The sequence below is a fragment of the Symsagittifera roscoffensis genome, chromosome 3 (genome assembly GCF_963678635.1).
Source record: "Symsagittifera roscoffensis chromosome 3, txSymRosc1.1, whole genome shotgun sequence".
NCBI classification, from domain to species: domain Eukaryota; kingdom Metazoa; phylum Xenacoelomorpha; order Acoela; family Convolutidae; genus Symsagittifera; species Symsagittifera roscoffensis.
This window is the reverse complement of record NC_087064.1, coordinates 70384413-70528591: the sequence shown is the minus strand read 5'-3', so window position 1 is coordinate 70528591 and position 144179 is coordinate 70384413. Positions and strand designations below refer to the sequence as shown.

Sequence of the window (144179 nt, the reverse complement as noted above, 5' to 3'; positions counted from 1 at the left end):
TCTTTAATTTACGTTTCTCAAAATTCCTTTCGTCGAGTATAAGGAGTCATGTTTTGACTTCAGAGATTGGCGCAGATAAGGCAATATTGTGGGACCGAAAGAACGCAAAAGAGTTGAGCCGTTGAAAAGGACCAAATTTCCTTTTAAATTTTAGCAATTCCTCATTATTCAAGAATCTGAAAAACGGGTCACAATTTCCTGTTTTTGACCAAATAATGGATTTTGTTTAGTTTAATGTCTTTTTTTTTGCTTTTTGGAATCTGTCGGCTATCATGTAGATGAGAGCAGCCCAAGAAATAGGAGATTTTGAAAAGATTGCATTTTTAAACGGTGGCTTCACTATTGGCTGTTGCAAATTATGACCAAGATTGAAAGCCATAGTATTACATTGACAAATAATTGGTGGAAGGACCTCTGATCTAAAGCTCCGCAGAATTCGCCCGGTACGATTTTTAAGTCTCAAAGAACGACGCTTTTAAACTGTTAAATCAAACCATTCTATAAAAGGAACAAGAAAAGCTAAAAAAAAATCTCGAACTTAAATTTTCAGAACTTGAATAAAAGTTTTACGGCTTCACTTTAATATTAACCCTGCTCGCTCGATTTACTTGTCGAAAATGAGCTAAAACCAGTTTTTCTCGACATTGGGGCAACTAACTGAAAAAGGCTTTATTATGATCTGTCACTCGACCCATTCCGACAACTTTTGGTTCCTGATTTTGCGCTTGAGACAAGTACATAAAATAAAGAAACCAAGGATAGCCGGCTGCTGTGCAAGTAGCACAGAATGTTCCGACCACTTTCATTAAAAAAACAACAAAAATTTTTTCAACTTTATGTGGTTTTTTGTGCGCGGTGATGACGGAGCTATACGCACACGTAGAAAGTTAGAAAATTAGGCAAATAAGTATTCTACTTTTTTGCTCTTTTTATTGCAAAAAATTTTTATTGCCAAGGAAGGGCTAAATGAAGATTCCAAAACTAGTTTACGCTTATGCAACATCAAGTTTTTTTTAGCCTAACTAACCATTTTTCATATAACGAAGGTTTTTCAATCGTTCGATATTACTTTAAACTCACACCGGGTTTTCTCGACACAGGGACAGTTTTTTGAAAATTTTTGATTTCCTTCGAGTCACTACTGAAAAGGCATTAATTTTATATGTCAACAGACCTATTCCGATGATTATTTGTGGTTTCTGATTTTGCCCTCTATATAAAAAACGACCCATATATTTCAATGGTCGAAACAAAAAAGCCCTTTTTTGAAGAAATACATTTGGAGAATGGTGTTCTAGTTCTACTGGAAGATCTCGGAGCTGCCATGCAACAGGGAAGCACGGTTAGATTAGATCCGATATGTGTTGCTGTTTTAAGTTTCATTTGAAACAATGATGTCAACGGTAAGTAAACTAGGTTATTTAAAGTAAGTTACATAACTGCACCTTTTTTCTTAGTTATTGGCATTTTTGTTTAAAGAGAAGTTTTTTTAAATTGGTTGCAAAATTAGAGAGTTTTAGTTGTGCAAATTTGAACTAAAAATAAGCAGAAATTAACGAGTGTCTAGAGCTACTGATTAAGAAGTCGGACAATCATTTTGGCCCGTTAATGAAGGAGGGAATAATTCTGTGTAAGACTGTTCGAAAGATGGTTTTAAACAATCTGAACAAGATTTTTGGTGAGTATTGGGCTATTTATTCCCAGTTTCAAGAATTTTTGAAAGAAAAATGATGGTAAGTGTTTATAAATTACAGATACTTCTGTAAGCTGCCATCTGCTTCTTTAGTAAAGTATTTATTAATAAATATGATGTTTATTACCCGAAAAAGTAATTCATACGACATTTGTTTTGAGGTTTTTGTTCCGACTTTCGATACGAAAGTGACGGAATAATTTGTGCTCGGGGTGGGTTTTTTTTTCAGACAAATTTCGACTTTTTAACTAGCCATTTTTGATGGAACTTTTTTATATCATTCGAAAGGTATTGTTGTCCTGAGCTTAAATTTGAAAAGATATTTTACCTGTGATCATTTTTCGTTAAGTTATGGGGGTTTAAAGATTGCCATTTTGGCCAATTTGGGATAATTGACGCGCGATATATTTCGCGCTATTAACGCGTAAGCGCAGAGTTAATCCGTCTTAAAATCGTTCCAAATTGGTTGAAAGAAGCTTATTTACGATAATTGATTTGTTCCAGGAGCGAAATCTATCCTTTTGTACTTTATATGGCGTGTGGGGGGATGATTTTCATAAAAATTTAAATTTCAGAAAGAAAAAAATGTCATTTTATTTTATTACATTAAATTTTTTAATGTTATTACTGCTCCATAAAACCTTAAAAGGCAGTCGGAACATTCAGGGCTTCGCCCTGATACGAACAGTCTTGTTACTTTTTAGGACCAAGTTAACATCTTTTTCCATCCTAAAGTTTAAGGGGAAAGCTATTTAGTTGGTTCAATATTTGAAATTTTAGGTAAACAAAATTGCGTAATTTCTACGCAAGCAGTTTCAATTCAAATCAGATACTGGTGCGAGGATCATAACTTGTTTTAAAGGGGAGGAAGTTAATTTGGCCAGTTATTTAACTTGAAAAGCAAAAGTTTTTTTTCCAAAACATTTTGTCGAATTAAGGCAAAGCGAAAAATGCAGTTGGGATAATGTATTCTGAACTGCAGCTGGTGGCTATTTTCTTTGTGTTTACACAAGCAAAGCTTGTGTTATAGTATGAACTCTCTTTTTTTCCAACCTAAGTCGCAAACATTTTTGCGACAAAATGTGTTCATTTGGATCAATAACTAGCTATTAAGTACAGCCAATGCTAAGGAACTCAGACAATTATATTACAAATAGCGTTTTAGCGTCAAGGTATCATGGATCTGTAGCGTAGAGGTAGGGAAGGAGACCCGCAACTTAATAAGAAGAGGGTTCGGTAGGATGTTTTTTTAATTAAATTTTTTGTATACCAATCAAAATGCGTCCGCTCTATAACTTGCGGCGTGTTAGTTGGTAAATTTCTTTTTTTTTTCAAATTGACTGGTACTGCTAATGCGTCAAAATTGGCTTCTGTCACTTAGCAATTTTGTAAACCCATAATTGGCGTGCGTCACTTAAGAAATGTTGTAGACTCAAAGTTTTACTCATTCAGTTTTTACCAGTAGCGTTTTTGGTCATATTTTTGCTTGTATATGCGAAGTGCAACTTCGCCTCTATGTTAGTGATCACTTACATTTTGTCACACTCAGAAGCAAAAAATTTGCTAAGCGAACTCGCTTTTAGAATAAATAAGACTCAGCTAAGAGACTTATTTTCGATCAAAAAAAGCGTTTTGAGTATGTTAAGCGACTGGTATGCTGTTTGGTCCCACTCTGAAACTGTGCTAGAAGCCGAGTTTTTAGCTGTCGAGTTTTTGGCTGATTGAGCTTCGATATTAGTTTCGCCAATTTTTTAAATTACTTTTGCCCGACCATCAATTTTAATGGGATAAAGCTGTCTTTTTCTCTTTGATTGAAAAAACTGTTTCTCAAATAGGCTTTAAGTAAAATTGGTATCAAAGTACTTGTTTTTCAATTGCGATTCGATGAATTGTGTAAGAATTTTTTTTTTCATACTTCCAGGGAAAACATTTATGCTTTATCAGTTTGTTGACTAGAAAAAAATACGAAGGACTAGGTTGCTCTTGTTATACTTTTTGAAGCTCCGCATTATGAAAAGTTTTGGAAGCTCCAATTATTCAAATGGGTTTAATGTTTCACAATAAGAAATGAATGAAATTCATTGGCTTGAAAAATTTGTTACAAGTTATGTAGGCTAAAATTTGCAGTTCATTTTTAAACTTTCGTATTCTGCATTGCCGAAAGCAATTTCAGCAATAAGCACATCTTTTTCTTACGACCATTGAAAATGGGAGGGAACATTGTATTCGATTGTGTTGAAGTTTTTTTCTTACAAAATCAGGCAACCCAAATAATCATCTGACAGGGTGGATTGATATATCATATTTAAACTATTTTAGTTGCGATTCGAACGACAATAAAAAATCCCAAAGTTTTTTTCAGTGTTTTGAAATTAACCAATTTTTCAGTGTTTTGAAATTAACCGATTTTGAAATTCATGATTAATTTTTAGTCTAATTTTGAGCGAATAAAGCCAGCGAGCAGGTTTATAATTGGCTTTTTAAGAAAAATCATGAGCCTATTCAAGCCCTGAAAATTTAAATTTAATTAGTTAAAGTAGTGCATGAAGTTTTTCAGTGCCATTTTGGAATTCAAAAAAAAATCAAACAAATCTGCCAAAAAAAATTTAAAATTTTTTTAATTTCTTTGAACCAATTTTTTTTCTTAGTCATTTTTGACTAAAACTTTTGTACATCTTGCCAAATTTACAAAGAGTGCCGAATACGCTTAAACTTAAGGCTTTTGTCAAATCTTTTTTTATCAAACCACGCTCTTTGTCTAGCTGTTTGTCTCAATGGATGTCTACTTCAATTCTTGCTAAAAATTTTTTTAACACGTAAATGTGAGCAAACTCTGAAATCAGTTATATTTTCATAGATTCTATCATCCATGCGTATTCTTTGCTAAGCGAGTAAAAGAAAAATAACAGGCACAAATACATTGGACAGCTTCTTTGAAAATAACAGGTTTTTGAACGTGCTTTTTTACGGTTAGTTGTTTTTATCGCAAGTCATGTGTATGTGACCATAAAATTCTTCTGTAGTAAAACATGCATTCTTCATTTTCAGCTTAGTTTGTGATTTGATTGTTTCTTGATGATGCATTCCGAAGGTCTTAACCTTCTGATTTGAGGAAATTTGTTCTTCAACAAAGCTTCAAACATATTCTCGGAAAGGAAATTTGACTCTGAAGATAAACGATAACCTGATAGAAAAAGAAAACGATTTGAAAACGATTGTTTACAAAATGACTACTAGATGTCAACTTCTGCTATTTGCGGTATTGTTTCTGGCCCTGGTCCCAAAATTGTTCGCTGGAACGTTACCCATACTCTATGCCAGAACTATATGTGCCGGGACTGGCGGTTCCACTTCTTTGGAGTGTGACGTCAGACGCGATTACGCAATCTATGACGTCACAATAGGAAGAAGCTTTGTAGGGGCGTGTGATTGGGACGACACTACTCTTCTAGACTGTACTGTGCCGAGGAGTCAGAGTACGGAGTTGATGATGCAGGTGAACAAAGTGTACCAAAGAGCGCGTGACTGTTCGCTCGATGGATCAAGTAAGCACACTTTCTTCTGAAAGAGTTTTCACCAATAAACATTTTTGCTTGGTTTTAAAACTTCCTTATTTTTTATTTATTAATCTTACGTTAAGCAACTTTATTGCAATCGGGAACTAGACTTTTTTCCCATAAATAACACGACATGCATGCAGTATGCGCGTATATTTACGCTCATTGGTCTATTACTCTTACTGTACAGCCTTATTAGTGTTTTTCCAGTAAATTAGCAGTTCGAATTTTTTTAAATGATATTTCTTTGGTCTTTTTTTTTCAAATTTTTCATGACAACAATTTTGTATCGCTTTTTTTCCCTTTTTTTCGGCTTGATAGGTTTCGGCCTATATAATATCGGCTTATCGGCCTGGTATTGCGTCCTTCGACGAGAGAAAAAGTGTGTGAGCGCGTGGCGTTATTTGAGGCCGAGGGGCGCTTAATAACTTCTTAATAGTCTTAACTTTTTTTTCTTTTTTTTTTCATTTTTCTTTTTTTGGGCTTTATAGGTTTCTAGCTATATTATATCGGCTTAGTTGTCTCATATTGTTTACTTTGACGAGCAAATATTGTTTTTGAGGGGGCGAGCGACACTTTTCATAAGTCTTAAATCTTGTTGATTTTTTTTCGGCTCAAAAGGTTTCTGCCAAGGTATTTGTTACCGCTTGGTAAATTATGTTCCCGATGCTAGTTTCACATTCTATTGTCTTGGGATGTTTTTGTTTCGAAACTAGACGTATTCACTATGATAGATCTAGTTTTTTCAACATTTCTGTTTTTTCGGTTTTCTTGTGGTGTATCGCACGTGGTGCGAAGCTCAGCTTTGCTTGTAATAAAATTTTATTTTATGTTTTGTGGTTTAATGTTTATTTTTGTGTCCTTTTTTTGGCTTATTAGGTTTCGGCATTTTCTTATATCGACTTAGTGGCTTAATTTTGAGTAGTCTCAAGGGAAAATACTTTCTATGCTCACATCTGGATCGCACAAAATGCTTGAACTTTTCATAGAAATTATACGTCAAGTTTTTCATGACAACAATTTTGTTCGTTTTTTTTTCTGTTTTTGTTTCGGCTTGATAAGTTTCGGCCTGTTTTATATAGGTTTAGTTGTTACATAGGTTTATTGTGCTTTTTGATGGGCCAAAAAAGTTGGTGTGTGCGTGTCTGTGTTTTGAGGGGTAAGGGGACTTAATAACTTCGTATTACTCAATAAAAAATTTTTGATTTTTTGTGTATTTTAATTTTTCCTTTTTTTCGGCTTGATAGGTTTCGGCATATATTACATCGGATCAGTCGCCTCATATTGCGTCGTTTCACGAGCTGTGTATGTGTTAAGAGGGTGAGGGGAATAATTAACTTTTTTTAGTCTTCTTTTTTCGCTTTGTTTTTATTTTTACTATTTTCATTTTTTTTTTGGCTTTGTAGTTTTTGATCAATTTCATATCGACATAGTGGCCACATATTGTTCATTTGACGCGTGAATAAAGTTTGTGTTTGTTTGAGGGTGTGGGGAACTTGATAATTTAGAAAAAAAGTTAGGCCTAAATGGTTTCTGCTAAGGTATTTTCGGCTTTGTTACCGCTTGATAACTTTTCTTTCGATGCTAGTTTCACATTATTTTGTCCTGGCTCGTTTTTGTTTCAAAATTAACCTTGTCGCGTGGTAAATGTTTTTCCGAATTGAACATTATATTGTCTTGGCCTGGTTTTGTTTCAAAACTACCACTATTGTATTTGATAGATCTAGTTTTTTCGGTTCTTGGATTTTTTTCCTGACTTAGCGGCATTCTTGTTTTGTTGTATCGCAAGTGATGCAAAGCTCAGCTTCGCCTTGGTGTTGAATGTTACTACTTATAGAAAACTAATCAGAACATACTGTAAGTCAGTGGGAAATTCGGGATTTGCCCCTTGAGCGCATTCGAGGGGTCCCTCTTTTCGTACTGTTTTACGACATCTGTTTTTGGTCGACCAACCCCAAAAAAATGCCTTAAGCGAGAGCGGAGTTAGTTTTTTGGTCAATAACTTTTAGATGGTGAGAAAAAACTCTGTCTTTTTTCAAATTAATTATTGTGGCTCAGAAAATGATGGCAAATATGGTTCTTCTTTTGAAGCTTTGAGATAGCTCGGAAAACCATTTCGGTCAGCCTCAGTTCTTTTTTGAAATTCCTTCACTCGAGAAATTCCTGTTTTCCAAGCTAAGTGACAAATAAAAGTGATTTTTTGCTGGTACTTTCCAAATCGTACTTTTCGTGGCACTTTTGAATCAGGAAGCTGCAATAGCACTAAAATAGCATGTGCTTTCACGTTTGATTTGTAATAATGTAACACAGTTGATAATTTTTTAATTTTTCGGTTGAATTGAAAAAGCGACTTTTTTTCGGGAAATTTTCGAAATGCATAATGTTCAGCGATTTTTTGAAATGCATAATTTTGCGAAACTTCTTAATATGCGAAATTTTTGCGCAATTGTTGAAAGGCATAATTTCTAAGAAGTTTGCCTTACTCTTTCCAATTTTTTAAGCGCAAATTTAGTGTTGTGGCCTCTAGTTTTTACATGTTAAATTTGCCGGAATGGTTTTCCCGTATCTACTTCCTGTATTTGCCCGAATCTACTTCTACATCTCGCTTGTGTTTGCGATGCTTCAGCTTCGACTGTCATGAATTATGAAACGAAAATTAGATCAGTTATCCAATATAGTATTTTTTTTGGATGTACGAGTGTCAATGCATTGCAGCCAATCTTACTATTGCAGAAAAAATTGTTAGCCTAATTTGTATCCACGGCAGTGTTTTAGATGTCTTCGTTTCAGCTGTCTTCGTTTTTTGACTGTGCGTAAATTGTTTTTGTTTGAGTTATTATATTTGCGAGAGCAAAAACCTTGTTATCGGTAACAAGACTTTTTCCCCGTAAACAACTTTTCTTCCAATAAATTGACCTTTCTTTATTATTAAACATTAACAACTCAAACGTTTCTTCCCATTTGGCTCGGATTCGGAGGTAACGTTCTCATTTTTGCAGCCTAAAGTCAGGGGTTCGAGTCCCTGCAGGACCTTGTTTTTTTTCTGTATGTGTAAAATTGAAACAAAAATCAGGCAAAAGTTGAATTGACAGAATTTTGTTCGTCTGCTCAAATTTTGACGGATTAGGTGCCAAATCAAGCGTTTTTGTGTTGTAAGCAAGTATCATGGTAGTTTCATGTGCTGTTCAGTGCATTTGTGGGGTAAACGTAATTTAAGAAGTTTTTTTATGCTCATCTGGACTCTGCTCAAAGATTGTCGGCTGTTTTTCCGCTTCCTTATTCTTGTTCCGTTGCTATTTTTTAAAAAATTTTCAAAGTTTTTTCAAAAACTATCCTACTGATTTTCAATAAAATACCAATGAAAAAATTGCTTACTTCCCTGTGCCCGAATAATCACCTAGTCTCTTTTTACTTCAGCCCCGCTGTCTACAATCTTCGCAAATGTTTTGGGGGAATATTTGACCCATATTTGAAGTTTTTTTTCGTTTTCTTAAAAATTGCTCCCCAAATCTAAATTTTTCAAATCCATGGGTAGAACGGGTTGTGGGAAGCTTCCCTGCCTAAACGGCTTCTTGACTTTTCTCGAAAACTACTCCCAAATCTGGGGAGCGCAGATTGCTTGCAAAGCCTGGGTTTTTATGTTCGGAGCGTCTGAAGCCGGTCAGGCTGCTTCGTCTTTTAATCCTACTATTGCTACTCTGTTCCGGCATTCAAGCCAATCCTGGCTCATTTTACTGGTCCCCATGTAACCAAGTCATCAAACAAAACTAAGCAAGTGTGTGGTAACGTCCCACTTTCACATCGCGTCTCAAGCACCCCACAGGTAAATTCTAGTTCCAATTCCAACCCACCTCCGCGCTGCAAAAATTCTTTTGACTCGAACCTCTTAAAATCTTTAAATATACTACAATTAAATTGCAATGGTATTTCTTTAAATATACTACAATTAAATTGCAATGGTATTTCCGGCAAAGCCCCTGAAATTGCAGCCCTACTATGTGATAACCAAATCCACCTTGCAGTCTTCCAAGAAAACAAGTATACGAAATCCCTCCATTGGCCCGGATTACACATTACTTAGAAAAGACCGTATACAAGAAGGTGGAGGTGTGCTAATAGCAGTACATATTTATCTGTACGAAGAAATAGACTGCAACTAAGACGGAACTCTGGAGGCTCAGAGCATTAAAGAAAAGGCCAATAACCAAAGTCTCCGAATCTCAAATGTCTACTTCGATTGACTATGAACCGTTCGTCACACAGTTCCTAACGGAAGACAATAGCTTGCTACTAAGAGACGTAAATGCTCATTCCCCTCTGTGGAATTTCAACATTCCTGAGGGCAACAGAGGTGGAATTTTTACTGAGGAAATTATCAATCAAGTTTTACCCCATTGAACGATTTTACGCAAACCATTCCTTACGACAATACAACTTCATTGTAGACGCCGGGCTATCTTTAGCATCCCCTTTGCTTTTACTGTCTTCGAGTTAGCAAACTCTTTTAAACTCTATCGGATGGTGTTAACCAAAAGAGACCCCAAAACGAACAGTACTAGCCACTCTTGGCTTGTCGAAAGCCTTCGATTGGTACGCCACCGAAGTTTAGTCAAACTACTGCACATCTCTTGCTTACCTGAATGCATGTAGTTCTTAAGCAGGGGCACAACAGCGGTTCGCCGTGATGAGCTGTACAGCTCGTATGTTGGTCCTAACCCTCGTGGATAAATGATCTTAAAGGATAGTCAGATTGCCTCAGTAGGATAGTCAGATGGTCTCAATTTACCTTAACGGGCGCCAAAAGCCAGGACCCTATTCAGAAAATAACTATCGACAGCCAGGATTGTCCGTACATGGGTTCCTCAAGGTTCAGTACTTTCCCCCACTCTTTTAAAGTTTTACGTATATGATGCGCCACCAAGGCCACTCGAAGTGTTAATGTGTGATAACCCTACTATGTGATAACCAAATCCACCTTGCAGTCTTCCAAGAAAACAAGTATACGAAATCCCTCCATTGGCCCGGATTACACATTACTTAGAAAAGACCGTATACAAGAAGGTGGAGGTGTGCTAATAGCAGTACATATTTATCTGTACGAAGAAATAGACTGCAACTAAGACGGAACTCTGGAGGCTCAGAGCATTAAAGAAAAGGCCAATAACCAAAGTCTCCGAATCTCAAATGTCTACTTCGATTGACTATGAACCGTTCGTCACACAGTTCCTAACGGAAGACAATAGCTTGCTACTAAGAGACGTAAATGCTCATTCCCCTCTGTGGAATTTCAACATTCCTGAGGGCAACAGAGGTGGAATTTTTACTGAGGAAATTATCAATCAAGTTTTACCCCATTGAACGATTTTACGCAAACCATTCCTTACGACAATACAACTTCATTGTAGACGCCGGGCTATCTTTAGCATCCCCTTTGCTTTTACTGTCTTCGAGTTAGCAAACTCTTTTAAACTCTATCGGATGGTGTTAACCAAAAGAGACCCCAAAACGAACAGTACTAGCCACTCTTGGCTTGTCGAAAGCCTTCGATTGGTACGCCACCGAAGTTTAGTCAAACTACTGCACATCTCTTGCTTACCTGAATGCATGTAGTTCTTAAGCAGGGGCACAACAGCGGTTCGCCGTGATGAGCTGTACAGCTCGTATGTTGGTCCTAACCCTCGTGGATAAATGATCTTAAAGGATAGTCAGATTGCCTCAGTAGGATAGTCAGATGGTCTCAATTTACCTTAACGGGCGCCAAAAGCCAGGACCCTATTCAGAAAATAACTATCGACAGCCAGGATTGTCCGTACATGGGTTCCTCAAGGTTCAGTACTTTCCCCCACTCTTTTAAAGTTTTACGTATATGATGCGCCACCAAGGCCACTCGAAGTGTTAATGTGTGATAACCCTACTATGTGATAACCAAATCCACCTTGCAGTCTTCCAAGAAAACAAGTATACGAAATCCCTCCATTGGCCCGGATTACACATTACTTAGAAAAGACCGTATACAAGAAGGTGGAGGTGTGCTAATAGCAGTACATATTTATCTGTACGAAGAAATAGACTGCAACTAAGACGGAACTCTGGAGGCTCAGAGCATTAAAGAAAAGGCCAATAACCAAAGTCTCCGAATCTCAAATGTCTACTTCGATTGACTATGAACCGTTCGTCACACAGTTCCTAACGGAAGACAATAGCTTGCTACTAAGAGACGTAAATGCTCATTCCCCTCTGTGGAATTTCAACATTCCTGAGGGCAACAGAGGTGGAATTTTTACTGAGGAAATTATCAATCAAGTTTTACCCCATTGAACGATTTTACGCAAACCATTCCTTACGACAATACAACTTCATTGTAGACGCCGGGCTATCTTTAGCATCCCCTTTGCTTTTACTGTCTTCGAGTTAGCAAACTCTTTTAACTTTAGAATCCGATCATCTTCCTATGTTAGTCCAATTTCCTTTGAACGATCAAATCTCTTTCTCTCTTTGAAAGACCTGCATTAATTTTGAATAAGCCGACTGTCCAAATTTTAGCAAAGAAATTGAACAAGTGCTAGAATCACTGCCCCTGTCGACCCATGTAGTCACCGCGGAGAAACAAAATTACGTGACAAGATTTTAGTGGCTGCTCGTCACCACATTACCGCCGGACGTCGTCGTTTCTATCTACCTGCTCTCCCTCCAGAAGCTAAATTACTGGCAGCGGAGAGAGACTAAATTCGATTAAAGGATCGTTTTAACCCAAAACTAAGTTGTTTTGACGCCGAAATACAAAAATTAACTGCTAAGAGCAAAGAAAAACTTTGGTGAGACTTCCTCACCGTACGGTGTCAAGCAAATTCTGGAAAGTGGTCCGCTTCTTAAGCGGAGCGAAGTCTGTGGCAGGAAACCATCCTATCGATTGGAATGGCGAAAAAATGCTTACAGCAAAAGACATTTTGAATACTTTTAACATTCAATATACGCAACTAAAAAATCATCGATCAAACAAGGAGAAAACCAAGCAAAAAATCTATAAATTTAGCCTAGAAAATCAAGTTAAACCAGGTTTTTCAGTCATACTTTGAATCTCTCCCTCGCTTAAAGTGTAATTCCAAATGTCTGGAAAAAGTCTTAAGTTGTTCCTCTGCCCAAACCCCACAAGGATATCTACAATAGAATTATTTCTATCGGATGGTGTTAACCAAAAGAGACCCCAAAACGAACAGTACTAGCCACTCTTGGCTTGTCGAAAGCCTTCGATTGGTACGCCACCGAAGTTTAGTCAAACTACTGCACATCTCTTGCTTACCTGAATGCATGTAGTTCTTAAGCAGGGGCACAACAGCGGTTCGCCGTGATGAGCTGTACAGCTCGTATGTTGGTCCTAACCCTCGTGGATAAATTATCTTAAAGGATAGTCAGATTGCCTCAGTAGGATAGTCAGATGGTCTCAATTTACCTTAACGGGCGCCAAAAGCCAGGACCCTATTCAGAAAATAACTATCGACAGCCAGGATTGTCCGTACATGGGTTCCTCAAGGTTCAGTACTTTCCCCCACTCTTTTAAAGTTTTACGTATATGATGCGCCACCAAGGCCACTCGAAGTAAAACTTCAATCTTACTCAGACAATTTTCACGCTTTTGTTCAATTGAGTAATATCGTGGAGGCGTCTGGCATTTTAATAAATTACTTAAACGAGCTCCATGAGTTTTTTTTACTAACAGACACCAAATTTTCTCCTCCTCGAACGGATCAGTGAGCCCGTTCAGCTCCCACAACAAAGAATTCAACTCCAAACCAACTGGTTTAATGGATTCTTTGGTTCTCCCAGTCGAAAAATCCCAGAATACTTGGAGTGTTTTTTGGCCCGTCCCTCAACATTGCGGGGCAATGTTAGCAAACTGCCATGAAAGCCGCGCGCAGGATATCGATCCTGAAGGCTCTCTCCAGAAAAAACTGTGGACCATCAGAAGAAATATTGTTTGTAATCTTCGAATCTCTGGTCAGACCAATGCTCGACTCTCCCTGCCCAGTTTGGTCCCACGCTGCAAGCAATTCCTCCCTGAACAAATTAAAAGTCGTTCAAAACGCAGCTCTCCATGTGTGACAGGGTGCACCACGAAGATGAGCCCCTTAGACCACCTTCACACTGAATGCAAAGTTTTGTCTGTGCAACAGTACCATAAACTTCTATCCACCCAGTTTTTTTTCTGAAATCATACCTTCACTTCCATCCCCTTCATTTCTATCATAGGTTCCCCTCCCCTCCCAGACAAATCAAACCTAACTTTAAATCAATTTTTAAAGAAGAAGTTGACAAAGTAATCTCTGAAACAAGCAATTTTACCCCATTTAACGACAACATGGACCGTAGCAACTTCGTTTTAAATAATTTTAAAACTTTTAAAAAGAATCCACAGAAAACACGTAACAAATGCAATCAATGACGCGCCGACTCCCAAAGTTCTCCCGCTGCGCCCACTCGATATCTCCACGACCGAGGAACTGATTCCCCAGTTCTAGAAGGAGCACGTTAGCATAGCTCAGATCCGGCTACACCCCCTTTTTAAATACATATCTTAATAGAATAGACCCCAATGTCCCCCCGAACTGTCCACAATGTCCGTCTCCCCATACTAATCTCCACCTTTTTTTTGTCCCACAAACCCAACTGAATTGATTCCAAAAGACCTGTGGCTACCTCCGGTCGAAGTAGCAATGTTTCTTAAACTCGGGCCAAGCTCGCATGACGCGCCCTCTATGGGCAACTAACAACAACAACAATGGGTGGTGGGAAGGTTCTCTGCTTTAGCAGCTACGCCTAAGTTTTTCGAATCTTTTGTTTTTTTTTCTCGAAGACTACCCTCTCGTAATTGTAATATTGGGTTAAATCGAAAGAAGGGGACTGAGAAAGCTTTTCTGTGCAAGCAATTATGTCCAAATTTTTCACATTAAAAGTTATCGCCATCGAAAAGTCAAATTGTTAATTTTTTGACCGTTTTTTTTTAATTTTGAAATTTCTCGAAAACTACCTTCCTAAATCATAAATTTTGAGTTCAGTCGAAATAACAGGTTGCGTGATTTTTTTCCTGCATAAGTCGCTACTTCCAAGTTTTTTACGGAAAAAGCTTCGATTCTCGGAAAATTCAAACTTCTGATATGTTGACCGTTTTTTGGAGTTTTCTGCCTTTTCTCTATTACTAACCGGCAAAATCTGGTAGCAAGCGTTTAATCGAAACAGCAGGTTGTTGAAAGCCTACTTTTAAAATTGGCTACGTCCAATTTTTTTTAGAAAAATATTATTGTTCTCAAAAAGTGTTGAACTTGACCGTTTTTTCGAAACTTTGTTTTTTCTCGAAAACTAATCTATCAAAACTGAGATGAAAGCTTCAGTCGAAAGAACCGTTTGCGAGATTTTTTTCCTGAAAAATGTTGAGTCCTCGTAAAAATTCCGTTGTCTCGCAGAAATTTTCACAGAAATGTTCAGAGTCTTTTGGACACATACCGGTGACCGAATAGCCCTTTTACTTTCCCCTCTGATTCAATGCTGACTTACAAATGTGTAAAGTGTGTTTTGATCGGATCAGAGAAATAAATTCTTCTTTTCTTTCTTTTTTTCCTATAGCATCAATACTTACTTGAAAACAATTGGTAGGTAAGCTATAAACAATTAATTTGTATTATAGCTAGCTGTGACATCACACTCGAAGCAGTGACTACTGAATGTGGCAATGATGCCGCACCCCTCATCCGCATACGCTACTTCTGCTTCGACGCAAGCCTCATTTCCGACAATGGAGGTTGACTCTTTTAAACCTATTTTAGGGTAACTCTGACCCATTGCAAGTGATTAACAGTTTTTGTGAGCTAACTGATTTCAAACTAATGGAGGAAACTTAAAGGGGAGTGGAAACGAACTGGCTAGAAAGATACTAATCTTAAGAGGCTTGCCATGATCCTAGATCTGCTTACGTTATTCGTTGCTCGACTGAAGGACTAGGAAAATTTTGTGAGGCCAGCCGGCAATTTAAAAAAAAAAAGGATACAATGTGGTTCAGAAAGCTTCACCTAGAATCTAAACTAATTTAATTAAGTCGTTGCCTCGTTAAAGCAGATGTCGTTTGTAAGTTTTATTCCTCATCAATGACTTCATTTACCATTTTAAGGTGAAATAAAGAGAATCGCTGGATGTGGAGACATCACACAAGATGACCTATTCGGTTGCCAGGAGAGTTTCAATAATCTCAACATCCTCTTCGCCGAGTTCAACTACCTTGCAATCAACTGCAGCGATCGAAGCTCAGTTAGATGTAATCTGGACGCCAACAGCGGTATGTTTATTCCCGGTGAAGCTTTTAAAATCGTTTTATTTCACCGAAGCTACTACGAAGAGTTTTATTATGCGTTTAACTTGTACGTTATATTTGGGCGAATTTAAGTGCAGATACCTTTAGTATTTCTGCCTCGTCACGGTCTTGACGTAGATCGGTTGCGGGTAGCTTGCTGTTTTCGGTTTATACACTAGGGGACACAATTAAGCGCAAATTCAAAATTTTACTCTTTTAAATACCGCTATTCGATGTCCCTTTTAAACAGCCTTTTCTTCGAAATTCAGTAAAATTTTTGCATTGACCGAGAGCAAATGATCAGGGCTACCCTCTATGAAATTTTCAAGAGTATTCAATAACTAACCAATGTAATCGGGTCTCAAAAAGCCAGTTTTCTTCTTCTACGCTAAGTTTTGCATCGTATTGAATTCTTTATTGAATTAGCGGAATAAATCAGTTGTTCATGCGACGTGAAACATTCTTAGCGAGAAAATTGAAATAATCAGTGTAAAAAACTTAACCAAACTCGGTGGTTTCTTACTTTTCCACGCGAAGTGAAAAACTTAGCGCAGATGAAGAAAACTCGCATTTTCAGACCCGGATTACATTTGTAAGTTATTGAAACTAAATATTGCTAGTTTCAAAGAGGGAAGCACTGATCATTTGCTCTCGGTCAATGTAGAGTTTTAACTGAGTTTTGAAGTAAATTTTGTCCAAAGTGGACATCGAAAACAGGCATTTTAGAGAGAAAGTCTTGAATTTGCGCGTAACTTTGTCCACTAGTGTACGCAAGTAAACCCTAACTATCGGAAAGCAACAAAACATACCGAACTACCATAAATTTCAGCATTTAGCAGTAGAATTCAATTTCATACACTAGTGGACAAAATTGACAGCAAATTTACCATTTAACAGTGTTTTAAAATGTAACTTCAAAGACCATTTTCGACAAACTTACCGAAACTTTTACATCGACCGGCTGCAAATGATCTAAACTATCATCTCTGAATTTCTCAATTTTTGATTTGAATCACTTAACAGTCTTTTCCGGGTCTGAAAGTACCAGTTGCCACCACTTGTAATAAGTTTTTTTTGAAGGTGTGACTTTATAGAAAACAACAGAGTTGAGGAAAGTTATCACACTGAACAACGCAGGTTTCTCGTTCAAAATGTTTGAAATCGCATGATCAAATTTGTCTCTACCGCTTATTCGAATAAAAGTTCACGCCCATAGAGAAGCTTTTACAAATGATGAAAGCGGGCATTTTCAGACCCGGCGAAACTGGCAAGTTCTTCAAATTAAAAATTGAGACTTCCAGAGAGGGTAGTTCAGATCATTTGCAATCGGTCGATGTAAAAAAAACTTGGTACTTTTTTCTAAATGGCGTCTAAAATAGTCCTGAAAATTAGGCGCTTTAGAGAGGAAAAACCTGAATTTGCGTTTTATTGTGGTCACTGAGGTTAAATACACTAAATGAAAATTAGAATGTATCAATTTTAAATCAGCACTGTTAACTTGGTCCCTTAACTTTAACGCGTTTTTAAAGCAAGTTAACAATGCCCTTAACTTTAAGGCATAGTTAACTTGGTCCCTTATCTGGCTTGTTTTTCTCAAAATGAACGTTATTCAAGACAAGTTGAGGTAAACATACGAACATTTTGATGGAATTTTTTTAATTTTTTTTTCTTAGAACTTGTGGCTTCTATCTCAATTTCTGTCGAGTAATTCGCCATGCTATTTTGTATTCTTTTGCATGCGTCTTTATATATCAATTTGAGTATTAAACAAAAAAATTCTGGTAGCTAAGTATCTCAACCTCCTAAAATATTTAACTAAATAATCAAATAGCCAGTTGTTGTGCAAGTAGCACAGAATGATGCGACCCTAGTAATCTAAGCAAACAATTTCAAAAATCTAATTTTTTTTCAAGATTTTTCAAAAATTCTAGTAATTAGTTTGTGGGAGGGGTTTGAATTAGTGAATAAGCTGCAAAAATGAGGTTGCAGCAAAAAATCTTTAAACTACAGTTAGATTTAGATTGGGGGTTCAGTCTCTTTTCTTTTCCTCTGCGTAGATAAGTCTGAAAAGCTGAAAAATTTGGAAAGTTTGTCTCGACATTGAGAGAAGTTTTTCGAAATATACTTTTGCAAGCCGACTCAGACCTAAAGGACATCATAGTGACATCAATCTGTTACGGGCAAATTTTCCTTGATTACTTGATTTTTCAACTTCAAAGAAGACATCATTTTAGGCCATAGTTCTAACTATTCGAGAATGGGCGGAATATTAACGCATAACCCATTTTTCGACGAATTTAATAGTCTCAGACAGAGAAAATTTCAGCGTAACGCCGCAACCATATGACATATTTGGTCATCGAGTTTTCAAGTTAAGATTTATATGCTTGTTCCAGACTAGGAAAACAGCTCTTCGTTTGTTGAATAACTTAGCTTGCTTAACAGGCGTGGACTGGCTTTATTTACAAGAAGATTGCTCTGACCAGCAGTCATGTGACTTCAACTCACTTGCCCCCAGTAGCAATGCTGACCTCTACGGATGCACTGGCTTCCGACTGCGAGACGTCACAGACACCTCGTACGCTTACGATTATATATGTCAGCACCCGGGCATGTTCGCGTTTCCAGATGACTCGCGGCTACCAGTGGTTGATACGTGTGTGGGGATGTCGGATGGACTCCATGCTGTTGTGTTCTACGGGACGTTCGAAGAGAACGTTTGTTGGCAGAGGTACACAGACTGTTTGAATGAGAATATTCAGGTTAGATCTCTTGAACATTAGCTCGTTGAGCGGAAATCGATGTTGCATGTCCCCCCTACTAAATTTAGTGGCAATTTTTGTCCTCATAAATTTCGCTTCACATTTATTAAGTGTAGAACACGGAAGTCACGTTTCAACACCTGGTGTATTAGCCAGTTTTCTTCTACGACAGGCCTAGATCAAGGATGAAAACCAGCAATAGGCTTAGTTCAAGGCTAGTCGTATCATCTTAGATTCTAAAGGAGTTGAAAATAAACTCAATGATGATGATGATGGTTTCTAGACCAAAATTCCGATGTTAATGCTTTGTGTATAATTTCCAGAATACGAAAATTCGTACTGAAGACCATTCTTTCGAAATATTATCAATCAAATTTTAAACAAGTAATCCAACATGATTTTTTATTTTATGGTTAATCAAGTTTCTAGATGCTAGCACCAATTCTGATGCTGCATAAAAAATTCTATGTATGATATTTTCCAAGACAAAATTCGAAAGTATCACTCCATTATTCTTTGATAATAAAATTTTAACCGTACATTAGCTTTATGTCAATGATTTGCTCAAATTTTGCTTGCGTTCAGTTAATCAAAGGCAACCTAATAATCCCCCAAAATTTTCTATACGGAGAAGACATTTTCCTATACTACAAGACAATCATAAATGCTTCAATAGACGTGTAAATAATGTTAGTCATACTTGTTTCAATAATAGAACGTTTTGTGTTTCGGGTTGATCCCTAATATGCTTACAAAATGCCTTTCTTCTATCCCGTCCGTATCATAACATGTGATTCGTTTTATCTATGATTTTTGTTTGATATTGGACAAATGAACTGTATTTCTTGACTTCCGTGTAAGCCTTTCCGTGTAACAGAAAGAATAGTCAAACCAGTTGAGCTAACTATCTTTGTGATATCTTTTCACTATTGGAACTGGTACTGCAATTGAATTGCTGGTGTATTTTAAATAATTTGTTAATTGTTTTTTTACTTGCTATATGGCAAAGTTTTTTCCGACAATTTTTATTGGATTTGCCTTTTGCTGGACATTTTCACCGACGGAAGCTTAGACTTTTTTAGATGCGATTTCTATCTGTTGTAGCCCTCATTCTGCTAATATTTAACCAGGTCAAGCGTCTCCTGTTCAGTTGGCTGTTTTTTTTTTCATTTTAAGCAATGTTAAGTTTTATATGTCAAATGAAAGTCTGATTGCGCTATGAACGCAATGTTTCAACTTTCTATCGAGCACAACGTTTAAAAAGGCTTGGATCGGAATGTTTAAGAAATATTCGGGCAAATGTTCAAGAGGTATTAAGGCAGAAATTGTCTACAATTTTCAAACATCATAGTCTTGGAGTGTTCTCGAACTCTTTTTAAAAAAATCAACTCTTTAGACCAGATGAACTGGATTCATATTCAAGACTAGAAAGTACCTGTCCACTTTTTTTTCAATATTTTACCTTTGGAGATTCATCCTAAAACGTACTAACTAAAAACAACGACCTCCTTGGTTAGAAAACTTAGCTTTTTGCGACCCGATTTGCTCCATGAAAAAAGTTCAGAAGTTTCATCGATGCAAAAGTTTGCTTAAAAGAACTTAAATTTTTTGCGAACTGATTCACTCTATGAAATCACTTGAAATATTGCAATGTGCAATTGAGTGAATAGCTTGCTTAAAATAACAGATTCGCTCCAGAAATAACTTGAAGTATTTCGAAATGCCATCGGTTGAATAGCTAGTTTAATTAATCTTGATTTTTTTTGCGAGCCCATTCGCTCTGAAACAATTTGAAATTTTTCAAACCTCATCGCTAGAACAGCTGGTTCACATAAACTTAAATTTTAGCGAGCCGATTCGCTCTTTGAAATAACTTGAAGTTATCAAAGTTCCATGGACTGAATAGTTGGCATGAAATAATATTAACATTTTGTGATTCGCTCCAGAATTAAATTGAAATATCAAAAGTTGCCTCGCTTGAATAACTTAATCAAAATAAACCAGTTTTTTTGCGGACGTTTCTGTCTACGAAAAAAGTCGGGAAATGACTTGGTTTAACTTGGATAAACGAATTAACTTAGAAATATTTCAAAAACTCACCATGGCTTGCTTTCAATAATTTAAGTTTTCTGAAAACTGATTTGCTTCGAAATAAATTGAATTATTTCGAAGTTGCATCGCTTCAATAGCCTGCCTAAATCAAGTTTACTTTATCGCGAACCCTTCCGCTCAATGATATTACATGAATCATTTTAAATTTTCATCAGCTTGATCAAAATAAACCATAATTTTTGCGAACCGATGCGATCTAGGAAATATTTCGAAGTTTCAGCTCTCGAATGGCTTTTTTTTTGAAAATTTAGAGCTTTCCTAAAGCCGATTTGCTCTGGAATCTTTTGAAAATTTCGACTTTTCATCTCTTGAATTGCTTGCTCAAAACGGGTTAAATTTTTCGCGATTCGGTTCGCTCATGAAATATCTTGAAATATTTCAAAATGCCATCGGTTGTTTAGTTTGCTCAAATAAAATTTAATTTTTTAAGAACTGTTATGCTCTGCAAAACAACTTGACTTGTTTCACAGTGCAATCGTTTAAATATATTGCTCAAAACATCGTAAGCTTCTCTCGAACCGATTGAACATCTCGCTCAGACAATCGTCAGTGTTTGCGAATCGATTCGTGCCATAACATAACTTGAAATATTTCAAAAGATTCAAGTTTTGAAAAACTGTTCCAAGTTTTGCCAATTGAATTGCGATCTATTAACTCCCAATTTTCATGGCTTGCTGATAAACGCTTCATTGGCTTGCTCAAAACAAGTTAGATTTTTCGCGAATCAGTTCGCTTTATGAATTAACTTGAATTATTTCAAAATACCCTCAGTTGAATAGTTTGCTTTTTCTGAACCGATTTGCTCTGCGTATTAACTTCCTATATCTTAAAGAGCAATCGATGAATAGCTTGCTTAAAATTAAGTTAGCTTTTGGCGATCTGATTGGCTCCAGAAACAACTTGAAAATTTTCAAAATGCCACTGATTGAAAGCTTGCTTAAATATATTGAACATTGTGCAAACTGATTTGCTCTATAAATTAACATAAACAATTTAATTTGTTTGCAATAGATTGATTAGCTTGCGCAAAATAGTTTGAACGTATCGCGAACCGATTCACTCGATGAGTTAACTTGAAAAAATTTCGAAAATTCACCATGGCTTGCTTTGAGCTTTCTCAAAGCCAGGGTGACCACTTGGTCACTATTTTAGTGACCAGTCACTATTGGTCACTATTTTTTCAATGGCCACTAAAAGTCACTATTTACAACGGTTTTTGGTGACGGACCCTAAAGTTTTTCTAAAAGCGCCTTGGGCGCCAATATATACCTTGGGCGCCAATATGTACTAATATTGAGGGGGAGCGCGCGCCGAAAAAACGCAATTTTTTTTCAAAATTTTTCATAAAAGGCCTAAAACGACTTTTTCAGCCTGTTTATTCAAAATTATGCCTACGGCGCAGAAATTATGGCCAAAACAGGGAATTGAAAAATTAATTTGGTCGACCTAAAAAAAAAGATCGACAAAAAATTCCAAAAATTGTCATAGTCACTATTTTTCTTTCAAAAAAGTGGTCACCCTGCTTAAAACCGATTTACCCTGGAATCAATTGAGATTATTTGATTGTTCTTTCATCGCTTTATTAGCTTGCTCAAAACAGGTTAATTCTTTCGCAAATTAGTTCGCTTTATGAATTAACTTGAATTATTTTAAAGTGTCATCGGTTGAATAACTTGCTTTAAGTTAAACAATTTGCTCTGCGCATTAATTTCACTTATTTCAAAGTGCAAACGGTTCAATAGCTTGGTTAACATAACGTAAGCTTTTGGCGAACCGATTCGCTCCAGAATTAACTTGAAATTGTTCAGCTTGCTTAAATACACCTTAACTTTATGTCAGCAGATGTGCTTTGCGAAATAACTTGTGAAACGATTTGCTCTGCGAGATTACATGACATATTTCAAAGTGCTGTCGTTTGATTTTATTAGTTTCATCGCTTTTTGAATAGCGGGCTTAGGAAAATTTTTGTTTTGCTTAGTAGTTCACGCTATGAACTAACTTGAAATATATGTAGTCGCATTGCTCGAATAGCTTGCCGAGAAAAATTTAATTTAGAGCAAATCGATTTGCGGTATTGATTTTTTAAAAAACAATTGACTTTTTTCTCTAAAATCCCTCGATAAAAAATTTTCAAGTAAATAAACTATCTTTTGAACAATATTTGTTGAACATTCTTATCGCTTAGAGAAACTTCATCTTTTTGCGACCCAATTCATATAATGAAGTATCTTTAAAAATTTGATTTTCAGTACTCAAATAACCTACTAAGAAAAACTTTTATGAACCGCTTCACGCCTTCAATTAATTTCAAAAAGTTCAAGGATTTTCTCTTTAATACCTCGCTCAGACAATTGTCAGTTTTTGATAATCGATTTACGGCATAATATACTGCAAATTTTTTTGAAAGTTTCAAATTTAGAAAAGCTATCTAACGTTTTGCCTATTGATTTACAATATGTATTAATTTCAAAACATTCCAATTTCCATGGGTAGCTGATAAATCCTTCAATTTTATGCATATAGATTGACTGTGAAGTAAATTTAATAAACTAAAAATTATCAATGCTTGATTGACTTCCTCAACAAAACAGTTTTTCGGCCAAACGATTGACGATAAAATAACTTGATTTATTTTTCCAAACAATTCCTAAAATTTTTCCAAACAATTCAAGATTGCTTGAATTGAATCGCTTGCTCAGACCTATTGTTTTCGCGAGCCGCTTTCAATAGCATCTGTAGCTGCTTTATTGGTAGCTAGTACCTTTAATTCATTTATTTCAATGTTTTCAGACCGGAAAATACCTTATAAATCAACTAATTTTATGATTTCAGACTATGGAAGCGTGTCCAATGGGCGAGGGTTTTGACGAGAGGACCAGGCAGTGCCATAGTCTAGCCAGTAGAGAATGTTCAGTTGCAGTTCCAGAAATATCTGCTGAGTCTCTTTCCGCGACTGAGATTAACGTATCTTGGACTGTAGACGATGACCCAACTCGCTTCATACTGACCATCGATGACCCTGAATATTCTACCTCGACCGACCTTTCAAACATAGCACCGGACGTTTTCAGTTTCGTTTTTAGTTCTCTGGTTCCTAATACAGAGTACACCTTTTCAGTTACCGCGGAAAAAGGTACGTTTAGAAGCTCGCCAGATAATGTGACACAAGTGACGTATCCAGAAAATCCGACTGGTTCTGCGAGTGACGTCATGATGACGTCAGCGGTTATCAACTATGATTTCGAGGAGACTGCGTCGTTCGTCATAATTGAAGTCGGCGGTCAGAAATATACCATAGCGCCAGAAGCCAATGGTAATCTGAGGTTCATAAATGTCACTAATCTATCAGGAGGTGTGAGATATAGCGCAAGTATCTACCTTGAAGGAATGACCGGGCTTCTGAGCCAGGAGCCGTTCAATTTCACATTTCTAACTGTGCCGAACCCACCGGAAAACTTGGCAGCCAATCAGTTCACTGAAACTTCAATCGAATTCACTTGGGATCAACCTGGAGCTTCTGATAACTGGATGGTGTATAGAGACAACCAAGTAGATGAAGCTGCTTCAACAACAGACCAAGAGTACAATCTACAAAATTTAGAGCCCGGGTTCCGGTACGAGTTCTTTGTGTACAACATGGTCGAAGACGAGAGAAGTACTGAGATCAGTTTAACGGAGTCCACAATTCCTCATCCTGTCGATTTCACTTCTGTTTCAGCGGACCATGAGTCTGTTGATTTCTCATGGCAACACAACGTCGGAAGATCCGATTCCTTCTTAGTCACGTGCTTCGACAGTGCCGGAGCAGTGGTTCAAGATTTCCCTACTGATCAACTAGATGCTTCCATATCTGATCTGAATTGCGGATCTAACTATAGCTTGCAAATAATTGTGCAATCATACGACAAAACCAGCTCAGCGACAAACATAACTTTCACAACTCGACCAGTTGCACCTGCAGACTTGCAAGTTGCTGATTTTACAACTAGCACTATTGACTTGAGTTGGAGTTTATCAGAATGTGCTGATGAATATTATGTCTACCAAACATCGGATAAGAGAAACGATAATCGAGACTACACTGTAAATGGTACTAATCAGGAAGTTAAGTATGAGAATCTAATTCCAGGAGATACTTATAACTACTTAGTTAGATCAGCAGTGACTGATCACGACGGTAATATTTTGCTTAGTTTGGATACCCCTATCGCAGCGAATGTCACCCAAACTCTGATTCCTTTACCTCCTTCGGATGTTTTGATTGAGAGCTACACTTCGAATTCTCTGGTCGCTACCTGGAATCAACCAACAGGTGGAATTTATACCGGTTTCTATGTTTCAACCAACGATGCTTCCAGGCAAGAAGTAGATGAGTTTGAGCTAGAGGAAACGGGTTTGGTGCCTGGAGCTATGCAAGTTCTCGAAATAATGAGCTTCTCCGAAGGTTCGGACTCTTCTCAGAACTCGTCAGTGGTTACTGTATCCCAGCGTCTGAAACCAAATCCACCGAGGAATTTTATTGTGGAGAATCGAGGAAACAATAATACCGAGGTTTCGTTTCTTCCTCCGAGTGAAGGCCAGTACACTAGTTTCAGCTTCGAAGCTGTAAGCTCGGACGGAACAGTTCTCGTCAACAAAACAATTCTCGCATCCGATGAAACTAAGTTCATCAAAACTCTTTCAACGTCAATTTTTGGAGACCAAATCAATGTTAAGATATACACGTTTTCTGTCGATGAAAGAAGTGAAACAGCCTTAGAAAGCGTGGTTAATCTGCACCCGGCGGATCCAGTAGGATTTACTGTCACTGGATTCTCTGAAACCGACTTGAGCGTATCTTGGGAGCTGCCTCAAGGCCTCGTAGGCGGTTATAATCTGATCTTGACTAAGCTCGATGGTAGTTCGCCAGAATTGACCCAGAGGATCGAAGACGAAAATACGCTTGAGTCCAGCTTTGCAGACCTAGTTCCGGGAAGTCAATACCAACTAGAGCTTTGTGTTTACAGTCTTTTCGATGAGTCTTTGAGCTCTTTGCAATGCGACGTAATTCAGCAGCTTCTGATGCCCGTGCCGCCAAACAGTCTTGTAGTGATACCATTGGATAAAAATTCAGTGAATTTCACGTGGAGCATGGCGATAGATGAAGGAAGTTTCGACGGGTTTGATGTTTTCAGCAGCAGCGGGTTTGTAAGTCCCACACAAACAACTTTTACTCAAATTGGAGGCCTAATTCCTGGAACGGACTACACCTTTTCAGTTCTAACTTATGTTGCAAATGCCACGAATGTTATCCGAAGTGAAAACCAGTCTGAGATCGGTTGGCCGTACCCCGATGACATCGTCTTTGAGACATTCAAACCAGTGTCTTCCCAAGATGGCTCGGTCGAGGTCAATCTGGACTGGACCTTGCCGGAAGGAGGCCATTCTTCGTTTGTGTTCAATTTAACAAGTATTCCATACGCAGATGGAGTTGAACCTGCGACTGAATCACTTCAATTTACTACTCAGTCTCTAACTAGACGGTTTTCGGAGACTATTTCTCAGAATAACGTGGCATGGTTCGTCCCTGGAATGCACGTTTCGTACAGCGCAGTTGCTGTCTATCGAGATCTGCAAAGTCAGCAAATTGCGACTGGCGATTTTTACATTCCGCCTTTAACACCAACACTTCGTTACGTCGATGGATCCCGCACGACGAACTCGGTCAATCTAACCTGGAGCTTCGTCGAATTCGAAAACGCTTTGAGTGAGCTTTTTATATTGCAGTTAGCTCATTTCAGCGAGACAGATCAGTTTCAAAACAATTTACGGGAAGTTTCTACCGTCAAGTTTGCAGAATTAGTCAATAGCTTGATGCCAGGCCAAAAGTACGATTTCCGAATTAGAAGTTCAGTCAATGAAAGTCTAGTTGTAAGCGACTGGAGTAATATTGTGACCGAAGCAACGTTTCCTCTGCCTCCCATAAATTTACAAATCGAGGACCTGGTTGTCACGTGGTCGCCGCCTGAGGGGATTGTGGAGTCGTATACCGTGAAAATTTCGGACTCGGAAGGAAGCGAACTACCGGAACAGACAATTGTTTCTTCTGAAAATCTAGAGCTGGATATAAACAACTCTAATGTATACACTCCAGGACGAGCTTACACTTTCGAAATATATTCGGTAAGCAACGATTTGGCAAGTTCGAATTCGTCTACAATCGAGTATACATTCGTTCCTAGTAATGTTGACTTCACTTCTGTAAGTGTTCTCTCCACAACGTCCTGTGAATTAATATGGGGTGTACCAACAGGAGACGTTGACGGATATGTCCTAACGGTAACTCCATTGACCAGCTCGGATACATACACTGAGAAAACTTTCAACATAACTCGCTTGACGACACACGTGGTTAATAATTTAACTCAAGGAGCAGAATACAGATTCGAAATTGTAGCCCGATCGGGTGGAAAATTGAGTGTAGTTCCTGGAGTCCTAACTGCTCAGAAGTCTCCTGAACTGGAATCGATCGCGATACCCGACAAAGATACCCAAAGTGTAGTATGTTCCTGGACTCCAACTGGAGTAGTCACTTCCTACAAGGTCTCCATTCTGGACATAAATGGCAATGTTATTGAGGAAAGGCAAGTTGATCTACCAGTTGATGAGCAACAGTTTACAGGACTAGAAGCGGGGCAGTTTTATTCATGTAGAGTAATAGCTATTTCGGGTACTCTCGAGAGCGCTCCTTTGACGGCTGATTTTACATTGTACCCTGTGGTACCGCAAGTGTCTATCGCTTACTTCGGCACAACGGACCTTACGGCTAATTGGTCTATGCAGTCTGGCCTGTATGATGGATTTGTTGTGGCATTGGACGGGTGCAGGGATTCTTTATTGATGGCGCCGGCGAGTATGATAACACTGGAAAGAACCTGGGACGGATTGACCCCTGGATCAGTGTGCAGAGTGAGAGTGTGGTCCCTCAGCAACGAGGTCAGTTCATACTGCGGGTCATTTCTGTTATACGTTCAAGATTGTGGATTTCTTTCATCTTTAACGCATCTTTGAGTAACAATTCCACATTTTTGGGAGTATCAACGATAAGACCACATAGTGCCTCTACTACCTAATGATAGTCATCATAGTTTTGTTGCTCTGCAGAAGTTTTGAAATCTTGTGGCAAGCATTGCCGTATATATTTCGATGATATGGTGATAGCATAAATCTGTATATATTTCGACTGATTGAACTAAGACGGAAATCTAGCATATAATATGCCTGTTCCTTCTTCCTAATGTCGGTCTAAGAATTTAAAAACAGATCTACTAGTTTTGAGTATAATGTAATTTAGGTGCAAAGTGAGTCATTCGGAGTGGCTTCTCACAGACTGTACCCTGCCACTCCTCTCTTCGGACAGTTCTCTGCCACCGAGACTACAGTGGTTCTCGTGTGGACACAGCAGGGCACTGCTTCCAGCTACTCACTCCGGGTAACTTGCAAAATGATCCTCTTTTACTCGCATACCTCTTATAAAGCTCTAAGTGCTCTTAAGTGTCATTGTGGGGCGCTCGTTCTGCTCCTTGCCTCCCAATCTGAAGAGTAACACAGAAGGTTCCGACCGCTGTGAGTTTAGCAAAAACAAGCTTTCATTTCAATTTTGATTCGATTTTGTTTAAAATTGTCAATTTATGGTGCTAAATGTCGAAATGAAAAATTGGGATAACGTTTATTTTTTTGGCACATTTTTTGCATAGAAAAAATTACAAAGTAAAATAACGCCGAAAATAAGGTAATTCTCTTCTTTATTTTTAAACTGCGACATGAAAGTGTTTATAAAAGTGTTTATAACTGCGCAAAAAAGTGTTTGTAATTGCGTGAAACGTGATATTGTAATAGATGTTCAAATTTTGACACATGCTAGAATAAACTATTTGGAAGGACTTAGCCGGTCCTTGTGGGAAATCTTGTTTCGCAGGCATAAATTAGCCAGTATCTCAAAACTAGTGTTAGAGGTGTTCTTGCTTTGGAAACATCCTCGCAAACAATATAAGGAATTTGAATTAATGGGCTCAAATTAGTTCTTTGGAAAGCTGATGACGGAAAACACACTATGTCGCCAGTTAACGATAAGTAACAGAATTGAAAGAGTTACTTGGCCCGGCGTCGAAAAACTGTCGAATCTCTTTTGACGACACATTTTCTTTGGAGCTTGTACTAGAAAGTTGGAAAAAAGTTATACATACCATAACTGCTACTGAGAATCCTTGCACGGATTGGAGGTCTAGTTTTTCCGTAATATTTGCTGGAATAGTTATTTTTGTTGACCTATTTTGATCCTCAGCGCAAAATTAGTCGTAAATATATGCCGTTTTTCGACGCCGGGCCAAGTGATTCTTTCAGTTCTGTTATTTGTGGTTATCTGGAGGCATAGGGTGTAAGTCAAGCTCATCAGCTTCCCAAAGTAGTGATTTAAGCCCAATAATTCAAATTCCTTATATTGTTTGCGAGGATGTTTCAAACACAGCAAGAAAACCTCTAACACTAGCTTTAAGATACTGGCTAATTTACGCCTTCGAAACAAGATTTCTCAAATTTTGGCCCGGCTAAGTCCTTCCAAATAGTTTAATCTAGCATGTGTCAAAATTTGAACTCTATCTTAAAGAACTGCAGAGAAAACTACAAAAACGTGAAGAAAAAATTCGTTCAGTTGCTCGTTGAAATCAAAAAGTTGCAACTTCAATGAATCGTGAATGTAGTACATACAAATTTCGGACAGGTTTTTAATGTTGAAAATGAGTTATTTTTTTCTGTTCTCAAAGTATATGTTCAATGCTTCATTTCAGGTCAACAGCTCTTCAGGTCAACCGCAAGTTGAATCACTGGTCGGTTCCGATAGATCCTTCACAATAGTGGGTCTCTCTTCTTCTGAAGAATACATGGTCACTCTAGACGCTTTCAGCTCCAACCTGAAAAACTTGGAGTCAGCTACAGCCATCGTGAACACATCACCTTCGCCTGTAGTCAATCCTATCATCATCCCTGTTTCGGATACAGAACTGAATATTACGTGGATCTACGTGTCGCCAAGTTCAAGAATCAGATTTGTAATCACAAGACTCCCAACTAGTAACGAAACAGGCGTCTCGGATCCAGGAGAATCGACGCAAATCGCTGCTACAGGATTTTCAGATTCGGGACTCCAACCTGGAACTGACTATACTTATGAAGTTGTAGTGAGCTACACTGGAATCGAAAGCGAACCAGCGACTGCAACTGGTTACACGTATCCAGCAGTTCCTTTCAACATACTTACTGAGGATCTGGCAAATGATCACGCAACACTTTTGTGGTCTGTCCAACCGAATTATGAGTCATTTCGTGTAAATGTCGAGGGCGATGATGATAATTATGAAATTGAAAATTTGGAAATAGACGAAATGGTGCTGTTTTTGGATAATTTAGTGCCTGGTAACCAGTATTCTGTCACGGTAGAAAGCAAATACAAAGATTTGTACAGTCAGGGTCTTGCTTCGTTTTCGTTTGAAACTGATTGTTACCCTATAAGGGACGAAACAGCAAAACCATGGAAAATAGCGTTCTGGTTGACATTCGTCTACTCGGTTATAATCACAACTATCTGTTTGTATCTCGCCTATCTGGTATACAAAGGGGTTCCTCCAAGAGCGGAAGTGGTGAAACCGGCTAGAAGGTATCTCATTAGTGCTACTCCTTTGGACGGGACAAAATGGCAACGAAAGTACGGAGAATTCAGCATACGACCTTAGAGCGCCGGAGAAAAAATTGTTAGATCGAAAAAGGCGAAGAAACTGTGAAAAATAAGGAAACTAAAGACAGAAGGAACTCACTTTCAATCAGTTAGGAACGATGTGTCATCAAATATTTTCTATCTTTTCTCTCATCAGGGCTTTAAACCGCTGTGAACAAAGTTCAAGCTACTTTTACTGCTTTGTCTATAATTGCCTAAATTCGTTACTTACTAGAGTTCTATTTTGACGCCAAATCTTCGGCCACATTTTGTAGTTTCTTTTCAATGTGTGATATTGTATTAGTTTATTTGTTAGATTTGATAACTTATCGTGGAAATTTATTTGCATTAAATGCTTTTTAACTGGAGTATTGGTATTTTAACAAATAATCACAAGCAGTTTTAACCTCTGAACTTCGACTGCGATTTCATAAGGAACATAGAGCGTGCATCTTTGCGAAGTTTTTTCCTTTAGTTTGATTTTTTGCACCTGTGAAGCAAGTGTATTAGTACGAACCATCTTTTTTTCCAACCTAAGTCGCAAATATTGGTGCCACTTTTGGGGCACCTTTACAGCTTTTTCATAGCATGTGCTTTGACATTCGAATAGTAACTCGTTAATACAGTTGATGCATTTTTGATTCACCAAATGAAACGAAAAAAAAAACGATTTGTTCCAAACAACATAACAATAATGAAAACCCGGTTTTAGAAGTTTTCTTCTTCAATATATCTCGCAATTTTTTTAAATGCATAATTTTACATAATGTGGTTTTATGATTTGCGATTTGTTACATGCAAAGTTAGTGTGTATGCCTTCAGTTTGTTATTTTCCAATTTATTACTTGCAAAATTGAGTCTATTTATATTTGGTGCCACTTTTGCTGAACTGCTTTGGCATTTTATCGACTAGTGTTTTTCGGTTGTTAAGCTTGCGCGGCTGAGTGGATAGTGCGTGAGGCTCAAAATCTTTTGATTGCAGTAGGCCGCAGATTCGAATCCTAAACGTAGACGAGTTTTTTCTAATACGAGGCTTATTTCTACTTTTTCTTATTTCAATTGATAAAGCTGCTTTTTGGTCGTGTTCTCGCAAGTGTTTGCAAAGCGCAGATTCGCCTCTGCGTTTAAATCCTAATTGGGCTCGCTAAATCTGTCTTATTGCTGAATAATTTCAGCAAATCTAGTCGTGACAAATCTTCTTGGCGGAGTCTGACAAATCATGGCAAATGAACCAGGAGGCTATCTTTTGGGTTGGGTATATCCATTTTTCATACGGCTTTCAATTTAGAAGAGCTCTCAAGGAGCAAAGTAGATGCTGTAACAAAGCGTAAAGCGTTGACTAGTTTGTATTAATTCTCATTTCACAAGTTGAATTTATTGAGTTTTTTTTGTGATTTTTTCAGAATTTTTTCAATTTCTTAGGTTTTATAACTCTCCTTTCCTGTCTGCTAGCTTGCAAAGCTGTTTTATGTGGTATTGAAAGTGGCGCGAAGCTCCTTTTTGCCTCCAGTTGAAAATATACTGTCGTCCTGCACTCAAATGTGAAACAAGATTTGCGGTAAATTTTTGGAGACTTGAAAATTGGCAGTATGTTTGTTTGCTGGATAAAATTATGCCCGATTTATTTATCTGACCTAAACAGCGACTTAGTTGATTGTGGCGATTTAATACACATTTCAAAGTGCTCAAATAAACATTATTATTTCAACTGAGGCAAGTTAATAGGTCAGAATAGTTCCCTTACTGGGCTAATTTTTTTATAGTAGTTTTTTTTAATAATTTTTAGTTTCTTGTTAAATGACAATGAAGGAAGTGAATATTCAAAACGTGATTTTTTTCAAGTAAATTCCAAACAAAATTATTTGTTCAATTCATTTACCAAATGGAAAGCAGTTCGAGCTCGCCGAGAACATTAGTTCAAATGGCGCGAAAAAAATTGAAGTCGAAGAAGTTAACGTTGCGAAAAATCGCAGCAAAATGAAAAGTACATAATATTGCAGTTTTCTGAATTTGGCTGAAATCAAAAGAAAAGTCTCAATCATGAAAGATTACGGAAATTCAAAGATTTATATGTTGTGAGGAGTTTTTTTGTTTTTCTTCTTTGAAACTCGCAAGATGTTTTAATTTAAAATAAATATAATAATGACTCTTTGACAACATTTTTTCTTTGATACTTAATACTGACGCTTTGACAGCATAGATGTTTCAATCACTCTCTGTTGGCTATATTTACTTTTGACGTAATTTTATCATAAGTAATTTTCTGTATTGTCAAGTTTGTTTTCGGCTTTTAGAGCCATTTTTGATTTCTTTTTCCGTTTTTTTTTACCTGCAAAGTACATTTTTCTCTTTTTTTATACTTCTCTAGACCACAGATAGCTCTGAGACTACCAAATAGGTTGGCGAAAATCATGCTTCATTGCGATCAATAAGGGTGTTGCAACCTGGTAGTAGACTTTTTTCTGCAAATAATTCTGTTCACTAAGTCCTCAATTTATTCGGAATGGTAAATTTCAAGCATGCCCATTTTCTTGAAAATTCAAATGAAGTTAACGTATTTTAGGTCAGGTAGTATTTAGTTGTAGTTCGTATTTTTCGGACTCGTAGTTTTCTTCCTTGTTTTGTCCGTTCATTTGCCGTTTTGGCGTGTTATATTGGCTCAGTCAACTTATATTGCGTAGTTTCGAGGACAATATATAGTCTTGCGCTTTTGTGTGTTACAGCAGTTATTTAAACTTTAACTTCTCAAATTTTTTTATGACAACAGTTTTGTTTTCGGCTCAGCGAGAGTCGCCCCAATTTTTAATGTCTTAGTTGCATCCATTTAAAGGTTTTCCATTGCTTTGTAAAGCCTTTTATGAATCTAATTTGATACAACTTTTTGATATTCCTCTCTTTTATTCACTACCTTGTAAAGCAGCAAATTTCTGATGTATTTCTTAAATACTTTCTTTTTAGAGGTGATTGGCAAAAAATGGATTGAACATGTAGTTAAATAAAGCAAAGATTTAAAGCGTTTTGGCAAGGAAATTGGCACGGAATTTTTTGTTTGGGCGTGTTCAAATGTTTTTAATCTGAAAATGTTTTCCAGATCATCAAATTAGGACAGCATTCAAACCTCAGAAAGGTTTGTGTGCGCGATAATAGCAATAACAATATGGTATTGAGTGATTTATTTTCTTTCACGTGCGAGAGCAAGTTTACTTGCAATCTGTAGCTTGACTGTTCCATTAAATAACCTTTCTTTCAAATTGGTCAGAAATTGACCTTGCTTTTTTTTGAACCTCAATAATTTTCAGGCTTTTTACCACTGGGTCTAGTGGTAAAATGAGTGTCTTGTGATCCTAAGATGTAGGGCTCGAGTCCTAGTCGGACTTGGTTTTTTCATTTGCTATGAAAATTGAAGGTTTTGTTGTGAAGTTGGGAATGGCCGGTTTATCATTTGTCTTCATACTTATTTCGGACGTGTTTTCAAGGCAAAGAATTTTCTTCCGATTTACGCAATTTTACTATACTTGAAAGTCGTTCGGTTATCTGTACTTTTCTAACTCTGATTTTGTTGTGTCTTTTATGTTATATTGGCTTAATCGTTTCATATTGCGTCGTTTGGAGTTTCGATTTTTTTTTGCGTCGTTTGGAGTTTCAAAACTTTTTGGCATATTTAGAACAGAAATTTATAGTAGCCCGTCAAGGAAAAAAAATGTTTTTTATTATGTTTTTTGAGACGCTTTGGAAAATTTTATCCTTTTTGCAAAAAAAATATTTGTTTTTCTCAAAAATCCTTTTTAGCGATTTTCAAAGAAGGAAAATCCATAGGAAGGCCGCCTCAACCATGGTGTGTCTGCATACTCCCCTGGTGTCTTTTTGCTACACCGATTTGTCTACAGCCTTCGAAAAAGTCGGGGGGGAATATTTGATCAATATTTGATCCATATATGGCTCCGTCCAAATTTTTTTACACATGAAATTATGGCCCTCGGAGTAGTGAAGTTTTTTATTTTTTTGAGCATTTTGTATTCTTTTTTTTTGGCTTTTCTCAAAAACTAACCTCCCAAACCCGATGTTCTGAAACAAAAAGCTATGATTCTTGGAAATGTCATTTATCTGATTTTTTGACCGTTTTGTTTGGAATTTTATCGATCACTAGAATGCCAAAGCTGTTATCATTAATCGACCCAACGGGTTGCCGGAAGCTTACCTTTGTTATTTGTTACGCTCAATTTTTTTGGGAAAAAACTTATGGCCTTCAATTAAGTGAGTTTTGAAAATTCAGCAGTTTTTTGTAAGTTTTGTGACATGACTCAAAAATTATCATGCCGATTCTCAGGTTAAGTGTTCAATCCAGAAACCCGATTTCGGAAATCTTCTGTACTTTACCGGCCACAAACTGCGTTTACCAGAAAAAGTAACGGATTTCGGGTTTTTGAACTTTGACCGTTTTTTGTAGAAACTTTTTGTTTTTCTTATAAACTATCCTAACAAATCGGAGATAAAAAGTTAAATCGAATGAAGCGGTTGCGCGAATTTATCCTGCAGAAGTGGCTAATTTTTTTGTAGGAGATTTTATATGTGGGAAAACTCTCAAATCTAAATTGTCACTCATCTCATTTAATTTAGTAGAGAAACAACCAAGGTTTTAGGCATAGTCCAATTTTTGAAATTTCGCATTTCGTTCCGCATCAGTTGAACAAATTCAAAATTATCAAACTTATATAGCCAGCTTTAGTTGGGCCCCAGGTGTCCTTCATCGAGTTTTACTAAAATTTTAGTTCACCTTGTTTTCAACATTTTTCATTTTTTGTTTTCATTTTTTATAATTGTGTTGTATCGCAAGTGGTGCGAAGCTCCGCTTAGCCTCTGTGTAAAAGCTAATTTTCTTAAATCGGAGGCCACAAATAAATGTAAGATGTATATCTCCCATATTTCATCGTAATTGTTCCGATCACCGAAGACGTTTTCTCCGCCTGTGTTTTGTCTGCTATCGAAATTAGCGATTAAAAAAAACTAGTTTATGGGTTTTCAAATCTCTATTTTTAAAAATTACTTTCTTTAATCGGTGGCCATAGATTAAGGTAAGTTGTTTATGTACGATATTCCAGCCCAATCGTTCCGAAGGCAACGCGAACTGGGTTCGGCTTTGATATTTGTGCCATGAAAAACTTTGAAATAGTTTTCGGGGCGTCGAGGAAAAACGTGTTTTCCCTACATCTTCGTAAATAATTGTTTAATTTTGTAGGCTTTTTTAGCTTAACAAAACTTTACTAAGTTTACCCTTACCCAAGTTTACACATAGGTCGTCGAATTCAAAGTTTGGTGAGATCTCAAAGAAGACACTTTATTAGCCATCTGAAAATTGTAGATTGAAACCAATTAGGCTACAATCAATTCCAAAGACATCAAGCAACAAAAAGACGTCAAGCGATAAGGAGGCGCCACGCGACAGACACGTCCAGGGACCTTGTGACGTCTTAAAATCTGGTGGTTTCCTTTCCGACACATTAAAATACCGTTAAGTATGACCTTTAACTTAATCAACTTCTACAACCAGTTCGAAAAAAAGTTATTATCATGATCAAAATCAAGTGAACTTCAATTCAGGTATGCTATGGTTTTGTTTTGTATTCAAACTAAATGTCCTTTTTGAGGCCGGTGATAAAAATTAGTGACAATTATACAGCGTTTCTTTGTCTTTTGGTGGCCTCGTGCAATAGATGCATTATTTCGAGCACTCTCAGAAGAGTGGGAAGGAACTATGGCGTATGGGTGGATTTTTCAGCTGAGATTGACTACCTCAAGCAAAGCTTGTGGAGGCCCAAGTGAGGTAATAGATTAAATCCTTTGCAGTGGCGATTCTATTTTTAGAAAACAAATTTGAAAAACTTTCATATTATCGAGAAAAACAGGTCTGAAATGTTTATATTTAGAATCAAGTTCAGTTCCGAAACAAAAATTAACTTTTTCGAAAAAATTTAATATTTTTCAATTAAAATTGTAACCATAATTTAACTCTTATCTAAGTCTAAAAGAAAGTTTTGTTGATAAAGTTCTGGGCTAGTTTTTTTCTGACGTTGTTTAAAGTTCGCCCCCTGGTGAAAGATTGTTCTAATTTCGTTTCGGAGGCGGACATCAATAATGGCTGTTCACTTCTTTTCACAGTTCGTTTATTTAGGCTTCCAGCCAAAATTACAGGCAGCGAGGCAGGATATTGAGAAGTACTGTCAGTCAAAGTACTACTTAAAATCTAATCAAAGCTTTCTATTTTGAGAAGCGGGTTTTTTTGATAGAATTTATACACGCTAATCTACTACCTTTTTTTTGCTAGCTTGAAGAAGGAAGCAGAAGTTTATCAGAGGCTTTTGGACTGGAGCTGATTATTACTACACACCGCGGTAATCAATGCAATGAATGACTCGTACTAGCTGCTATGAAGTAGATTTGCCGCTTAGTGACCAAAATAAAGACACTGAATTGCAGCTTGGTCGATCTGAAAACACAAGAGCTGAAAGCATATCTTTTTTTAGATAATAGTCCCTCCTATCCTAATTTAAACCCCCTAGGTTTCTTTAAATTATAGATCGCATTGCGTTTTTAAAAAGACTAAATTAATTCCCGTGTGTTTGTATACAAACGCTTTTCAAAGCAGCGGAAAATTTTCTGCTGTATTTTCATTGATAGCTTAATTCCGCCGTCCAATTCTACTTGTGGACATAAAGACGTTTTATCCCCATAAGATGCCTTTATTGCTCTTTGAGAGCAGAATTTGCTTGAAAAACTGACAAATTCAGATATTTTAATTAGCCCTACTTTAGATTTAACAGCTGAGACGAAACTTCCTGTGAGAGTTTGTCACCAAAATGATTTCCTTGGAACCAAAATATGACCCGGTTGACATATTTGGTCTTTCAATTGAGTAAATATTTTTGCAGTCAGAAGCCACTTGTAATTCTTAACCAGTTAAGTTTTTTGATGGTTAATTAACTCCAGTTACTTGGGTAACTTCCGTGAAGTAAAGTCTCTATTGATTCGTCTGTTCTTACGTTCCGTTTGGTCTTCAAAAGCGCGTTTTAATTCTTGCTTAATAAATCGACTAACTGAAAAAATGGTGTAAATTCGAGTCTGTTTTGATCTAAAAGCGATGTTTTGTTTGTGAAAACTGGTTTCCCCTTTCAAAATATAGCTTTCATTTCTTCTGGAGTGACGCCGCATATTCCAAGGTTTATTCATACCATCGAAGTTTATCTCTGGTCCAATGTATACCATGCTTACTCTTGTGTCCTGCTTCACCTGTTGTTGATTGATTATCTTCCTGATTGAGTAGCCCCTTGCAATCACAAAGATTCCCCTAGTTAACATAAATACATACTGAACACAGATTCCGAATAACACGAATCAGTGACCTATTAAATCAATACCACTTTACCTAATTGATAATTTATGCTTCTTCAAAACTTTTTTTTTAATAATTACAAGTTTGAAATGGATTTTAATGCAGAGGCTATTCTGTTGTGAATTACTGCCTAGAGCGTAATGTCGACGATGTTGCGCCAAAGATTTTTGGAGGTGAGTGTAGATTAAAACCATTTAGTTATAAACCATACTTTTTGATTCTTTTTTACAGTTTATCTAGGTTAATGAGTTTTGCTTATTACTGCGATTTGTGTTTTTTTTCTGGAAATTGCATAATATCCAGAATTTCAGAGCTTTTAGTAGATTTTTGATTTGAATCATTGAATCGAAAGCGCAAACCACATGGTCGTTTAGAGGATATTTTTTCAGACAATTGACTGAAGTTTTTCTTTTCAAAATTTTTTTTTACACGAGCAAACGTTTTTGTCATATTACGTGTTCTCTTTTGTCCAACGTAACTCGCTTAAATTTCTATTGTCCAATTTCAGTATCTTTGTTTTGCTGAAATCAATTTGCCGAAATAATTTTGTTTTATCTTTTTAGTTAAAGCACGTTAGTTGTTAATTGTTCTAATTTTTGAAGAAAGTGACAGAATTTTTGTTATCGGTGTTTTTCCTCTGACTCTTTAGCCTGCATGGACGAGATGCCGTGGTATTGACGAGATCAAATTGCAAAGATATTTCATGTGCGATCTTTTCTTGTAAAGTGATAGGAGTATGAAAAATGCCAATTTGGGATAACTAACGCGTGACATATTTCACACTGTGTTTAAGCGTAAGCGGCGAAGTATTCAGGCATTCGTCTTGATACGAGCAGCCTTGTTGTCACCGAGGTTCCATGAAAACTGATTATTTATACTTGGGGTGGTTTTTTATTCGGTCTATTTGGTCTTTAACTAAGCGTTTTGATGGAAAATTTGTGTACCATCTGAACGATATCGTTGTCCGGAGCTCAACTGGTAATAAAATTTCACCTGTGATTATTTTTTGTTAAGTTTTGGGGGTTTGAAAATTGCTTATATTGCTTATATTGCTTATTGTCAGTTTCGGATAATTAACGCACGATATAATACGTTCAATAAGACCCGTATACGGCAGATGGAATCGTTCCTAATTGAAGTGAAGTAAATAATTTTGTCGTGTTTTCAGTATTCGAGTAGCTAAATACATCTCTTTGTACTTCAAATAGCGTGGGGGGTGGGGGGGCAAAAAATGAAAAAAAGATTGTTTTCTTTCGAATAATTTATCAAGTTTTCAACTAAAAATTTTTAATTGGTTTCAAAGCGCAGTAGGAACATTCAGGGCTTCGCCCCCGATATGCGAGCCGTGTTGTTGGTATATATGGTCAGAGTGTATGTTAAAAATTTAAGGCAGCAAGGCGAATTTTTTGAGCTGTTGTTGAGATCAGTTAGTTGGAGAGGCGGTAAGAATTCTGTAGTCGAAGTTCCTTTATAGTTGATTATTGCATTGCTATTTCTTACGTCGGTTTTGAGCATTGAATTGAGCAGCGTCTTAAGTAAAGTTCTGAGCAGCGTCTTAAATTAAGTTCTGCGTTGAATTTAATTTGAGGTTTTTTAGTTGTTTTCGTGCTGTTTTTTTGAGGCAAAGCAAATAGCTCTAGCTTTTCTTTTTACGGAAAATGATGATAATTTATATATCAAGACAGTTGATGCCGCAGCTAATTGGAAAGTTGGGCAACATTTTTGAGGTATTTTGCAGTGGTTGTAACGTATTGTTCCAGACTTTTGTCTCAGGAAATTGTCCTAAAAGGTACAATGTTGAGAGATAACAACATACACTAAATGTTTCAGTCTGTGCAGTAGTGATGAAACGGGCAGCATACATTTGGGTTAATGCGCTATTTCTGACGGAACTATTTCTGACGGATCAACGCGCTATTTCTGACGGAACTTAATTTAAAGGCAACATAAACACAGAAGCAAAGCTAAGCTTCGCACCACGTGCAATGCAACGATTTTAGGTTAAGACAGCTAGAATCTCAAGAATTATCAAATAGGACTTTGAACCATGATAAAGTTGAAGAAAGAACTAGAAAAACAAAAAAACGATAAAAATCAAACGTTTTTTAATAGGTTCAAAATTATTTAAGTTGATAAAGAGTTCCAAGTGGGGTTGATTTGGGGCCAAAGTGTTATCGATCTCTTTAAATATGCAAAGCTTGTGTGATAATATGAACTCTCTTTTTTTCCAACCTAAGTCGCAAATATTATGAAAGTGTTCTTTTATAACAGTATGAGCATAAGATCAATAACCAGCTATTAAGTACAGAAAATTTCTAACTAATAAAAGAAATTAGTCTTCTTTCCCCCAAAACACACAAAAGCACACAAAAACTTCTTTTGGTCATCAAACGAGGCCACTATTTTGCTTAAAAAATTAAATGATACCTATTAAGCCGAACAAAAACTAAGAGATATTTAAGAAATGCAATTTTAACGAGTCGTTTTGGTAAAATAACAACCTATATAAAAAGAATTTTCATATAGGTCGGATATTGTAAAGGCTAATATGCTCAGAATAAGTCTGTTACAACAGAAAGGCACAGTAGATGAATGAGCTCAGGGTCCAGAAAAAAGTCTAGTACCCAGCGCAAATTCCAATGAATTAAAATTACATATAATGCCCAAATGGTATCCACGAATGCCAAATCTACTAAATGGAAGGTGGTATACACAAATTTGAATCTTACCGAGAGCTTAATTGACGACCATAAAGCCGGAAAGCTATATACAAAAAAAGTAATACCTATATTTTGTAACTATTCTTTAAACTAGATCTATCAATGTGAGTGAAGATAATTTTGAAAGAATACTTTCCAGAAAATGGAATGTAACATTATCACCGAAACAAAACTTACCCAGTGGTCAAAAAGCCCAGATTCTTATAGAAGAAAATTCAAAAAAGTTCTTAGCTAATAAAAAATTTAGTCCTCCCCCCTCCCCCACAAAAAACACAAAACTTCTTCCGGTCATCAAACGAAATCACTAATTTGCCATAAACTTAAACGATACCTAGTAAGCCGAAAAAAAAACTAAGAGATATTGAAAAAACGCAATTTTAACGAGTCGAGTTGGTAAAATAACAACCAATATAAAAAGGAAATTTCAATTAGGTCGGATATTTAAAATGCCATTGTGCTCAAAATAAGTCTGTTACAACCGAAAGGCACAGTAGATGAATGAGCTCAGGATCCAGAAAAAAAAAGTCCAGTGCCCGATAGCAATATCCTTGCTTAACGCAAGGGTAAAAACTGGTTTCAAGAAATAATCTACATCATTTAACTCACGTGTGTTTGAGAATGTCAGTGATGACTTGCTAAATGGCCACATATTGCAACATAGGAATTCACCATTTAAATTATTTCTCTTTGAATGTTCAAGTACCATCTATTAAACGCAACTATTCAACGTGAATGTTGAATGTTTCAAGTGTTAGACTGTTAAATGTTTCAGTTTTTTCTTTTTTTTGCACAAGGCGATTGTTTCAAATAGTGGAACTTGAATGCTTTATCTCACAGTTTTTTCCTTTTTTGGCGATTTTTAAAAACTAATTTGTCGAAACATGTAAATAAATTTTAGTATTGGCAGACTTTTTTGTTAAACTGATTTTTCAGTTTGGTGGATTTCGTCTCTTTTTCTGTCTGCTAGCGTACCATGCTATGTTTGTGATAATTGCAAATGGTGCGAATATCTACTTCAACTCTGTGTCGTTAGATTGAACTGGATTTCATCTGAGGTAGCCCAAGTTCTACGTTTGTAGAACATTTTTTTTCGGGTAATGTTCACTTCGTTCTTAACAAAGTGAACTTACACCGAGAATTTTTTGATTGGAACGTAAAATCACATTTGTTAATTGAACTTGTACCGCCCAATTTTCAAACCTAAGAGCCTTACACTCGAAAAAAAATGTTTCATGGGTTTCCTTTCGGTCTGAACTTTTTTTCTTAGAAAACCGTATTGGCTTTATTAAAACCCAGTGCGATTATTGGATTTAATATTTCATGGAAATTAAATTAGCTTCTAGGAAGACGTTACAAAAAAGGTCGTGAGTTGGTAGTATATAGCTAGTAAATAGGTACTTAAGACCGGCTTAATCTTGAAAGTTATTTCCTCAAACAATCAATCTTATCAATAAGTCAGATGCCGCCCCATTCCAAGACCACAGTAACTACGTAAATTTGATTTATCGTTTTTCTGTCGAATCTTTTGCGAGATTTTGATCGACGCACAGTAGTAGGTCTAGAATGGCATTAAGACAACCCGTATAAGTTATACCCCGTTTGTTATAACCAGTTGGTAATGAGTGTGTCCATTAACAGACATGACATTTCCAGATTGGCTCCAACTGTATTCAGTTAGGGTCATCGTCAGTTCCCTAGGGCACTACACTACTTCTAGTGGTTTCTTCTTTTTATCCTCCTTTGCATTGACAATATATTTGAACTGTATTGTAGTTGGGTCAACCCTTGTTTTCAGCTCTTGATTAACAGGGTTTGAATATATATGCCTATAGAGATGAAGCTGCAGTGACTGCTTTTTGCTAGCGTATTCACTGATTTTTGTTCAAAGTAAATGAGGCCATACTCGTGAAAACCAGAAAATACAAGACTTTTTTACGTCCAATTGTTCACGATTTGTGAAATGTTAATTGAAAAATCGCATTCCTTTTTCGCTCTGATTCTTTTTTGTCTCTTTTCATTTGGTTACTTGTTGATTTTTTTCATCTCTTGACAGCACTTTTAGATCTTCTTTTGGAAACTTCCTTCTGTTATCTTCTGTTTTGAGCAACCCGCTCGTTCTTTTATGCTCTTGGCATCTTCAGTTCACCCGCCGTATTTGCCTTTTCAGTTCGCGGAGTCTTACTTGAGCCCGGGGCTAAACAAAAAATACCTTTGATTCGCTTTAAATTCACAGATCAAATATGTTGATCTAATTTAGCTGAAAGGGTTAAATTTACCCTAGCAATTTCCCGTTTTAAAATTCGGCGGGAACTTTTTTTTACAGTTAGGTGGCTGATGTTTTTTTGGAAATTAGTAATTTCACCGAGGTGGAATGTGGTAAATAACATCAAACTTGATGATTGACTTCCGATGAAATCTAAAAAACTTTTTTTCATTATTTTATTAGTTGATTGCGTTTTGCCCTATCGTAGTACCTCGTCCCCCGCTGGCAAAACTAATTGAAATAGGATATGTGAACATATAATTTTCTTCAACGTCAGTGCCTAGCCCTTTGTTGAGTTAAGCTTCAACTTGTTGGTTCTTTCAATCGGCTGCAAATCTCTTAAAGCGTCAAGTTCATAAACTCTTATTCCGCCTCGATTGAACATAAACCATTTTGCACATACTTTGTATTTATCATTTTTATCACCTGGTTTGATAGAAGTTTATATAAAAACTTTAGCAATTATTATCATTCCGGGATTTAACTGAGAGGCTGGGCTGATAAATCTAAATTTAATTTGTAGCTCTACAAGCTACCTGGTACTAACCAGTGTCTTTCTCTCTGCACACTGTATCTACATATTATGAAACAGTTTAATTTCACATTGGATCGATTTGATGGAAAAACATTTTTTGTCTTGACAAGCAAATTCAAATCGTTTCTTGTTTATTTTTTTCTGAAGTTTTGCACTGCGTTATAATATCTCGGCAATAATAAAGCCAACATTTGGTCAGAGCCACTTTTATTTTATTTTATCCAGCTGTCTTGGATTTTGTTGGCTTGTTTTGCTTTCTTTGGTTCCTTTGTTTTCCCAAAGCACCTAGCTAAAAATGGACACTCGATATTCATGGGATACACCTTGAGTACTATTTTACGACCCGGCTACGCTTTTCGAATGTAAATAGTGCCCTACATTTCGTAGAGAAAAAATCATAAAATCGATCATTTGCTAAATTGAATTATTTGACATGTCTTCAAATGACAGAAAGCCGACATTTTGATGCTTGTTTTAAGTCCAGTTGTTTAGTGTTTTTGACTCAAATCTGGTTCTGATAAGCTGATTTTAATTGGCGTCTCAAGGAAAGCAAAATTGATCTGGGTCCCGTAACACAGCCCTATTTTGATTTATTGGGAGTGTATTGTAATGGATCTAGTCCTTAGTGCTACGCCACAACAAACTACGTACTTCGAGGGCCGACGGAAGGACTATAGCCTATCTGTCCAGAAACAGGTAAACAATCTAATCCTTCTAACTACTAATTGATTGATATCATTGAACCTTATTTTATTGTTATGACAGAGTCGATGACGAAGGTAAGTCGGGGTTAAAATTAAAAGAGATCAATTTTAATCTTTTCGAATGCATTTATCTTTTTTCCCACGAGAAACAACCCCCACCCACTCGCCCACGGGGTGGGAACGAACTACGGCCTCGGGAATTCCACCAGATAATTTGCAAAAAAAACATTGAGACTCTTTTCAGAGATTTTTTTGAACTTTTAAACGCCTGTGTTAAAATCGGGCGGATTTGGGTGGGGTTGATGGGGAATTGCACCGTCTGCAAGTTCAGGATGATGCTCTCATCTTTCTCGAATATTAAAAAAAAAGAGCCAGCTTAGCAAGGAAAGAGTCAGCTTAGTTTTTTTTCAGCTGGATAGAGCCGCTTTGAAGGATTAAGAATGATAGATCAAAAGACTAAAGAGTTTTTTGGACGCACTAGTATGTCAATTGACTAAAAAAGAAAATATAGAGAGGATGTTTTTTTTGTTTTTGAATCTCTCTAAAAGGATGACGCAGATAAAGCGTGGGGACAAATTAGCCAACAATTTAAAAAAATTGATGATTCTATTGAGTCTTTGATAACTTTGATTGACTAATTTAATGTTTAGATTTTAATCGATGCCGTTTTTATAGTCAAGCTTGTTTTATTGTTCCAACCACTCGAAGAGTGTAACGCAACTTTGAATCCGGGTCGTTTTTTTTCTTCAACCAAATTTGACTACCGCAAGATAAACTCGTTACGGCTCAAGTGTGGTAGCAATGCCCTTTTTGTCGCAATCATAGCAATGCCCTTTTGTCGAAAATCTTGTCGACCTAAAAAAAAAATTCGAAAATCTTGTCGACATTTTGTTAGGTCGATCAAATTGATTTTCTGAGCTGTCCCCAAGCACCAAAAAGACCTTGTTTTGGTAAACACTTTTTGCGCCGCAGGCAAAATTTTGAAAAAACAGGCCAAAAAAAAAGCGTTTTTAGGCACTTTTTGGAAAATTTTGACCAAAAAATTGCGTTTTTTCGGCGCGCGCTCCCCCATCAAAATTAGTATATATACTCGAAAAATGGATATCTCAAAATAGTGCAAAGGGGAGACCCTTTGGGTCGGCAGGTAGTCGAATCTTCTGAGGGGGAGGGGGAGGGGGACGTTTGGCCAGGTTGGCTTGAAATGTTACGTTATTTTTTGCTATTATTAATTCTAATTAACAATTTTTTTCTCCTAATTCAGTCAGCTTTCAGTAAAAACTTTGGCTGCAATTTAAATAAATTTTGTTCGGTTTTAGAATTTTTAGTTTGATTTAGAGAATCGTTTTTTGAATTACTGTGGTCGGAACATGCTTGTTCTACTAGGCATTTTTGCGATTATTATTATTTGCTTTTTTCGAGGCCTTAATTTATTGCAAAATTTAATTGCTCGTTTTTCGAAGTTTTCCAGTGCTGCAAGTGTCAATCTAATAGCTTGTCATTTTTTGTGGAGGCATATCTGCTCGGCACAGATGTTGAAACTTGAGGCTATTTGGGGAAACTTTGCTCTCCTAGTCGTTCCTTGTGAGCTTAATTTTTAAAATTCTGTTTAAGCTGGTGTTTTTGCAAATACCTGTCATATAATACGATGTCACTTTTTCCATCTCGAACAAAAACAATCGTGCTCTTTTTCGGTATTTTTTTACTACTCTTATTCTAGCTGGCGATTTAACAGCTTGTGTCTTAACCTCTTTAAAACAGCTTGTTGTTTGAAAGATTGGAGTGATATTTGGCGATGTTGCAGTTTAGAATCCCCTAGATGGCTTATCTATCTGTATCTATATCTATCTATCTATCTATATCTATCTATCTATATCTATCTATCTATATCTATACTATATTTAAATCTATACTATATTTAAATGCGAGTGACAGCTATCTCCCATGTTTAAGCATAATAATTTTGCATGTTTAACGAAAGATTTTTTCATGTTTAAGCTATATCATATTAGGTTTTCCGCAAGGTCATTCTTTTTTCAGTAAATTTTTTTCGAGGCCAAATTAAGTCTGTCTGTCTGTCTGAATACCTGATTTTTTAATTGATTTGATTATGTCTGTCTACCCGTCTCCTAATTTTTTAACTTTCATCTTTTGTCTTATATATTAAATGCGGGCATCACTATCTCGCCATGTTTAAGCTTTTTCAACATATCATTTTTGCATGTTAAACGAAAGAATTTTTCCACGTTTAAGCCATATCGTATATTGCAATGGTTAAGGTTTTTTTCGATTTTCCAGTTTAAATTCAGTGTTTATTTCATCAAGTTTGAAATAAGCAAACCAATAGTAGGACATTTTCAGAGTTTTCTCAGGTTTTGCGATTCTGGCCTCCTTATATGAATAACCAAATCCTTTTAAATTACGAGATAGGCAAGTTTCGAGATTTTTCAAAAGTTTCTAGAAAATTTAATTTAAAAAAATTCTCAATTTTTGAAATTTTCACCCTGTAGTTGGGTGCCTTCAGGGTACTCTGGGGTTGCGAATCTTGCCTCCAATTCTTACTGCTCAAATCCCTGTAGTTTTCGAGATATGACGTTTTTTTTATTTTCAAATTTTTTTTTCAAAAACTTAGATATTAAAAATTTCCAACACGTTGAAGATCTCAATCCTGTTGTTGGATATTGTGAGGGTACTCTCAGGGGTTGCGAATCTTGCCTCTGATTATGGCTGCTCAAATCCTTGTAGTTGTCGAGATATGACGTTTTTTTGAATTTTTTCATAATTTTACAGGAAACTTAGATATAAAAAATTTCACAAAATTTGAAATTATCATCTCTGTAGTGAGACTCTGTCAGGGTACTCTGAGGAGTTGCGAATTTTGCCGCCAAATATGACTGCTCATTCCTTATTCTTTTTTTCCTTATTTCCTTATTCTTTTTTCTTATTCCTTATTCTTTTTTTAATTTATTGTTTCAATTTCAAAGCTTTCTATATACAATTTTTGTTAGTTTTTACCTCAGTTTAAAAATTTTTTTTGGATTTAGAGGAGCACGGTTTTTAACGTACCAGATTTTGTGAAATATTTTGTCTTTGCGAACGTTTTTTGTTTTGTTGGGCTGGATCTAGAAAGAATTGCTCGTGATACTCATTTTGAAATAATCGCTGTCTGTATGAGCTCGAATTAAATTTGGCTTTTTGAAAAATTTGGTATCAATTTGGGAATAATTTTGGTTCACTAAAAACTTAAATTCAACTTTTTCATTTTGGTCTTTTTCATAAAACGGGAGTATTAGTTATGTTCATTTTGAGGGAAAATATTATTACTGGTCCACTTTTAAAAACTGTGGGCTTGGTAAAGTTGGCTTAAGGCATGTATTTTGAATGTTTTTGGAAATGCTCTTTGTTTTGATAATAGAGACTGTGGGTTATTCAGCAGAAGAATGTCACTTGTCAATTTAGCTCAAAAGTTGCTCCCATCGGCTGCACCTGGCCGGTCTAAATTCATTAGCGCGCATTTTCCTGTTTCTGTGAAGTGAATGTTTGTAAACTTCACTTTTGCTCTTGTTTCGTTAAATCATTAAATATTATAAAATCCGCGTGAACCAATTTGAACAAGTTTGACTTCAAATTAGTTTGCTGTTTTTTTTGTTTCAATTTGGGTTAAAGTTACTTTTGATTTACAAAATTTTACCAAAACTACTTTGACCTCAAAACTATAAGCTTTGATTACAAGATGTCACCGAAATTCTTGTAGCTCAAAAATTTGATATATTAATTTTTTTTTGCTAAAGAAAGAATATTTCCCTGCTTAATTTTGGTCAGAAAAGAATCCATAAAAATTTAATTTGAGTCTATTTTATTTTTTATTCATGAAGATTAAATAACTACGTGAATTGGATAAAAATTATCCGTGATTTTTTCAGCTTTTCTTCTCGTTTTATGTGAATAATTGAAATGACTGAAAAAGAACCGAATTTTTTCTTCGGAGCAAACAAACCATTGTAGTTTCAATGCGAACAAAGAAACATTTCTCTATTCTGATATATCTTTCCCTGGAAATTTCAGCCAGGTGGAAATAATGAGCAGGGAAGAGTTTTTCATTTTGCTATTTGACAGCAATGGAGGAAAACCATGCAACCAGATATTATCTGGTTGTTGACAGCTTCTTTGTTCTCTCTGGACTAGTCTGATTAGGATTCTGATAGCTGCTCAACAGGCTCTCTGCCTACTTGTGTTTTTTATCCAGTCGTCAAATTAGCTTGTTATTTCGAAAAACCTTATTTACATTTAATTCAAGAGACAATTGTACTTGTTACTGTTCAGTTATTTCAAAATTTTGGCTTTATAGCGCATCTTTTGATAAGTTTGGTTACTCTTGCTCTTAGAAAGTGTTATCAAAACGGATACTAGCCTTTTTTTGTGAACAAACAGCTTTCAGTTGAAGTTCGTTGTCGTGTAACAGGCCCCAGAGATTTCTGTCAGCAGCCTAATATTGGCTCGAAGGGCAGACAATTTTTTTATTTCAAATTCTTGGTAGTCGATTTATTTTGTCGGATTTATCCTTCTCACGATTTGGTTAATTTTTGCATGTAGTCTTTTGTTAAGTATTTGATGTAAAATTAATTATATGATTATAAAATCGTCGAACGTCGTAGTAACTTGATGCAAAATTGATTATGAAGTGGTATTGAATCGATTAGATTTTTCCTCTAAAGGACAATTTTTTTGAAGTTTCGTCTTTTTATTTGCCAATATTTTTTCATTGAATTTTGAGTTCGAAAAATCAACAGCATATCTGTATTTCTTTGCTTATTCAGTTTTCAAGCATTATGTTTTTTGTAAATGAAATTGTTGTCTTGGGTTCGTGGCATTCGATTCAATGTTTGTCGGCCTAGTGGCCAGCTTGTGGGTCTTTTGATGTAAGTGAGTTTTTTCACATTTTCTGCAAATTTTTTGTGGAAAATTTTTGAAATTCATTTTTTTGTTTTATTCTTTGATTTTCTTTTCTAGCAAATGTTTTTTCTTGCATTTTTTTGTTGTGTTCATGCCCAATTTATCATAATGGATATGCAGGTTGTTTGGTTGCCAGATTTTAAGCAAATTTTTTGAGTACGTTTAGAAAATTTTGGATCTCGATTTTTTGACCAAAGTAGCCCGAATCCTTCTCATGTGTTACTTAATCAATTTTCATGTTTAATCTTTTCAGTTTTCATTTGAGACACATTTTCTTATGATTTTTGGCGTTTTTTTGTGACGCAGTTGGTGCGAATTTCAGCTTCGCCTCTGTGTATGAATTTTTTCTTAAGCAAATGTCCTTAACTTATCAATGATCTTGATATTTTTAAGCGTATCTATCATTTCCTTTGCATCCTTCTTTCTCGTTGTCTTCATGTCGAAGAAGTGTATTTTCACAAAGTTTAGAGTAGAATTTATCCAACTAGAATGGTCATTTGTAGCACAAACAATTGTAATTGACGGGTTGTAGTTTTCCAAAACTAAAAGAAACAAGGCTAGCCGGTGACTGTGCAAGTAGCACAGAATGTTCCAACCATAGTCTTAAAAAAGATTTTTTGTTCAATTGGTCCTTTTTTCTGCGTGGTGTGATAAACGGATCTGAATGAAAAAAAAAAGAATTTAGGCATATTCGACAGTCATAGTAAATTGAGCCTATTGAAGAACAGTTTTTGTAGAAGGTGACTAGAAAAACGAAATAAATGTTCTAAAAAAATTCAAATCTGTGGCAGAAATTTTTTGAATTTTCAAGTTTTCGATTCCCATATTGGCGTTAAAACTTCCAAAAACTAACTTTACTCGAGTAAAATTAAATTTTCACGTCTTAAGTTAAGCATTAAAAAGCCATTGTGCTTGCTCACCCTATTAGTTTGATGTTAGACCAAAAAGCAAAAATTTCAAAATGGTTTTTCTCGACACTGAGAAATTTTTTCAAAATTTTCAAAGGTTCGAATTGCGACTGAAAAGGCTTTAGTATGATGTATCACTCTACGCCTTACGATGATTATTTATGGTAAGTGATTTTGCAAGGCAAAAAATATCTAAAAAACACCCGAATACAAAGTTCCTCCAGATTTTCCAATGGGTCTTTTTTAAAAGGTTTTTACGCTTGCGATTGGCAAGCGTTATCAAACTGGAATGAAGACTTTTTTTGGGTTAACAACTTGTGAAAAGAATCACTTGTATCTTGGGACGGCAAAGGTCCTGGGTTCTTATCTGACCAGGACCTGTTTTTTTTTTCAAACGGGAATTTTTCTGTTTCAATTACAATTGTCGGCCAATTATTTTGTCTCTTTATCTATAGTGGGCTTAGTTGTGACATCTTCGGTTTTTTTTGCTGCGCTTTTTTTCTTTGATGTTGCTTTTAGTGTTTGAATTACTCCTACAATGTGTAATTTTACTTACCTTGATTTCGCATTTCTTCTTTGCTTTTTTTATTCTTATAAAAATTCCTTTGTGCCCAAAATGTTTTGGCCCATTTTTTATCCGCTTATGACCTAATTTTGGGTCGTTGCAAAGAAAACACTATTTAGACACTCCCCTCTGCACTTTTTATGTTGGTTGTATGTCTACCAATCGGTTTGCTATTTTTTTTTTCATTTTGGAAAGTTATTTCCAAATTCATTCGTTTGAAAATTTTAAATTTTTTCTCAGAAAATTCAGATTTTTAAAAAAGGTATCAATTCAAAGACCGCCTACTCCCCTGTATGCCTGTATAATCTTACAGAGTCTCTTTTGTTTTGACCCCTCTGTCTACAACTTTCGAAAAGTCTGTGGGGGAATATTTGATGCATATTTTGGTTTTTTAGTTTTCTCAAAAAATACCCCTCAAAGAGCGGCTAGGCCAAAATCTTTGTTCACATAAAATTATGGCTCTCGGAAAATTCGATTTTTTTTATTTTCGATCATTTTTTAAAATATTCTCGGAAACTGCTGTTCCATATTAGATTTTGGGTTCGATTCAAAGAACGGGTTAGGGGAATCTTATTTGTTTATGCGACTAGTCTCAAAACTAGACACCAAAAGTTATGGCCCTCATAAAAATAAAAATTTTGTTTTTTTGACAGTTTTTCTTTAAAAGTTATTGACATTTCTCGAGATTTACTTTCCCAAATCTTAGGTTTTGGGTTCAAATGAATCGACAAGTTGAGTGAATCCCTTCTTCATAAGCGGCTTCCCCCTGTTTTTTCACACACTAAGCTATGAATCTCGGAAATGTCAAAGTTTTGATTATTTGACTGTTTCTTGGACTTTTCTCGTTAACTATCCTGACAAATTTGATGTCATAGGTTTAATCGAAACATCAGATTGTTGAAAACTTACGTTTATAACTGGCTATGCCCAGTTTTTTGAAAACATTTTTAAAGTTTTTGACAAATGAATTGAAGTTTTTGGCCTTCAAACAAGTCGAAGTTTTGAAACTTTGGCAGTGTTTTGAAACTTTGACAGTTTGAAACTACCCTGCCAATTCTCAGCTTGTGTTTAATCGCGAAACCCGGCTTTGATAATCTTCTCTGCTTAGGCCGCCATCACCTGCTTTTTGCAGAAAAGCGTTATGGATTTTGGAAAGTCTTTTGACCAATTCCTAGAACTTTGACCGTTTTTTCTTATAAAAATTTGGAATTTTCTTGAACTATACGCAATCAAATCTGAGATGAAAAGTTCAACTGAAAGAACCTGTTTCGATAAGAGTTCCTAGTTTTTTCAACTTTTAATTTTTTTCGACTTAACTTTTATTATGTTTCTGTTGTATCGCAAGTGATGCGACGCTCGCTTCGCCTCTGTTAAAAATTTAATTCGTTGATGAATTTGTGTAAAATTTATTGAATTATTTACCATTGAAATTTAAGCGGTAGAGCTAATTCTCTCCTAAGCTATTTAGAATCGAAGTCACTTGTCTCCTGTCCTTAAGTCGTGAAGTTGTGATGGTAGTAAATGCCACGCGGTAAAAGTCAGTTAAATAATCATAACATGAAAAAGTCGAAGTATCAGTGAGTTTATAGTGGTAGGTAAATCTATCAACTTATTGCTTCATATTTTTTGTTTAAAAACGCTTGTAAATGCATTTTGTGCAATGCCTAATCTGATATGTTTCATAGAGTTTTGACTAAGATGCTGGTGGCTGAAGTTTCTTATGGTTCCTCTTCTACTAGAAATGGGCATTTGAAAAGTCAGAATTTGCTTTTTTACTAACTTTATTGGCGTGGGATTCTCGTTCTAAACTTTTTTTCGCCTTAAAAGTCAGTTGGCCAACTTAAATTCAAGTTGCCTATTTGTTGACGGTATTTTGATTTAAATTTAGCTCAAAAGCGACTTCATTTAAAAATCCGCGGAGTAGTTTTTCTGGGTTTTGTTGCGCAATTGTTTGTATTTTTTTTTCTTTGAGAAAGCAATCTGCGGGCCCAATTGTTACATGCGGAGTCCACTGCATAAAATAGGCCCCCTCCCACTAATTGGCAAATAACAACAACACCACCCATTCTTTGAGTCGCAACAAAAAGAGTCGGCAAAAATATCAATTCACGGTAGTGTAACCGGATATCCGATTATTTAGCATAAATAAAAACAAATATGAAACCCACGCGGCATTATCAAAAAGCAAACGGTTGCTCCGCTGCGCTTAAATTAGCCAAAAGAGGAATATTTCGCGTGAATCAGTATTTTCTGTATTAAGTCAGATTTAGACTAACCTTTCGGTTGTCTATTTGGAAACAAAAAACTTTTCAGACATGTGGATACTCACTCAATTCTCTAGAAAATCTTGAAACAGCAAAACTTTTTCTGATTGATTTCATTTTAAAACTCATCCGGGGTCACATGCGATTTTTTGGGCCCATACTGTTAAACTAGTGCCAAGATTTGTTGCTTAGGTTTATTGCCAGACTTTTTGCGTAATAGAGTCTATTGTAGCTTGGCATCAACAATTTTTTCAAATAAAAAGGCTTTTACCCTGAAAATGAAGTTGCGTGTTAGACATCTTGAACTAGTGTTTTCTGGTCGTCAGATTGCCTCTGGTAATAATATCATCGCATTAAATATATCTCGCCCTGGCTGCGCAACTGGATTTACTAACTTATTGACTTTTTTAATCAGTTTTAGAGAAATCTTTGAACTCAGTTAGTAACTTAAAGGGAGAGTGCTATAATTTGTTAGAAGCTATGAACACTGACCGGAACTGTGAATGTTAGTTAGTCACTCATTCTCTCAGTTTTTCTCCCTTTTCAGTCTCCTCAAAGAGCTTTTTAGCCCCCTTTTAACTTGGTCATGTTAAAGTCACCTGGTGCGGATATCGAATTACACTCCCTAATAAAGGGAGTGCTGATTGCCGTTCCTTCACTCTTTAGCTACCTGCAGTAGGTCAGAAAATCGAAAGTACAGATAACAGAAATAGAATCAAACTTGCCTGCGAAGTAGAAAACAATTGGATTGGTATAATCATCATCAATAACATTGGAAATTACTAACGAGCGTATGAAAATTGCGCATGACATGCAAAATCTTAATTCTATCTTTTGCCTCATCATTATTCGATTATTGTCGACCACCCAATTCGGTTGATTGTCAGTATAGAATGTTGACTCGTCGGCTGTGTTAGCGTTTCCTTTTTTGATAACTTATCGATATGTTCTGGCAAATCTAATTGTATGTTAACATCCATTGAATCGATTCATCAGTTCTCATTCAAAGATGATTATAAAAAGTTTGATTTATTTTTTGTCGTGTTTTCATTTTTAAAAATAGATTAGAAATGAAAGCATAAATATATAATTTCATTTTGCTCATTCTGAACTTACATGAAATACTGTCTTGTTTTGGTTATTTATCGAGTGAAAACTACTTATGTAAAATAATTATAATTTTTAGATTGCTCTGAAATGCTACATATTGTTTTTTGTTGTCTTGTCGCTATTTTTGAAATTAACACGCCTCTTTTGCGCGTTTACTCATATTTTCTATCAATTTTGCTGTCTTCTCTGTTTTAATGATTGAGAATTATTTCCCCAAGTTTGACATTAAAGGGCTAATTGATTGATTCTTGCAAGAGCCCTCCTCGTACGAGAATTGCCATTTGGTGCCAACTTATCCGTCATTAAACTGAAGAATACGGGCAACATTCTAAGCACGATTCATTAAGGAAAAGTGAAAAAATGAAGAAAAGCGAGCCAGTTAGTCACCGATTAGCTCAACTGTTCTAAATTTGGGCAACTAGTTGGGCTTGTTTTGCTTTATATTAGTCCATATTTTAATCTGCAGTCATATTTTTATTCCCGAGCTAATTTGGCCTATCATTTCCGCAGTGGTATGTTGTGTAATGTCCACCAAGATCTTCAGTCATTTTTTCCTCTGCTGCAGAAGTAGAAGTTATCGTCTTGTTTGCTAATGAGTCATTTTATAGAACGCTTAGCTGCCGATCAGTGACCCCATTTCTACTCCCATGTCGATAGTTAGACGTCATTTTTACTACATTTCTTAAAATATTTGTTTATTTTACGACCAAAAGTTTTCGTAATTTTCGTAGTATACCAGTTTTTTTTTCTCCTTGACACTTATTTAATGGCTGCTTTTCTGGCTTACATCTGGTTAATTCATTTTTAAAATAGTCCAAGCTAGTTTTTTGGAAGTTGAGTTTGTCGAAAAATTCGGATGCAAATCAGTTTAAATCAGTTGTTTTTAAAATATATCTAACTTTTCATCACTTTTTTTTTACTCTTTATAGAATATGTATCTATTTGCATGCTCATCGCAGCAAAAGTGAAAATTTTTTATGTTATTTTTTGATTCTGAGAGCTCTTGTTTGGGTCTGGCAAAGCCAATGGTGCTTCTGACTTCGAAGTCGACCCTAATTTGCACGTTGCCGTCTATTGTGCGTAATGCGGATGCGCGTAATTACATTTGCCACCAGATTATCTAACTACCCTCAGGCTGTAATAGAGTCAAATTGGTAACTGCAGTTCAGAAAAAGATCAGATTTGAGTTTGATCGCCGTTCAAACCAGACCAGCTATAAAACTCATCCAAATATCGACAACCACTAATTCTTTTTTGACCTGCTTCATTGCCTTGGGCTATCAATGGCATTTTTTATGACATAATCTGTCACTTATTAACTGCGTCGCAGTGCTCTTCACTTATTTCATCGCATCCTCATTTTGTTCTCGTTGCGTTTTTTCCTCCAGAAATCTTGACATATTATAGTTTTACGAAGGGTTCCTTCTTCGCTTGAATTTTGTTTGATTCCTCGTCTGGGTGTCAAACATTTAGCAATCGAGATTCAATTTTAATCTAAAATAGGGTGCTTTTTATCTTTTTTTTTTCAACCATTTCACGCAATGTTGAGTCTAGTTTTGAGTTTTTCACGCGATTTAAGGCTCGTTTAAAAGCACATCCTCTAAGCCTAAGGACTTATATAAAATCTCTTTCAGTCGTTGCTTAGGCTCAAGAAGAAATTCCAAAAGACGTTTTGAAGTTACTAAGTTAAAGTAAAATTCACTATACCCCTAAACGTTTCCTGTAAACAGGAATATTCCAAGCCGTTTTTCTCGAAACTTTATTTCCGTTTTCAGGCAGATTTTTAAAAAGGGAGTGGTTTATGCATTAAATCATTCTGTTTATAGAACCGTTTATGCGATTATTTTCTAGTTCTAATAAGCAATTTCGGAAAAAACGGCAAAACATTTCTGGAATTGAAAATAGCAAATTTAAATCAGCAATCCAAAAGTCATGATTAAAAATTACCATTGAGTCATTTTTTCTGGTTTCTGGTGATTATTTTTTTCAGTACAGCAAGCGGCGTGAAGGCCTGCTTCACCTCTGTGTGAAAACCACATAACAGGTGATTTCAATAAAGCTTTATAATGTGACCATTTGTCTTAATTCTTTCAAGGAAAATTTTATAAGAAGGCAACACTCAATCAATACTTTAATTTTTGAAATTTTAATCGAGTTTGTAGAAAAATTTTGAACATAAGCAAACACAAGTTTTGTTCTCCAAAATAAGTTTCAGCATACGATATTTAAAATTGTAGAAACTGAGACGCCCGTTAGCCCAATTAACGATCTCTGTTTCGTCTCTTTCTATCTCAACAAACTTTCTGTCTGTTTGTCAAACTGTCTTTATTTCTAACTGTGCTAAACTAACCAACTAACTTATTTTCAGAATTTTATGACTTATTACCTATAGAAAAGCAACTCTTCTCCTATCCGACCGACGACCCTCAATCTATTTCATATCATAACATACCTAGTTTTAGTTCTACCTTGATCGACTTTGTTCTAAAAATAACCATCTTATAAATCAAATTGACTCAATTTTTAATTTGAATTCGACTTTAATTTGAAAAGAATTCTGACTTGACGACCTGGGCGTTAAATTTCTCCAGTGATTGATTTTTTGGATAAATTTTGATTGAAGATTGTGACCAAGTTAAACTATCGGACATCAATCTGAACTTCAAAGCTCACAAATTGTGTCAATTCTCGACTGATTTTCACTCCTTTTTCTTCTTTTCTTACCAACTGCGGTGGTTAGTGCAACTAACACTGATTACATTCTGACGATTAAAGTTGCACAAAGGGATTCATTTATAGTCGCTCTTTTCATAAATGAGTGTTCAAAAGGGTAAAAGGGAAGCAACTTCTAATCGTCAACAGCAGATTGTGGAACAGAACTCAAAAATCGAAAAGGTCTGTATACCCTAAGAAAGGCATTATTTAACCTTATACGAGGCTTTAAAACTAAATATTTCACTAGTTCACTATTTATAGGATTAGTTACAGAAAAAAAATATTTTGGATGGTGATGGCGTCTAAATAATTATGAAACGAGTAAGAAAACTGACTAAGTTCTCCTGTTTTTTTTTCTTAGTTTATCATTTTTCTCGGTTAAAAATGAAGAATTTCGCAATATGATATTAATTTAGTGCTCTAATAAAAGATAGCCTAAAATTCTTTCATTCAGTTTGTTTTATTTTAACAAGAATGTGTCTTCCTTCTGTTTTGTTTCGCGGTTCAAAAATTAAACGGCTAGAATTGTCGTCCAATTAGGCTATTGTTTTGAAAACAGCACTTTGATTACCTACAATAAAAGTTTCCGCTAAATTTGGGGCTACTTAGATTAAACCAAAATTTTACGACATACCAGCGCGAGGAAATAATTCAAGAAATATCTAGCCAGTCTGTGGTATTTGTCGTTGTCTGGAGATCAGTTATGGGTGTTGTTAATCATAGACGTCGCAAATTGATCACAGTCACTTAATTTATTTTACGTCTCTATGTAATGCCTTTCTGGCCAAACAGCCCATTGTCATTCAAGGTACTGTTTTGTAAACTTCTTTTTTTAAAATCTTGATAAATTTTAATCAATTTGCCTTCTGATATTTAATTAACTAAATATTCGGATTAGTAATAATAGAGAATCAAAGATTTCAGGCTTACCTTTCAAGGGTCTAGCTATTACGCCGCCACTCAATTTTGTTAATCAGATAAAAAATTTGGCTTTCTGCATTAACATAGTAAGATAGTATTTATTAGTACGTTTTTATTTTAGTCTAATAATAAATGGTAGCAAATCTGAATCTTAAAGACTTTTTAGCTCAACTCAAATCAACTTTAATCTGAGAGATCCTTCGGCTCTGTTTATGCAAATGCAGACAGTTTTTTGTCTTAACTGTCTATTTGCTTCTGTCTGTAAAAGTGTAGTTTTATGTTAGTATTGTTCTGAGATCAATACTTTTCCGCTCATATAAGGTATTAAACTGAGCAAAAAATAATTATTTGCCTTACTTTGCCCTGAAAAACAGCAAAAACTTGCAGAGAGGAACTGAAAACTGGGCAAAATTCCTACATGCGCAGGTAATATCATATTGTTGTTATTGTTGTTGTTGATTTAGATCTACACTGATTGGGCCAACCACTACCTGCAGAAAGCGGGTCATGGACACTGCATCGTGGACCTTCAGAGAGATGTGCGCAGTGGAGTCCTGTTAGCCGAAGTCATACAGAGTGTCTGTGAGTTAAACACTTAACAACATCAGAATCCAAATAACAATTTCAATCTCTTGAACTCAGGTGTGGCACGTTTTAGGGTGTTTTAAAACCGTTTTAAAAAATTATTTCAAAACAGCTTTGAAAAAGGTCATTATTTATGTGTATTTTAAAACATCGGGACGGTAACATCTTTAAACAAGTCAGCCGCAATAAAATTGTTTCTCGTGACCGGCAAATGTTAAATTTGCAGCTAATTTTTTTGCTTCCGGTATTCGGGGGTCAGAAATTAATCCAATCTGCAATGAAGAAAGCCATAGTGTAGGGTTTTGACAATTGCCAAAATCCAAAATGAACATTTCGCCGATCGAAATAATAGTTTTTATATCCTACTGAAGATATCGACTTCTTGAGTTCAAATGTAAAATGATATTTTACTTCCGATTATTTTTTGTAAAACTCTGGGGTTTTGAAAATTTGCAAATTGGCCAAGTTCTGGACTAAATTATGCGCGCTTTGAAGAATTTATTCATATTGCTGAGAGCGTAACGCGAATTATTTATGCGTGGCGAATTATCTCGCACAACGAAATTGTTCCAACTTGAGTTGAGGCTAGCTAATCAGATCGGCCGCATTACCTTCCTTAAACTCATCATTTCACTGTTTGATGTGTTTATAGCTTTTCAGTATTTTCTTTTCCCAAAAACCTTTGGATATGAATTAAGGGACAGTCGGGGCATTCAGGGCTTTGTCCTGATATACGAGCAGTCTTGTATGCTTTACCGTTGAATTGGTTCGTTTTAACGGTAGCATATTGCTGCTAGGTACCATAGGGGGACAAAGTTAAGGAGATCCGAAATTTTCTGGTCTTTTTACTTCTTCCGTCCTAACTAGCAAATCTCAAATTATGAGAAAAAATGCTCCTGATTGACTGAAATTATATACGCTTACCCAAATTGAGTTTGAACAAGCTGTATAATCATTACTGATGCGATTTTAAATTATTTTGGGTTTAGTAGGTAAAAATCCAAATTTTTGATTGAAATTTTTGAGATGCCATTTTTCATCAAATTTCTCAATTTGGATTGCATGTTACCGTCTCTACAGAAGTATTTTCATTCATTGTTCTTAGGCCGACACTTTTCTGTTCCGGCTTTCGAAGAAAACGGAATATTTATGCTTGGTCTGGATTTTTTATTCAGTCAATTTTTGCCGATCGAAATTAATGTTTTCAACACAAAATTTTTATACATTGAAGATATCGACTTCCTGAGCTAAAATTTAAAACGATGTTTTACCTCTGATTATTTTTTGTAAAGTTCTGGGGATTTGAAAATTGCCAAACTGGCCATGTTCTGGACTAAATTATGCGCGCGTTGAAGAGTATTCATTATGCTGAGAGCGTAACGCGAGTTATTTATGCGTGTCGAATTATCCCGCTCAACAAAATCGTTCCAAATTGAATCGAGGCTAGCTGATCGGTCATATTAATTACGCACGACTCAAAATTTCACACTTTGATATTGTCCAAAATTTATAGGTTTTCAATATTTTTTTCTCAAAAACTATTCGATATTAATCAAAGGACAGTGCGAATATGCAGGGCTTTGCCCTGATATACGAGCAGTTTTGTTTCCTTTTTCTGTTCAATATTTTTTAGTTGTTTATGTTTCATCAAGAAAAGTTTACTTTAAAAAGCGCGAGAATAGTTATCGAGTGTTTGTTTCTTAGATTTCTTACAACTTTAAACAAGTATCTAATCTTGTATGAGAAAAAAAATATGTAACATAATTGAAGGCGTTTTTTGAAGAAAATAAACTTGATTAGATATGATTGCAATTGTTTCTTTTGTTTCAGCTAGCGAATCGATTCACGGTATAGTTGAGAACCCAGCACACGACGGAGAAGCCGTAAGTCAAATTTAAATTTTGATTTTTATTAAAACCAAATTTTGAGGGCTACAGAACATAACCAGTTTTATTTATTTTGTCATAAATATATTTTTTATTCATCTAGCTTAAAACTGCCAGTGTTGAGTTTTTGATTGATGACAAAGTTCCGATAGCAATAAGGTGTTACTGACAATTCTGAGAAAAGTTTTTTAGGTTTTTCCAACTTAGTTCGAGATTAAGTTGGTTAGGTATTTTTTGGTAGATTGTATTTCTTCTACCTGCTTTGTTTCCATTTTGTACTGATCTGCTATGTTTTTTTAACGATCTAAAACTATTTTTTGCGCTTGTTAGTAGATAAGGGCTTTGGATTTCCATTGGGTTAGATTTGTATTAAATCAAAATAAGGTGTTTTTTTTGGTGCCTAACACTTCACTGAGTGGGAAGGAGCTATAACACAGGCTGTGTTTCTTTTCGATCTTTTTTATTTACTTCGATTAAAGCTCGTACGAGGCCAAGTGTGGTATCATACTTGGCCTCGCGCGTTTTCTAAACTGAGACCATGATATTGTATCGACACCAAGAAACTTTTCTCGGTTACAAATGACAGTTGAAGTGGCTTTTATATGATACCACATTTTTAGCCCGTACGAGCTTTTTTTGGGACAGTCAAGGACCTCCTTTTTATCAGTATGTACGCAATTGAAAATTTTTTTCCGGTAAAAATTGATTTGTTGGACTTCCGTTTTGTTGCTCAAATTTTGAGGGCTTGGTTGCCACATCACGGATTTTTCTTGTACTGTACGCAAGTATCAAGCTAATTGGTGTCTGCTTAAAGTTGGTCGGATTTGTTTCCGCTTCGTAGGTTTTGATCCGTTGCTAATTTAAACTTGTCTTGTTTGTCTTACTTTACTTGTCATGTTTGTTTATAATTCCTGCTTAATAAAAACGGGTTTTATGAAAATGTATGAGATTTTTTTACCACTGATTTTCAAAAAAAGGAGTATCAATGGAAAGACCACTGACTTCCCTGTGTGCCTGCATACACTCCTAGTCTTTTTTTGCTTTACCCCTCTGTCTACATCATTCGAAAAAGTCTGCGGTGGAATGTTTGATTCATATTTTTTGGTTGTCTCAAAAAGTATATCTTCCTAAATGTGAGATTTTGGGTTCAATCCAAAGAACGGATTGTGGGCAGAATTTTCTCGAGAACTACTCTCTAATATCTGAGTTTTTGGGTTAATCGAAATTACAGGCTGTATGAATCTTTTCTGCGTTAGTGGATACGCCCAATTTTTTTGCGCAAAAAGCTATGGTTCTCAGAAACGTCAAATTTTTGATTTGTTGACCGATTTTTGGAATTTTCTCGCTAACTAGCCTGCCAAACCATAGGTTTGATCAAAACAACAGGTTGCTGAAAGCCTTCCTTTATAATTGGCTATTCTCAGTTTGTTTACGAAAAATGTTTTGGCTTTCAAACAAGTCAAAGTTTCGAAACTTTGACAGTTTTTTTTTTTAAATTATTGACTAAGCGAAAACTACCGGGCCAATTTTCAGGTTGTTTTCAATTGAGAAACCCGGTTTTGGGAATTTTCTCTGCTGAAGCGGTCACAACCAGCTTTTTGCAGAAACATGTTATGGATTTTGGAAAGTCTTTTGACCGTTTTTTATAACTTTGAACGTTTTGTAGAGTTTGACTGTCAGCTTTTGTTATTAGCTCAGTTTGCGAAAGCAAACTCGCCTATATAATTAAACAACAATAACATCAGAAACGCATCGTTTTTTGATTTCAGTTAATTAAACAAGTTATTTCGCGTCAAATTCTTCGTATCGATGATTCTACTGTTTTTGTATCGACCATTGAAAATGGGGAGGAACCTGTATTTGTGTGTTTTAATTTTTTTTTTTGTTTTCCACGCAAAATAAGGTACCACAAAAGATCCTCGGAACTCAATTGAAGCTTATAGTCGTGAGTATGAGAATTGTTTGTGGAAAAATTAATAAAAAGTGTTTTTGTTTATCATTCCTTTTTTTTCAAACAAATTTTGTCTTATTTTCTAAGTGTTTTTGCGGTTGTATAGTTTTCAAATTACCCCACGCACTAAAACTGACACTAACTTGAAGAAAAGTAAGGGAAAATGATTTTTTTTCAGATTTTTTGTAATTTTAGTAGCAAAAGTGTGTGCTACTTGCACAGCGACCGGCTATCCTTGTTTAAATTAGCAAACGACTGTGATTTTTTATTTTTGCTGATTTTGAGCATACGTCTACTTCTCGAATTCTAATTATATTTGGCAATTTATAGCTTGCTTTACCCGCTGTATTGGTTGACGGTGTTTGGAAGACAGGTAGGTGATATGGAGCAGTTGTAAAGACGTTAGTCGCTAACTCTGGAGAACGAGAATTCGTATCTCGTACGGATGGTTTTTTCTTTCTTTTTAAAACTTATTTGCCTAAGTGTATGTTTTTGCATTTTTACGCTTGCGATAAGCAAGCGTTATCAAACTGAAATATAGGCTTTGTCTTGGTTCATAAAGAGTTCAAATTTCTGAGCGTCTCCGGCACACTTAGTCTGGAAGTAACGAATACGCCTGGGACGCCAAAGGTCCTAGGTTTGAAACTAACCGGACCTGTTTTTTTTTTCAAACTGGAAATAGTTCGTTTCAAAAAAGAAATTGTCGGCTGATGATTGTCTGATGATGTTTTTTCGGCGTAGTTGACATATTGTATAGTTTTTCTAAAGCTTCTTCAAAACATTAAAGTTGCCTCACTCTGTATAGTTGATTTCACTCTGTTCGTGTTGTTTGTATTTTCACTAAACTTGACCTCATTTTTTTTTCATTTAAAAATTTTATTCTGCTGATATGATTTCGGCCTATTTTTTATCGGCTTAGTGACCTTATTTCAAGTCGTTTCAACGGAAACGCATTTTATGATCAGCTCTGGATTGCACAAAAAGCTAAAGTTCCTAATAGAATTATTTTTCAAGTTTTTTACGCTAACAATTTTTTTCCGAATTTTTTCATTTTTTCCTTTTTTTTCGGCTTGATAGGCTTCTGCCTAATATTATATTGGCTTATTGGCCTCATTTAGCTTCTTTGGTTGAGCCAGAATGGTTTCGTGTGTGCGTGTCTGTGTTTTGAGGTTGAGGGGGACTTAATAACTTTTTTTAGTCACTTTTTTAATTTTTTTTAGGCTGAATAGGTTTCGGGCTATAATATCGGCTTACTTGTCTCATATTGTTTCGTTTGACGAGCAAATAATGTTTTTGAGTGTTTCGAGGATGAGAGGGACTTTTCATAAGTCTAAATTCTTGTTGATTTTTTTTTCGGCTCAAAAGGTTTCTGCCAAGGTACTTGTTACCGCTTGGTAAAATATGTTCTGATGCTAGTTTCACATTCTATTGTCTTGACATGTTTTTATTTCGAAACTAAACTTATTCACTATGATAGATCTAGTTTTTTTGACAATTTCTTTTTTTTTCAATTTTCTTGTGTTGTATCGCCAATGGTGCGAAACTCAGCTTTGCTTGTATAAAAAAAATGGGTGTCCTTTTTTCAGTTTATGAGACTTCGGCCTTTTTTATATCGACTATGTGGCCTAATTTTGAATGTTTTCAATTGAAACATAATTCCTATGCTCACATCTGACATCAGACCCACCTTGGAACGTAAGTTCAAACCAGACATTGAACACTTGCTTAACGAAAACCGGGAGAACATCTCTAAGCTTGAATGCATTAACGGGATCAAAATCCTTCACAACACAGAAGTACAAAATTTGTTAAGGAAAAGTCTAAGCTACTTGGCAGAATATACCCAATTTTATCATAAAGATGTACACTGCCACAATTGCGATCCGGATATTCACCTCACCTCTCCAGCTACCACCACAGGCTACATAACAATATACTCGACATCTGCCCAAGTTGCTACATAGGACCACACACCACCGACCATCTGTTAAACTACCGGGTACACCCAATCTCACTCACCATCGAAAGCTTATGAGAGAATCCCGAAGAATCTGCCAAACATCTGCAGATTATCACATAACCTTACGTAACGGGAGTTTTTCTCGGTTCTCACTACTAACAAAAACTGCTCGCTTGAACCGGGCATGGACTTTCACACGATTCTCTGCACGCCGAAAAACTTGATCCCTAGAACGGGGTTCATAACACATCAATACCTCCCTCTTGAGTGTGCTATACAGAGGGAAAGTGCCGACACCAGCACAAAGACGCTATCACTGCAAAAGTTGGTTCCCCTTCTTACACCGGTTTTTGCCACTAGAGACCCTGAGGGAACTGCCTTGATAGATTGAACGAGACAAAATCCATATGACCAGACAGGAACAATATTTTCTTAACTCTTTCTCCCTTTATCTCCCCAACATGAACAATCTCTCTAATTCAATCAGAAGGTTCTCTCTAATTCAATCAGAAGCTCAAAGCAGAGATCGATGTAGCTGCAACAACAACAACAAAACAACTGGTCAAATTTAGGCGGTTTATTTTTGAGAATTACAATCGGGGAATTTGCGTGTAGCGTCATCTTAAAGTCCCGCCAAAAGGGGTTGTCTTATTTGACGGACACCGTCTGCTTTCTGGATGTATAGCTCGAAATTCTATTCGACTTCTAAATTTTTTTCTAACATTTTTATATTTTGAAATGCTCCGCCTCTGCATAAATTGAACGATCACAGGATATTCTTTTTCCGATTTTTGTGTATTTTCCATATCCGCAGTTTAATGAATTCATTAGCCAACTGAAATATTTTATATACCTATTGCTTTTGAAATCAGTGAATCTATCATTCATCATAAACAATACCAGATGTAAAAGACCGTCAGGTAAATAACTCTTTTATTCCAAATTCAGTCAAGTTTTCTAAATTTGTCACTGAATTTCATATGCAGGTCTTTGGGGAACTATGGCATTTTCGAGGTTCAAAGCTTTACAATAGACAGAGAGTTCGGTGAATGTAGACAGCTGATTGTACAACTTGAAGTGCTCTTCTGTTCAATCTTTTTGGCGGAATTTATCCCGGGGCATCTTCTGCCTCCATTCTTCTCCCTATCTGGTAGCTGAGTGCTTTGTTGTATTACCTCTTCTAGTTCGTTTTACCTTTGGGGTGCCATAGAATGAGTGTCGGGTGGCAGGCCAACAAGCCGAAAGACCAACAAACCGAAAAAATATAACCATTCCAACACGCCGAAAATTAGTTTTTATATACAACATAACAACAGATTGTCACTATTGTTATGCAATTGTTACGTAATTCTTCTAATTTGCGTAATTCTGATGTAATTTCGGCTTAACGATGTGGCGGTTTGTAGATATGGTGGTTTGTTGAATATCCGCCGAGTGTCGTTTATGGCTGCAAATGTGATCAGCACGCCCCGTGATTGAATTGTGAACAAGTCTTGCTTCATTAGCAAGTGCAAGAATGCGCGTATCCATAGTCACTATGGACGCCAAATTAGATGCATTTCTTTACCTTGAACTAAATTGAATCCTTTGCACCTTTTTAGTCGCATTTTTGTGAGTAGAAACAGAAACCAGAGGTGAAATCGAATATTAGATTATCCATTCTTTTTTTGTGGTTGGTTTCATTTATTTTTAGCATTCGAGTCTCCGATTGCAACTATGGTATTAGTTGTCATATACTTTAGTGTAGGCGTATATTTACCATTACACTATCGTGTGCATCTGCTTGCATAAAAACATAGAATGAAAATGAGAGAAAAAAAAAGGAACTGTACGATAAAATGGGTTGTTTTGATGGTATATTATGAAAAAATACCAATAGTCTATGGAATGGATATAGAATGTCTCTTTCACTGGTCGAGTTGAGGTATTTGAATGTTCGAATGGAATCATTTTTTTTCTCTGATCGAGTTGAAGTATTTGAATATGGTGATTACTTTGCTTGACCCGCTCAAAGCGAACAAAAAATACTGAAATAAAGGAAAGCTGCTCTTTAAACAAAGCTCTGAGTGCATCATAAAAATTTTTCAGCCTTTTTGAATTTGATTCTATGAATTTTTTTGCGAAAAAAAATTACCAACTAAGTTAAGCGACGGAATGGTATTCGAGTTCATGCAATTTTTTCTGTTCTTCAGCTATTGGTGCAATAATAACTCTCTTGGGGGTTCTGTTTGATGTCATGTTCGCATGGAATTGAAGTTGAGAAGTAACCTTTGAACTGTTACCCACACCAATTCGCATCGAATTTCTATTTTGAGCCCCAACCGTCATATATATATATTTTCATCCTCAGTTGTTTTTTGATTCAATGCTTAATCTCACTTCCTATATTTGATCGCTTATTGAAATTACCGCCGAAATTTCAGAAAAGATAAATTGAACAGATTTTTTTCGTATTGTGATATATTTTGATTCGAATATTCGACTGTATATTGCAATTTAAATCGCTTTATTTTGTTACCAAACATAAAACTTTGAAGCAGAGATTGCTATCTACAGTAGACTGTAAAAGTAAATACACTATTATCTTGGGTCGAAATTTGATTTCTCGGCGATTAGATTAAATATAATCTTCCTTCTTAATTCTAAATATACCTATTCTTTCTTTATTTTGATACTAAACTTTGAAGCTCAATTGATACTAAATCTGAGCTGGGCTGCATTGATACTTATTTTGATACTAAACTTGCAGTTGGTATAATCTACTGAGCTGGTGAATGGAATGAAGAAAGGAAACGGACTCTTTAGTTAGTTCTGCAAACAGCTGAGTGCTTTGATTGGCATTGTGTTTCAGTTAGACAACATTGCAGCCTGTCTCACTTATTTGGCTTCAAAGGGAGTGAACGTGCAAGAGATACAGCCCCAAGGTAAGTCAAGTCCTATTAAAAAAAGTCACAAAACTTCGTAGTCGCAAAAATGTTTAAAAAAATTGTGATGGTTTTTATATATTTTTTTATAAAGGAATGACTTTTAAAATCATAAAGAGTCAACGCGTTGAGGGAAAGGGACTCTCGCCGAGTTTCATATCGTAATTTTGAACAGTTTTGAAGTAGATCGTCTTGCATCGTTTCAAATTTTTATTGATATTGAAAAAAAACTACCCCCCTCCTCACTTCATTGGAGAAAAGTTTGGAAAAAAACTAACCTTTGCAATTGATCCAATTTTTCTCCACTGAAGTTTCTCAAAAGCGACCGGGGAAGGAGGGGTGGTTCGGTTTTTTCAATAAAAATTTGAAACGATGCAGGAAGATCTACTTCAAAACTAAGACCCCCTCCAAAAAAAGAATCTACTTAACAATAAAAAAGGGGACAATTTTTAAGTAAATTAAGTTAGTCGAATTCTCGACCAGTCAGAATGCCACAAAATTCGATTTTTAAAAACAGCATTGTAAAGCTAACTTACTGCTTTTATTTATAGGGGTGCGCCAATTCTTTAGTAGATACCATAAGGGGGGTAATTGTTAAGTAGATCTCAAAAAAAATACCATTTGAAAAATAAATGTTATTTGATTCTGTTAATCTACTTATATGGAAGGTTAATACCTTCAATGACTCACAGCTGACTTTATTATAGTCGCTGTATTTTCTGTTGAAAAGGTTTAAATGACCTCTCATATAATCCACTCATATAATAGAATTGGTACTTAGCTTGTAAATGGACCTGGCTGCGATTGCAGCTAATCAAAGTAAAAAGTCTTTTTGATTGTAAAGAAAGGCACTTCGATAAATAACTCGTGTTCTTATATGGTAAATGATCACTCACTGTTGGTACATAACTGTAATTCTTTTCGTAGGTGAATTTTGAAGGTTGTTCTGTACGCTGGTTTTTTTGAAATAATCAAAGCTTGCTAAAACTTTGACAGTTATCCGTTTAAAATACCAATTTGAAAAACTTTTTGTAATCAAAACTTGCTCAAACTTTGACAGTTATCCGTTTAAAATACCAATTTGAAAAACTTTTTGTAATCAAAGCTTGCTCAAACTTTGACAGTTATCCGTTCAAAATACCAATTTGAAAAACTTCTTGTGCTAAAATGTTGCGTTTTGTGTGGCGTAATTGAATGAATATTTGCAGATATCCTCGAAGGAAATCTGAAGAGTATCCTCACACTGTTCTACGGCTTGTCTCGTCTCAAACAGAGAAGCAGATCTCAAATTAACCAGTCCAATCAGTCTCCGGGTAAGCAGAATTCAAACAACTTCAGTTTTCGATATTGGTAGATGAATCATGAAATATTATTAACCGTAATTTTTGGCTCAGCCGAAAAGTGACTGAAAAGTACCAGTTCGCGCCGAAAACAGAAGATTCGCAAAATTGGGAAACAAAAACGCAATGGGGGGAAAAATTTCAACTGAAAATTGCTAAGGTTCAGCTTCAGCTAATTTACGATTCCTATAACGATTACGCATATAAAATACTCAAAGTAAACAAACCATTTCTTACGTAGTGGTACTCTTAGTAAATATTAGTGAATTATATACGCTAGGACGGATTTCGGATTTTTCTAAGGGGATTTTTAAAAAAATTATTGAGTTTTTAGCAAAAAGTTTCGCAAAAGTTTAGTTTAAAACTAAACAGGTGAAAAGTACCGTTTTTTGGCTCTTTTTGGTAAATTTTGACAAAAATATTTTTGTTATGGCGCCCTCTTATATCAAACTAAATATTAATTGTCGCCTTAAGAAAAATTTTAGGGTCGCTTGGTCAAAAATGGAAGTTGTAAAAAAGCACCAAAGCTTACATTTTGGATTGTGAGGGTACCAAAGCCCTAAGGGGAGGGCTAAATCCACCCCTGTATATAGACACGTTCATAACATCAAAAATTAGAAAAGTTAGCTGTTTTTTTTTATCACTATTACGAGTTAGAAAAAATCATGGTCTAGAATGTGTTTTTTGGGACAAATTTAGGTGTTGTAAATAAAGTTGCTTAGAGTCAAGTGTAAATCCATCGTTTTCGAAGAATCCTTTTTTCAAAAACCCAATAACAGAGTCTTAATGCTGTCAAAAGTTGACAAGTCTTTTCAGTCGTATTGCATCTGGTGTAGAAATCATCCAAGACATCTTTCTTGTTCAAAATCATCTTTCAAAGCTTCGTTTTTAATTTTTTTGCTGCTTTTTGCCTCTGTGTGTGATTCGTAGGGTCTCCTCTTTAGTTAGGTTTTGAGATCCCTGAGATTTCCAAACCGTTTTGTTTTCGTGATATTAGCTTGCACCAGTGAGCTAGCGGTTGTACTGTCATGTTACGAAGTCCACTTTTTTACCCAACCCAAGTCGCAGATTAAGTGCTCTTTTGGTTGCGCTTTTGCTAACGTATGCAATAACAATAAAATAGCATCTTTTCTCTGCTTTATTGCTTTATTTAACCTTTTCTTTCCTTATTTCATTTTTACCCTATTAGAATAGTCTTGCTTACACAAACGAGCTTGCGGCTGCTGTTCGATAATAATGGCCCACTGTTTTGCTACCAAAGTTGCACATCTAGTGCAAATTTTGTTCAAAGTTTTTGCGTTAGTCACACATCATGATTTATTATATCCGCTTTATTTTTAGAACACCATTTGCCGTTATTGGCTTGGGTTTGCGAAGTGAAGCATCGCCTTTATAAAAAAAAACGTTTGAAAGTAAAATAAGTCTACATGTTTTTGCAGCTGTAATTACACTACCAATTTATTAATCCAGTTTATTAATAAGTAGAACACAACCAAAAAGTTGCATAATTTTTCCAAAGTCATTTTGCGTCCCGCTCTCTGTTTTTTGGCTCGTTTTTTTTCAGCATTGATTAAATTTCTTTTTTCATTATTTCTTTGTTCTTTTAATAATTTAAAAACTATAGCACCTCTTGAAGTCTATTTCCAAATGATTTTTATATATATGTATTGTGATAAATGGGAGTGGGTTATATATCAATTTTCTGTTGTGTCATTACTTTTGTAGCGCAAGCAGTGCAAAGTGCGTTGCTTACATATTTGAATTTTGGCTCTATTTGCTACTAATTTCGATTTTGTGCAATTGCGCTCAAAAAATGTTTAAGAAAGTTCCACAAAGAGCTATTTTTAATACAAAAGGTTCAGGCAACATTATTGGACTCAGTCTAAGATGCATTTTGGCTTGAACGCTTGAGGTAAATTAAGTTAAATTTTATATAGATTATATAGTTTACTTGAATGAACACATAAAAATTGTGATAACCGTATCAATGAAGAGCACGAACCCTCGGATCAATTTTGAATCGATACAACGCAGCTGAATAAAACTGTATTATATAATTGTATTTAGCTGGGTTGTATCGATTTGAATTTGATCGAGGGGTTGCGCACGTCATTGGCATTTTAATCTCAACTCTATGCGTATACTAAAATATTCCTACGGAACGGTGTTATATCTTTCCCATAATTTTTTTTTGAATTAACGAACCTTTCTTCTCATGCATTCTATTTTTTTTCTGTAAAATAAGCCTCCAGTGAATTGAAGTCTGTAGCTGGCCTCTTTTGCCCGATAATGACGAATTCAACTTGGCTGAGTTGTCTAGAAACATGTAGTTTTATCATGCATCTTTTCGAGGTGTACTTTTTTCCTATTTGTCTAGACAAGACTGTTTTTTCCAGCAACTACATGGAATTGCATTTGCTCTTATTTTACTGCTCCGTTTTTTTCTGTGTTTTTGTGTTATTTGTCTTTTAAAAAGCAGCAGTCTTTGAAGCTGCTGTTTTTTTTAAAATCCATCAAAAGCACAACGTTTAACGTTGTTTTCCTTTTACCGATATCGCTTTTTGCTCTTGCAGTTTAAAAATAGCTAAATTCTCTCTTGTATTGTCTTTTCTACTGCAATGATTTTACCTGCTGAATAAGAAGGCTTGCCTCAAATTAGTTTCAAAGGTGGTTTTACTTGTTAAGGCCGTTCTTTCACCGTTTTGCTTGATTATTCCTCCTGCTTTTCGAGAAAATTCCCATTGAATATGTTTTGGTATGAGTAAAATTTGATTATTTTACCTATTCAATTCTTCTTGTTTTGCGCAGAGTAAAATCACTTCATATTTTTGGTGTCAGAACACGTGTCAAAAGATCACGAAGGTAATAAAAATCTCATGTGTCGTGAAATACTTCACCATAAAATCACACATGTTGAAATATCCCATTTGGAGTCATCTGGGAAAACATGAGCAAAAATAGATTTAAGCGAAAGTGAATGATTTTTTTAATTTTTGATCTGTTGCAATATTCTTTGCAACTATGTCGAATTAAGGCTCTTTTTCCTTCCCCCCCTTCAATATATTAGTGTAACGAGTGGTTTTACGAGTTTGAGTATGAAGACCAAATATGTTTGTCGTGGTCTTATTAGTCTGTATGTAAATTTTCATAGCAATCGGACAATGTAGTCAATAAATTTACATGTAAAAATTTGCAGGTGGGGGGGGGGGGGGGGAAAGGAAAAAGAACCCGAATTAAAAACCCTTGATTTCTCCCTGTTGTGATTTTTTTCCGTAAAAAAGGCCATGGCCAAGGGCGATAAATCAGTCAAATGGCTTTCTCTAAGCGGATGAAGGAATTTATGTTGAATGCTATTTTTGTGCATACTTTGCGTGTTGACCCTTAAGTTTTTAGTAGAATCTTATGATGACATGGATCATTGGAGCATGTGTTGATTAAATGTCTTATATCTGAAATTGGTTCAAACTTTTTTTTCCAAATTTTAATGTCAATTAAATTTAGTTATGATCTATTATACTTCTGATTTTTTTTCTCAAAATGTCAATGATAATTTTTTTCAAAACTCGGAAATCTTGAAATTGAAGGAAAAATCAAAAATTTGAGTGTTTTGCTTCCTGGGGTAAAACAAGTTTTTCCAACCGTCAATAATATTCATTATAACGATAATAATAATAAATTTCTCCAGTTATTTTATCTTACAGTATGACAGTCCATTACCAAAACAGTGAATAGACGGTCTCTGAACTCAACTGTTGCGCAGTTTAACTATAACAGTACTTTTGATCACTTGGCTCCCTCGGTTTGTTTTGCCTATTTTCACTTTGTCTTATCGGCAGTTTGGACCATGCTTATTCTTACCAAGACTAAACCGTAATTATTCAGGCGCGTCTGCTGGGAACAGGCATGAACAAAGTCGCAGACATTTGTTATGCCTTAAAAATGTTCTCCTAAAGGTACAAGTTTGCAAATATTTCACGGGCGGTTGCTCTGTTACTCGGGGCAAAATGCTGTGATTGTTTTCTTAAAGTGCAATGAAAAGATAGTCTTTTAGAATAAAAGTCTAAGCATATTTATAATTCAATAAATTACAAATTAAAAACTTTCCAAATTAAAAACTTTCCGATAAAAGTTTAAGTTATAAAGCGGTGAAAATCGAAGCACAAAGCAAAGATTTTCTGACAAGCGAATTGAAGCAGAAATCTAAGCTCTTTGCGATTCTACTCTTCGGCTATGCTGCTGGGAGCTAGGTTTCCATGAAATTAACGCCAGATCGTAAGATCAGGTCTTGGATTAAACTGGAATATTTGGAAATCCATTTTGGGAAGTTATACTGTTATCTCAAAGGCACTAGAAAATAGCCCTGGGGCTCAAGTTTTGGGCTGTCTTTTTGAAATGTCCCAGTTTATTTTTCTCAATTTAAGAATTTAATACAGCTAGATTTATCTCGAAGTTTAAATTGAAGTTTATTGTAGAGGCTCAAATCGTTTCTTAGTCCAAAGTTTGACTTTTCGCTATATTTGTTTTATTTATCATAATTTAAAAAAAATAGAAAATATTTTTCCACTCATTATGCAACAAATTATAACGATAGTCTGTGTACTACGAGGACATCTGAAGGTAATCCCCGGGAATAAAAATATTGTGAATTTATTTTTGCTTTTATTAACAGTCGATGAGCGTAGTTCAGACTCTTATGTAGGTCGTGATGGTTTTTTCAGGAAAAGTCTTAAAACTTGTTCAGGCTCAAATTTGATTTTTGTTGTTTGACTTATAATTTTTTTTTAAATTCAGTTCATTTTTTTGTTAAAAGGAAGGCAAACTCCACTATCGAACAGCAAAAGTGTAAAGGTCACCAAAAATGTGATCAACATCTAGTTTCGAAAGTGGATTTTAATTCTTGCCGATTTCTCAGCGAATAAAAAGTTTAACCTATTGATCCAATTTTAGCAAAAATCTTTCATAGATTTCTTAAATCAGTGCTCTTCAAATTCAAAGAGCTTTAAGACCATCTATTTTTTCTATGAAATTCAAATGTGAATTTTCAAAAAGTCTGTATTTTTTCGGTTTATTTGGGCCATTGACTCTTTTCGAGCTGTCAATTGGCCATGTTTTTATTTTCTTGATTGAGCGTGTCGTTAGTCACAAAAAGTATTCAGACAAACAAACTGAATTGGAAATAAACATTTTTTGTTTTGCTCTATCATGTCTTTTGACACATACTCACTTGTGCTCGCCTAGAACAGTCTGATTTATGTATCGATCGGTGATGCGATAAAAAAGTGTTTTAGTCTCCTCGGTTATTATAAATCAAAGAGTTTTTTTTTGCAATATCGCCTTGCTATTGCGAAATTGCAATAAAGATAAATGAATATAGCGCCTTATTCGAATTATTTCGCTCGAGGAGTCTCTAATTCTTTTTATTGCCCCGGTTATTTCATACTTTTGTTGAATACAGTTCACTTAATTTTTAGTCATTCTGTGCTTATATATTTTTTTATTATTTCAAGCAACTGCAAATATAAACTCAACTTCAACGGCAGCTGCAAACAAGGCTGTTCTGAGTAGAAAACTGAGCGGAACAACCGCCGGCACAACAAAACAGGCCGCCGCGACCTCCTTTCAACAATTCCAGTCCTCATCCTCGTCACAACACACAACTGCGCAACAGTTCATTACTAATAGTCACGGTCTGAATCAAGCAGCAAACATCCCTGGAACACCACAGACTCCGCAACATTTATCCGCTAGTGCAATCGGAAGGCTCCGCCAGGACGTCTCAAGCAATCAATCTTCGTCGGCCAATCAGAAATCAGAAGCTCAGCTATCCTCTCCAATTCACCAGCACCCTTTGCAGAAGCAACAGTTACCGCCTACTCCAGTTGCTCAAAGGAGTTGCAGTTTTTCAGGAGGCAATCGATCGCAGGCTTTGAGCGTTTCATCTGTTTCTGGCTCCCAATTGGTCCTGCCGGGAGCATCCAGACAGTTATCGGAAATAAACGGTGAGTAGAGTTCTTTCTTGGCATTTAGCTTTCTTGAAAAAATGTACCAATTAAGGTTTCTTTTTCTATTACTGTACAAATAAGAATCGATACATATTGAAAAAATGGAGAATTTTTTTGAGAAATAGCTTAAAACCATTTTACTCATTGCAAAAGACGATAAGCTTGTATTAAAGCATCAGACATTTTTTTTTTGATAATTTAGTCGTAACTATCATGAATTTTAAGCCGCATAAGCTATACCGGTAATACTATGCTAGAGTGGTCCCTCGAAAAAGCAACTACGAAAGACAGGTCCCACATGCGTTTCGCATGTAATAATTTGAAATCTAAATTGTTATAAATTAATCATTTCAAAAATTTCGCGAAATGTTGAGTCAGAAACTTTTCATATTAAAAACCGTAGTCACTAGATTGGGCTCGCCTCAATGCTAGAAAAATGCTCGCGTCAACTCATTTTACTATTTAAAAACCATAGTTGAATTAACTTATTTGTCATCAAAACTCAATTTTGGCAATTTTTTTTTCAAATTTCCCCTTGAAAATGACGAGGGAATTTTTACGAAATAAGGAAACATAAAATTTGTTTGAAAATCTTTCTGAATGGCAAAGTTATAAGTATTAAATTCCGCTATAAGCAGTTTTTTGCCATTTTTTTCTACTACCGAAGAAAAACCTCGGTTGCGGTTATTTGTTGTTTGAAGAAAATCTAGTTTTGACAAAGCAGGAGCTTCTTTGTTTCATAAAAAGCAAATATTGTTGCGACAAAATGTGTTCATTTTATCTATAACCAGCTATTAAGTACAGCCAATGCTAAAAAAGTTAACACAGACTAATATGTTACAAATAGCACTTAAGCTTCAGGGTATTATGGATCTGTAGCGTAGAGGTAGGGAAGGCGACCAGCAAAAAAATAAGAGGGTTCGAACCTTGGCAGGGTCGGATGTTTTAAACGAATTTTTTCGTTTACTAGTTAAAATGCGTCCGCTCTATCAATTGAGGCATGTTAGTTGGAAAATTTTTTCTTTTTTCAAATTGACTGCTAATGGGTCATAATTGGCTTGCACTTAAGAAATTTTGTAGACACAAAGTTTTACTCATTCAGTTTTTCCTAGTAGCGTTATCGGTAATATGTTTGCTTGTGTATGCCAAGTGCAACTTCGCCTGTGTGAAATTTTAGGAGCTCTTTTGTTGTTTGTTGCCTGCGTTTGAGCCTCGTCTCTGTTTCATGAGTGGTTCGAGCTGCAATAAAAAAAACGGTAAACCGTTACTGAATGTCGAGATAGAAATTTCGCTTTCCAGACCTCCATCGGAGCATTAAAAGCGAGGCGTGGATTTTATTTGATAATCGACGCATTTTAGGTTACCTTTAGAAGTTTAGTTATTTTGAAATCCTTCGGAAAGCTCAAATTCGTGCATTCAAAATTTTGACAGTTTAAAATTTCATGCATTTAAATTAAGCTTTGTTCTTTATTTGGCCTAAAATAAAGGTTTTGATTTTGCACTATCTAAGATAATTTCATTGATTATGCACACCATCTAGCGTGTTTATTGTTATACTACGAATAGGCTAGCTTCCTATTCATTTTGCTAATAAAAGTTTCCATTTGGTGGCATCTTTGCTGCATAACATTTGGTAATTTTATCGAATCTGTTCTAGCTGCTTTTTTGGTGGCTAATGTATGCTCATTGTCAGCATATGAGAGGACGTGAGCCTCGTAATCCAGGGGTCAGCGTTTCGATTTCGAAACAAATCAACAGTTTCATTTTTCAAGGATTTTTACCTTTTCTTAGCATGTTTCATTTCTTTTTAAAATCTAATTTTTGTCTTTATTTTTTTGTGTTTGTGATCGAATTGCAGTTCCGTCTTTGTGTAATTTCAAAAAATTAAAATTGTTTAACTGCAAGCTTACATCCCTTCCGTCTTAAAATTCAACTTTTCTGCTTTTTAGTTTATTTTTGCTAGAATAAATGTGCAGATTTTAAGATTATTTCTCAGGGCAGCCTAATATCATCCTTAATGAACTTTTGCAAAAGTGATTGTGACCGGAACGATCTGTGCCTCTTGTACAGCAACTGCTTATTCTTGTTAGGTATGGATTTTTTTGCAATTTCGTCTACTCCTAACAAATTGCGTAGAGTTCAATATCATATTAAAGACCTATTAGTTTTTATTGAGATTACTAAAATCAATCAAAAAAGTTGACTAAGTGTTGAGAAAAACTGGTTCGATTTTTCTTTCGTTTTTCAGACTGAATTAGATAAAGGCTGGCAGAAGTTTGGTTAGAGGCTGACCTCAAATATTTTCCTACTACACTTTTAATGGTATTTTTGCTATCAACTAACACGTGCGTGAAATTATTTACATAAAATAGCGCTTTCGTACTTAAAAATAACAGGAAATTTTCGGCAAAATTGAAAAAAAAATAAACTTTTATTTTTTTCTTTGTTTAATTGTTTTCTTCACTCAGTGTGTTGGGAACACTCTGCTACTTGCAAGCGGTTGGGAACACAGCAAGCGGTTAACCTTGTTCATCTAATAGTCGTTCAGAGATTTTTTCGTGTCAGTTCAACTAAAACGAAGCCTCATAATTTTCAATTATAAACACTGTTTTAGAGAGTGAGTACTGCTATGGATATGGTTATGGATACGGAGACTTAAGCAGTTACTCTTGTGGTGGAAGTGAAGTCTATCAGAGTCTAAGTGGGGCCCAACTGTGGAGTCCAAATAAGACCACTACCGCCTCCACTCGTTCTATTCTTTCTTCTGCCCTCCCCACTCCCACCTCGCCCTCCCCATCTACTCCTTCGAAACAGGTGGGACGAGGAAGTACTCCCGTTGACGCTTCACTCGTGCCAACTTACTACTTGAGGTAAGTCGGGTTGTCTAGTCAGTCACATATAAAGAAATGATTCCGAAAACTTCATTTATTGCAGTTACCTCTTTTCAAGAAGAAAAAAACGGCAGATACAAGAAATCGAAAATTTAGGTTGTCGAAAAACCTTTCTTTTGTGGTCAACCTCGTGTGTTGAATTTTTGATGAGGGCCATTTTTTCTTACTATTGCATGTTCCGTGTCGAAATATCAAATTTTTGTTCCGACCATTTGAAAAATATAAAGGAACTTTGTGTTCGGCTGTTTTATTTTTTTTTCCACGCAAAATCAGGTATCCCAAATAATCATTGGAGTGGGTGTAGTTATATATCATTAAAGCCCCTTCAGTCGTGTTTCGAATAACATTCTTCTGAAAAATTTTCGCAGTGTCGAGAAAAACTTGTTTGAATTTTTCGATGTTTGGTCTTTTTTTCGAACTGATAAGGTTTTTCAATCAAAATAAGGTTTGCAGGCTTACAATGGCTTATTACCCTTGCGATAAGCAAGGGTATTGCAATCGGGTACTAGAATTTTTCCCGCAAATAAGTTTAGGCACAGAATGGTCAAATGTGTAAGAATGGTTAATTTTGGACATGCTCTTTTTCTTGAAAACTCAAATTAAACTACCTTCATTTAGGTAGTAATCAGGTGTAGTTCGTTTCCGGTGATAGTTTTTTTTTCAAATAATTTTCTAGAAAAATTGTTGATTTTTTTCGGATTCCCGTTTTTTTTTAATTAAATTTGTTTTATTTGGTACTGTTTTTTTCGGCTGTTTTTTTATGCATGACTTTTTTTTTATTCTGATTTTTTTACATCTCGTTGAAAATTTGTCATTTTACCAAAACTGATTTGAAATATTTTTTTAAGTATATAGTTTTGTTTTCGATTAAACAGCTTATGTTTTATGCCATTATGAACTTATATTGCGTTGTTTCGAATGCAAAAGTTCCTGTTCGAATAAATCAGGTATGATTAATTTTGCGAGAGCAAGTGTCTTGAAATCGGGAACAAGACTTTTTCCAGTAAACAACTTTTGTTACACGTTTTAACTTTTCTTTTATTTTTATTGAACCTTCACAACCTCTAGGCTTCTTCCCACTTGTCCTAGAGTTAACGCCGTCGCCTCTTCTTCTTCTTCTTCTTCTAGGCGTTCGGCTCGTTCGAGCCATGCCCTCTCCCCCTGCATCTGTCTGTGTGTTTGGCCATGTTTGTCGCCGACAGTGTCCTGTTGCATTTGCTACATTCCTTCTTCTTTGCTATGTATTTTCTGGGTTTTTCAGCTTCTTGAGGGTTACAGACTTTGACGTGATTTTTGTATGGACCTTCTGTCTTCCATGTTTTCTGGCAACGACTGCACGTGAAAGAGTGCGAGGCTTCGGTGTGCATTCTCTTTATGTGAATCTTTAGTCCCCCTACCGATTTGCAAACTTTTTCACATATGTCACACTGTAAGTTCGTCGGGGGGAGATCGAAATTCCTCTTCTCTAACTTTTCTTCCCCATCATGGCGATTCCCTTGTTGGTACTCCCAATTCTCCAAGTGGTCCATGCGTATCTTGATTCTTCTTTTCCATTCTTTTCGGTCTAAGGCAAATTTAGGGGCTTCGGTCCAGTTGATTCCGGCCTCCTTGAGCAACTTCCTCCAGTAGAAAATGGTTTTCTGTTTGTAACCTGGTCGCTTCTGGATTTCCTCGAGGCTGCCCAGCCACCCTAACACCGCCATTTTAACCGTCCTTGCGTTGCTCATTCTTAATATGTGGCCTATCCGCTCTAATGTACGTTTCTCGATCTTCCATCTCAATGATCTTATGTCGTACATGTTCCGGATGTCCTGCATATTAACCCCCTCATAATGCATTTGTTTCAGCGGTGGACCCTTTTTATTACTCCAGAGATATCTATACCTTTTATCTATCCTTGACTGAATATTATTGATCTCTTGGTTATACCACGGCCGAGTAGCGCAATCGAATAGGAGCCCACTTTCGACACATGCTTGCACCACTTGTGCTTGTTTGTTTCTGGGAAGTTTACTTTTCAGAAGTTGCGAGCGGCATTTTGCCCATAGGTATCCAGCTCGCTTTTTTCTGTTCATTAGGTCTTTTTTTGGACCTAGCCAACAACCCAACATGCGTATTTCTTCTGCTTCTTCTGATCCAAATAAAGCCTTTTCTTCTTTGTCTGTGTTGTTCTTTTCCTCAAATTTCTCCATGACTTCTTTGATAATGTTAACGCCCTCTTCCAGCTCTCTTTGCTCGCCGATGATAGTGGTATCATCTGCGAACAAGGATATGGTTATGTTAACAGTTTGCGTCTCGCTGTTTGACTTTTCGATCTTGTTTATATCCGGTATATTGCTGCCTGGTATCCATCGCCATTTTATGCCCGTCTGTCCATGTTTCGCGTCTGATATCTTTTTCCGTTCATTCTCCGCTATGCGCATTACCACTTGGTGATAGATATTGAATAGACATGGCGATGTCGAGCAACCCTCCCTGAGACCCCGTTCTGGGATCCATTCCTCGCTATCTCCTTCCTTCCCTTTCACTTGGTAACTGGTTGCCTCGTGTAAATCTGCTAGGGATTCTAGGAAGGGTCCTTTCATCCCGTAGTTTCGCAGGATTTCCCAAAGAGCTGGTTTGTTCACTCTGGGATACGCTTTACATAGGTCCAAAAGCCTTGCTTCGGGGTCAGTATGTTCAATTTGAGGCAGGTTCCAGATTGCTCGCCTCTTCTTTAGATCGTCTGCGTCTTCTGTTATTCTGACCAGGATTTGTGTTGCATCCGCAGTCGACCTTCCGATCCTGAAGCCGCTTTGATTGTCATCTAGAAGATTTAGGCGTTCTGTCCACTTTCTTAGTCTTTTGGACAGAATTCTTGCTAGGATCCTGCTGCCCATGGCCAATAGGCAGACTCCTCTATAGTTGTTTACATCATTTTTTTCCGCCCTTCTTATGTAGGGGTACTATTTGTCCGTTCTTTAGGATTTCGTCCCATGTCGGGGCGCGGAATAAGAACATCTTTTTAACCATGGCCACTATTGCTGATTTAACATATGGGCTGGCCAATTTGATGTACTTTATGCGGACATTGTCTTTTCCGGGCGCGGATTCCCTTATTTCACTGATGCAGTCCTGTATTTCCTTATCCGATGGGGTCTCATTTAGCAGGTTATTTTCTTCGATATACTTCTTTTCCGCTCTGTGATCCCCCATACGTGCAACAGTATCCATTAGAAGCTGAGGGCTGATTTCATATCGGTTTTTCGATACTCCTTCGAAGTGGGCTTTGAATTCATCAGTTGTGAGTGTTGTGCCAGTATCCGGTTTCCTATCTCTGCCGCCTAATTGGCGTAGTGTTCGGTACATGGTGCCCATATCTCCTTTGATGTTGGCCTGTTGGCATTCGTCTAGGATTTTATCCCACCATTCACGTTCTAATTCTTTCAGCTTCCCCTTCATTTTAGCCCTTGCTTTCCTAAGGTTGTCCCTATTACGCAGTATATCTTGGAGTGGGCGGTCCTGCTCTAAGGATTCGTTTCTATCCCTCACGGCCGAAGCTATGGAATTATGGAGCTGTGACAGCTCATCTTCGTGGCCGATCGTCCACGGATTCGCTATCTGCCTGGTTCTCTTTCCACATACCTTTAATGCAGCTTGCGTTAGCGCTGTCGCTATTTCGCTCCATGAGCTATCCTCGTCCACCTCCTTTGTCTCGGTCTCCTTTTAGAATTTTAGAGCTGTCTGCTCAGTACTAAATTTCTCACAGTTTATTGCTGGTTTCCGTGCTACTCTTGTTGGTCTGGACCTCTTTGGGATTTTTAGGTGGAGGGATACCGGCTTGTGGTCTGATAGCGTTAGCTCCTCGGTAATTTGTATCCTTTTTGCATGCCTGTGCCTTTCTCCTCGCCTCATTATAAATCCGTCCAGCTCATACCATCTGCGGTGGCTTTGGTTAAACCAAGTTCCCCTTTTCCTAAGGTTAGAGAAAGAGTTTATCCATTGGCGATCGTGCGCTACACACCAATCGAGGAGGTCTCCTCCTGCTTCGGTTGTTGGCGTGGTTAGACCATACCTTCCATTTGTTTCACAGGCTCTCTCCCTTCCAATGTGAGCATTATGGTCCCCTCCAATGATTAATACCTTGGTCTTGGGGGTTCGGGCTACTTCATTTTCTAGGCAGTGTCTATATTCTTCTATTCCTTCGACCCCGTTACTCCAAAGTGGTTGGTAAACTGATATAATTTTCATACCATGTACCTCCGAGTGCGCTCCGAGAAACTTTTCTTTTGGCCTTCGCTGATCCAGGACTTGAGGGCCTCGCCACTGAGAACTATACCGCTACGTTGGGAGTGTATAACAACTGTTTGTTCACTATCTTCACCTAGCCATATCACTCCTTTCGATTTTGATCGAAGCTCTGATATTAAGATTATTTCCCATCTTTTGCCTTGTGCATACGTAATTACTCTCTTCAGTCGGTTTCTGTTTCTTTCGTGGACTGATAACCCTTGTAGGTTCCATGCTGTTACCGTAATACTCGGCTGTCCCTCGGGGGGAGTGGGTAATCTTCTTTGTCTTCTCTTCTGTCTGCGAGCTTCCAGGTGTTCTTCAGTGGGGCGTCTCATTTTTCCTCTCCTTGTTTTCTCCCCTTTGTCCGAGTCTTTTTGCCGCAGAAGATGTTGCGCGGGGTTTTCGCAAATGTCTATGCCCCTGGTTTCTTCTTCTTCAGGCTCCTGTCCGGGATGGAGGCAGGGACTCTTCGGTTCCTCTCTTTGCGGGAGCTCGTTTGTCAGTGTTGGGCCCTGCGCGGGGTTGTCGCAGGTATTTGTTCCCCTCGGTTCACCCTCTGCTGACTCCTGGTCGAGGTGGGGCCAGGGAGCTTGTTCCCTTGGTTCCCTTGTGTCTGCTCCGTTTGCTTCCTTTGGCTCATGCGCGGGGTTTTCGCAGGGTTTTTCTCCCCTCGTTTCAACCTCGGGAAACTCCCTGTTAGGGTTCGACAGAGCGGAACTGCATTTGGTGCACTCAAATGCATATCGGTTGTCTTTAGCTAGCTGTTGGATCTCTTGCCGGGATAGACCGCTACATCCTTGGTGTATCCATTGTTCGCACCATGTGCATTTCACGCTGTTGCTTGTTACTTTCTTCCTGCATTCTCCGCACAGCGTGGGTCCCGGATTCTTCTCAACGTCTCCGGCCCTCGTTATTAGCTGACCCAGATGGGCTAGTCCCGAGTCAGCGACAAAAAACCCGACACACTCGAACCTGGGGGAGGTTCTGGCCACAATGTTGTTGTAAGAGGTGCTCTGACTGGCTGGGTCTTCGCCACTCTGTTGGTATTCCGGGGGGTTTTGGGTCCTCGCCGTTCCCGGTTTGTTCCCTTCCGTTCCGAAAACCCTGTGTGTTCTTTGCCGCACAGATAACTCGTGCGTTTCCCGCTTGTCCCGCTCGGAGGGCACACACGCACAAGCCCGTCGCCTCTGTACCGTCTACTGTCAACGTCGTCTGCTTCTGGGGTTCGACTCTCGGCTGGACCTTGTATTTTTCAGTTTGTATGCGATTGAAAAAAGTTCGATAAAAATTGAATTGTTGGACTACCGTTTTTCTGTTAAATTTTTGTCTGTTTGGTTGCCGCATCACACATTCTGTTTGTACTGTAAGCAACTTTCAATGCAAGTGCAAGTGTTGTTCTTTGTAAGTTCAGGGAGGTGGACTTGAAACTTCCTGAATCTTTTTTAAATCAATTTTTTTGGCTCAACTTGTGTCTGCTCAAAGATTGTTGACTTTGTTTCTTCTTCGTAAAATTTGTTCTGTTGCTATATTAATACTCAATTTTTGGCATGTTAGCCTAGAATGAACTTCTATCGAGACATTTGAAAATTTAATTTTAGTTTTCAACGTTTTCATTTTTTCGACTTCTTATGTTTTTTTGTTTGTGTTTAATAGCAAGTGGTGCGAAACTCCGCTTCGCCTCTGCGTTTAAGGTTAATTTAAGCCGTGAAAACCTATTTTTAATCAAAAAAATTTAGTGTTTGAAATTTAAGCGCCATTTTCGGAATCAAAAATTTCAAAAAAAATTCTGCAAAAAAATCAAAATTTTGAACAGTTTTTTTGCGGTGATCTAATAGTTTTTTCTAGAGAAGCAGTTTTCCAGTTGGCCATTTTGACAATGACTGTCGAACTTTCCTAATTTCTATTTTTTTTGTTCAGATCTTACCATGACACCACACAGGGAAAACGACACTATTTTGAAACTTTTTTTCTAAGACTATGGTCGGAACATTCTGTGCTATTAGCACAGTAACCGGCTATCCTTCTTCTTTTTAAGCTTTTGTTACTTAAGAATTTGGATATTTTTTGAAATTATTTTATGCGTTCACCTCACTCAGCAAACGGTAAAAACGATATATATACGAAAGTCATTTGATGACAAATTTTTTTCTCATCTGGAACTCAAAAAATGAGCTGTTTTATTTCTTATCCGGTACTTCAGACACTGGAAAGGATTCACATTAAACGCTGGCGTTTTTCTGTTTGCTCTTGTAGTTCTTCAAATTTGTTCAATTGCACAGTTTTCCCCTTGGGAACAAATCGTTCCGCGTCTTCATTGAGGCATTGGTTCGCTAGTGTGCTAAATTTTCATAAGATAGCAAAAATTATTTTGTCATACAATTTATCTGTCCATTGAAAACTGAGTTTTCGTCTATTGATACCGATAGCCAACGAGAACAACAGTTTACCAAAATTCTCATCATTGCGAATGAGCTCACCAATAAACAGTGAGATTACAGACTCTTTGAGCTTCTCTCATTAGTAACGGATCGATTTCTTTCCAAAAGGTGACCATTTTTTATCTTTATTCTAACAGCTATTTTGAAAAAAAAATTTAATTTTCCCGGGATCTTAGTTTGAAAAATTGAGTGCTGAATGGAGGTGCAAGTAAAAGCACCCTCACCTTACCAACACCACCCCCCCCCCCCCCCCCGCGTATGTTTAGCTGCGTATTATAATTAACTGGTTGTTGCAGAGCCCTCTCGCCGCCCCCTGTTATTGACCACTACTCCAACTCCTCTGCAGCCAGTGAATCCGGAGACCCATCCAACAGACGCGACAGAAACACTTCGAAGGGGGGCATATCTCGGCTGTTCGGGGGCAAGGGGGATTTGAGGAGGAAGAAATACACGGCTTCCACCCATCCCCTTTCGGGCACTGTGTCAGACGGGGAGGCTGTCTACTCTCCCGCTAGATCTCTAAGTTCTTCCCATCCCAAAAGTCCACTCAAGACAGCTCTAGGTATATTTAATTATCTCTAATTTAATTATAAATCACATACAATGCCGGGAGTGGAGTGCTCCAAAAAGTAGACATGTCATAAGGTAGACAAGTCGTAAGCCTATCACAGTCCAGTGTCATAAAAAAAGACAATTCGTAAGCCAATCACAATCGAGTGTCATAAAATAGGCAAAACGTGAGCGAATTCACAATCGAGATCAGAAAACAAACGTATGAAGTAACTTCTTTTCTCTCTTCTGATTGGCATACGACGTGTCTTGTCTACTTCATGGCATGTCTATTTTTTGCTTGGTAACCGCCTGGAGTTCATTTATTTTGATTGAGTCTTGACTTGGTGAACCGTAAACTGCGGTATGAAAACTTTCCAAAAACAGAAATGTACATTGTTTGAGACTGCATGTGCTCAAAATTAGTATCTGCAGTTTTGGACACGTCTGCTAAATTTGAGAATTGTAGTATACAATTGCTTAGAATTTTGTGAAGATTTATAATGTGTGACCGCTTCTCGATGAACGGTATTACTAGGAACTGACTGGAAATATTTCAGTGGATTTTGTAATTTATGGCGATTTAAATATATATATAATAAAGATAAATGATTTTTCACGAAGTAGAATAATATCTTTTTTTGATCGATCAAGCCTGATCGATCACGTTAAGTCTCATTTAGCTCATGCTGATGATTAACAAAGAAGCGTCTAGACATTCGCTTTGATCTTCTGAATACTGTTGAACAAACTCATTGCCTAATTAAGGGCACCGATCTTTTAGCAGACCAATCTTTCAACATAAAAAATGAGTCTTTTAGCAGACCAACATAATACTACTGATGCATGACTGATTGACGTAAAAAGGCCCATCGGATCTACTTAACAATCCCCCCTCATGGTATCTACTTAACAATCCCCCTCCCTGTGAATAAATACAGTAAATTAGCTCTAAGCTTTCTATTGCTAATTCTAATTTTGCTGCATTCTGATTGATCGAAAATTCAACTGTTTTAATCTACTTCACAATCCCCCGTTCTTCAAGGGGGGAGGTTGTTAAGTAGATCCGGCAGATCATCTGGGATTGTTAATTGTTTTTAGTCTGCTTAAAGATCGGGCCGTTAAAAAAGGATCTGCTGAAATACCTAGCACCCTAATTAAATAATTTAAAAGTCGGTTGCATAAGTAGGACACTAAAACGTGTGCGTATATTTATTTTTTAATTATATCTATGAGGCTATTTTACAAGAGTTCACCCCACCCCGCTAGTCTGTAAATATTATATAACGCGGCCTTGTTTATTTTGCTGAAATGAACAAGTGGTCGACGTGATATCATATCACACCGGATGCTATTTGTGTGTTGCAGGCAAAGCATTCGGCCCTAAAAGTCACTTTCAACATCATCACCACGTAACTGATGCAAACTCGAGACACTCAATAAATCAAACATCTTCGTCAAGTAATTCTGCAGCAGCAAAAACAATTCAGAAGACATCAGAATCAGAGCCTCCTTACCAAAGGTCTGTATCCGCGACTCCGAATTCCAGCCGCCCTTTTTCACCGGTTTCAAACATGCCAGCTCAACAACAATCAGCAATCGGCCAAGTGAACCGTCGGTTACCTGATCAAACTCACCTACCCGCACCTCCCACCTCAGGTATCCCTCAACCAAAATCAAGAGTATCTCCTAGCCGAGGCCCGAATACGCAGACATCTGGTATACCTTCCGTATCTGGTGGTGCCTCGAACGTCGGCATAAAGTCACCCCCAGAGATCAGGAGAGGTATCCCGCAGCCTTCGAGTCGCCCCAAATCACCCGCTAATGTTAACTCTGTCTCTAAGCTGTCCAAAGCTGCGCCATCGAAGGTGCCGCAAGTGTCAGGATCCGATAGAATTCCGACTTCTTTGCCTCGATCGAAGTCGCCCGCCTCTTCAGCGGTGCTTTCGACTATTTCAAATGGTGAAAAAGAGCCCGGTCTTAAGCTGAAACAACCTTCAAATCAGCAATCGAGCTCAGAGTCAAGTACTAGTCATGCAGCAAAAACCGAGAACCAACAATCTAATCCCAGCCAATCTTCGCTGCCGCAAGCAGCAAGTAAAATTGCAGCTCCAACTCAAACTGCTTCTAAAATGCAATTACCGCAAAGTGGAATTAAACCTCCGGTATCTACGCAGGGAAAGCCGGTGTCTCGAACCCAGTCTCAGATAGGTCGACTCAAGTCTGGGATCGCTACCGCCGGTCCAAGCGAACACAAATCACGTGCCGCGGTCTCGGGCTTACAAGCGCCGAAGAAATCAGCAATAGCGAAACCGTCGGGATTATCCAGCGAGCCACAATCAAGGACATCTACATTGAGCAGACGAAAGTCTCCAAGAGCTGTAAAAAGTGACGACAATGTCGCAGACGATTGTAGCAATGAGGATTCAAGCGAAGTGCATGATCGCCTGAACAAGAATATAGAGTCAGATAGAAAGGAAAAATTGGCGTTAGAGTTGAATGATGCAATTAGAAAATCCGATTTGGCCGCTCTTTCTGGTCGAACGCAACCAGAAAATGAAAATTCAAATGACGCAGAGTATGGTGATTGCAATGCACAAAATCAAGCTAACTCGCAAGTTACAGTTCAAGAGCAGAGTGAGTCAGATTTATTTTACGGATCTGTGGAGTCAGGAAAGAGGGAAAAGGAAAATGGGGACGAGGAAGGAACGAGTGAAATGGAGATCTACGGTTATGCGACGGACTCAGACCTGCTTCTTTCGACCAATCAGTTTTGTGACTCGTGAGTACTTCTCAGTTTCTAGATTTGGAAATACGCCTTGTGTGAGTAGAAATCGTGTGTTTTTGTGTGTAGAAATTGTAGTAAAGGTTACTATGTGAACTAATAGTTATTAAATAAAAAACTTTCACGTCGTTGGCCGAAAACCGTAATTAATTAAGTTGCATTGAACATTATGAAAATTTTTACTCAGGGCGTGTTTTTCTCTCAACTTTAATAACTTGAATAATCTTCAGATGGGTTTGAATGATAACGGAGTATTATGTAATACTTGCATGGAAACTGCTTATGCTTTTTTCACTTGCGAGAGCAAGTGCTCTTGTAATCATGATCTAGACTTTTTTCCGCTAACAACATTTCTTAAAAATCTGGAAAAATTCCTGCAGTTGCTGACGCGGCCAAGTGGAGGGTATTATGCTCAAGTTTTTGAAATTTAAACAAAACTACCTGGTTCATATAAGGTAAAAATTACACAAGATGAGAGTAGTTTGATACTAAAAAGTCAATTTTTCCCCAACTTAAGTATCAAATCTTAGTCCTCTACTTTTAGTGGCACTTTTACAGCTCATGCTGCATTAACAATTCTGTGAAAACTGACTACTAATAAGTTAAAACAGTTGATGCTGTTTTAATTCATCAAATAAACCGAATGAGAAGCTATTTACTTAATATAAAATATAATCATAAAAATCCTATGTAAGAAAGTTAAGGTATTTTTGCGAAATTTTAGAAAAGCATAGTTTTTACACTTTGGTTTTATACGTTCCAATTTATCACATGCAAAGTTAAAGTACGTGTGGTTTCCAAGTTTTTTTTACATTCAGAATTATTTCATGCAAAATTTGTTGTTGTCCGATTCTTAGTTCCTGTTTGCCGCTTCGCCTCTATGTTAGTTTCTCAAATAAACTAATTGAAAATGTTGTTTTTTTCTTAAATGTAGAAGTTTATTTTCGGATGTGTTAGTTTCGTCGTAAATGTTGTCGGGTTCGTTTCCGTTTTTTTAAGAGTAATGAACGTAGTGAGGACTCTTCTAAAGGTCTTGCTGATTTTTTTTGCTTGTTTTTTTTCAGGAAAAAGTCTGAAATTTTGTTCACGCTCAATTTTAATTTTTCGCGGTTTTTCGTGATTTGTTTTTTAGTTCAGCGCATTTCCATTCTTACAAGGAAGGCAAAATCCACTATCGAACAGCAAAATGTAAAGGTCGCGAAAAAATATGATTAACTTCTAATTTCGAAAATGGAAATTAATTATCAGATATCCCAGTGACATAATTGTTATCTAAAATTCGGTTAATTTTAACAAAAAAGTGTCCATCATAAATTGTTCTACAAGTTCGACGAGCTTTGAAGCCATCTATTTTTTTCTCCGAAATTCAAGTTGAAGAGTTTTGAAAAAAAACAAGTCAGTTTTTGTTTCAGTTTCATTGCTCGCTTTTTTTTCTAACTGTCAGTTGGCTATGTTCTTCAATTGCCAACTAAATTATTACGGTTTTTATTCGGCTTTTTCATGTTTTCATCGGTTTCGCCGCTTCGTAATGCGAGAATAGTTTCTTATGGTTTTGCGTATTTGAGGAGGGTTGAGGCCTAAACGCTCAATAAATGATTCCGAATGCTTAAATGACTGCTGTTTTCCTCAAATCGAACATAAAACGAGACGAACTTATGAAAATTTTGTAGATGTAGTTTTTTCAACACAGTAATTTTGTAACTTAATTTTTGACGTCCATTTTTCCATTGACTAGTTTGCAATGCAAGGTTTTTGTTGTGTCGCAATTTTTGCCTTGCCTTTTGTTCATGGTTGTTGGCTTATGCTCATTTGTTCTTTTTGCCCTTTGAACTTCGAGCTCGCTTTCCAAATTCATTTCAATATTGAATTCCGCAAGGAAAATTTATATAAGTAGAATGAAAAATAGCATGTAGTAACGCTCCTAAGTTTTTTTTATGACTGAATTTAATATTATGAATCAAAAGAGGCGCAAAATGAAATCCGAGTTTTCTCGAATTAGAAAAAAAAGTATCAAAATTGATAATTAGTCAGTTTTTCAAAATAGGACTTTATAGCTGTTTGTGGTAAATTCAATAGTTTGTTTTCTGAAATTTTCTGTTCAGAAAGTAGTTTTGTTTAGTAGGTTCGTTTTCTGAATTCGTTGTTTTTTTATATCTCGATTCACTAATTATTTTAACTTGTCTAACGTAATCAGGGAATCATTTCTTAATCTTTTGACATATGTTCTAAACAAGTTCCGATGGGAGAGAAGAAAAATTCAAGGTTTTGAGTCCGGCTAGGTTCCGTTAGTTTGTACTTGTTGAAAATTGTCGGATAATCATATGCCGACTGAGTTGCTAGCACAACCCGGGTTTTTATCATGGGTTGGATTTTTTTCACAACATTTAAATTTCGTATTGATACTTTCGCATAATGGATTGGTGCAGATATTTGAATTCCAAGATTTTTGTCCTTCTTAGACATATTTTTAGAAGAGTAGTAAATGGAGGAGCGATATGTCTTAAGTTACTGAAATTCTGATTCATCTAATAACAAACATTTGAAAAAAAAGTTTGATGAGCATTTCAGTCCAGCTTTTTGTAAATTTGACTTGAACACACTCGGAGAGTGAGCGTAGTTTTGTCTTATATAACGAAATTACGTCTTTCTGCTGTTTTGAAACCGCTTTATTGGATCTGCAATTCGCAGATTATGGTTTAGTTTCAATTTTTTTCTGTTTTGCCGAATATTAAAATCAATTGAACGTTCGTGTTCAGTACGGTAGCAGTTTTCAATAACGTGAGCGCATGTCCGCTGAATTGAAACGTAATAAATTTGCTGCTAAGATTTATGATAAATTATCAAGGTTTAATTCAAGGCCTTTGTTTTTTTCGTGAATTTGAAGAGCTACAGCTTATTGATTTTTTCTACTTGTTTTTGGCAAAGTGCTGCTTTACCCTGTGTATAAAACTTTCAATTATTAATGAAGTTTTCTATCATACTGATGTTAGAAAACATAGACTGAAAATCAATCGACAATCTAGGTCAGGGATGATTCAAGGCATATGCGCAACTTAAATCGCAATCTTTTTACACTTGCGAAATGAGTGTATTAGTACGAACCTTCTTTTTTTCAACCTAAGTCGCGAATAAAAGTTCTACTTTTAGTGGCACTTTGAACGATAGGCTGTTGTAGCAGTATAATGTCATATTTGCTCTAACATTTGATTAGTTAAAAGTTAACACAGTTGATGCATTTTTAATTCATCAAATGAACCGAGAAAAATTATTTGTTTCAAACAACATAACAATAATGAAAACTCGAGTTCAAAAATTTTCCAACTCAATGTATCTCGCAATTTTTTTTTGAAATGCATAATTTATTCAAAATTTGGCTTTATGCGTTCCAATTTATTACATGCAAAATTGTAACTTTTTGTATTTGGTGTCCCTTTTGCGCATCGAATTGGCAGTTTATTAGCATATGTAGCTTCGTTATTAGTGGCTACTTTTTGGTGAATTTAGGCATCCGTGGCTGAGTGGTTAGTGCGTGAGACAAAATTGCAAGGTCGCAAATTCGAATCCTACTGGTAGCCGAGTTTTTGCTAATTCGAGGCTTATTTCTATTTTTTTCACTTGATAGAGCTGGTTTTTGGTCATGTTCTCGCAAATTTTTGCGAAGCACAGCTTCGCCTCTGTGTGAAAGCAATGTTTTGTGCCATTTATAAGCAATGTACATTTTTCAAAGAAACGATCAAACTTGTGTCCAATTGTTTGCTTTTGATCGCTTTACTACGAGAAGTGCAGTTTCAATGTGTTGAATTTACATCTGCACTTTTTTCTTTTCCAATGCAGCAAACGTTTTTCTTTTCCAATGCAGCAAAAAAACGGGCAAAAACTTGTACATTTCAATTTTTTCAGCAGGAATCTGCTTCCTTTTATGTTCCGACCACCGATAAGAACGAAAATTGTTTTCGGGTATGATTAAATTTACTCGAGATATGCCTGTCAAAAGGCACTGCCTGAGAAGCTCTGGATCTTGAGACAATCTTTACTTAATATCGAGAATAAACGTTCTAAGGCAAAAAAAAAATTTTTCAATTTACTTTTAAAAAATTAGCTTTAAAAACAGTTGAAAAAAATTCGCTTTAAAAATGTTGATTCTCGATGTCAAGTAAAATTGTCTGAAGACTCTGAGCTGCTCAGGCAGTGCCTTTTGACAGAAAAACGACGTTCCTTTTCTTGAAATGTCTTTCATTTTATGTTAGTTAAATGTGTAAGTTGTCATTTTCTACGGATCATTAAGCCATTAACTTTCAGTTTTTGAAGCCCATAATTTCCTACCTTCACAAAAAATCCGCAATTGTTTTCGAATCCGTTTGAAAGTTTGAACAAAATGAAATTTTTTAGGCAAAAACGTTCTGGCGCTCTTCTTTATGTTAAACATGGGAAATCGAAAACAGAATGAACTCATTTTCGAGAAACGGTCAAGTCCTTTTTTCAGATCAGTTCATTTCCTTTAATTTTTCGAGTTTTCGGACTTCAATTTTCTGAATTTCCAGCGGAATAAAAAAAATTATTAATTGCTCCAGTATTCTCTAAATGCAAAAATTTAAAGAAAAATTATCAATCATAAACAATTCTTGAATTAAAATTCAAAGAACTTAAGCGTGATACAATTTATAATCATAAAAATCCTATGTAAGAAAGTGGAGGGTATTATGCTCAAGTTTTTGAAATTTAAACAAAAGTACCTGGTTCATATAAGGTAAAAATTACACAAGATGAGAGTAGTTTGATACTAAAAAGTCAATTTTTCCCCAACTTAAGTATCAAATCTTAGTCCTCTACTTTTAGTGGCACTTTTACAGCTCATGCTGCATTCACAATTCTGTGAAAACTGACTACTAATAAGTCAAAACAGTTGATGCTGTTTTAATTCATCGAATAAACCGAATGAGAAGCTATTTACTTAATATAAAATATAATCATAAAAATCCTATGTAAGAAAGTTAAGGTATTTTTGCGAAATTTTAGAAAAGCATAGTTTTTACACTTTGGTTTTATACGTTCCAAATTATCACATGCAAAATTAAAGTACGTGTGGTTTCCTAGTTTTTTTCTACATTCAGAATTATTTCATGCAAAATTTGTTGTTGTCCGATTCTTAGTTCCTGTTTGCCGCTTCGCCTCAATGTTAGTTTCTCAAATAAACTAATTGAAAATGTTGATTTTTTCTTAAATGTAGAAGTTTATTTTCGGATGTGTTAGTTTCGTCGTAAATGTTGTCGGGTTCGTTTCCGTTTTTTTAAGAGTAATGAACGTAGTGAGGACTCTTATAAAGGTCCTGCTGATTTTTTTTGCTTGTTTTTTTTCAGGAAAAATTTTGAATTTTTGTTCACGCTTAATTTTGATTTTTCGCGGTTTTTCGTGATTTGTTTTTTAGTTCAGCTCATTTCCATTCTTACAAGGAAGGCAAAATCCACTATCGAACAGCAAATTGTAAAGGTCTCAAAAAGTATGATTAACTTCTAATTTCGAAAATGGAAATTAATTATCAGATATCCCAGTGACATAAATGTTATCTCAAATTCGGTTAATTTTAACAAAAAAGTGTCCATTATAAATTGTTCTACAAATTCGACGAGCTTTGAAGCCATCTATTTTTTTCTCCGAAATTCAAGTTGAAGATTTTTGAAAAAAAAAACAAGTCAGTTTTTGTTTAAGTTTCATTGCTCGCTTTTTTTTCTAACGGTCAGTTGGCTATGTTCTTCAATTGCCTACTAAATTAGTACGGTTTTTAATCGGCTTTTTCATGTTTTGATCGGTTTCGCCGCTTCATAATGCGAGAATAGTTTCTTATGGTTTTGCGTATTTGAGGAGGGTTGAGGCCTAAACGCTCAATAAATGATTCCGAATGCTTAAATGACTGCTGTTTTCCTCAAATCGAACATAAAACGAGACGAACTTATGAAAATTTTGTTGATGTAGTTTTTTCAACACAGTAATTTTGTAACCTAATTTTTTGACGTCCATTTTTCTATTGACTAGTTTGCAATGCAAGGTTTTTGTTGTGTCGCAATTTTTGCCTCGCTTTTTGTTCATGGTTGTTGGCTTATGCTCATTTGTTCTTTTTGCCCTTTGAACTTCGAGCTCGCTTTCCAATTTCATTTCAATATTGAATTTCGCAAGGAAAATTTATATAAGTAGAATGAAAAATAGCATGTAGTAACGCTCCCCGTTTTTTATGACTGTGAGTTTAATATTATGAATCAAAAGAGGCGCAAAATGAAATCCGAGTTTTCTCGAATTAGAAAAAAAAGTATCAAAACTGATAATTAGTAAATTTTTCAAAATATGACTTTATAGCTGTTTGTGGTAAATTCAATAGTTTGTTTTCTGAAATTTTCTGTTCAGAAAGTAGTTTTGTTTTGTAGATTCGTTTTCTGAATTCGTTGTTTTTTTTATACCTCGATTCACTAATTATTTTAACTTGTCTAACGTAATCAGGTAATCATTTCATAATCTTTTGACATATGTTCTAAACAAGTTCCGATGTGAGAGAAGAAAAATTCAAGGTTTTAAGTTCGGCTAGGTTTCGTTAGTTTGTACTTTGTTGGAAATTTTCGGATAATCATTTGCCGACTGAGTTGCTAGCACAGCCCGGGCTTTAATCATGGGTTGGATTTTTTCACACTTATTTAAATTTCGTATTGGTATTGTCTCATAATGTATTGGTGCAGATAGTTGAGTTCCAAGATTTTTCTTCTTCTTAGACATATTTTTAGAAAAGTAGTAAATGGAGCGATTTGTCTTGAGTTACTGAAATCCTGATTCGTCTAATAACAAACATTTGAAAAAAAGTTTGACAAACATTTCAGTCGAGCTTTTTTTGTAAATTTGACTTGAACACAAACGGAGCGTTAGCGTAGTTTTGTGTTACATAACGAAATCTTGTCTTTGTCTTTTTGCTGTCTTAAAACCGCTTTATCGGATCTGCAATTTGCAGATTATGGTTTAGTTTCAATTTTTCTGTTTTCCCGAATTTGAAAATAAATTGAAAATATTTCCAATGTATTGCTTTTGAGCTTCTTTAGCGCTTGTGTTATATACAAACAACCTTGTTTTTTGTTTGCAAGTCTCACGTTTGTATTCAGTACGTAGCAATTTTCAATAACGTGAGCGTATGTCCGCTGAATTAAAACGTATTAAAATTGCTGCTAAGATTTATGATAAATTATCAAGGTTTAATTCAAGGACTTCGTTTTTTTTCGTGAATTTGATTGAAGAGCTACAGCTTATTGATTTTTTCTACGTGTTTTGGCAAAGTGCTGCTTTACACTGTGTATAAAACTTTCAACTATTAATCAAGTTTTCTAACCTACTGATGTTAGAAAATTTAGAATGAAAATCAATCGACAATCTAGGTCAGTGATGATTCAAGGCATATGTGCAACTTAATTCGCAATGTTTTTACACTTGCGAAGCGATTGTATTAGTACGAGCCTTCTTTTTTTCCAACCTGAGTCGCAAATAAAAGTGCTACTTTTGGTGGCACACAGTTGATGCATTTTTAATTCATCAAATGAAACGAAAAAAGTTATTTGTTTCAAACAGCAGTACTATGATAAAAAGCTTGATTTCAGAAATTTTCCAACTCAATGTATCTCGCAATTTTTTTGAAATGCATAATTTATACAAAATTTGGCTTTATGCGTTCCAGTTTATTACATGCAAAATTGTGTCTTTTTGTATTAGGTGTCCCTTTTGCGGCATCGAATTGGCAGTTTATTAGCATATGTAGCTTCGTTATTAGTGGCTAGTTTTCGGGGAATTTAAGCATCCGTGGCTGAGTGGTTAGTGCCAGAGACAAAATTGCAATGTCGCAGATTCGAATCCTACTTGTAGCCGAGGTTTTGCTAGTTTGAGGCTTATTTCTTTTTTTATTTCACTTGATAGAGCTGCTTTTTGGTCGTGTTCTCGCAAGTGTTTGCGAAGCGCAGCTTCGCCTCTGTGAAAAAGTAATGTTTCGTGCCATTTATAAGCAATGTACGTTTTTCAAAGAACCGATAAAATTTGTGTCCAATTGTTTGTTTCTGATCGCTTTAGTACGCGAAGTACATCTGCACTTTTTTTCTTTTCAACATTTCAATTTTCTTTTTTGTTCCGACCACTGATTAGGACGAAGGTTTGTTTTCGAGTTTGATTAGATTTACCCGAGACATGCCTGTCAAAAGGCACTGCCTGACAAGCTCTGGATCTTGAGACAATCTTTACTTAATATCGAGAATAAACGTTCTAAGGCAAAAAAAAAAACTTTTTCAATTTACTTGAAAAAAAAAATTGCTTTAAAAACAGTTGAAAAAAAAATCGTTTTTAAAATGTTTATTCTCGATGTCAAGTAAAATTGTCTCTGAGCTGCTCAGGCAGTGCCTTTTGACAGGAAAACGACGTTCCCTTTCTTGAAATGTCATTCATTTTATGTTAGTTAAATGTGTAAGTTGTCATTTTCTACGGATCATTAAGCCATTCACTTTCAGTTTTTGAAGCCCATAATTTCCTACCTTCACAAAAAATCCGCAATTGTTTTCGAATCCGTTTGAAAGTTTGAACAAAATGAAATTTTTTAGGCAAAAACGTTCTGGCGCTCTTCTTTATGTTAAACATGGGAAATCGAAAACAGAATGAACTCATTTTCGAGAAACGGTCAAGTCCTTTTTTCAGATCAGTTCATTTCCTTTAATTTTCCGAGTTTTCGGAATTTAATTTTCTGAATTTCCAGCGGAATAAAAAAAATTATCAATTGCTCCAGTATTCTCTAAATGCGAAAATTTAAAGAAAAAATGTCAATCATAAACAATTCTTGAATTAAAATTCAAAGAACTTAAGCGTGATACAATTTTCACTTCGATCTCGATAATTGGAAAATAATCAAAAGATTTATCAATTTTTTGTGCGTTTCCTTAAGTTTTTTACGCTCTTCCAACCATCTGTAGGCTATGTTTGCTTTACAGCACATTGAACCAGTACTCTCGCTTGTTTTTTTTTCCTGATAAGTTTGCTTTGCTTGTCTCTAAATTTCAAAACGATTACCTTTGCAGTTTAATATCACCTTATGACACCCTTTCGATTGATGTCGAGCTAAAATAAACTTCCTTTTGTCCATCGGCCTTGAATTTATCTTACTTATCTCGGGTATGTAAAGAAATGGTATTTCTTGATATCTATCATTGGTGACTAACTGGATTGACAGGAATGTATTGGCTTAAAGGTGCGCCAGTGAGTAATTACATAAGATTATTCCAAACATCATTACTACTCCCCTTCTTAGACTGTCATAAGTTGCTCAAGTTTATTAGATTTTGAGACTACATAATGGAAAAAATTCTATTAGACTTGATGTTAAGAGTAATTTTTACGCTACTGTCTGTGTTCTTTCCCCTTTTGTTGCATTAGCTTTGAAAAAATAATTTCATACTCTCTCCTATTTGGTAAACAATCTGCTGCTGCAAAATTAGACTCTTTTATCTCTGCAGTATTTACAGCGTGCTGTTTTTGTGTTCCTGAAAAGTCGTTATACGCGAAACAAAAATTGAAAGTAATTTTTAAGCAACCGACCAAACGGTGATTCATTCTGTTAAAAACAGCATCAATGAAAATTTTACTACCATTATACACTCAAAATACGCCTGCAAGAGACTGCATACGATAAGAGACGCTTCCGCCGATTTTTGTTTACCGCAATAGAGCGATTATTTATACCATAAACTTGAGCTCAATAATACAAAGTTATACAAAAATTCGTTTGATCGGTTAACTTTTTTCAACACGGTGCCGTCTTAGTTGAGCTCTGGTTAGAGGCAACATTAATTTCTGAGTAAAGTATTGTGTTCAATTGGAGTCCATTTTTTAGTTCGTTTGTCGACTTGAATCAACTTGTCTCATTTTTATATGGTCGATTCTTAACAAAATCTGATCCTACAACGAGAACGAAAATATATGATTTTGACCTGCCTGCCATTTGTTATCTGAGTTTTAACTTTTGATCTGTTATCCGCTAGTGGAAAGAATTGCTCCCATTTTCCTAAAATTATTTTTTATTCTGAAAATTTGCAAATTTATATTTTAATGGCTGCTTATAAATTGTTAGTTACTCAAGTTGAGAATTAAATTGTCGTGATTTTGACTCTGTGACCTTATTTCGAACAAACTTTTAGCTAAATAGTAAACAATTCGACAGACAAAGTCCCCCCGTCCCCGGCTCACTTCTAGTAAAAGTCTGGACTAAACAAGACATATTAGAGAAAACCAGGTCTTAAATTTACTTTCTTTGTCTTTTCAAATCATGTGGGACTATAACGTTTTGCGACTCTTTGCGCTGGTTATAACTTATAATTATAAACTCAGGTGACTGACAGTCGAATCTAGTCTACCGCAAAATATTTTACAACTCCTTTCGTTTTTCTGGGTCGAGTCGAGAGGCAATTTCAAAATTTAACAACTCGCGAGAAAGTAACGCCGATTTCTTGGTTATTTTATTGATTTAAAAATATAATGTTGTTGTTGGAACTACAAAAAGACAAGACTACTTACTTTGAAATTTTTCATTAAAATAAAATGGATAACTGATTTTTTTTGCGATAATAACAGATTTTGGCCGCGTTATTTTGAAATCACAAGTCATTAAAAGATTAGATGAAAAACAATTGATCGACATCAACATTTGTTTATATTACCTTTTAAGATCTTTTTTGGTGAAAAAAGTGCTAAATTCTTTATTCTACCTACGTCTTGTCTTAATCTTGTTAGCAGATTGTATGTAGGTTATTTGTTTTTCTTTTTGGTATGTACAATGTACTCATGCATGTTCCGCCAATTCAATCCTGCCTTGATATTTGCTTTTTATAGCAAATAGAAAAAAAATCAATTACCGACGGCGTCTTGTATTCTGTTGAATCGTGTTACCATTTAGAACGTTTTAAAAGGTGTGTTCTCGTTTTTAAGCTTAACAATTTACAGAGGAAGGGAAAAATGCTTAGAATTAAGTTCACCTTTCATCCTCAACCATAAAACAAGCCGTGGAGAACAATTGATTAAACCTCGCTGGGATTAATGTAAACGTCAAGATTTTCTATTTTTCCTTACTTACTTCTTAATCGTCTGTTTTCCTTTTCTAAATTATCGACCTTAAAAAAGGTAAATCATGAATACAAATAGTTATTCAAACGGCTCTCAGCGGAGTTATTATCAGCAGTTTGTGCCGTATAATTATGCCCAAAACGTATCGCCGAGTTCGGCTTACGTTCATTACGACAGCATTTCAGGTCAATTCAGTCGGCCCGTTTTGAAGCGGAATCAAAGTTTTTCCACTCCTAAAAATAGCCAATTATCTGAAAACGTACCTCCTGTACCTGCTCGACAACCACAATTTGTATCTCAACATAATTCGAGCAGAGAATATACACACTCCCGAACAAGTAGTTTTTCGAGTTCAAAAGATACTCGAGGCGCGACAAACATTGGCTCTACGAATTCTTTTGAGGGAGGCGAACTTTCTAACCCTTATCGCAAAGATAGACCCTTATCGACGCCATGTTATGATCAGCCTTCTTCCTCTTACAATTATCAGCCTTTGCCTTCTAGTAATAGTTTTAGTTATAACAAAACTGGTAATAGGCCATTGCCAATGGTTAACTACCAAACTATAGACAGAAGTTGTGACATACACTTGAGTAGATCAAAATCGTTCATTAGTCCGATTGTTCACAGAGACACCAACAGCTATGGACATCGTGGCCCTATGTATGGACATCATGGCAGTGGATACATGAGTGAAGGAGGAGATGCACATGCTATGGATAGGATGAGAAATGTCCCAATTCTGCCCCCCGCCTTAGGAGGGACAGGGGGAGAAATGGAAAGCGGTATGAGTCATGAGCAGAGAGTGTTCAGAGATGGAATTTCGGCTATTAAAGACTGTCTTCTCAGATCTGATATCAAATTGGCAGAATCGGACAGGTGAGTAGTTTTCTATCAATAATTCGAACCTTTTGGGATCAAATACACTCTTATTCGTAGCAGCGAATCTCATTTTTGGTTTTAAAAAGCTGGTTTAAGTAGCCTTTGAACTGTTACAAGCAGCGATTGTTTAGTTTTTTGTAAATAAATAGATATATATAATGCATGTTTCTTAATTTTCTCAACATTTATTGTTTTAATTTTGAGGCAGATGAGTCATGGCCTACACGACACGATCAAAAAAGAACATCTAAAATCATAAATTTAATGAATCGACGGTATAAATATTCTAAGTGTGACTTGTTTTGTTTTTATAGCGAGGGGGACGTGGACTCTGTGACCTCTAACATCAGTGACCTTGTGAATGACCTCAGCAGCGACATCTCCGCCAACATCACCTCACCCCTCGACAGATCCAAACACAACAACACCGCTTCAAACAACAACACCACAAACAACAGCAACACCAGTGCTCACACGTCACCCGCAAACATCAACTCAAAGACCATCAGTGCTGAAGGTCAGAAAAAAATTATTTGAAAAACGATGCTGAAGAAGATAAAATTGTTTTTTTTTTTCAAAAAAATGATGCTGAAGAGAAAAATGTTGTTTTTTTTTTTCAAAAAAAAATGATGCTAAAGAAGAGATTAAATAGGTTCGCTAAAATAGTTTGTTATATCGAGATTGGTTTAGTTGTGTAACTTAAATAAAATGCAGATGGCAGTATACAATATACCCCCTTCGTGCATTGACCCTTCGTGCATTGTACTGATTCAATCTTTCTGTTAGGAGTGTCGAGAAGCGAAGTGATCCCAGCTGCGGTTCAAGTGCCAACGACGGGACATTCAATGCGAGCTGCGAAAAAGACGGCCATAGTCCAACCACAAAAGCCGAACAGAGTTGACAGTCGGCTAACTGATATGGCAAACATAAGCTGCGAAAAGACAAACGAAGACTCTAACATGTATTCTTCGTCCGAATCATCGCCTCAGATGTCTTCGAACAAGTCCTCAAATGCTACTATTAAACGATGTCCCAATCAGAAGATAGTGCAACCAGCGCTAACTGGCGAGGAAATAAAAGTTAGTCAAAATACAGATAACAGCTCTGCGTTTTCGAAGCCGGATGCCAAAATGAACGCAGATAATATTATGAATCAACAACAGCAACAACAACAACAGCCTTTGACTGGCCAGATTAGAGGCAATGTATTCAGGCTAAGCAGCGTTAGCAGTGTGGTTTCAGAGGAACACGAGGACGCGAGATCCGACGACTGTCAGCGTCACTCGGGAGGAAGTTTCCAGAACTCGGAACTGGTTAATTCAAACGAATCTCTAACAGTTCTCCACAGTCGGAACCAGGCGATAAACAGTCACATGGTTCCTATTGGGAGCCCAAGCCAAATGATAACTAACAGACAAAATCTTCAAAACTTGACAACTCAAAGGCAGAATGGTTCCGGAGTCTCGACTTTCAACCAGCAGAGATCCAATGTTTCTCCTGGTAAGAAGACAGCTGCAATGATGCATGCAGAATCAGACGTTGAATGGGAAACGGCAAGTATGGCTTCACAAAGGAGTTCCTCAATCATGACTGGAACAAATGACAAGCATTGCTTCTCTGACACCGAGGACCTCTCTGGGAAGCGAGATTACGGGCAGGCGAATCTCAGAAAAATGCTTGAAACTAGAGCTGCTCAAATGCAACTAGCGAATCAGCAGCAAGCGCCTCGGAAGCCCAGTGCCGGCAGCGAGTACCTGGAGTCATCATTCGCTCTTATGGACATCAGGAACCTAAGAGACCGTCTAGCGAATCCTCACAACATAGATACTCAAAGTGACTACGGAAGTATAGGAGCCAGTGCAACAATGTCCAGATCGAAAAGTGGACGAATTAATGCGAGAATTGATAGCCAGATTGAGAACACGATGGAGAAGTTTGCTTTGCTGAATTCGATTTCACCAGGAAGTCAGAACTCTGATGGATCCAGGAGTAACAAGCAGTACAACCAGTTACCCCTAACCCAGGAGCTGCTAAACAAAGCAGCAGGTTCAGGATCCAGTATTTCTCCCTCTGGTGTGTCAACATGTAGTGGTGTAGTGAATAATCAGAACAGTCTGACAGTGGATACAAACAGCAATAGACTAAGTGCAATGTCCGATTGCAACTCGAGAATATTCAACTACAGTGCTTCTGCAATGAATACTCCAGTTTTAGGTCAGTGTAATAATTTTAAAAGCCAGGTCAAGGCAGCGCAAGTTGATTTTTTTGAATAATTGAATTCTGATATCGAGAGTTTAAATTTTGTTTAGCATGTCTTCAAATAAATTCATATCTTGTCAATTAACCGAAGATTGTGAGCTACTTTTTTTGCAAAATTTAACATGAATTACTGAGTGCTAGGTTTTGTTCCAAAATATTGAACGGAGGATGATTTGTATTTTCAAAATATTAAAAATAAACAGAAATTGTAGTTTATTCTGTGTTTTTCTGTAGGTATGAAGCACTCTCGCAGCGGCAGCTCCAGTGGTTTGTTCCAAGCCGCATCCTCCGGTCAATCTAGCTCACATCACAGGGGAGTAGCAGCATCTTCTTCTGGTCTGCCCCCGGAACTGACTCTGAACTCGTGCAATCCACTGGGTGAACTAGCCAGTCTAGGATGCAGCGACAGTGAGTATCCATGCTAAGAAGCATTTACTATTTAAGGCTCTCTTTAAATTCTTTATACTCAATAAATAAAATATGTTGCAAGGAAAACTTATTTTTATTAGAATCTCGGTTGAACGATAATAAAGTTTTTAGTTAAATGATTTTATCACTTTGCATCTTGTTTCAGACTTCTTCTGTGGCTCAAATGTCTCCCTCAACTCGGCTTCTTCATTCGAATCATCACACGTAAGTCCACATTCTTCTTCTTCTGAGCTTATTTCATAAAAGCCTAGACGTATTTGAGTGAAAATCTTGATTTTTCCGTGTTTTAGTTATGATGTACATCTACTAAAATCCTTTCAATTTTGAGAATGCATGAAGTTATGTAATGTTTTGGATAGAGTAATTAATCGGGATGATGTTGAATTGCTTCAGTTCGATGGTCAAAACATGGCAGAGACGATTCGCAGACTGAAGAACGAACTCCTAATGTCCAATGAGAAAGTGAACAGGCTCACAACTCACATCATTTGCAATGTAAGTCCTCAAGCTATTCCCCAGTTTTCAACTTATAAGTTTCTAATATTCCGAGTGTGGCTCCCTCGTGTTTATGCTGACAAATAGTAGCTGTATAGTAAAATAGTACCCAATTTTCGCAGGCACAAACCGTGGCTAGTTTCGAGAAAACCCTGAGCAACCTCAACCAGAAGCTGTCCAACATATTCCCGGATGGAAGCGAAACCACAGCCAACGAAATCGAGAACCTCAAGAATCTCATCGAAGAGTTGAAGGTCAATCAAAAACCAGAAGTTCTCAGTTCCAGCCAGAAAGAGTTAAGAGAACCAACAGTGAGTGCTATTTCGAAACGAGAGAACCATCAGAGAGCCAATTCTCTCGACGCAGGTTGCTTTCTGTCATCTGAGACTTCGACGTTAGAAACAGGACAGGAAGGATCTCCTCATCTAAGAGATGAATCGGAGAAGAGTCATTGTGAAGATATGGGACTGACAAGAGAGCAGACATCCAGTCCAAGCTGTGTACTTTCTGCGGGAAATAGTGGGGACAAATTGAGCGATAAGAAAGCTAAGAAGAATTGGGTTAGTTTGACGAAATGTTTTCCTTCCATTTCTGTTCACGTGCACAAGATTATTTGATGAGCATTGCTCTTAGTGATTATTCATTCTCTTGGCAAAAGATTTAGAAACGTCCTGATTTCAATTTAACGCTTAGAATTTTCCAAATACTTTGCACTTGCAAAAAATGGTTCCTGAAATCAACATATCAACTATCTCTGTTTAGACTCGCTATCATTAGCACTGCTGTTCAGACATTTGAAGCTGTTTTTTTTTCTAAATATAAACTATTACTTTTTCTCAGCTGAGGAGCACTTTCAAACTGGGCCGCAAGAAGAGTGCCCACGGATTGAACAATCTGGCGGGGGGACAAATGAGTAGTGCGTGTGCTTCGGATGCCGAATGTGACTCCCCCACCCAGCCCTCCTCCCCCTTCCACTCCCCCCACGTGACTCATCCCTTCTCTACACCCTCATCTGAACACAGTCAGCAGAAGATTCTGACTCCGCTGCACGCAAGTGTCGTCGCTACGCCTCTCATTGAATCGGCTTCTCTTCCCAGGTTGGGGCTTAGCTCGTTACATAGCTTCTAATTCACCTCGAAAATGCTAATCTGCCTCAAAAATGCTTGTAAAAATATTTAAAAGATTGACCTTTCTTGGAATTTTTTGACACCATTTTTTGCTGACTCAATTTGTTCAGAAACGTAGCACATATTTCTGGCCAACATTTCTTCTTGAAAAATTAAAAGTAATCTCATATTATTATCGCAGCAATGAACAATATATTAGCCAAAGATAAAACATGATTTTAAGTTTGAAGGTTAAAGATGTAAAAAGTAATTTCGGAATAATACTTAAAAATTTTTTTAATTCGTGTTTGTTTCCAGACAAAAGTCCTCTGCGGCAATGTCTTCAGTCATGGACAGCAGTGGGAAAATGGGAGGAACCACCCGGGATGGCCAAGTGGCTCTGCGACAACAACTGGTGGAGAATGAGAAGAGACTGACAGAGTCCAAGCTCCAGTTCCTCTCATCTGCACACCAGATAGACCAGATGAAGGACGAAATGGCCACTTTAAAGGTAATCAGCGTAATCGGAATCAGATTTTTGTCCGTTTTCCCTATCATCAACAAAAAAAAAAGATTTTGTGCACGAAGCATTGATTTTCAAGGCTAAATATGAAGACCAAGTGGATCTAGAATTGAATAATACTTGTCAAATTTCAAAACAATCGGGCATTTTTAATTTAAGATTCGTTTGCTATAAATCTCAAAATGAAAGTTGAACACTACGAACAATGCTAACTGAAATGAGTAAATTGCGGCAAAATAGCGATGATTGAGTTATTTTACTAAAAACACCGTCATCTTGCTTTTTTATTATTTTCAGCGAAAAAAGTCTTGCGGTTAATATCAATAGTTTTACGGATAGTCAGATGACTATTGTGTGTTGTAAGTTAGCAAATTTTGTTTTCCAGAATGAGTTGGATTTGTTGCGCAACGAAAACGAGAAACTGGCCAATCATGCAGAAGGATCCGAGTCGAGATGCTCACCCTCAGCATCGTCTATAACATCATCCAACTGTGCCTCCTCTTCCGCATGTAGACACTCCTCCAGTGAGTCATGCAGTGCCAGCGACCTGCAGCACTCCAACAGCGACCTTTGTCTAAGTCTACTTTTGGACCACTCCGTATCCCCGGCTAACTTGGACTCTATTGCAAATGCAGCTCCTGGACACCCCCACATAGACCCATCCAACTTGAGGGTAGTGCGGGTGAAGTTGCTGATCGGCAACCCTTGCGACTCTCTGGAACCGCATGCCAGTGCATACTACGTGGGAAGTGTGGGTATCACTCCTAATACACAGTGGACGATGGTAGATCTAGGAGTCCAAAGAGTGTTCTGTGACTACATGTCAAGAGTAGACTCTAGTCAACTGGGGCTGAACGCAGATTCGATCAAGTGCTGGAGCTCTGGGAAAAAGGTAAGACAAAGTTTTCTTTGCCCAGTGAAAAGCCTTAAAATCGATGCACTCTATAAAAAAAACTTCTTTGTTTGTCATTGAAAACTTTCAGATTCCTGCTGAATCATTTTGATTGAATTACTTTTTGTGCTGCTTTCCTGATATTTGTAATTTTTTTCCTTTAGATGGTTCGACCTTTGGGCTCTAAACAAAACCAAACAGGATCCGAGGTCCCTACTACTCCCACCAACGAAGTCATGTCTCAGTCACCATTTGACTTCTTCAAGGGAAGCTCAGAATCTGTCCCCACTTCGAGAGATCAAACCACTAATACATCATCCTCCTGCTCATCGTCGTCATCAATCACGCTTCATCTGAGAGGCAGAGGGGAGGAGTGCTGTGACAACCTGGTGTTCGATACATGTGTCCCTAAGCCACACATGTTGCGATACTTCAATCAATGGGTGGAGTTCAAGAAACTTGTTTTCATCGGACCGCCTGGTAAGAGAGGATCTGTTTTCATAGACACAGAAAATAAATTCCTTAACAAAGCTTTTGTTTCCAAAAATTATATGAAAATGTTAGAAAAAGTCTAAATTCGACACCACCCCCCCTTCCCAACTCGAAAAAATTTCAAAATCTCCCTCAAAAAATTACTAGATCCTCCCCTGATGATATAGACAATGCTAAACGATGCAAGTACTTGAACTTAAGCTATGTTATTTGTCTTTTTTAAAAGAAAGGAAACTATTATTTCTCTGACTAATATGACTAATCCAAATTAGACCTCGAAGAGCAAAGTTCTTGTTCATAGGAACTGGAAAGAGTTTCGTGGCGATGAAGTTGACCAGCCACCTTCTGAGTGGCTCGGATCCGAATGACTCTCCTGGGAACCCAATCAAGAGTCTAAACATGGACTTGGATGACATCTCAGATCTTAGGACCACAGTCAAAGATCTGCTCAAAGCGAAGTGAGTTTACTTTTACTTTTTGTTGCGTGCCTCTATTACTTGCGAGTTTTATATTATTTTATACTAAATTGAAAATTAATTAAGCAGAATTTGAGCGCGACTTAATAAATTATAAAAACAGTTTCAAGGAGAAAGTTGATGGTTTTCGGTGCCAGCGTAGTCAGGTAATTTCGTATTTTTTTGACTTCTTAGTCAATTTTCATTGAATTTTGATTCTTACTTTTTCTTCTCTTTTTTTAGTGACTCGATACCGAAGAAAGTGTTGTTTATTGAGAACTTCCACTCGCTTGGATCCCACATGTCGGAGGCACTCTCCATTTTGGCAAATATCAAATCCACCCTCCCCGTATTCACAATAGTGACCATGACATCCAGACCTAATCAGAGCTACCCGCAGCTGCAGAAGGTGTTCCCCAGGTCAGCATTTCAGATTATACGAACAAAATAACGCCTATTTGGGGTCTACTTTACAACGCCTATAGTATCTTCTAAATAATTCCAAAACCCCACCCTCCCCTCCCTCCCTTTTAATTAAATAAAGACAGGAAATTTGCACTAGAGCTGTCTTAAGAAAACTCCAAATTTGCTGCATTCTGATTGGTCAAAAATTCGCTGATTTAATCTTCCTAACAATTCCTTTTCTTGAAAGGGTTGAGAGAGTGTTAACTAGATCCCCTATTTGTGATGTTGCAAAAAAAAACCAATTGTTTTTTGTTTTTTTTTCACTCGAAGCGTTTCTTTTTTGCAGTTTTATCTTTTTTTTCTCACAAACTTCGTCTTTTTATTACTGAATAAGATTAAAACTCTGTTAGTTTATTTGTTGCTAGGTGGGTGGTATTGAATAACCACAATGAGCCAGTGAGTGGACTGGTGTCTCGGTTCCTGAGGCGGAAGTTGTTGGAATTCGAGAACCGGAGTGGAGGCACAGGCGGAGGGAAGAATCATCAGGTGCAGCAAGTGGTCGAGTGGCTTCCTAAAGTGTGGCACCATGTGAACAGAATCATAGAAGTCTACAACTCAGCAGAAGTTACTCTAGGTTTGCAAAACATTGCTCCTCTGTTATATATATTTTCTATAAAACGAAAAAAATACACCAATTCTCATATGTATCTTAATCGACTATAATTTGGAACGCCTTTTGATTGAATTTTGAAGTAAGATTAAAACACAAACGTTTGCACTTCGTTTTCTAGCAAATTAAAGTTCTTTGTTAGTATAATCTGCCTTTAGTTAATTCTAATAGGGTTTGTGATTTGTTAGCGATGTTCTTTAAAAGTGTGAAATAGTTGTGTTTCCAGGTCCTCAACTGTTCATGAGCTGTCCGATGGACCCAGTTGAGACCCAATCCTGGTTCCACAACCTCTGGAACTTCTCTCTGGCGCCTTACTTAGTCGAGGCTATCCGGGAGGGGCTCCAACTATACGGTGCAAAAGCAGGAACTACCTGGGAAGACCCTCTGGCTTTTGTAGAGGATACATACCCCTGGACTTGCAATTCCTCAGCTGGAATCGCAGAAGGGGTCAAACAAGTTCACGCTCCAAGTCCGAGTAAAGTTTTCCCCGCGTTGACACGAATCAGACCAGAAGATGTCGGATTTGACAAGATTTCAATTCGAACGTTAAATCCGACCAGTGATCATTCATAAACTAACAAAAATTGATAGTTTGATTTAGTTATTTTCTTGACAACAAGGAAAAACTGTTATAGCATTATGAACAGATTTAATTTGAACTTAAACTCTTGAATCTAATGAAAACTATTTTTGTGCCTCTTTAATTTGTAGTTCTTTGTACAGAATTTTGGTTGCATTCGAATCATTGTGTAATTTTTTTCAGATTAATGAAGCTTAAATTTTTCAGAAAAAGCAGTTTGAAGTGTTCTTTGAATCTAATTTTTCTGATGAGCCAGCAGAATATTTCTTCTGTGGCTTCTCAGCTTTGCTTTTTAATTGGTTTATCCTAACATTTATTGATTTGATTTGATCGAATTCACTGAATTTTTGTATATTGCTGACCATCATCCAAAATTACAAATTTACTATTTTCAGCTGTTCTTTTCGGCCCAGTTGAGTTATAAAAAACGATCCTGCTGTATAATCTAAAGAATATATTCTTTAGCTGAAGTTCAAAACACTAATTCTTGTAATTTCACTCGGCAATACGTTCGGAGCTAATCGAATGTGGTTCAAGGAAGTCAGAATTAATGAAAACATTTTGATGCCCTCCCTCCAACTTTGCTCTTTTGTGTGCTTACACATCTATTTACACTGGCGAATTTTAGTGAGCGTAGTGTAATAGTACGACTATTCTTTTGTTTCTAACCTAAGTCGCAGACATTGGTGCCACTTTGGTTGGCACCTTTACGGCTTTTTGATTGCTTTCGAATATTAATAAGTTAACACAGTTATTGCTTTTTATTATCACCAAATGAACCGAAAAAAAAAAGATATTTGTTTCAAGCAACATAACAATAATAAAAACTCGATTTCAGAAGTTTTCTCACTCAATATATCTCAATTTTTCTGAATTCATATTTTTTACATAATGTGGCTATATGCTTTTTAAATTTTTACATGCACAGTTAAGGTCGATGCCTGCAATTTTGCTGCATCGCTTTGGCGAATCTGGAGGTCGCAGGTTCGAATCCGATACGCAGCAAAGTTTTACTAATTCGAAGCTTATGTATTTAAGTCTACGATGCAATTTAAGTCGCAAGTAAAAGTGCTCATTTTGTGAAAATTATTTAGAGTCGATGAACGTAGTTCACAATTATATCGGTCGCGATAATTTTTTGAGGTTTTTTTTAGAAAATAAAAAAACTTTCTTCAGGCTCAAATTTGTTTTTTTCGTGATTTGACTTAATTTTTTTTCAAGCTCAGTTCATTTCATTCGTTAAAAGTAAGATAAACTCCACTGTCGAACAGCGAAAGTGTAAAGGTCACGAAAAACTTGATTGACTTCTAGTTTCGAAAGTGGGATTTCATTACCAGATTTCCCAGCGGAATTTAAAATTTGCCTATTGATCCATTTTTCTCAAATTGGGTTAACTTTATCAAAAAAGTCAATCATTACACAAGCATAGCTTGTGTTATAGTATGAATTTTTTTTTCCAGCTTAAGTCGCCAATATTGTTGCGATGCAATTGTTGCGACAAAATGTGTTCATTTTGAAAGTGCTTATTTGAAACCAGCTATTTAGTACACCCAATGCTAAGGATTATAACACAAACTGTTATATTAAAAATGGCACTTTAGCTTCAAGGTATCATAGATTTGCAGCGTAGAGGCAGGGAAGTAGACCAGCAACAAAATAAGAGGGTTCGAACCTGGGCAGAGTCGGATGTTTTTAATGAACTTTTTCGTATACTATTAAAATGTGCCCGATCTATAATTTGAGACAAGTTAGTTGGTAATTTTCTTTTTTTTTCAAATTGACTGCTAATGGGTCATAATTGGCTTGCGTCACTTAGCAATTATATGGACTCTTAATTGGCGTGCTTCACTTAAGAAATTTTGTAGACTCAAAGTTTTACTCATTCAGTTGTTCCCAGTAGCGCTATCGGTCATATTTTTGCTTGTTTATGTGAAGTGCAACTTCGCCTCGGTGTCAATTGCTCTAAAATTAATAGAGCTTTCGAGCAATCGATTTTTTTATTTGGATTTTCGAAAATACGTTTTTTTTTAAAAGAAAAAAGTCAGTGTTTTTTTCTGTTTACTTGCATTCCTTGACTCTTTTCAAGTGTTTGTTTATATTAGTATAGTTTCAATCATAGTAAGTTTTATTGCATCTCTAGTGAAGTCTTGTTTAAAGTCTTTTGTTACATACATCAATATAGCTAATTTTTTAAAGAAAAATGTTTTAAAATTTAATCAAGCTAAATTTTGGGTTTTTCGCGTTTGATTTTCAAATTCTTGCGAGTTCTCTTCATTTCTATTTTTAAAAAGAGAGCAATCTCCACAACGAGACTGCAAATTTGCCCAACATTTCGATTTCAATTTCAGATTTCCGTGCGAAAGTAAAATTTTTTCGAGAAAATGGATCACCAGATAATTTTACTTCAGCTGAGAAATCTGAACCTTAAAATCATCTTTCGACATTAGAAATTGATTACGCTTACGTGAATTTTGGTCGTCAATCTCCACTATCGGGCACTTTTTTTGTTCGACAGTGAAGATTGTTCTCCTTTTAGCAAAAGAAATGGATTGAAATCGTAAAAAAATGTAAAGTCAAACCGCCGAAAACCAAAATTGAGCTTGGGCAAATTTAAAGCTTTTTAGCTAAAAAAATCACTAAGACCTACAGTGCTGATTTAAATTACCCGGACAAAATGAACAAAACATGAGTTTTCAAACGCGTTTTTGTCAAATTGGGTTAAGATTAGACAAAAAATGAAGAGAACAAAAGTTGCTTAAAATTTTCTCAGAATTAATATGGTGTAATTTTTTCTCCGAAATTCTCAACCAATATTTTACCCCAAAAATGTGTTATTTTGGTTTTTTTCAATTAATCAAGAATTACGCTGAAAATACTTTGTTAATTGATAAGAAAATTATATCACAAGAAGCCTCTTACACAGCCCAACAAAGTTTAAGGAGGGGTAAAACTTGCGCAAATTGTTTAAAATTTGTTTTTAAACAGAGATACTGTGTTTTATATAGTAAAAATCACAATTATTGACTATCAAGTAAAAAAATGTTCTCATATTCTAGTTTTTGGATATTTAACCCTTCTTAAACTTTGTTGGGCTGTGTAAGACGCTTTTTATGATATAATTTTTTATCAATTAACAAAGTAGTTTCAGCGTAATTCTCGATTACTTGAAAAAAACCAAAATGACCCATTTCTAGGGTAAAATTTTGGTTGAGCATTTCGGAGAAAAAATTACACCAAATTAATTCTGAAGAAATTCTAAGCAACTTTTGTTCACTTATTTTTTTGTCTAATCTTAACCCAATTTGAGGAAAACGGGTTTGAAAACTAAAGTTTTGTTCGTTTTGTCCGGATAATTTAAATCAGCACTGTAGAAAAGAGTCTTCATTACGTTCATCTGTTCGAAAATTTATTATTTTTCAATGTCTTTGATTGAAATCTTTGTCCTGTAGGCTATTAATTTTAAGTCCTCGATTCTTACGTCCTTCAAAGACCTTGAATTAAACTAACACTAACCACCAAAAAAGCAGCAATAGACGCTATTTAATTTCTTATGCTGGAAATTATGCAAACATTGCCAGCAAAGAGTTGGAAAAGAGTCAATGAACGCAAGTAAAAAATACTGATTGTTTTTAAAAACATCGTAATTTTGGAATTTCCAAAAAAAAAATACATGACAAGTCTTGAAAATGATGAGAAGGTTCAGCCTTCTAGCTTTCAAATAGTCGTCACGAAAACCGCCGCTTTGTTTCCACAGTTCTGAGGTATGGTCTCTGATTCGTGTATATCTACGCAGCTAATACTTCAGACAATTTAGTAATTATTAGTTAATAATTTTGATCTTAATTATAACACGGCCAAATGGGTTTTGCTTTTAATTTTGATAATTGACGCAGACATTTTTAAATTTTATTAGACGATAAAAAATTTAAGTAATTTTTACATATCTTAATGTAACACTGGCAAATGTATTTTTCTACAAATTTTAATTTAACGATAACCATTTTATGCGACTTTGCGAATGACTTATTATTTAAGTTTCATGTTTCATTTTATCTTAGTCGATGGTCAGATGGCACAGAATTTTGACTGCTATCAAGTAAACACATTGAACTGCAACAAAAAAAATACGTTCTGACTAGACTCAAAGACATTTAAACTCGTTGCACCGAGTTTAGTAGGCATAATTATTTGTATCATGGACTTCATCAGTCATAAGAACTCACAAGACAAAAATTGAATCAAATTGAACTAATTTTTGAATTTACGGGTTATCAAATTTGTGAATGTCAGTACTAGACTCAGTGCTTTAAAACTTGGTTTGGTGCAATTTTTCTATTAAAAAAGCCATTGAAATAATTACTGACTATTTTTCATATATTCTATACATTTATAGGACATAAAACTCCAGCTGCGTTTCAAGATAGTCTATGATGATTTGTTTTAGTATCTAATAAGCCTAATTTTTGGTTTTTTGACTACTTAGCATTTAACTTAAAATTTGTTTTTAAACAGAGATACTGGGTTTTATATAGTAAAAATCACATTTAGTGACTATCAAGTAAAAAAATTTTCTCTTATTCTAGTTTTTGGAGATTTAACCCTTCTTAAACTTTGTTGGGCTGTAGAAGACGCTTCTTGTGATATAATTTTTTTATCAATTAACAAAGTAGTTTCAGCGTAATTCTTGATTATTTGAAAAAAGCCAAAAAGACCCATTTTTGGGGTAAAAGTTTGGTTGAGAATTTCGGAGAAAAAATTACACCATAATAATTCTGAGGAAATTCTAAGCACATTTTGTTCACTTCACTTTTTGTCTAATCATAACCCAATTTGAGAAAAATGGGTTTGAACCACCAATAATGCAGCAATAGACTTGTCTGCAATGTTTGCACAATTTTTTAGGCTTGAAATTGCGCAAACATTGCCAACAAAGAGTTGAAAAAGAGTCAATGAACGCAAGTATAAAATACTGATTGTTTTTGAAATCATCGTAACCTTCGAATTTCCAAGAAAAAAATAGATGACAAGTCTTGAAAATGATGAGAAGGTTCAGCCTTCTAGCTTTCAAATAGTCGTCACGAAAACCGTCGCTTTGTTTCCACAGTTCTGAGGTATGATCTCTGATTCGTGTAGATCTACGCAGTTAATACTTCAGACAATTTAATAATTATTAGTTAATATTTTTGATCTTAATTATAACACGGCCAAATTTGTTTTGCTTTTAATTTTGAGAATTGTCGCGGAAAGTTTAAACTTTATCAGACGATAAAATTTTTCGTATGTTTTTTTGTTATTTATCGGTAATTGTCAAAATCCCCAGCAAAACTCATTTGACCGTGTTCTGATTAACATCTATAGGATCTATTAAAAATATCCATAATTCGAAGTGCTAGCCGCGCAGATGATACACACGAATCAGAGACCATTCCTCACTTGGTTGCTAAGTAAAAACTCTCAATTTTTTAGAGATAAAATTTAAGTAATATTTACATATCATAATGTAACACTGGCAAATGTATTTTTCTACAAATTTTAATGTAACGATAACCATTTTATGCGACTTTGCGAATGACCTATTATTTAAGTTTCATGTTTCATTTTATCTTAGTCAATGGTCAAACCGCACAGACTTTTGACTGCTATCAAGTAAACACATTGAACCCCCAACATAAAAAATACGTTCTGACTAGACTCAAAGTCATTTAAAATCGTTGCACCGAGTTTAGTAGGCATAATTATTTTTATCATATGATTCATCAGTCATAAAAACTCACAAGACAAAAATTGAATCAACTTGAACTAATTTTTGAATTTGCGGGTAATCAAATTTGTGAAATTCAGTACTAGACTCAGTGCTTTAAAATTTGGTTTGGTGCAACTTTTCTATTAAAAAAGCCGTTGAAATAATTACTAACTGTTTTTCATATATTCTATACTTTTCTAAGACATAAAACTCCAGCTGCATTTCAAGATAGTCTATGATGATTTGTTTTAGTATCTAGTTAGCTTAATTTTCGATTTCTTGACTACTTAGCATTGAACTTGGGTTTCTAAATAGAATGGCGAATTCGTATCAAAACTTTATTTTATTTTTTTTAAGGAAATTGAGATGATTAAACGTATCGAGCTCAAATCAGTACATAACTTTGACCACATAGTTGCATAACATAACAGGTGACAGACTTTTAATGTTATCAAGCAATTAACATATGCAGCAGCATTACTGTATGCAAGCAAATCATGCACAGTAACCGTCCATTCTTTTAATTGTTGGTTTTTGCTTTCAAATTTCCAAGACAACAAAATTTCATCAGAAATTTGTTAGAACCAGCAGAAATGCGCTGAAACTAATTTCTGAAAAATTGTATTTTGTTAATTCAAAAAGTTTGTGTTTGTTTAACTACTACCGAGTTTGGATAAAAATTTAACAGACAAATTATACCGTTTCAACTCCTGAAGTTTTGCATGATTGGTATCGAAATAAGGAGTAACTTTTTAAAAATTTTAAATCAGTTACCACTCATCAAACGTGATTGCTCTATTTTGACTGGGATTGCAGAAATGTGTCTACCAACACTCAGACCTGGAACCATTACTTTGAAATGGTGATATATTACAATAGGTGGTAATTTTGACTATAGTGCATATATTAAATTTGATGCATATATTAAAAATGCATAATATAGTCAATTCATCTTGAGTCACTTGTACTAAAACTAAGATAGTTTTTCTAAATAAATTACTCTGTCAAATGAAATGCTATTCAAAAATTCACATTTTACACTTCTTTTGCCTAAAAAGTTGGCTTCTGAAATAATTTTTAAACAATGAGTGAAGTATAACAAAAAGCGATCCAACTATCAAAATTGAACCTACCACCTTTTGTAATATATCAGCGAGCCACTCATGTTTACTTGTCTTCCAACTTGTAATAGAGTAATGCAAGCAAACGCAAGCAAGAAAATTTTTAATTTGAGAGCTTAGTTGCGTTAACTAGAGCAAACTTCGAGGGAAATATTGCCTTAGATTGAACTTGCTGTTCCCTTTTCTTTCCATTTTACCACAAGCTTTTTAAATTCAATTTGATATCTTTTTCCTCTACTAAAGCATTAATGGAACCAAGAAATTTGCCTCTATTCAGTTTCGATTGATTTCTGATCCGGTCAATATTCCGTGCATGCTATGTGTTACTACAAAACTGAATACTAAAAAAAATTTCGAGGCAATAAAAAACCACGATTTATAAAGTAACAATAGACTGCTTTGACTTCTTTAGAATCGTTTTTATCCTATTTTTGAAAAAAAAATCAGTAATATATATGCTCGGGGTAGTTTTTTTATTCAGATTAATCTTACAAAACTCTGGTCACTCAGGGGATTGGTGTCTTGATCTGCATGGGCCCAGCCAGGTGTGCACACCCTTATAGTAACCTGTCACGAGTCTGACAGCGGCGAACAATCCCGCACTACAAAAACGTTCCAATTTATATATAAGCAACTAGTTGGTTTTTATTTAACCCACGCATGATTCAAGTTGTAACACTTATATTTTAAAATTATCAGCCAAAAAAATATAGTTTTACCAAGACGTAAAAATTTTCGAGACCAAGTAAATGGCAGTCAGAAAACTCAGGAATTTGCCCTGATACGAGCAGCCTTGTTGATATATTTCACGTATGTCAACAAAACAACTAAAATTCAATTGAGTGAATATTTCCAATTAGTGCTCAGTTTGCGATAACATCGTTCTACTTTGCTACTCCTAGTCAAAAATCAAGCCATTTGGTTCATGGCATCTACCAAACAGTTCAAAACTGGTATCGCAACTAGTGAATAGAACTTGCGCTAGCGCCCTCGTTGGTATGAACTAGTACTTTAATCCAACTTCAAAGTGATATTAGCTAAATAAAACTTGGCGCTGGATGTAAGGAGTATGCTGCAAAAAACTAAAAATCAAAACAAAACACAAAATCGCGACTTCGGTTGCAGAAAGTGGAATTGTGACAAAACAAGCGTTTGTGAAAAAAAATCTACCAAACAGTCCAATCTTGAATTCGAAGCTAGTGCATCAACCTTGTGTTATCGCACTCGAAACCAGGCACTATTACTATTAGCTCGACGCAATTTTAAACTGCCCATAGAGTTTTGTTTTATAAGATTTGATGCCTAGAGAATGTTTAGTATTAAATGAAACTACTTTAAAAATTAGTAGGCGACTTTTGCATTCTGGAGGCCATGTGTAAATTTTTACATAGAGAATACTCGAGTTTTGATAAAAGTTTTGAAGTCACACTTTTTGCTGAGCAACATTCAAATAAATACTTAGGCTTCCTTTAAGTCATCCGCTTAAGTAATCAAGTGCAAAAATTATTATTAAACTGATTTAACGATGACATTAGTGAGTAAATTGTTTCTGATATGCCTGAACTTTGTTGGGGTAAGATTGTTTCTCGAACAAAACTTGACAAAACTAAAGCTTGCTTTGTAAATCAAAAAATTAGAAAAACTCTGATTCAGAGGTTGTAAAAGAGTTGATCAAATACTGCTGTTCATTCAAGAGAATTTTTCTAATAATCTCTCACCATTAAGCTGAATAAAACAAGTTACGTACCCGCACCGGAGTTCCATGGATAATAATTGATTATATTGAATTTTTGTGGTCTGTCTCAATAAATTTCGATAATAATCGATTATAATCGATTAAAAATAATTATAATGAAATTATTTTTTTAATCAATAAAATCCGAATATAATCGATTATAATCGATTAAAATCAATTAATTTTGAAAAAAAAAGAAACTTGTTTTTGAGGCAAAATCATCCATTATAATCGATTATAATCGATTGTAATGGATTTTTTCGAGATGTTAGTCATAAAAAAAACAACTTTTTTTCAAAGTTATCGAATTTCGTGTTTAGTGCAGTTGTTACGCAATAGGTTTTTAGGCTTCATGAAATTTTGCATTTCACTTTTCAATCTTTATAATTTGGTCTTATATACCCCGTTTACCCCTTCCCTGTTTTCCTTCCCCCCCCCCGTGTTTTCCTCCCTGTTTACACCCCCCCCCCCCCCGTTTACCCCCACCCCCAACCACCTCCCTGCCAGTTTACCACAACCGCCATTCGCATTCGCCCCCCTTTATGGGGGGTAATTTATTGGCAGACTTTGGGGGAGGGGGGTTTATGTTTTATATCCCCTCCTCGCCCCTCCCCAGTTTACCCCCTCCCCCCTCCCCAGTTGATTTTGCAAAAATGTATAGATTATAATCCGTTATAATCCATTATAATAGATTTTAAATGGATTATAATCAATTATAATGGATTTTAATGGATTGTGTTTTTACGAAAATATTAGATTACAATGACAATATAATCGATTACGTGGTCTAAATTTGCCACAGTAATGGATTATAATGACAACATTTTAGACAACATTTTTCCATTATAATCGATTATTATCCATGGAACTCCGGTGCGGGTAACTAGAAAAACAAACAGAAAATGAAAGAAATTTATATAAGAATGCAAAACAAACTGGTTACCTTTATCTCAGTTTTTGCCATTACATTGTGATGTACCTAATTATTTACTGAGAAATTTACTGAGAAATTTTCAAAAAATAACTAATAAAACTGTCTTTTGAAAGCTCTAATTGAAACATTTGACGCAGTTTTGCAAAATTTTTAAACCTTGCGGGAAAATATGATCTAAAATTACAATTCTCAAAAAATTGAATGCTTATTTTAAGTACTAACTGGTATTTTCGGATCGAAATGTACGATACTTGTTCCTTTGATGAGATGAGCTTTATGTGTACTTGATGAGATGTCAAGTTTGCTTATTTCAATTGAGTCTGTCAAAAGATGTGCTCAAATAAATTGTTTTCACGCAATGAACGAAAAAAAATTATGATCACAAGGTTTCATAGGTTTTTTCAGCTCTGACAATTTTTAGTTTAATTGTTCATTTCTCCAGTATATATAGAGACAAAAACAATAAAAATGCTCACTTAGGGTGTGATTTATTTGGTTTCTGTACAGTGGAAATTTCAAATTTTTCGGAAAAAAGCAATAAGTTGAAATTCAAAGCGCATTTTTATCAAATTAGGTTGAGTTAAGCTGAGAACAAAATTTGTTTAAATGGTGCACTTTTAATTTGGCCCCAAAGTGTTGCCCTAAAAACGGACCAGTTTTTGTTTTTTTTTTGCTATTCAAAAATTACGGTAAAATTACCGAGTCAATTACTGGCAAATTCAAATCAAAGTAAGTCTTTTACGTATCCGAGACAAAACGTTCTACAAAAAACGCGTAAGTTCTATCAAAATGTTTTCAAATAAAAAATGGGTGTTTTATTTAGTAAAAATGACATTTTTGTCTATCAACCAAAAGTAATTTAATTTTACTGTTTTTGGAGAATATAACCTTTGTTGGATCACGTAATTGACTAGGTAGTTTTGGTTTTAATTTTTGGCTAACTAAAATAGCCAAACAATTATCTATTCTTGGGGTAAAACTTCGCAAAACAGTTTGCACCATATGAATTCTACTAGCATCTTAGGCCAGTTTTGTCGTCACCAAAAGTTTCCATTAAATTAATACCATTTGAGAAAAACACGTTTTAAATTTCAGTTTTTGTGTAAATTGCGTTTTGTCTGGATAACTTAAACCGGCACTATTAAAGCTTCACTTAAGTTCTTTGAAGAAAATTTTGAAGAAAATGTTTCATTCTGGGGGATACTAGGATTGAACCCGAGTGGAATTTTGCGTCAGCAAAAAAGTTTTTTTTTTGCTTAAGTGCATTAGATAAGATTTATAATTTATTATGTCACTAAATCGGGAATATCCTCTTGAAATTTTCATTTATCGGCACCATTAAATTAAAATGATAAGTTAGAATAATTGAACTCGTTGATTTAGTTATGCGGCTGGATTCATTCTGGAAACAGAATTATGGGTGAGTCATACATTCAATTTAGACGAAACATGAACTGGAAGTTGAATTTGTTATTGTTCCGACTTTCGATACGAAAATGACGGAATATTTGTGCTCGGGGTGGGTTTTTTTTTCTTCAGACAAATTTCGACTTTTTAACAAGCCATTTTTGACGGAATTTTTTTATATCATTCGAAAGGTATTGTTGTCCTGAGCTTAAACTTGAAAAGATAAATTACCTGTGATCATTTTTCGTAAAGTTACGGGGGCTTAAAGATTGCCATTTTGGCCAATTTGGGACAATTAACTCGCGATATATTTCGCGCTATTAACGCGTAAGCGGAGAGTTAATCCGTCTTAGAAATCGTTCCAAATTGGTTGAAAGAAGCTTATTTGCCATAATTGATTTGGTTCAAGGAGCGAAATCTATCCTTTTGTACTTTATATGGTGTGTGGGGGGATGATTTTCAGATGTGAAAATAACAGCCTTTGATTGAAGATTCTGGAAACGCACTTGTAAAAGCGTTTACGGCAGCTCGTTCAAAATCTAGAAGGATCCTCGATGGTTGCGCGTTATCAGAGACAGAGGTGATGGCTTTCAGGAATTTTGAATACGTCTGTTCAGTTTTGTTTGGCAGTAGAGCATAAAGGCATGGTGGGTAAAATCCACCGATTTGAATATGAATGGTATAAGGCTGGTAAAATTGCATTGGGCAAATTTTGAATGTACCGTCCCAAAGCCAAAGAGAATTGTGAACTCGGAGGGCATGAACATTATCTCGATCACCGAAAATCCAAATTCGCACTGGATCCATAACTCCACTGTCGAATAAACAGAAATCAGAATTTTCCGTCGGAATTATGAAATGCCTGTCTTTAATGATTGGCAAGGACGGGATCAAGTTCTGTTTCTGACGGTTAAGAGTTCTGTTTATTGCTGCACGACTGGCAAAGATAATTGAACAGCTTTCTCGTCAGTTACTTCCTGGAGACAAGTGGCAATTATACTACTATTAATAGGTACAATTTGCTGCCTGGCCTCTTTTTTCATTTGATGCATGATCTGGTTTGCCTCAATTCTCCCAGGTCTAACATCGTGGCTGTGCTCATTTTTTGTTGAGACGAGTTCATCTCCTGCTGTGACGGCGAGCATGCGGCATTTGTGTGAACTGTATCTTGCGCATCTCCAGTGCTCAGTATTTTTTGTCGTCTGCTTTTTTGTGAAATCGTGTCCGTCAATAATTAGCGTTCGTTTGTTTCGTTGAGATCTTCCCCACGTAAGTTGACTCATAGTATTTATGTTGAAGTATTTATGTGGATGTTTAAGAATGAAATGGTAAACAATGAAGCAAAATGAAAGAATAGCCATGTTTCATTTTGTTTCAAAGGCGCTAATTGTGGATTATTGTGAAAGTTTGGCTTGTAATTACCAAAAATTATGGTTTTTTAGGCTCAGCTTCGAATATTTTCCATTAGAGTCTTTTGTTGTCTCGAAACGAGTCCAGTGTACATTAGCACTTGCTGGTCCTCAATTTGAACATCAATGAATCAAGTAAAGGTGTTAAGTATGGGATAAAGCGGCATAGGACGAAATGTCAAGTGGGGCAAGTTGGCATAGGACAAGTTGCCATGTAGGGCAAGTTAGTATAGGACAAAATGGTATAGGGCCAATTGACTTGGGGCAAATAGTCCTGACACCGGTGTGTGGGGAGATGATTTTCATTAAAAAAATTCAAATTTTAGAATTTTTTTTTCTAATTTTGTTTTATTTCATTTAATTTTTAAATGTTATTACTGCTCCATAAACCTCAAAAGGCAGTCGGAACATTCAGGGCTTCGCCCTGATACGAGCAGTCTTGTTCAGTAAGAAAATGAAAGGATTAAAAACTTCAAATTGTAAAGTCTTCAATCTTAACTGCGTATTATTTTGTTATGGTACTAACCTTAACCATATTCTAACAATTTAATTTTAAAATTTCACCATTGAAACTCCTGACGCTATATAGCTTCCTTAGCTCCCTGGTAAAAAATCATATTTATATTTGCTTATTTGAATTACTAGTTTCATTACGAAAAGTGTCGAAAAATTTGTTTGTTTATTTCAGCCGTCTCAGCACCTGTTTGAAGAATGAGTGAAAAAAAGAGAGCATTAAACATTTTTGTTTGCCTTTTTCAGCGCAGAATAAACACATTTTTTGACAAAAAAATTTTTGAAATTTTTCGAAATTTGAAAAGACTTCTAGACGCGTCTCTGCTGTGAAATTAAGCATGAAGGTACATAGGGGGAGAAGAGCTGCAGCAACACAAGTACCCCTTCTATGTGAAATTAGTCTGGACCAGTGGACGGATCCACTTCTGTGGGGCTATTCTGGTGGAGGCGGACAAGGTACTCACAGCATCCCACTGCATCTTTCGGGTCAGTAAACAATACATATTTGAAGTCTGTGCATCACAATCATCACCCCGATGCAATGTCTTCCGGGCCAAAGTACAAAAAAGGATAAATCGAGACTTTGCGCAACCTAGAAACTCTGGGGCGATCCAACAAAAATAAGTTTCCAAAATTAAGAAACTTACAAAGTTGAAACTTCCTTCTGGTCAGGAGAGGATATAGAATTTTGTCGATCTTTATTTATATCAAGCAAATTGATTGTACGAGACCTCCAAGAGCCCTAATAAGACCCTATTTTGACCCAAAATTTAGGGCCGCAGGCAAACGTTTGAAAAAAAAATTTAGCGCCACAGGAAAAAGCGTTTTTAGGCTTTTTCGGAAATTTTTGACCAAAAAATCGCGTTTTTTTCGGCGCGCTCTCCCCTTCAAAATTAGTATAATTGGCGGTCTATTTGGGTGTCATAAAATAATACCAAAGATGGGACCCTTTTGTTCGTTGTGAAAGAGTCAAACCCCCCCCCCCCCCCCCCCCCCCCGCCCCAAATCCACCCCTCCCTGATGGTAATAGAGAATGTGGAGGAAGGAAATTGATTATCGTAGGAGGTGATTATAAGATGAGAGGAGGACCGGTAATTTGTTCCCACCATATTCACCCCCTTACCGAGCGTTAGTATCTTAATACGGAGTCTGAGGTTAGCAGCACTCTGTTTGGGCGACAATCTATAACAGCCGACAATTCGTAACAAAACATTGCAAAGTAGCGACCGCTTGCAACAGTGCGAGCGGTCAAGTACTCGTGAATAAATAATTACTGCTCAATGTACTGTTCGGAAAAATTGCATGTTACTATCTGACCTTTCTTAAGTATTGGCTGCTCACGCACAATGAAAGTTTTCTTAATTTCTAAACCTGAAAACGTAGAAAACCATGTATTTTAGTAGGAATGATAACTTTCACGACTGCTGAAATGCTCAATTTCTTGAAAATTTCATGAAACTCATAATTTAGGTAGTAATTAGGGGAAGTTCGTTTCAGGTAATAGTTTTTTTCAACTAAAATCCTTGAAAAAAGATTTTTTTGTCATATTCGTGGTTTTCGTCCTAGTTTCCGCCGGCTCATTTTTCCCATTTTTAAATTTGCAGTTTTTATTCCCTGTTACGTTTTTTTTGGGCTCACTTTCCAAAGCAAAGATTTTTTTTCGGTTTAAACAATTTTTACTATGATTGAAAACTCTGTAATTTGTGAATTTTTTTTTTTCGTTTTTTTCCATTAAACGGTTTCAACTCACGTTATTCCAGTCTAGACAAATTATATTGCAATGTTTTAAGGATAAACTATACTTTTATGCTTGTATGTGTTTCGGGAAAACTTTTACAAATTGTATACCTCAAAAAAAATTTATGACAACAGTTAATTTTTTTGTCGGCTCAAAATCTTCTCTTCTTTACTCTGTTCTTTTTACAAATCTTTTCTGTATTAATGAACCTTAAGATCTTTCAGTTTCCCTCCTAATTGGCCTAGGGGTAACGCCGTCGTTGCCTTTGCATCCTTAGGTCTGCGGTTCGTGTCTCTGCCGGACCTTTTTTTGTTTTGTCTGCAATTGAAAAAAAAATCGGTTAAAATGAAAAAATAAACTTTCCTTGGTCCGCTCGAATTTTATCAACTAAGTTGCCGCATCACGACATTTTTTGTGCTGGAAGCAACTTTTATTGCAATTGCACTTGTTTTTCATTCTATTATCAGAGGGGAACTGAAAGACTTTAAAAATTTATCATACAATTATTTTTTTTGGCTCAACAGATGTCTGCTAAAAGACAGTCGAATTAGTTGCTACATTACTGATTTTTCTTGCGCTACAAGCTACTCTCATTTTTCATTTTTGTTGCAAGTGCAAGTATTATTCGTTGTAGTTTCAGGCAGGACTTAAAAAAATACAAAACCTTTTTTTGTTTCGACTTTCGATACGAAAGTAACGGAATATTTGTGCTCGGGGTGGGTTTTTTTTTCTTCAGACAAATTTCGACTTTTTAACTAGCCATTTTTGACGGAATTTTTTTATATCATTCAAAAAGTATTGTTGTCTTGAGCTTAAATTTGAAAAGATATTTCCCCTGTGATTATTTTTCCTAAAGTTATGAGGGTTTAAAGATTGCCATTTTGGCCATTTTGACCAATTTGGGACAATTAACGCGCGATATAATTCGCGCTATTAACGCGTAAGCGGAGATTTAATCCGTCTTATAAATCGTTCCAAATTGGTTGAACGAAGCTTATTTGCCATAATTAATGTGTTACAAGGAAATCTTTTTGTACCTTTATATGGCGTGTGGGGGGATGATTTTCATAAAAAATTTCAAACTTTAGAAAATTTTTTTTCATTTTATTTTATTTCATAAAATGTTTTTATGTTATTACTGCTGCTCCATAAGACTTCAAAAGCAGTCGGAACATTCAGGGCTTCGCCCTGATACGAGCAGCCTTGTTTTTTTCGGCTCAGCTCGTGTCTGCTCAAAGATCGTCGGCTTTTTTTGCCTTTTTGTAATTTTTGTTCCGTTGCTAGTTTAAAATCCAAGTATATCGAGGCATATGGGAAATTTTAAGTTTTTGGTAGACATATTTTTCCTCAATTCTTCATACCTTTTTTCTTTTTTTCGACTTTTTATGTTTTTCTCGTTTTTGTAGCATCACAAGTGGTGCGAAGCTGCCTAAAAGAGTAGTATGATTTGTTTTTTTTTATTTTATGTGGTCGTGGCCGAGGCATTAAAAATTGTTTCTTTTGTATCAATTTGATATCGGAGCGAGGCATTGAATATTATTTATGATACATAGTTTGGAAACTAAAAAACATCACGCGGAACTTGATTAGGACCACTAGCTCAATAAAGTCTTTCATCTCGTCACAGTTGTCATGTTTCGGCGGGGAGGGGATGGGGTATTTGAATAAAACGATTATTATAGAATCTCTATTTCACATTGCTTACTAAATAAACACTCATCGACAAAAAAGCACATAAATTTAAACACATTGGATCATCAGATTCGGCCTTTTGTTTTTTGACCACTTTGAAGCAGAATGTTTTTTTTTCCATATTTTTGATCCAATCATTATTTTTTGTAATCCTCCTCGTTATATCCGTATGACAATGTGACAATGTTGATGTTTACACGCATTTGATAACTTAGACTAATGGGTTATTTTGGTCCCATTTGTGTTGCCTCTAATAGAATGAATACCTGAATGAAAAATTTTTCTATCTCAATATCCGATTACGAGTCCAAGCAGTGCATTTTGTGAATTGTCAAGCTGTGCATTTTGTCTGACGGCAACAGACCAAAAACAAAATTGTTGCGGAATCCTTAACATTGCTATTTTTCTTAGATATTATTTGCTGGTTCTTAGAAATCTTCTTTGCGTGAGCGGAGTTTCAACCCGTTCAAGAAAATGTTCCGAATTGAATTGAAGCATACCATTTGGTCAATTTATTTGTTTGATATATCAAAAAATATATCAATTTTTGATATCAAAAATATATCGAAATATATCAATTTGAACTTAACATAGCGGGTGGGGTAAAATAACTCAAACAAAAATTTGAATTTCATATTTTGAAAAATTCATTCAACAACTAAGAAAACACTGTCTCAAGGCTTTAAAAGGCAGTTGAAACAATCAAGGCTTCGCCCCGATGCGAACAGCCTTGTTCCATTTCATATATAATTGTTCCGACTTTCGATACGAAAGTAACGGAATATTTGTGCTCGGGGTGGGTTTTTTTTTTCTTCAGACAAATTTCGACTTTTTAACTAGCCATTTTTGATGGAATTTTTTTATATCATTCGAAAACTATTGTTGTCCTGAGCTCAAATTTGAAAAGATATTTCACCTTTGATCATTTTTCGTAAAGTTATGGGGGTTTAAAAATTGCCATTTTGGCCAATTTGGGACAATTAACGCGCGATATATTTCGCGCTATTAACGCGTAAGCGGAGATTTAATCCGTCTTAAAATCGTTCCAAATTGGTTAAAAGAAGATTATTTGCCATAATTGATTTGTTAAAAGGAGCTAAATCTATCTTTTTGTACTTTATATGGCGTGTGGGGGGATGATTTTTATTTAAAAAATTTCAATTTTTAGAAAAAATTTTTTTCATTTTATTTTATTACATTTAATTTTTTGATGTTATTACTGCTCCATAAAACCCTAAAAGGCAGTCGGAACATTCAGGGCTTCGCAGTCCGAGCAGTCTTGTTGATCTTTTAGGATGGGACAAAATCCAACGCTACGGTGAACCCGGAGGAAATTCTACTACAAGCAGGTTTGTAAAATTTGACCCACACAGCAAACTTTCCCCGTGTTTCTCTAAAAATTTTTGAAATCTTATGAGCTAAGTGAAAATTTTTATATAGGTCTTAGTTATTTTATTAGTTTTTTTAGAAAACAATCCTAAAATTTGCTAACGCTCAAGTTTGATTTTTCGAATTTTGAATTTCGATTTTTTTTTGAAATTATTTTCTTGAAAGGACGAGAAACTCGATTATCGAAAAGCGAAAGTGCGAAAGTCACAAAAAAGTGATCAGCTTCTAATTTCAAAAAATGATTCCAAGTTTAAGATTTTTCAGTGGATTTAAAAGTTTATTTCTCATATTAGGCCAGGTTTATCAAAAACAAGTCAATCATAAATTGATCCTGAAGTTCAAAGAGTTTTAAGGCCAGATGGCTATCGGTTAAATAGCAAATGAAAACAAAATACGCATCGCATCCATGCTTTACTTGACTTTACTTATAACGTAAATTGCTCTATTGCTCAGAAATACCAAAACTGCGTCTATTCACGACTCTACTTATCTACTATTTTGCTTCTTAAAAGTTATGTGATGGCTTTCCAATTTGAGTTCAGTTTTTGTTATGCAGTCGAATTTGCTCTATGTAGCAGCAGAAGTCTTTGGTGCTTGGTTTGAGTGCTGCACTTTTACACCGGAGTCAAAAAGTAGGCAATAATAGATACTAACTAATCCGAACCCAGATATGAAACACAAAAGTAAGCAAGAGAATAAAATAGTTATTTTTTGTCTGTCTGGTTTTTTATTTTGATTCTGATTGGTTAAGGTATATTTGTCTACTTTAAAATTTGTCTACTTTATGATCTGTCTGCTTTTTGGAATCAAGCTAAAAAGTTTTTTTGATCAAATTATCAAGTTAAACTTTACACGTGAAGACAGCATTGTTTTGTCACTTTGTCGATGAAACAGTTGTACAACCTTCAACTTCGCAAAAAAAAGAAAATGGTCTGTCATATTTTTGAAAAAGTTTCTGATTGATTCAATTCTGAACAGAAAAAAAACACAAGTAAACTGGCAACTTAGCAATACTTAATTAGATAGATGTAAACAATGCACTACAATCAACTCACCTTGTTTTTTTTAGATAAAATCAAGTTAACTTCCATAAGTTTTAAGTTATGCCACAAAGTGAAACCACAGATATGTATTATCGCCTACATGAAACAAGACTGCTCGTATCAGGGCGAAGCCATGAGTATTTTGACTGCCCTTCACTGTATTCGAATCATTTTTTCACACAGAAGCGAAGCGGAGATTTGCACCACTTGCGATATAAAATAAACATTTCATTACAATAGGTTGATAGAAAAAAGAAGGAAGTCATGTTTTTGAACATAAGCTTAAAAAGTCAGTCGAAAATCTGTATCTATTTAAAATTCATATCTTTGGCTTGGACGATATTACAAAAAACCTTTAAAACTTAAGTGGTTTTTCAAATAGCTTCAACTAAAGCAAAAAAAATGGGTCGACTCTTATTGAGCCAAAAACGAAACTAGTCAAAAAAGTTTCAAGCTCAAAAACTTTCAAAATAAAAATTCTTAAGATCAATCCCTCCTGAAAAAACCCGCAATTGAAAAATCGCCCCTGAAGTTAGGCAGCATAAGCCGATGAAACTGAGCCGATGAAACATGATATGCCAAGTGCAAAGTGGGGTTTGTAGTGTCTAACAACGTATTGATAACTCCATGTATCTTGCCTCAGTTCAATTTGGAAAAAATTATGAGCAGATTAAGTATCCCAAATTTGTCCAGAGCATAGACAAAATGTCAAACTCCCAGAACTGTGCAAAAAAGATCAGAGGTAAAATGTTTTTTTTTTACATTTTGATTTAGGAAGTCGATATTTTCATTGGAGTATAAAAATTTTTTGTTAAAAACTATTACGTCGATCGCCGAAAATTGACTGAATAAAAAAACCACACCAAGCATAAGTGTTCTGTTTCCTTCGAGTACGTGCAAAAACAAAAAACAAGCCACATTCAATTTTCAAAAGCGAAATCGTTTCCAACATTCAAAACGCAAAACAAAAACAGAACTACCCCATATTTGACTTCGAAAAATTTGGAACGAATTCAATTCAACGTGAAATATTGAATAAATACTATCTAAACTTAGCAGTTTTTATGTAACCGTTCACAGTAAAAAAAAGTATATGATTTAATTTATTCATGCATCTCTTCAGCTATTTACTTCCCTTCGTGCAAAAAATGGGGATTTTCGTTGCTAGGTACAAAGCTCACACGTGCTTTACCGCTGAATTGGTTTTTCATAGGGCTTGCAGTTCGTTACTAAATACCAAAGGGGATAGTTGAAGAGCTTGTTAAATTTAGGAGAGATTACAAAAGACGGTTGGGACGAGGAGGACACTTCTCAAGTGAGATCGGTGTCAGAGATCACCCTTCTGTCGCCATCCATGCGCATGGACCAGGATGTGACCATGTTCACAGCAGAAACTCCATTCCAGTTCACTCAAGCAGTCTTACCCCTCAGGTTTTTACCCGTTTTTTAATCATTTTTTACATTTTTACAGCATCTTTCTTATCCATTATTATGCGCATTTATCCATTTTTATTAACCATTATAATCATCATAGTCATAATTTCTTTCATCTAAATTGTTTAATTTTGGCCACAATTTCTTGCTTACCGAGTTTTTGTTGTATTCTTCGATGCTTGATATTCCGACTGATTCTCTTAAAATCCTTGTCTTAAAAAGTGCAATACTGTTGACCGGCTTGGTCTGGAAAGTCGCGCCGCCTCCGCCTTGGTAGCGAGGAATGATTTCTTGGTCGCGCCGTGTCCGCAATGGTTTGGAAAGTAGCGCCCTCTCCGCATTGGTCTGAAAAGTCGCGCCGTGTAGTCGCGCCGAGAGTTTCAGTCTGGAAAGTCTGGACATAAGGTCTGGAAAGTCTGTACAGGAGTCGCGCCAAGGGTCGCGCCGCATCCGGATTTAGACCCAAATTGCATAGTCGCGCCGAGAGTTTGAGTCTGGAAAGTCTGGACATGAGTCACGCCGTGGGCCGCAAAAGTCTGGACATACCAAAGTTTGGTCGCGAAAGTCTGGACATGGGTCGCAAAAGTCTGGACATACCAAAATTTGGTCGCGAAAGTCTAGACATGGGTCGCAAAAGTCTGGACACAGGCTCTCGCGACCAATGTCCAGACTTTGGCGACCAAATTTTGGTATGTCCAGACTTTCGCGACCCATGTCCAGACTTTCGCGACCAGATTTTGGTATGTCCAGACTTTCGCAGCCCACGGCGCGACTCATGTCCAGACTTTCCACACTCAAACTCTCGGCGCGACTATGCAATTTGGGTCTAAATCCGGATGTGGCGCGAACCTTAAAGTCTGGACATACGTCTGGGACCTCGACCCGGGTTGTAGTTCTGGTACTGCCTGCTACTGCGCTAGCAGCAACGTAACCATGAGCTGTATAATTATGTATGTAAATATCTATGTATTTTTATATTCAAAACATTGTCTAAGGTCACTGGATTTCAAACTTTTGGTTACCAGCCGAAGAACTCACTCTGCCTTTCAACTACGCTGATAACAGCAGGACTAAAAAACAGAAAAAAAATGATAAAGTTAATTCTTTCGAATTACTAATTAGTTTATTTCGAGTCAAGGCGCAGCCAGCAGGATTCTGAGCATATGACAATCGCACAGACATGGATATACTAACATTTTGGGCATCAGCAACTTTATATCCACCGTGGCACTTTAAAATTTGTTTAGAACAGTTTAGAACAGAAGACACGAAAGAAACATTGTAAAATCCACCCCAAGACCCGAAATACCAAGGAATGGGCAAGATGCGAACGTAATGGCGGCGAGAGAGCTAAAAGATAAAATAGCTAAAGACAAGGTCGTGCTTGGGAATGAAGAAAAAAGAACCAGAGGCCCGAAAGTTGGCCACAATATCTATTACACTGATGTGCAAAATAAACTAGTATCCAGATTATTCCTTTTTTTGGGAATTGAAGGAAAGAAGAAATTTCTACAAAAAAACTCTCACGCGGAGGTATCAAAAACGTCATTCAAGGAGATGGTTGAGCTAGCAGCGGATTCGTTCCAAAAAGTAATTTGTAAAACATACGAAAGATACAAACTCTTCACGAAAACACAAGATTAGAGGCATTTCACGCAGCACTAACTGCACAAGCAGCAAGATCGGACCTAGGAAATCTGAAGGAGAAATGGTCCTGAAGAAATCAGAAAAAAAGAGAGAAAACTACAACAGCAGCCAATGAGTCAAAATCTAAGGAACCGGAAAAAGATAAGGAGGAGACAGGACAGTCGAGCTCAACTCTTCGGAAACCACAGAAGGTAAGGAAATTAAAGAAGATAGAATTATCCACAAAACCAGAGGACATACCGGACACTTTTCAGAATTGTAATTTTCAAATTAAGTAGAAAAATGTGGCCGATCAAGTTATAAAAAAAGTAGTAGACGATCTTGGGGGAAGAATTCAACCAGTAGGCGCGAGGGATGAAAAATTATATCTTCCAACAGGCGCATCAAATGATTTTAGTATGGAGGACACGAGGGTTGAGAGAAGCTCCGGGCAAACTTAAAGGAAGGAACCTCAACGATTCGGAGATCCCGTAAAACATTCGATGCGAGAGATCTCAGAAAAAGATTTATCCGGAGGAGGACTACTAAAGGCATCACAAGAATATCGAAGGAGACTCGCACACTTTAAAACAAGAAACGACACACCCGTGGAGACGCGACTGGAGCTGCTCCAGAGACATCTGTTCCGAAGAAAATTCGGTTATGCAATTCTAGATGAGGACATCACTGAACCCATGTTGGAGAATTGCACTGGACGAGGGATTAACAGAAAACGGGGCGACAAAAACATGAAACTTCAACCTGAGAATTGAAAACTGAAAACAAACTTCTGTTGTTATAATGAAGAATTTTACATAAAGTAGTCATAAATTTTATCCACCCGAGGAAATATGTGGTACTGCTTGCCACTGCACTAGCATTAACGTAAGCTTGAGGTGTAAATTTATGTATATAAAAAAAATTGATAATTGTAATTCTTTTGAATTATAAATTAGTTTTTATCTCGAGTCAGTCACGTTGAATATCACAATAGTCTTTTTAGATTTAATTCCGGTTAACTTATACTGCTTTGGAAAACTCAGCTAAGAAGAGAGAAAATAGATTGGGATTATATCAATAAAAAAAAATTTGATTCATATTTTGTTGCAATCATCTTAAAAATAATTTTGCACGGAATTCTTAACCAGTGAACATAGAATTTTTATCTTAGATCAATTGGTTATAACTGATTTTGAGCTACCTTTAAGGATATTTTTACGAGAAGATAATTGACGAGAAGATCAAGTTTATGTCATTTTTATATTTTTTAGTAAAAAAAGAGCTCAATTTATCCAACTTATTATCACAATTTACTTTAAAATAATCTCAAAACGGTAAGAAGGAGTTTGTTGAAGTACAAATTTTCTTTCAGTCAATTTTTTCTAACTAGCTCAAAGGAAGACCACAGGTGGTATTGTCTGTTTTTATTTGCTATTCTAATAAGTACACAGAGGGGCGGGCCACTCGAATTGAATGATGATGAAATTTTCACTTAAAAGCGTCCAAACAGTTGATAAAGTGTAAACAAGGATACCCGGTTACTGTGTTCAAGTAGCACAGAAAGTTCCGTCCACAGTCTAAAAAATACAAAGAAATTTTTTCAACTTGGAGTTGTTTTTTTTTCTGCATGTTGTGATAAAAAGGTCTGGAGGAAAAAATTGAACATGGTATTTTTGCTATATCTGAGTATCGCTTTATTTGCAAATCCCACGGTAACTAACTTATTTTAATAAACTCGTCTTATCAATTTGCTTATTATTTTTTCTTTCATAAAAAGTTTTGCATAATTTTAACATTTCGTTTGCTTTCTTGTTTTTCAGGAAGAGTCCTAAATTTTGTTTATGCTCAAATTTACGTTTTTGCGTTTTGGTTTCCGTTGAAAGGAAGACAAACTCCCTTATCGAAAAGCATAAGTGTAAGGTTCACAAAAACGTGATTGACTTGTAATTTGAAAAAGCAATTTAATTGTTAGAGTTCCCAGCAAAATAAAAATTCTACTTATTGATCCATTTTTCTCAAATTCATACAAAAGTGTCAATCATAAATTGTTCTAACAATTCAAAAAACTATTAAATAATTTCAATCATAAAGTGTTCTGGTAATTCAAACCTTTACACCTTCTTTTACACCTTCTTTTACAGCTTCTACTTTTAGACCTTCTACTTTTTCTCGGAAAAACGAACGTTGACAATTTTTCAAAAAAAAAGAGTCAGTTTGTTTTCTGTTCACTTGTGTTCAATGACTTTTTGTCCGATTGTCGGTTGTTTGGTTAGTTTAGCTTGATTCGGTTTGAAGACTTGCAACTAATGATAGCAGGGTTTTTCATAAGATGAATTTATCTTTTTTCTTTGTAAAGAAATCAAACAAAACAAAATTAAAAATGATTAACGTTTTATCCTTTTTTCCTCTTTTTTCTACTTTTTTCCCGGAAAGTGGGTTTAACTAAATATTTCACTTTAAAAAGTACCGTAAAAAGTAGCGTAAATTGTTAAGTTGATTTTAAAAAAGAACAGAACAATTCTCTTGTTTTTAATAACAAGCAATTAGTTTTTTAACTGATACTACAGTTAACCCCGCCAATTTTCCTCTTGGCTTAAAATTTTGGCGCAAAAATTTTTCTATGCATAGTTCTCGTCTGCTCAGAACAAGTAAATTGAAACTGTTCATTATTATGACTCAATCATATTTGATGCGCTAAGTGTTTTTTAAAGAACTCAATTTCTAGCATAAATTTAACATCTTCGAATTCTATTTTAAGCATTGACTTCATTCGGTTTTGAATAAAACGTATACATTGCTCAAATGAATTCTTAAAAAATAGATCTTAAATGCCGAAAAAATGCCGCTTTTTTCAAATTTCAAATTAAAATTGATTCAAATATTCAACGGAACAAGAGCCACATCATCACTCAATTCGATGCGATCACAAAAGCTAAGCCTGAAGACTGACAATGTCTGAGACTGTAAAAAGTCCAGGTTTTAACAAGGATAGCCGTTTACTGTGACTTTAGCCCAGAAAAATCCAACACAACTGATTGAGGAAATCAAAAAAATAAATCTTGAAAACCGAACAGTTCATTTTTTTATATAATTTTTGACAATTTTTATTTACTGTGGCTTTTGTGAAGAAAATACAATCAGTACAGCGCTAAAAAGCAAAAAAAAACATATACAGGCTATAACAGCTAACAAACGGTAAAACTTTAGTAGAAACTAATTTGGAGTTTAGCTTATCAAGTTGTCTAACCTGAATTGAAATACGATAAAAATTTTTTAAATTATTTGATACCCCATTTGATCACCTACAATTTTAATTTTTAGGTGGTCAAAAGTCGGTGAAAAAATAAGCCGTGCGCTATTTCATTTCCACTTTTGAAGCGGCTGAAACATTTTTGATGGGAGAATAACTTCAAATATTTTGAACTCATTTCTCATCTTATATTTTATTGTATTTAGGATCCTTTGCTATTATTAACTCGTTTTGCAGTATATCATCTAGTCTAGTTGGTTGCGGTTTTACCTGCAGAAAGACCAGATTTTTACAAAAAAAATATACGAAAATTTTTTGCAGTTTTTTTTAGACTTTTCAAACTATTTTCACTTAAAAAAAACTGCGGTCATAACCTTGTTCTTCTTCCAGTGCAACCTGTTGTTCGTATTAGGACGTTTGTGTAAGGATTGTTATGTTTTTATTAGAAAATTTTCATCTTTTTAGAGAACGATATTTTAAATTCAAGCGGCGACTATTTAAGCAGTCAAGAAAAATTCACAGCATGTTTTGCAAAAGAAAGTTAAACTGCAGAATTTATTGTTTGCTTTTAACTTGAAAAAAATTGCTATTTTTTTTGCGGGTGGGGTTGTGGGCCCGTGTAATTATGTCCATTTTTGCGGTAAGCAAGGGTCGACGGTCGCTCTGTGCAAATAGCACAAAATACAGGTTTGTCATGTTGTTAACAGGGTGTTAACAAGGTGTTATTGACAGACCTATATTTAACACTTTATTTACACGTTGTTTTTAACAATTCGAGATTTCAATTCAAATGCAGTCGTTTTTTCCTGTTTCATCGAAAAAATTGGTCGACTAGGTCAATGCTATCTGCTTCAGTGCTGTGTCTGGGCGGTGTTTCTCAACTCTCAGACTCACCTATGCAAAAGTTCGAAGTTATGGAAACTTCCAAGCTGGCTTTTCTTTTTAAACAACTCAATGAGTTATTTTAAAACTCAATTTTGTTTTTATCGTGTTTTTTTTTACATATAATTAAGATGTTAACATGTTAAAAATGTTTCACTTAACAATATGACAGTCCTGACAAAATAATCCGACCCGCCGAAAGTTATCAATGCAAATAATGAGACCCAGATAAAAAAAACTCGATTCGAAAACCTGATATTAATACTTTTTAAGCATGATAAATCACTACTTTCATCTATAAAAGCACGAGGACAATTTTTCGTTTAACCTATTAACGAAAAATTGTCCCAAATATATCCGTTCTTTTGTATCTGCTTAGCTTAGCTCAATGTTGCAAAAAAAAAACATTTTTACAGTTTAATTTGGGAATCCAATTCACTATCAATAGAACTTAAAGATGAAAAAAACTTTCACCCAACTATTTTTATTTGATGAACCTTATCATGTGAGGAAAAACACTGTTGGATACTAGGCTCCAATCAATACGAGATGGAAACAAAAGTAGATCCGCTCTTGTTACTACTTGATCTCAAATTCGTTCTTTTTTGAATTCGCTTTGTAGAATGTGTACTCCACAAGAAGAGAAAGGGAATATGTCAGGAGGACCAGGCGGCAACTCCTCCGTCGGCGGACTCCGCTTCGCCGGCATGGGGCTGCAGCGAGAGTCGAACTCTTCATCTCCTGGTAGTCAACCCTCGGAAATTCTCAAGGTGAAAACTTTGTTTGAAAGCTTTTGAAATCTTTTCTTAGAGTGAAAAACAATATCTAGTTGGGTCTTTTTATGCGTATAACCCAAAATAATCTTAGCATAACCGCGTGAATATTTTACTTAAATTTCTAAAACGATTGGGTATTTATTTACGTGTAAATTCACGAAGTGATTTTTAAGTGATAATTAAGTGTTTTTTTTTTGGTAGAAAATCTGAAACTTTGATCACCGACGTTCAAACTTGATGTTTAGCCGTTTGACTTTTGATTTCTTTTTAAGTTCGATTCACACTCTCATTTGCTAAAAAAAGACCAATTGCGCCCTCGAATAGCAAATGTTCAAATGGCGTGAAAAACTTGAAAGACTTTCAGTTTCGAAAAGGGATTTAAAGTCAGAATTCCTAACGATCCATTTTTTAAGTGTGAATAGGGTTAGTTTTATGACAGAATTGCTGAGAAGAAAAAATGATATTTGACGAGGTTTAATGTTTTCTGAAATTCTGAAAAGTTAAATAAATTATCCAAAAAAAAGAAAATTCATAGAAATACAGGATTGATATCCCGAGCATTGAATCAATATAGAATAATGAGAAAAAAAACGATTCAAAAGAACAAAAAGCCTATTAGGTTGCAAATTTATGTAAATTATGTGTAAAAAAAACAGCAAAAACACAAATAAAAGAGCCTCAAATTAAGTCTAAATTAATTAAAATGCCTCGTATTGACCAGTCTTGTATAAATATGTTATTTTTCCTAGAAGCATTGATCCAACTTTCACTACCAACAATTTTGGTTTTCATAACTTAGGGGGAGGGGGCGAAATATTAGCTAACATGTTTGCCGGTATATTTGTATAGGAATTGCAGTTGGTTGAGGTGGACCAAAAGATCTGTGTGAATAGTGTGGAGAACACAGAGTGGGGGAACACTGTAAACGAGACTGCCCATCTGTTGTGCACATTCGCCAAACTCAACAAAACACACCACGGATGCTCAGGTAAAGTCTCTAGTCGATCATACTATTTTTTTTTGCAAAAATGTTTTTCGGTTGGTTTGTGGAGACCTTTATTGATTTACTACGGTCGTACCTTAAAAACAGAACACAGTATGTCGAAGTTGATAACGAAAAATCAGATTCAAAACCAATAAAGTGTGTTGTTCCACAGGGTTCAGTTTTGGGTCCTATTTTGTTTCTGATTTATTCAAAAGATTTACTAAATACTTGCCAAAAGTTCGATGTCACAATGTTTGCTGATGGTCCCAATATTTACGGAAAGATAGAGGATGAGGGACAAAAAAAGTCTCGAACTTTGATTGACTTATCTAGCTAGATGGCAATTAATAAATTTCGTTTGTTTTCCTTTGGAAACAAAATCGACAATTTTATGGTAACATTGGATGAAACAAAACTGAAATTTCCTTCCAAAATGAGGTATTTAAGAGTAATTTTGGAAAAAAATAAACTTATATTTTGAAAATCATATCACATAATTATGCAAAAAATTGGCAAGTTGATTATCAAAATTAAATTACTACAAAACGTATTTTCATCATAGCACCCTAGTGCGGCCTTTTAAGTCTTTCATTGAACCAGTTATACAGTATGGTGCTTTGATTTGTGGGTTAGCCACTAAAACGGATTCAGGAAGAGTTGAGTTTTCCCAAATTCGAATGTTAAGGCTACTGTTTTTCCTAAAGAGGACAGATACTTACCAACTTTTAAAAAATAAAAACAAGTTACGCACATGAAAAAAGTGCTTATTTATGAACTGATGAAAATTCTTGTGAAAATTTTGAACGAACAGCATCTTATAATTGAAATAAGTAATTGCATGACCACAGTTGAACTCAACAATTTTTTGTATGGATAAAAAAGAACGTTTGAGAACTTTGAGTACGATTACTTGTAGAAGAAAAAAAAACAGTAGCTTATGGAGTACGTAAAAATTTCAATTTTTTCGTGAAAATTGACAAAAATTTAATTGCTGGTCTCATTATTACAGCCAAATGTGAACAAAAACAAGATAATGCACAACTTCGAAACAGTTTTTATTCAAGACAATCAAAACTTTGTTAATTTATTTTGGTATTTTTGCTATCAGGGGTTCATCACAGAACTTAGAGGATGGCTACTTAATACTGATTTTTTGCTCATTAAATGCTGTGAAAAATCTATGCTTTTTTGGTCATTAACCATGACAGTTTCTGTTTTAAGGTCAGACTGTTTAGAAGCTGTAATTCTTTGCTCACAGGCTTCACATTGACGGGCAATTTCCTTTCGACGATCTCATAAGTTTGTTTTTCTAAACCTATCTTGGAAACTAATTCATTATAGTCACAGACACCCGGGTGAAATGCGGCATATAACATTTTGATTTGCCAGATTATCAAGTAGATAAACAATTTATTAACCAATCAGAATCAAGATGTAAAATACTCAAGAATGATTTTTCATTTTTTTGCGTACGTTTGTTTTTCTTATCTCGGTTCTGACTGGTTACTATAGTAATTTTCAACTTGGTCACCTGTCTACTTAAGAGGTTGTATAATTGTTGCAAGTTTACCTGCTTGGATTGACCTTTTTAGGTTACTGGTAACAATTATACGATAGCAAGAGCTCAATGGAAAATGTCAGATTTCTTTAACTATTCCCCTATTGCTAAAATAGGGTGATTCGTTACTAGTTATTAAATCAAGTTGGCATTTTTTCAAGAATTGAGTTAGTCCTTCTTAAGCGTGACTAATCTTATACCAGTTATACGTTTCTTCACAGTTTGGTAGACGTATGTAAAGCTTTTTCATTGTTTGTGAAACTTGTATGGGTAGCATTTATGGTAAATTCGGCTACTCTGCATGCATACACCCACCCAGTTTCCTCTATGAGCAACGACTAAAATGACAAAGCTCTCAGACTGCTTTGAAAAGATAATTTTTCCAAATTAACGCTGATTGTTGCTTAGCAGTTGCTTGATAAGCAACAAGAGTTGAGTTTTCCCAAATTCGAATGTTAAGGCTAACTTACCAATTTTATTTAGCCTTAACTAAAATTGGTAAGTTTTTAGTTTTTGTATACATTAGCGGCGGGGTGCGGGGCTTTTCATGCCTCATCGCCATCTCCGGTTGTTTTGACCGTTTTCACTTAAGTAGGGGTAGAAGACTTCCAAATTAACTTCTAAGCAACAATCAGCGTTAATTTGGAAAAATTATCTTTTCAAAGCATCTGCGAGCTTCGTCATTTTAGTCGTTGCTCATAGAGGAGACTGGGTGGGTGTATGCTGGGTGGGTGTATGCATGCAGAGTAGCCGCACTTACCATAAATTCTACCCATACAAGTTTCACAAACAATTAAAAAGCTTTACATACGTCTACCAAACTGTGAACTGCTAAAAGCAAATTAAAAGTAAAAGCAAATTAAAAGTCTACCAAATTAAAAATAAAAGCCAATGGGTGAAGAAATTGTGCAATCAAGACATTTTGTGCAATCTGTGCTGAAATTTCAGCCTTTTGGCATCAGATGGCATCCGAAACACTGACTTGATTCAATGAGCTCTAGTTAAACTTCAAACGTCACATCACGAGATGCGGAAGCAAGGGGGGACTAAATTTAGCTCTGAAACAAGCAAAGCCTTATAACTCATGACCGAAATCTATTGGTACTAAACCTCAAGTGCAGGCGGTAATGAAGAAATTGGTGGAAACACCCACAGTGCACGGGGAGACAAGACCAAATGCAGCAAAGGTAGCAATTTTGGAAAAGGAGGATACAAATGAGAGAGAAGAAAAATCAGCCAACACGCGTCAAAATTTTCCAAAAAAATCCCAAAAACGGCGTCTGTGACCCGTTTTTTTTTTCAAAAATTGCGGCAAAAACAGCGTCTTTTTACTGCTTTAGGAGAATTACATCTATATGTAAAAAAAAAACTTTAAGCTAATATGAGGTGAACTCGACCATCGCACAAATATTCTTTCAATCTGTTTTCGGTAAAGTCGGCATCTGGCGCGTTGAGTTTTGTCTCGAAGTGTGTATTGTTCCCCGTGATGATGGTCCGTCGAGACTCCTAACTGGCAATCCGCAGAAGTTGAGACCTTTACGGCCCCTTCCACTATGTGCACATGTTTATATGTGCGTCTGCCTAATATGTGCGTCTGCTCACAGGCTTCACATTGACGGGCAATTTCCTTTCGACGATCTCATAAGTTTGTTTTTCTAAACCTATCTTGGAAACTAATTCATTATAGTCACAGACACCCGGGTGAAATGCGGCATATAACATTTTGATTTGCCAGATTATCAAGTAGATAAACAATTTATTAACCAATCAGAATCAAGATATAAAATACTCAAGAATGATTTTTCATTTTTTTGCTTACGTTTGTTTTTCTTATCTCGGTTCTGACTGGTTACTATAGTAATTTTCAACTTGGTCACCTGTCTACTTAAGAGGTTGTATAATTGTTGCAAGTTTACCTGCTTGGATTGACCTTTTTAGGTTACTGGTAACAATTATACGATAGCAAGAGCTCAATGGAAAATGTCAGATTTCTTTAACTATTCCCCTATTGCTAAAATAGGGTGATTCGTTACTAGTTATTAAATCAAGTTGGCATTTTTTCAAGAATTGAGTTAGTCCTTCTTAAGCGTGACTAATCTTATACCAGTTATACGTTTCTTCACAGTTTGGTAGACGTATGTAAAGCTTTTTCATTGTTTGTGAAACTTGTATGGGTAGCATTTATGGTAAATTCGGCTACTCTGCATGCATACACCCACCCAGTTTCCTCTATGAGCAACGACTAAAATGACAAAGCTCTCAGACTGCTTTGAAAAGATAATTTTTCCAAATTAACGCTGATTGTTGCTTAGCAGTTGCTTGATAAGCAACAAGAGTTGAGTTTTCCCAAATTCGAATGTTAAGGCTAACTTACCAATTTTATTTAGCCTTAACTAAAATTGGTAAGTTTTTAGTTTTTGTATACATTAGCGGCGGGGTGCGGGGCTTTTCATGCCTCATCGCCATCTCCGGTTGTTTTGACCGTTTTCACTTAAGTAGGGGTAGAAGACTTCCAAATTAACTTCTAAGCAACAATCAGCGTTAATTTGGAAAAATTATCTTTTCAAAGCAGTCTGCGAGCTTCGTCATTTTAGTCGTTGCTCATAGAGGAGACTGGGTGGGTGTATGCTGGGTGGGTGTATGCATTCAGAGTAGCCGCACTTACCATAAATGCTACCCATACAAGTTTCACAAACAATTAAAAAGCTTTACATACGTCTACCAAACTGTGAACTGCTAAAAGCAAATTAAAAATAAAAGCAAATTAAAAGTCTGCCAAATTAAAAATAAAAGCCAATGGGTGAAGAAATTGTGCAATCAAGACATTTTGTGCAATCTGTGCTGAAATTTCAGCCATTTGGCATCAGATGGCATCCGAAACACTGACTTGATTCAATGAGTTCTAGTTAAACTTCAAACGTCACATCACGAGATGCGGAAGCAAGGGGGGACTAAATTTAGCTCTGAAACAAGCAAAGCCTTATACCTCATGACCGAAATCTATTGGTACTAAACCTCAAGTGCAGGCGGTAATGAAGAAATTGGTGGAAACACCCACAGTGCACGGGGAGACAAGACAAAATGCAGCAAAGGTAGCAATTTTGGAAAAGGAGGATACAAATGAGAGAGAAGAAACATCAGCCAACACACGTCAAAATTTTCCAAAAAAGGCCCAAAAACGGCTTCTGTGACTCGTTTTTTTTTTCAAAAATTGCGGCCAAAACAGCGTCTTTTTACTGCTTTAGGAGAATTACATCTATATGTAAAAAAAAACTTTAAGCTAATATGAGGTCAACTCGACCATCGCACAAATATTCTTTCAATCTGTTTTCGGTAAAGTCGGCATCTGGCGCGTTGAGTTTTGTCTCGAAGTGTGGATTGTTCCCCGTGATGATGGGCCGCCGAGACTCTTAACTGGCAATCCGCAGAAGTTGAGACCTTTACGGCCCCTTCCACTATGTGCACATGTTTATCTGTGCGTCTGCCTAATATAGTTCCTTCCTCATCGGCGCCTGCTTTTTGATCTCTTTTTGATGAGCAGCGACAGAACACTTTTACTATGATGACCAGAAATACAAGCGTAGTCGTCACAAAAGTCAGGTATTGTACCGGTCCACTGCGTAAAGTTTGTCAGTCGATAGGCGTTTGATTTCCTATCTCGTGTCCATCAAAAAGTTTGGCCGCTTCAATTTGCACCACCTAGTTCACCGAATCCTCCAGTAGCTGTTTAATATTGAGGAGTTGGAGCGTTTCGATCCTCTTGCACCGCATGTGTTCTTTTAGTATCCCCAGTATTGCAATTTTCAGCTTCGTAAAGAGCAACGAAGGGTACCCGAATGCCAGGCAAATTTATATACATTAACGGCGGGGTACGGGGTTTTTCATGCCTCATCGCCATCTTCAGTTGTTTTGACGATTTTGATTTTCACCTAGGTAGGGATAGAAGACTACCACGGTCGTCGGACTGTTTTTGATCGGAGTAGGCTTTCTGAATGTGGGTAGTGATAACAAAGTTATGGAGCACACCCCATAGAGGCGTCAAGTTTTGTTTGTGTGAGAAGACTGTTCTGAACATTCATCAACTAAACTATTCATGGGTCAGCGCTGATTTGTACCAGTCCTTGTGTAAGCCTTTCAGGTGGTGCGCGGTTGTCTTTTCCGTTACCAACTCGGTTTTTTACCGCCTAATCGGGTACATTCTGTATTACCCTCGAAAGGCGAAACTTCTTCCTGATTCTGCATCTCCATGTCTTGCTAACCATTTTAAAAGCTTGGAATCGGCTTTCAAAATGCCGATTTTTTTTGCTGAAACTCTAGAAGCTCAACGTCAAACAGGTCGTCTAAAAACTGTTCGCGAGTCATGCCGTACCTTGCTTGGGTACTCATTTTCATAGTCACCACATTGCCAAGGGATCTGACCCGTCTCTAGAAATCTCCAGCCTCCTTGTCAACCAGCAAAAAGTTCTATAATCGCCTGACACTTGGGTCTGAAAAGGCATCAATCAATTTTGGGCTTAGGTGCTTGAGCAGTCTGGCAAAGATTGGGTTGGGTGGGTTCTATCTACACTTATTAAAGGTCAAGTATGCTCATGAATTTGTCCAAAATCCAGCTTATCAAAGTTTTTGGCATCACCATTTTGGCGAGCCTTTCATCCCATCGGTTGCCTGCTGCAAACCATGCGAAGTGTTTCCCTCACTCGTCAAGTTCTGGAAGTTATTCGGAAGAAATTGATCTAGCCGTATCGTTTCGAACCCAAACACACCTCGTCGCCTCCACTGTCAGCTGAATTTCCTGGTCCTCCATTCTTGCTGTGATCAAGTAGTCTGTCGGCAACGTCCAATTTAAAATTACAATCCAAGCGGTAACTCTCACAATATCTTAAATATCTAGCTCTCACTTTGGGGAATTCGTTAAAATCAATTTCGGCTAATTTCTCACGTTGCTGGCTTGTTCACGCATTTACCAATGAGAATGAATTGCTCGCTTTCTCAGCGAAAATATTCTCTTAAAGGGTAAGTTATCTGATAAAAAAAGCAATCTATGATCTGAGCTCCAATGGTACCTAAATACTACCACTTGGAAGATATATGAATATCCCAACCCTTCGAATTATTCAGACAAATCAACCCGTAAATCGTTCACTTTTAGATGCTAGTTATACTTGGACTGCTTTTTTGGGTCTGCCTTGGTTACTATAAACAGCAAACCATCAAGTTAAAATTGGTTTAATGATTTTCTAGCTGTATCAGGCTGTAGATTTTTGAAAAATCATTTACGTCAATGCTTTATTCTAAGAAAAAAATCTTAAGATTTTAAGGGCCTCTAGCTAGCACTTTTTTGTTCCTTCATCACTTCTTGCGTCAGTAAAAAACTTGATTTTTAATATGTTTTGAATATGAAAATTTGCAGATAAAATAATCATTATGTCCGCGAACTGCTTAAAATTTTTATTAGGAAAAATATTCTGCTGTATTTTTGCTATTTTAAGTTTCGCTTTAAGATCTTCATTGCAAGAAAAACTATTTCTTCACAAAAAACATTCGGTGCTAGGAAGTTTGATTGCAGCTCTCGTTAGATCTTAGCAAATTAAGTACTGTTTTATTTCAGCATTCACATCTGCAATAACGACAACAACCAGAAGTCCCGACTAATTTAATTTTTTGGAAGGTTATAAACACCAGAAATATTAGCCGGAGGTCTCACAGTTTTTTTCGGAGACGATATCAAATATTCGTTGATTCGACAAACTGATATGTACTTGCGTTTTATTCAGCGTTAATAGTCTATTTTAGTCAAAAGTGGTACTTTTTTAGAGTGCTATTAGCCTGCTGTGCAGCCATTGCATTTGCTTTGAAATGAAACGCTAAAAGTTTCTTGCGATTATCTATCTTACCTTAAATTCTTAGCTCACTCGTTAATGTGCGATTGAGAGACGATCTCCGACAGCCAGTGAGTTCTTTTTAAACGGGACATAGAGCCGGAAGAAAGGTTATAGGTGGTCTGGTCATAACTTAAGCTTCCCCGAATTAGTTTTAGGTTTTACTATGATTTAGTATAGTTCTCACCGCTAGAAAACAACTTCTTATCGTGTGACTGCCTATTCTAGTATCTGACATACGACCTGTTGTACAGTGCTAATTCAGTTCATGAGGGTCTAAATTCTATCCGTCAATCAATTGTCAAATGTGGTGCTAATTAGTCTATTGGCAGGTGCTGACCTTGGTATTGTCTGTCCCCCTTGGTTGACCTCTGTCGTCACTCTTAGACATAACTTTGTGAGATTAAGTTACTACTCATCGGAATTTACTTATTGATTGAATCACGTTTTTAACATGGCGCAGCCAGCAGTCTCAAGAGGGGAAAAAATCCACTTGCTATCACCGGATTCTGGCCATCGAAGTGCATTGAACCGCCAATAATATGGGAGTTCTGGATGAACAGATTTCAATTGGGAATGGTGGCAAAGCACACGATCAACCCGAAAAACTACTACTTCGCAGCGAGCCTTACTGAAACCCAAATCACCGCTTTGCCAGGGGAAGTCGACGGAAAGAATCGATTGGAATCAGAACAAATATTAATTTCAAACTTGTATTTGTGTCTGGGGGAAAAGGGCAGGACGAGTTGCACAAGAGACGACCACACTTGGATCTCTCAACGGTTCGTTACCCAAGGATCTTAGACGTACTGAAAACGGAATTCAAGAATCAAAGGAACGAGACATATGAGACATTCCAACTTCTCTCTCGTAAACAATTTATCAATGAAAGTCTTGAGCAATTTCACTCTGTACTAAGTGGGTTTGCGGCCCGATGCAACTTTGGAGCATTGGAAGATCGCATTAACAAACGCGTATTCATTGTTAATATGAACAACCGCGAAGCGCAAAATGAACTGTGCCGATCCACCAAAACACCGGAAGATGTGTATAGGATTGCACTCACGTATGAGCGGGTCGACAAGTACGCGAAATCCTATGTAGCAACGTCGGCCGAGGAATTACGGGAACCCAGGGATCATCAGGGGTGGGCGATACAAATAAAATCCGAACCGGTCGGAATTATACGAGGAGGATTCCGCAATGGTCGTCAAAGGGGCAGAGGCACGTACCACGGACGGGGTTTGAACCGGGGGGGGGGGGGATATGACCCAAAACAGTCGATGTTATAACTGCGACCAGCCGAATTTTACGCGAGAACATAAGGTCAAATGTCCAGCGAGAGGAGCCACCTGCAACTTTTGTCGCAAAGTAGGACATTTTGAACGTACCTGCAGGGGGAAGCGTGGAAATCAGCGAGGACGAGGAGCAGTGGGAATGATTCGTGAAAATGGCGAAAACACATGGGGACTACATGGTGATGGCGGTAAAGCATGAAAGATTCACCGAGCTAAAAGTTGCTGGGGCACAACTGCCGATTCGGATAAACGGGAAAGCTAGTCGAGTTTGGATCGACAGTGGGTCCCCAATATCTATCTTCACCATCGGGGAATTACGACGAGCTCTTGGAGCTTCGGGACTAAAACTAGACGCGCTCTCGAACGAGGATAATGCATTTTGGGATTATGGAAGTAACCCGTTAATGCTGATTGGATCAACTGATGTCACTTTGGAATCAAGTGGTTGGAGAATAAACGCGAGGATAAAGGTCATCGGAGGAAACCGCCCATCTATAATCGGAAGAGACTTGATGCCTCAGTTGGGACTGCAGTTGGTGCAACAAACGCCAGGGGACCAGATCATATCGATTGATGAGGAGCCAACGGAGGAATCGCGGCAAGATGGGGAGCTGGACTCATGGCA

General features: G+C 36.2%; 2 protein-coding genes across 4 annotated transcripts; both read left to right on the top strand.

Moving 5' to 3' along the window:
- Window positions 1-4681: 4681 nt before the first annotated feature.
- On the top strand, window positions 4682-30607 carry LOC134842862 (receptor-type tyrosine-protein phosphatase beta-like). The gene is made up of 7 exons (XM_063859364.1): window positions 4682-5238; window positions 14930-15043; window positions 15410-15574; window positions 18035-18351; window positions 23296-27438; window positions 27797-27934; window positions 29289-30607. The coding sequence occupies exons 1-7, from the start codon at window positions 4920-4922 to the stop codon at window positions 30228-30230; spliced, it is 6138 nt and encodes a 2045-aa protein (XP_063715434.1). The 5' UTR covers window positions 4682-4919; the 3' UTR covers window positions 30231-30607.
- Window positions 30608-37431: 6824 nt separating this feature from the next.
- Window positions 37432-107541, top strand: LOC134842754 (neuron navigator 2-like). 3 transcript variants are annotated; one of them, XM_063859235.1, is made up of 24 exons: window positions 37432-37771; window positions 57718-57835; window positions 59669-59721; window positions 66487-66559; window positions 67768-67872; window positions 73407-73898; window positions 76516-76771; window positions 83799-84064; window positions 85420-86833; window positions 98585-98833; window positions 99151-99353; window positions 99623-101050; window positions 101330-101503; window positions 101670-101728; window positions 101918-102019; window positions 102142-102579; window positions 102860-103116; window positions 103444-103636; window positions 104034-104540; window positions 104705-105020; window positions 105334-105490; window positions 105731-105907; window positions 106318-106526; window positions 106789-107541. In XM_063859235.1, the coding sequence occupies exons 1-24, from the start codon at window positions 37739-37741 to the stop codon at window positions 107133-107135; spliced, it is 7626 nt and encodes a 2541-aa protein (XP_063715305.1). In that variant the 5' UTR covers window positions 37432-37738; the 3' UTR covers window positions 107136-107541. The 3 variants fall into 3 exon arrangements, with proteins under 3 accessions (XP_063715305.1, XP_063715303.1, XP_063715304.1); XM_063859233.1 differs by lacking the exon at window positions 37432-37771 and adding an exon at window positions 43631-43812; XM_063859234.1 differs by lacking the exon at window positions 37432-37771 and adding an exon at window positions 55908-56512.
- The last annotated feature ends 36638 nt before the right edge of the window (window positions 107542-144179 follow it).

Excerpts from the sequence above, each read along its gene's own strand:
- LOC134842862 (XM_063859364.1), top strand. The coding sequence starts at position 4,920 with ATGACTACTAGATGTCAACTTCTGCTATTTGCGGTATTGTTTCTGGCC. Across the intron at positions 5,239-14,929 it reads CTGTTCGCTCGATGGATCAA|CTAGCTGTGACATCACACTC; the intron begins GTAAGCACACTT and ends TTTGTATTATAG. Across the intron at positions 15,044-15,409 it reads CCTCATTTCCGACAATGGAG|GTGAAATAAAGAGAATCGCT; the intron begins GTTGACTCTTTT and ends TACCATTTTAAG.
- LOC134842754 (XM_063859233.1), top strand. The coding sequence starts at position 43,726 with ATGGATCTAGTCCTTAGTGCTACGCCACAACAAACTACGTACTTCGAG. Across the intron at positions 99,354-99,622 it reads AAAGACCATCAGTGCTGAAG|GAGTGTCGAGAAGCGAAGTG; the intron begins GTCAGAAAAAAA and ends TCTTTCTGTTAG. Across the intron at positions 103,637-104,033 it reads ACGAAATGGCCACTTTAAAG|AATGAGTTGGATTTGTTGCG; the intron begins GTAATCAGCGTA and ends TTTGTTTTCCAG.